This window comes from Necator americanus, chromosome IV (genome assembly GCF_031761385.1).
Source record: "Necator americanus strain Aroian chromosome IV, whole genome shotgun sequence".
Taxonomy (NCBI): domain Eukaryota; kingdom Metazoa; phylum Nematoda; class Chromadorea; order Rhabditida; family Ancylostomatidae; genus Necator; species Necator americanus.
The window spans coordinates 5,304,425-5,422,990 of record NC_087374.1 but is presented as its reverse complement, the minus strand read 5'-3'; the positions used below and the strand labels follow the sequence as shown (position 1 = coordinate 5,422,990).

The 118,566-nt window shown below is 39.5% G+C and overlaps 11 protein-coding genes across 19 annotated transcripts; 9 read left to right on the top strand and 2 right to left on the bottom strand.

The window, feature by feature from the left end:
• Nucleotides 1-13,267: 13,267 nt before the first annotated feature.
• RB195_000439 (uncharacterized protein) lies at nucleotides 13,268-17,550 on the top strand (the record flags this gene model as incomplete). The annotated part of the gene is made up of 7 exons (XM_013435057.2): nucleotides 13,268-13,456; nucleotides 15,899-16,092; nucleotides 16,151-16,257; nucleotides 16,337-16,445; nucleotides 16,990-17,122; nucleotides 17,246-17,401; nucleotides 17,470-17,550. The coding sequence occupies 7 exons, from the start codon at nucleotides 13,268-13,270 to the stop codon at nucleotides 17,548-17,550; spliced, it is 969 nt and encodes a 322-aa protein (XP_013290511.2).
• A 5,927-nt stretch (nucleotides 17,551-23,477) lies between these two features.
• Nucleotides 23,478-31,080, top strand: RB195_000438 (uncharacterized protein; the record flags this gene model as incomplete). Of its 3 annotated transcripts, XM_064196786.1 has the most annotated exons (11): nucleotides 23,732-23,794; nucleotides 23,855-23,965; nucleotides 25,642-25,730; nucleotides 25,870-26,016; nucleotides 26,509-26,591; nucleotides 26,648-26,748; nucleotides 28,851-28,931; nucleotides 29,088-29,209; nucleotides 30,723-30,797; nucleotides 30,863-30,947; nucleotides 31,024-31,080. In XM_064196786.1, 11 exons carry the CDS (start codon nucleotides 23,732-23,734, stop codon nucleotides 31,078-31,080), a joined length of 1,014 nt encoding a protein of 337 aa, XP_064052666.1. The 3 variants fall into 3 exon arrangements, with proteins under 3 accessions (XP_064052665.1, XP_064052666.1, XP_064052667.1); XM_064196784.1 differs by lacking the exons at nucleotides 23,732-23,794; nucleotides 23,855-23,965 and adding an exon at nucleotides 23,478-23,528; XM_064196785.1 differs by lacking the exons at nucleotides 23,732-23,794; nucleotides 23,855-23,965; nucleotides 25,642-25,730; ... (3 more) ...; nucleotides 28,851-28,931; nucleotides 29,088-29,209 and adding an exon at nucleotides 30,569-30,615.
• A 134-nt stretch (nucleotides 31,081-31,214) lies between these two features.
• RB195_000437 (uncharacterized protein) lies at nucleotides 31,215-37,425 on the top strand (the record flags this gene model as incomplete). 2 transcript variants are annotated; one of them, XM_064196782.1, is made up of 12 exons in its annotated part: nucleotides 31,215-31,234; nucleotides 31,322-31,382; nucleotides 32,877-32,987; nucleotides 34,102-34,190; nucleotides 34,259-34,405; nucleotides 34,535-34,617; nucleotides 35,275-35,375; nucleotides 35,441-35,521; nucleotides 35,586-35,707; nucleotides 36,971-37,045; nucleotides 37,102-37,186; nucleotides 37,345-37,425. In XM_064196782.1, 12 exons carry the CDS (start codon nucleotides 31,215-31,217, stop codon nucleotides 37,423-37,425), a joined length of 1,056 nt encoding a protein of 351 aa, XP_064052663.1. The 2 variants fall into 2 exon arrangements, with proteins under 2 accessions (XP_064052663.1, XP_064052664.1); XM_064196783.1 differs by lacking the exon at nucleotides 31,215-31,234 and having other exon boundaries at nucleotides 31,323-31,382.
• A 6,039-nt stretch (nucleotides 37,426-43,464) lies between these two features.
• RB195_000436 (uncharacterized protein) lies at nucleotides 43,465-44,068 on the top strand (the record flags this gene model as incomplete). The annotated part of the gene is made up of 2 exons (XM_064196781.1): nucleotides 43,465-43,560; nucleotides 43,892-44,068. 2 exons carry the CDS (start codon nucleotides 43,465-43,467, stop codon nucleotides 44,066-44,068), a joined length of 273 nt encoding a protein of 90 aa, XP_064052662.1.
• Nucleotides 44,069-46,724: 2,656 nt separating this feature from the next.
• On the top strand, nucleotides 46,725-58,998 carry RB195_000435 (uncharacterized protein; the record flags this gene model as incomplete). 2 transcript variants are annotated; one of them, XM_064196779.1, is made up of 13 exons in its annotated part: nucleotides 46,725-46,903; nucleotides 47,105-47,239; nucleotides 49,920-50,086; nucleotides 51,310-51,464; nucleotides 51,531-51,698; nucleotides 53,624-53,690; nucleotides 57,238-57,314; nucleotides 57,460-57,608; nucleotides 57,725-57,838; nucleotides 58,192-58,266; nucleotides 58,356-58,513; nucleotides 58,600-58,751; nucleotides 58,816-58,998. In XM_064196779.1, the coding sequence occupies 13 exons, from the start codon at nucleotides 46,725-46,727 to the stop codon at nucleotides 58,996-58,998; spliced, it is 1,779 nt and encodes a 592-aa protein (XP_064052660.1). The 2 variants fall into 2 exon arrangements, with proteins under 2 accessions (XP_064052660.1, XP_064052661.1); XM_064196780.1 differs by lacking the exons at nucleotides 46,725-46,903; nucleotides 47,105-47,239; nucleotides 57,725-57,838 and having other exon boundaries at nucleotides 49,930-50,086; nucleotides 53,624-53,686; nucleotides 57,234-57,314.
• Nucleotides 58,999-61,140: 2,142 nt separating this feature from the next.
• RB195_000434 (uncharacterized protein) lies at nucleotides 61,141-73,085 on the top strand (the record flags this gene model as incomplete). 3 transcript variants are annotated; one of them, XM_064196778.1, is made up of 16 exons in its annotated part: nucleotides 61,141-61,196; nucleotides 61,262-61,337; nucleotides 61,453-61,569; nucleotides 62,889-63,022; nucleotides 63,131-63,207; nucleotides 63,263-63,406; nucleotides 63,460-63,621; nucleotides 65,119-65,231; nucleotides 65,287-65,381; nucleotides 67,209-67,280; nucleotides 69,418-69,533; nucleotides 70,702-70,869; nucleotides 70,930-70,991; nucleotides 71,442-71,544; nucleotides 72,709-72,887; nucleotides 72,966-73,085. In XM_064196778.1, 16 exons carry the CDS (start codon nucleotides 61,141-61,143, stop codon nucleotides 73,083-73,085), a joined length of 1,794 nt encoding a protein of 597 aa, XP_064052657.1. The 3 variants fall into 3 exon arrangements, with proteins under 3 accessions (XP_064052657.1, XP_064052659.1, XP_064052658.1); XM_064196777.1 differs by lacking the exons at nucleotides 69,418-69,533; nucleotides 70,702-70,869; nucleotides 70,930-70,991; ... (1 more) ...; nucleotides 72,709-72,887; nucleotides 72,966-73,085 and having other exon boundaries at nucleotides 67,209-67,455; XM_064196776.1 differs by lacking the exons at nucleotides 61,141-61,196; nucleotides 61,262-61,337; nucleotides 61,453-61,569; ... (5 more) ...; nucleotides 65,287-65,381; nucleotides 67,209-67,280 and adding exons at nucleotides 69,070-69,152; nucleotides 70,363-70,476.
• Nucleotides 73,086-75,070: 1,985 nt separating this feature from the next.
• On the top strand, nucleotides 75,071-78,506 carry RB195_000433 (uncharacterized protein; the record flags this gene model as incomplete). Of its 2 annotated transcripts, none has more annotated exons than XM_064196774.1 (8): nucleotides 75,071-75,165; nucleotides 75,502-75,617; nucleotides 75,680-75,796; nucleotides 76,641-76,811; nucleotides 77,548-77,609; nucleotides 77,685-77,787; nucleotides 77,861-78,039; nucleotides 78,387-78,506. In XM_064196774.1, the coding sequence occupies 8 exons, from the start codon at nucleotides 75,071-75,073 to the stop codon at nucleotides 78,504-78,506; spliced, it is 963 nt and encodes a 320-aa protein (XP_064052655.1). The 2 variants fall into 2 exon arrangements, with proteins under 2 accessions (XP_064052655.1, XP_064052656.1); XM_064196775.1 differs by having other exon boundaries at nucleotides 75,080-75,165.
• Nucleotides 78,507-80,840: 2,334 nt separating this feature from the next.
• RB195_000432 (uncharacterized protein) lies at nucleotides 80,841-86,326 on the top strand (the record flags this gene model as incomplete). The annotated part of the gene is made up of 8 exons (XM_064196773.1): nucleotides 80,841-80,929; nucleotides 81,638-81,753; nucleotides 82,299-82,418; nucleotides 85,080-85,244; nucleotides 85,370-85,431; nucleotides 85,520-85,622; nucleotides 85,684-85,862; nucleotides 86,207-86,326. The coding sequence occupies 8 exons, from the start codon at nucleotides 80,841-80,843 to the stop codon at nucleotides 86,324-86,326; spliced, it is 954 nt and encodes a 317-aa protein (XP_064052654.1).
• Nucleotides 86,327-88,348: 2,022 nt separating this feature from the next.
• Nucleotides 88,349-98,119, top strand: RB195_000431 (uncharacterized protein; the record flags this gene model as incomplete). Its single annotated transcript, XM_064196772.1, has 16 exons — nucleotides 88,349-88,431; nucleotides 88,606-88,721; nucleotides 88,814-88,927; nucleotides 88,990-89,157; nucleotides 89,299-89,360; nucleotides 89,420-89,522; nucleotides 90,843-91,021; nucleotides 91,159-91,260; nucleotides 93,915-94,018; nucleotides 94,450-94,565; nucleotides 94,679-94,795; nucleotides 94,978-95,142; nucleotides 96,213-96,274; nucleotides 96,333-96,435; nucleotides 96,499-96,677; nucleotides 98,000-98,119. 16 exons carry the CDS (start codon nucleotides 88,349-88,351, stop codon nucleotides 98,117-98,119), a joined length of 1,893 nt encoding a protein of 630 aa, XP_064052653.1.
• A 1,215-nt stretch (nucleotides 98,120-99,334) lies between these two features.
• RB195_000430 (uncharacterized protein) lies at nucleotides 99,335-102,932 on the bottom strand (the record flags this gene model as incomplete). 2 transcript variants are annotated; one of them, XM_064196770.1, is made up of 7 exons in its annotated part: nucleotides 99,335-99,472; nucleotides 99,568-99,707; nucleotides 100,524-100,599; nucleotides 100,666-100,797; nucleotides 100,872-100,955; nucleotides 102,560-102,660; nucleotides 102,905-102,932. In XM_064196770.1, the coding sequence occupies 7 exons, from the start codon at nucleotides 102,930-102,932 to the stop codon at nucleotides 99,335-99,337; spliced, it is 699 nt and encodes a 232-aa protein (XP_064052651.1). The 2 variants fall into 2 exon arrangements, with proteins under 2 accessions (XP_064052651.1, XP_064052652.1); XM_064196771.1 differs by lacking the exon at nucleotides 102,905-102,932 and having other exon boundaries at nucleotides 102,560-102,652.
• A 3,969-nt stretch (nucleotides 102,933-106,901) lies between these two features.
• Nucleotides 106,902-118,112, bottom strand: RB195_000429 (uncharacterized protein; the record flags this gene model as incomplete). Its single annotated transcript, XM_064196769.1, has 12 exons — nucleotides 106,902-107,009; nucleotides 109,617-109,774; nucleotides 109,892-110,010; nucleotides 111,784-111,923; nucleotides 114,068-114,202; nucleotides 114,287-114,401; nucleotides 114,478-114,581; nucleotides 116,630-116,733; nucleotides 116,814-116,879; nucleotides 116,932-117,017; nucleotides 117,687-117,775; nucleotides 118,032-118,112. 12 exons carry the CDS (start codon nucleotides 118,110-118,112, stop codon nucleotides 106,902-106,904), a joined length of 1,305 nt encoding a protein of 434 aa, XP_064052650.1.
• Between the last annotated feature and the right edge of the window lie 454 nt (nucleotides 118,113-118,566).

The following is a 118,566-nucleotide window of genomic DNA, read 5'->3' as shown; positions in this document are numbered from 1 at the left end:
TGAAAAGAGCCAATAGAATAGGTGTCAGGTGGTATGCGTAGAATAATGAGTATTGTTGAGGGCGGTACATTTATTTATTCATCTATTTATTTATTTATTTAGTGACGGCGCTCAACACTTTCCAAAAAGGAGGTGGCAAAAACAACCAGAAATCAATTACAGTAAACACATAGTGAAAAGAAAAAAAAAGTACAACCGGAAGGAATAAATTCCGTATAGCATTCTGACCTACGTGATTTATTACATGAACATGGACAGTACAAGAACATGTGCATGAACCCGAATAAAACTTGATTTTCCAAGTAGGACCCTGCTCTTCGGTTAATTTTTACTTTTTATGGATTGGTGCAAATCATCCCAACCAGGTGAATTTCGATTCCAAGGTTCCTGCGTTAAATTTAGCCTGGACCATGTTATCACTTCAAATATGTACAGAGGAGGAACTTTACGATTAGAAACTACAATCTGCGATTTTTCTGTTTGTTGGAATGTTGAGAATACTATTTCGAGGTTTGTTTATTTTATTTAATTGTTTTAATGCCTATTTTTATTTATTATTATAAGATATTATATTATTATATTATATAGTTATGTATATTATTTATTAATTATTTTTATTACTTAAAATTATTTAGTCACCTCTTTCTTCTTCTTTAATCCCGAACCACACATTGTGTCTAGTTTTCTGCGACTATAGTGAATTACAGTTCAATGGTGTGTCCCAGTTTTTGCCTAGAAATTCTGAATGGAGCTTCAATTCCGTTTTGTAAGAAAACATATATCTTTCTCCGGGTTCTGCGATGGCGCACGGTGAAATGATCCTTGCTTTCGCTTACACTAAACTCACAAATGATCTTGTCACATTTTGAGCGGAAAAGAGTAATTTTCCTAAGTGGTGAGTTGTTAAATCGTTCAATCTCAATTCTTTTTATGCCCTTGGTCATATGTTGATTCATTTTGACATACATTTTGAAGGTTTTTCTTATTCTAGCTAATTATTATTATTAGTATTAAGTATTTCAATAGTGCACAAGCATGATATCATGAAAGTGAAGATATAAACAAAAAATCAGTGAGAGATTGATAGTTTCACCTCTCCAAAAACGATCCATTTTTGGATCATCCTTCCCTGAATCCTTTTAATTAGATGTCCCAACACTGACGGCACTAGACACGTTCGCTAATCACTTAGTATCTTTCGCATATATATTGATAATATAGGACCAGAGCATCAGAAACTGAAACAAAAAAAAAGCTGAAACTCAAGTTTTCTGGCTTTTTTTTTAGTTGTTTTTTAGATGAACCCGCTTGTACCTGGATGTCGCCAATTATAAACGAGGAGGTAGGAATGTTAGAAAATTTTAGGCCGTACATAGTTAGATGGATATAAAAAAGTTGTGTATTTTTCGTGCTAAGTCTAATCTAAATAATAATTATTCTACAAGCTTCAGCCACATGAAGGAAACTCTACATGACCTAATAGAAAAAGAAAACACGCGTAAATTTCCACGTCGGACTCGAATCTCCAACTGAGAAGGTTCGCCACCGATGGTGTTTTTTCTTTCACAATATTCGGAAAATTCATTAATTTCTGTTATTTATTATATCTTATCTATTATTATCTATTATCTCATCTATTACTTATGCTTGCATTTTTTTTCAGTAGTTCTACAGCGTCTTCTCTTACTAATGTATCTCAAAATAAATGGAAGATTCCAGAACAGTTCAAACGTGCGAGTGTATCCGGCAGCTATTGTTGACAGCTCTGACCTAATACTTGGGTCGGCGAACGTGTGGTGCGAAGTCCTGGAAGTCCTGAGGATAGGTTGCCGGTTTCGCCGTGCAACTAACGCTGAGGCATTCCAGTCATTTTTTCATCATTACCGAACGAATGGGAATATTTTTCTTTTCTCAGAGCATTTTGCAGCAATATCTTCGTTGTCGCGATTTTTTTTTCTCGTTCAAATCGTCAAATTTGTAACCATGTTATTCAGCAGTCGTTTGGAAAGGAATTTTGGAAACTGCGCATAAAAAAGCTGTAAATATATAATACTTGTGAACTAGATGTGGATACGATAAAGAACGCTTGTAAAAGTAATCGATTTTGAAAATTATTGTTTGCACCTTAAATCGAGCGTTTCATAATTTCGTTAGTTTACAATCATTTGTCACTTCAATAGCAAGGACTGCCCTTGCTATCTGGTAGGTTCCTCCCGGACAAAACAAATACTCCCGGCTCTATGGATTTTTTTGTGGGGATGAGGGGGGAAAGAGAGGTGGGGGGAATGTTGTGAGATTTATTCGCAAAATACGCCTGTACCAGAAAAATTTTCAAAGGGTGACGTCATATGGACGTCACAGGTTGGATGGTACGACTTCGATTCGATTGAGGCTGGTATGAGGGAAGAGATTGTGTGGCAAGGCACAAAAGGACGTGTCCAGCTGTAGGTGTTTTCAAATAGATAAATAAATAAACAAATATATCCTCAATGGGGAATTATTTATGGCCTGGTCCACTTATTTTTGGTCGTTCGCAATTTAGAAAGTAAGTGTTTTTATGAAGGTTTTTTTTTTGGAGTTCGAAGTAATTTAGATAAATTTCATCGATTGATGTTTATATTTAATGATATAGGTCAAAATGAACTAATGTGAGTCACCAAGAAGGAAAAAAAAGTAATATAGAACAATTTTTCCGCTTTCATTGTCATTTATTTAGAATTTGAGGCAGAAATGAGATTTTTTGCTGAAGGAGAAGGGAAATTATGGTTCTGTAGGTACGGTAGGTATAGTACCGTAATTGTTCGATGTGAATGTTAAGAAAATGTTCTTCTTCTTAAGAAGCAACTAACTTCCTATGAGGACTTAAATTCTTCTGAAAAGTTAGCTTATTCAAAAAAAACATGGGCGGTCCTGCTGAGCAACCGTTTCAGCCTCTACTCAACCATAAAATGATCCTCTTTTTCCTCCCGCTGGAGGTGGGCCGATCCCTGCAGCAGTGCAACGCTGGGCCGACCCGTGATGAGGTGCGAGCAAGCCCACGACCCCATCCGATTCCAAAAATCAAATAACCTTAACGAGACTCATTCGAATCTCTATCGAAGGTTAATTCGATAAGAACAGAAACTAAACTTTGATCTTAGCCAAAAGGCCGAGAAGCGATACGGACCAGTGTCGATATCCGATGCCGCCTAGCGGATGAGTCGTACTCATTACGGGCACCACAGCTCAGCGCAGCGCATGCTCGCGTAAGGAACGCAGACACACGTAAGAAATCTTGAGAAGATCCTCAAATACCGAGTCCTTACTGTAATGTTTTGGGATAATATCATAAATCGATATAAAATTAGTGATATGATGTGCAGGATCAAACGTATAGTTGTTATGAAAACCCTCGTAAAGACGACCAGCCAGCAAAGTCCCTCTTGTGAACGACCCCTCTTTCCCGTCTTATTATTATTATATAAAAATATTCATTGTTATTATCATTATATCAAATATTATCATTATTATTATTATTATATCAAAATATATAAAAAAATTAAGTCAAAATATATATCAGAAGTATCAAATATAATAAATAGTGTTGAACAAACAAATTGGACTCTCAACAAACAAATAAACTTAATAACAATATAATAATAGAATAATAACATTAAACAATAATACAATAAAATAATAATAATAACAATAATAATATATAACAATAAAATAATATATGTGAATAAAAAGTGCTATAGTAAACATGAATATAGAAAAAATATAAAAAGATATGAAAAATATAAAATAAATAAATAAATGCAAAAAATATAAAAATACAAAAAATAAAAGAAATAGAATTTCTAGCGTGTATTCAACGACACAATTTTTCTCTATTGACACTGACTACGAACGTTAAAGAGTACGATCTCGGTGGAATCCTGATTTTTTTCAATTCAAAGAAAGAATTACAAGCAGGACCCATTCTAAAAGTATTTTCACTTATTTTCTACTACTTGCAGACAATTCTCCTTAACTGCTGCTACGAACGGTCCTACTATATTTCTTTCCTCGCGGGAATCTTGATTTTTTCTTTCAAAACGGGGGAAAAACTGCAGAGGACGACACTTCACCCGTAGTTTCTCGAAAATTGCGATATTTGCAGCATTTTCGTGCGACTCGGAGAAGATTTTAGTGACGCACTGATCCTGATTAGAAATAACTGCTGGACTGGTTGGATTTTTTTTTTGGTTGAAATAAACATTTAGAACTTGGCGAAAAGAAATCCAGAAGAACAGATAAGCGTATATCTCTTAGAGGAAGTTTTGATTTCTGAAACGGTTAAATTACCTTTTTTTAGAGAGGTTCCGGTTTTCTTGAAAGCTAGTTGGGAAAAACCTGAGAATATTAGCAAGTTTCTCTACTTTTTCTCTACTAACTTTTGAGAGGAAGAAAAAAATTGAAGAGAAGTAAAATTGAATATCGACAAGAAAGATTTCCCTCTATAACATATTTTAAATCGAATTAGTAACATAAAGCACAAACTGAGTTAGTGGACTTTGTTCGAAGTAATTCGCGTTTTGCGAGCAGCCGAAATTCTTTCTCATCCTTTCTCATCCTTTCTCAGCCGAAATTCATCTCATACACCTCCTCTTCATTCTAACCATTTTTCTAACTCCTTTCTAAGCATTTTTTTTGCTTTATCCATACTTTCGTTTCGTTTCTTTTGACTCGAATCGTCTACCATTCTATGTGGAATTCGAGGCAAATGTAAAAGATACACTTTGTGAAGTGAAGCTATGGATGGGATGGTGACGTAACCAAAATAGTAATACTGCTCTGACCTGGCGAAGGTGCATTTAAATAGGCCCTTAATCCTTCGACGACAGTCCGGCTCACTTATGAGGTCATTTTTCATGAGATCTCATTTTTTAGAGAGTTGTTCGTATCCTGTGGGTTTATTATTATTTTTCTTGTCTAGGTGTTGCTCGTAAATGTCGATTGGATCGATTGCTAAAGAGATCGATGGGGCACCCTTGTTAGGACCATTCTCTGCTGCAGTCAGTTGGGTCCCACCTCAATTCCAACCTCTTCATCCATCGCGCTGCTTCGAGCTCAGCCACCCTTCATGTCGTTTTGATGCGAATATGCTGGGCCGGCCAGCTGAGGGCACAGCTCGATATTAGATATTAGGATCGGGATTTCGCCAATGCAGTCCCCAATGGATTTAATGGATTTATATATACATATATCTATGTGTATTTTTATTTATTTATTTATTTATTCACTACATGAGTAACCAAAACTGGTCTACAACACATTGTTTACCTTCATCATCTTATGAAACAATTCCTAACATTACCGTAACTGTTAGCAGAACGTTCACTTGTGTCTGTAATCTAATAAACCTACCATTTCTGATTCCCCATCTTTCACCACCGCAGCACCAACGTTTTTTTTTTTAGAAATTAATACATATTCATTTTGACAGGCCTTGTTCTATAATTTCCATCACGACTGCAGTGTATGCGAATCCACTCGTTGTTGCGTCGGTTTCTTGAAACCTGTTTTTTTTCCTGGAAAAATCAATCTCTGACATCAAACTGACACTACATCGGGATCTTTAACGAGGACAACGCTTCGTTATTCGTTTTGTTTCTGTACACCAACGTCATAGGGAGCTGCTAATGAAAAAAAGGTCTAGAACAGTCGGAGCACTTTGTTCTCTTAAATTTCGGAAAGATCTCAGTCACTTTGGATTTCGGCTGCCTTCTTGGTTCGTGTTTGCGAAAATTACCCGAGGTAAAATCTAATGTTTGTGCTCTTTTGCTACTCTTAAAGTACTTCTGTGTACCTTTTTTACCTTTTTCGGTAACATCCTATCGCTGGTCCCTATAGGTGGTGGTAAAGCTTTGCTTCGTTGTTTAGCGTCATTCTCCTAGGTTTTGCAAATTAAATCACACAGATAACAGTTTTTTTTTCTCGAAATAGAGTGATTTCAAAAACACCGAAAGAACGACTTATTCAGAGATTTCTATAGCTGTTTTTTAAGAACGTGTCACCTTTTGTAGAGAGAATTTCCGAACTTCCGAGTATTTATTCGATGTCTCAAAATCCTGGAAAGAAATCCTCCAAATTCTACCTTAGGTGTTGGGAAACCTGACCGCAAACGCAGGAATCGGAGCTTGCGTTAGTCACTGCATACGAAATTGAACCAGTATGAACGATAGCGTCCAGTAAATAGGAGATAGAAGGTGAAATTTTAAAAAAAAAAGCAGAAAAATAAGTAGAAATAAGTAAGTCCCACTAAGAGCAACTGTTTTATCATGTCACATGGAAAGAGACGTACAAATAACCCGTAGCAACTTTTCCATAGGTAAATGCAAACTTTCTTGTAAATTTCCTTTCTGAATTGGCAGTATAACTGATCTGACCTAGAATCCACATAAAATTCTTTGTGTTCTAACAACTATCAGGTTCGACATCGATATATGTATAGTTGAGTCAAAACGACTTCAAAGTTCGAAGCGATGCGGTGGAGCGTAGCGGTTGGTCTGGGTGGGACCCGGTGGCGAACTGCAGAGATGGCTGGCGGTAGCGAGGATCCTTACACGATCTCAACCGCAACGCTCCACCGCGCCGTTTCGAGCGCAGCCGCTTACGCAACTGTCCGTGCTTCATGTAGTTTTGTACCCAACGATATCTGTTGAATTGGGCGGTAGGTCCCGTCCGCTTTTTGAAGTGAATCTGTCAATTTGCTTGGTTTTGATCAAGTGTCATGATATGTACTTATTTTTGGAAGTTTTATGGCTCTCATACACGGCTGTAGTCGTAGTTTTATGGATTTTAGTTTTAGTTTTTGAGTTTAGCGAAGAAAATGGAATCAATGGAAGGGCAATGGGAACGTCGCAACCTCTCTAGACAGCAAAAACTCAGCTATTTGAACGATAAAGCACTACTAAGGTGCCTTATCGTTCAAATAGCTGAGTTTTTGCTGAGAGGAATTTGCGACAACCAAATTGAGCAGTAACCTTCGCCCGTTTCTATAAAATGCAGATCTAATTGTGACTTTTTTTCACAAAGAAAAAGAAATGCGCCAACAACCCAACCAGTTATATGTTATCCATTGTTTTCACGGAGCAAGTTATTCAAACCAGACTTTGAAAACAGTCCATTGGGTGGTGGCGAGAACTGGTCCTCATAAGACAACGCTCAAACTGTACCTCTTTGGATGGGATTGAAGTTGAACTGAAACTCTTGGAATATTTACTTTATCAGGGTTATTCCATGTAGAGGACTTCACATTGCTGAGAGTAGCCTTTAAAGTTTGCGCCTCTACGTTTGTAGTTCACCATGTCCTTCTACCTTAAACGTGTAGCGTTACAGCAGTCGAGTCGAAACGACCCAAAGCTCGGTGCAATTGGGGAGGCAGCTGCGTTCAGAGGTGGGAACTTGGAACTAGCGGTCGGGATCGAAATGGGACGATTCCGAACTGCAGCGACGAGTGGTGCTAGCAAGGGTCCCGGGTCGATCCTAAACGCTAAGCTCCAACGCACCGCTTCGAGCGCAGTCGCTTGCGCAATTGTAGCGAATTTAACCTCGTTTTGTCCACCATTATCGACTGTGGTTATAAGCAATACATATCTAATCAATTCACAAAACAAATTTATTTCATAACGATACCTACGATCTACGATGCCAACTTTCAAAGAAGGTCGAAGTTGGGACTTATTTTATACCGTTCACGAATATCGTTCTGTTCCTCTTAAAGTACTAGAATACGACGAATTCCACAGTATGATCAAAAATCCACAATCTCCGTTCCGTGCCGTTGCACCTCTGGCGGATCTACAGTAGCTAGTCTTCTTTGTGGGACCCTCGTCCAATTCCGCCCTCGCTCTGGACTTCTCATTGGCTACGCTACAATGAAAAGCTGGCTGTCAGCACCGCGTACATGAGATGCGCCTCGTTTCGGACCCAATTGATAGCGCAATATTTACCCATGAACCTTTTTTTGCCTGTCTCTACAACAATTTACAATGTATGTTTATTTTTCTTTTAATTCTCTCGAAATTCCGATTACTAGAAATCAAGAGCGTGTAAAATTGCCAATCGTTGTGATTATTTCTCAACAAAAATCAGGGTCACCTAGTAGGCTTAAACTCCACTTCTCAAAGAAAAGCGATGACTGGCGCAAAAATTGGTGTGAAGGTCCGGAAAACACTGACAGCTGGATAACTACGTCCCTTTCGAAGGTAAACATGGTCACATCGACCGTATCGATGTATTTATGCTGTTGACATTTAGCAAATAAAGTAAACAATAGTTGAAGTGTTGTTCTTTGAGTTCACCTATCGTTTTTATGCTTTCTATGTAGAGTGGTGAGGATAAGGCGGAGTTTGAGAGGATAACTTAGTGATGGGTTTGATTTTTCGCTGAGGCTCTGACGAAGGCGATAAGGCCGTAGGGTTAGCTGTTAATGAAGAACGATCAGTACCGACCAATACCCACTTTGGTTACGGTCCAAGAAAATCGACAGAAAGTTCTCGGCACTATCGTTTAAGAAATGTAAGCTTGAAATCCGTTCCTTCTTATCTTATATCTATTGTGCGCTCCAATCCAGACACGTTGTTCATATTTCACTGCGTACATTGGCTCCGCTGAGAATCATATCTCTTTACTTTGTGCGCTGTCAGTCCAGCCGTTTCCTACTTGGCGACGTTCTTGTTTTTCTCAATTTTGAACTTGAATTGTTTGACCGGTTCTGTTTTGGTGGATCACCTTAGGGAGGATCGGGGTAAAGTGCAATTTGTGGATGCACTCTATCGCACGCTCTTATTTCTGGATATGGAAGTAAGTCAGTCGGGGGCCTAAAACCTAAGCATTAGTCATAGAGGATCTGGGAAATGTGGGCTAACGCTCCTAGTAGAAGACAGGGACATAAAACTTCCAGAAATGAGAGTGCGGTTACGTGTCCCTCCCCGCTCCCCCTCAACTACATTTTACCCGAGGACTGAGCTCAGGTAGAGGAGAGAATGACCACCAAATACGTTTGAGTTTAAAAATTCCACTTTGTTCTTCTCCCCCACCCTGGTTAGTATTAACGTTGTGTGAGTACGGTGTCGATGCTGTAGGATTCGTTGAGTCCTAGTGCTGTTATGTAATCAGTTTGTTTACAGGAAGCTAGTATACTGTAACTCGCAGTGCGCCCGTAACTCACACAACGAATATCTTCGAATTCAGTCTTTTACACTCGTCTGGTTCTAGTCGAGTGTAGCAGTAGGTACAGATCGTTTCATCTTCTAAGCTTTGTTTCCATTTTCGAAGTTAATCTGGCTGTGAGTTTATCGGATTGCGCTGCGTGTTCGTTGCGTGTTGTGTTCGAAAAAAAAGAAAACGAATCGATTTAGCTTCCCCACATGCAGTGAGAAGCGAAGCGAGTTGGATGTACTCTGAGGACGTCTACGTCCCATGAACGATCGATTTTCCCCCGCTGCCGTTCCACATCAACATCGGGGCGTTTGCTGCACTTTGTACAGAGAGAAACTGCTCTCTGATTTCAAGCACATAGATTAGTCCCATATGGCTCTAGTGTATAGAAAATGCGAACATTATGAGCTTTATAATACGATGTAGGCCATAAAACTAGTCGAAGAATAGGTTTAAAGTTCAAAGTCGAGGAGGAAAGTTCACATTGAGGTGAAAAGAGGCTGACAAGCCGAGACATTGCCTCTGGAGGTAGAAGTCGAGCCCGAGCCAGACTAGGATTGTTCGAGCGATTTTTTTAATGGTAGATCAAACACCCTAGTTTTCAGCGGCAAATGTTTCCCTTTTAGCCCCGTTGAGCAGGATAATCTCTGGATGACAACTATGCATGTGAACAACTGCTTCATGGCTTTGAGTTGTGTTGTTCGACTTTTAAAAAACGTTCGGAGTTTATTGATATATCAAAAACATCCGAAATGCTAACAACATTCAAAAAGATCACTGTCGGCGATTCAGAAGGCACGGAAGACAGCTGCTTCCTTGCAATCAATTTTAATTGACTTTCCACTGCCTTCGGTTTATGTATTTCTAAACAGTCTGCACCTGTTTGGTACTTTTTCGGTAATACTGCCTTTAATAACCCTAGTTGCCACACAAAATCTTCGTAAATTCAATGTGCCGGAGAATTATCTTGATCTAGTACAAAATAATAGTGAGCTTGAAGGCAGGGTACCACGAAACTGGCGTTCTGGGGAAACCTATGGAAAACTATAAAGTTCGGGTGTAGATTACGAGTATGAGCGCGACCCACTGATTCCCTCTGATAATTCTCTCCTGAAAAACGGTGTGGGAACGGCGTTTGTTCCTACGATGCACGAAAGAACGCCTCCATTGAACACCCTCGGGTCAATTCAGTAGAATATTCATTGGGTTTATTTGAACAGACTGCGGAGAAGACCTCATCAATCTTTGACTGCTCGGTCGCGGACGCCCCGCGTACACAACGCAGGAGCGTCTTCACGTACCTCGTAGCAACAAATGCCGTTTCCCACGCCGTTTTTCAGGGCTATTAGGGGGATTTGAAGCCACAGTGATGATCGTGATCAGCATACCTGAACTCTATATTTTCCCACAGGTTTCCCCCAACTACGACAGTTTCGTGATACTTCGCCTTTAATTTGAAGCTATGCACTGAAGCATATTCCGTATCGAGTTTTACGCTGTGCAAACATAAATTTTAGCCACAAGTACTGCAAGTTAGAGAGGAGGGCTAGCCACGAAAAAATGGTCGCTTCCAGTGTACACTTTCACCAAAAGGAAAAAAATTCGGTAGAATTCTGCATTTCTCAGTCTGGGAGACTTATTCAATAGTAGGAGCGTTTGGAAAATTGGGCGGTAGAAGCGTCCCGCAATCTCATTTCCGGTCGTAATCGTAGTTTTTCAATGGATCTTACGTTACGTGATTTGCTGAGCATTTCTTGGTAAAATCTCTTTCGTCACGATGACGCGTTTCCTTGCAGTGATTGGTGGTACACTCTAGTGTGTGACTATTGACTTCAGGAACTTTAAACATTGCGGGTGCACTGTAGCACTTGTCGATCCTATGTCTTCTTCTCTCATTCTCCGACCATGATCCGCAACCGTCGGGCGCTCTTAGTATATGAATTTCGTAGTGAGCTTCACTAGTTTCGTTTTAGTCTCCATCCAACCGCTTTTAAATCCCCAATTCTTGAAAATGTGATCAAGTTTGATCGAAGTCGTTGGATCTCTTCGACTTTTTTTTGTGTCTATTTTGGGACCCGCTAACATTCATAATATGGTGTGACTGAATGTTCGTGTGATTGATTGTTCGCACATCTTCTAGAGGTACGCTGACAATCTCTTATACGTGCGGTTTTCAATCCATTCGATGACACATGTTAGAGATAAGAGATGCGCCCACCTACTTACGTAGTTTGCTTGAGTAAACTTTGCTCCATGGATTAGTAGGATTTTAACGGTACTAAACTCAACAGTTTCTCAGTTTCTTAACATCGGCAACTTCCAGACCGTCCGACAACCCAAACAACCATATCACGTTAAAACTACCAGTACATAGTCTGGTCGAGGTCCGCAATCTCCGTGCGGCGTCGCATTGTCGCCATGTCTGTGTAAAACGCGGGAAATCTCTTTTGCTGCCTTGCTGCAAAAGAAAAAAAAACCAAAGATAAAGCCCGCTTCGTGCGTGTACAGTCATGGAGAAATTGTTTCTGTTCACGGAAAAGTACGATAAGAAATTGTTTAACATCTTGCGTAATCGTTTACGCCACATTGCACCATAAATGAAAACGTTTTGACCGGACTGATTGACTGCGAGAATAGTCCCGTGCCAAACCGCATCCCAGTTAAATCTAATGTGCTTCTCTTTCTGATTAAAAAAAGCGTTTCGAGTATAAGTAGGTTGTCAAAGCGGTTACTTCTTTGTATTGACTTGTTGAGACCTTGTGTTCTTGGCGCAAACAAAAAAAAAGAAGCGTTTTGATGCGGCAGTCAGCGAAAAGCGGTGAGACAGTAAATATGTCGCACAGTTCAGTAAATGGATGCTGCAACTATTGGCATACTCTTTTTTTTACATACAGTGCAATGTACAGCCGACTGGTGCAGGTTTGCTGTTTGTAGCACTTTGGACTCTCCCAATTACTGTTGATCGATCGTCAATCATCAAAAACACATTTATATGCGGTCTGAATATTACGCGGCGAAGAATCTACTCAGACCAATGAAATCCCTTTGGTTGAAGGGGAAGCGTTCGGGGAGAATTCTCGACGTTCGGCTTGTTCCATTCCAGGTGGGACTCAGGACCTTGGATGTATCGCAGCGGAAACGAGAAATAGCGCTAGCAAATCTAGGGATAGGAAGTATCAGGAACACTCAACATATCCGTTTACTCAACGCGACAGCTCTTTACGTAAATAGGTTTGGTGAGATAAAACAGTATAAAGTGGATTACTGGCGAAATTGTACTCGTACGAGATCGAGTGAGATCCGTCTTGCTAGATTTTGTTTCACCTTTTCGCCTATTTATCCGTAAACTGTTGCCTCGTTCGGTGAACTGATGCTTGTGATTTCTTTGAGTCCTAGATTTGTAAGTACTATTTCACGTTTTCAACGCGATTTTTTTGGAACTACGTCTCAAACCCACCATATTTACTGGCGCGGAGAAGTGAATATTGAAAATTTCTCCGATCGTTAGCTTTAAAGGCATCACCCGACGAATCTGAGGTGGTGCGGATTTCAGGTGGAGTATTCGTATAAGGGATCGTAGATTATGAAGAGGTGGGTGATTCCGTCCATTTCTTGCTGATTGCCGTAAAAAGCGGCCCGGAAGATGCGGCGTGTGCACGCGGCTAGCGCGCTCCAATCGAACTCGTTGTAGAAAATAGCGCGCAAGAACGGTCAAAGCCGTATCATCCGGGCCGTTTTTACGGCAATCAGGAAGAAATGGACGGAATCACTCCCATCTCCATAGTCTCCCATCCCGTATACGAATACTCCACCTGAAATCCGTACCACCTCAGATTAGTGGAGTGATGCCTTTAATCCCATTCTAGTAATAAGCCAGTCTTTTCTTCTAAGAATTTCGCTTCGGGACCTTTCTTTACATATTGGCTCACCTAGTACTACGAGAATGAGCTCAGTTGTGGTTTGTACGTGTCAAGCGAAAAAGATTTCGAAATCGGTTGACGTGAACCTGTTTGTGCGAGTCCGGACGTGTTCTAAATGAACTGAATGAACGCAGACGAGTCGAGTCATTCCGGAACGCGCTATGCCTGAAGGAGGTGAGAAGAAGAAGGATGCAGGCGTCGTTGGAAGCAAACCCGCCCATGATTCTACGAAGGCAAAGAAGGCGTTTGATCCGAAGAAATTCGCCGTCGACTTGCTCACTGGTGGTACCGCAGCAGCTATATCAAAAACTGCCGTCGCTCCGATCGAAAGAGTGAAGCTTCTGTTGCAGGTATGAACATTGCAGTAGTAATTTATTTGCGCTTTGCATGCATCTGTGTGCTAAGTAACGCCTACATTGCATAGCGAACGGTAAGGAAAGTGTATCAGGATTCTGACGTGGTGTAGAACCCACAGTGAAAGCGCAGAGTTCGGGTAGTAGATTGCGGAACTCAACAGCGACGAAGAAGCCGTCCGCCTTTTGACGACAATTTACGCTGCAATGGGTCTTCTTACCAGTCTATTGAAGTGAAGCCAATGAATAGATTGCTGAGAAACGGCAAGGAAACCGGACCGAAACGTGTACATGGAGGCACGGCTTTCCTCGTAGGAATTAAAGCGGTTCCCAAGCCGCTTTTTTTTTTCTTTTTTTTTTACGATGATTAGGGAAAGAAGAACGGAACCACGCTGGGTTCCGCAATCTGCTACTAGAACTTTGCGCTTTCGCCGTGGGTTCCCCATCATGTCAAAATCGTTGCATGTTATCCTTAAAGGCATCACCCCACGAATCTGAGTGTGCATTGAGATTAAGACTATATAAATAATTGTAAATTGCATAGTTAAAACAAATCCCTAGTTATGTCTTTAAAGGCATCACCCCACGAATCTGAGGTGGTGCAGATTTCAGGTAGAGTATTCGTATACGGGATGGGAGACTACGGAGAGGGAGGCGATTCCGTCCATTTCTTCCTAATTGCCGTAAAAAAACGGCCCGGAAAATGCGGCGCCGCACAAGGCTGGCGCGCTCCAATCGAACCTCTTGTAGAAAATAGTGCGCCAAAACGCCTGAAGCCGTATCTTCCGAGCCGTTTTTTACGGCAATTAGGAAGAAATGGACGGAATCACCCCCCTCTCCGTAGTCTCCCATCCCGTATACGAATACTCCACCTGAAATCTGCAACACCTCAGATTCGTGGGGTGATGCCTTTAACTCGCCCGCTTGCGATCATTGATCGAACTGAGTCAATGTCTATTAAAGAAAATTCGTCGTGACCATCTTCTTTAAGCGTTAACGAACACTTTAACTCTCAACATATAACAACGTAGCGCAGCTCTACGCACATAGATACATGTGCGAAGCACATAGTTGTGTCAAAACGACATGAAGCACTGACAGTTACGTAAGGCTGCCCGCAGAGTTCACAGCGCGCGATTGCGGCCGCTCAATAACCATCAAGTACAGACCCGTACGGGCGGCGCAGCCCGCGCGGTTGCGAACTCTGTGGGCAGCCTAAGTCGTTGCACTCGAAGCGGCGCGGTAGGGATAGAGGCAGCCCATTGCTAGCACCATTCTTTGCTGCAGTTCGGTCCCACCTCGATTCCAACCGCTGTCTCCTTCGCAGCGCTTCGAGCGCAGCCCCCCACGCAACCGTCCGTGCTTCATGTAGTTTTGACCCGACTATAAATAGCTTACATGCTTTTTCACTAGTAGTCAAATTAAAAGAGGTGGATGTTTCTATTGTTACAACTAAAAGAAACAAGAGCGATCTCGATGTATTTGAAATGAAACGGCTGCAGAATTTTTTTTTAAATTCTAAATGTGCTGCTTTGTAGTAAAACGTCCACGCTTATAAAGGAAGTTTTGTACAACGAAAAGCTCCCCGCACTCTTATAATGCTCATGATTGGCACAACTCGAAGAATATTTTTACCGGGTCAGATAAATGTTGTGAAAAGGCATAGTTAAGCTGATACTTCTGAAAAGTCCATATTTTACATCTGTTTGCAAATACCTTCAGCAGTTCCTAAAAATTCAAGAAACATCTTCGGAAAATTGTACTGGCATCAGCAATAAATGAGTGAAAGCTTTTAATCTTTGGTAGCGAGCGTTTCGTTCGATTTTGAAGCACTTAGTTTCTCAAATAGGTGAATCAGTTTTGGAGAGGCATTTTTTGAGCAGCTTGTTACGCTTCAACATGTGTTTTCGCTGTAATTTCTTTTGCTAAGAATGTTTGCAATTTTTTTCTATGTGGTGCAGTCATATTTGTCTTTTATTTCGTTCTCCTAATGGAATATCCGCATAGAATTAAAATTAACGTTTTGGAGACTTTCATGAATGTTTATGGATTTCTTTATCTTTTGCGAGTCACTCCAAAAACAAGTGTAGCTGCTTATCTCAGTGGTACGGTATTGGACTAAACAGACAAAAGCGTAGGCACACCGACGTAGCTTTAGTCAAGTCATAAGTCAAGCATTGCTGCAGTTTTAAAAATTTTGAACTTAGCATCAAACTTTCGAGATTAAAAATCCATAGCAGACTTGCAAAATCTTCATCGAACGGAAAGTGTTGAAGTGTTTGTGTGATGTTTTTGACACATTTAATTTGATCAGTTTTGAAGAGAATAGTTTAATTGAAGGGAGCTCACAGATGGTTTCGACTGGTTTCTATCCTCACCTCAACTATACATGTAGAACAACTAGAACAACTATTTAATTTTATTTCGGCTTTTCTTCAGGTACAAGATGCTTCGAAAACAATTTCGGCAGACAAAAAATACAAAGGAATCATCGACGTGTTAGTGCGTGTACCAAAAGAACAGGGCTTTTTCTCACTGTGGAGAGGAAATTTAGCAAATGTAATCAGATATTTCCCAACCCAAGCACTTAACTTCGCCTTCAAGGATACATACAATACGATGTTTTTGAAAGGGTACATAATTCAGAGTCCAAGTCTTCAGCTATCTTCAATTCCTTCTGTATTTTTGCAGGGTTGACAAAAAGAAGGAGTTCTGGAGGTTTTTTGCGGGAAACCTTGCTGCTGGTGGTGCTGCTGGTGCATCATCATTGTGTTTTGTGTATCCACTTGATTTTGCAAGTAGGTATTTGCGAGTTTTGAGCTTGTTTTTTAAAGGAGTTTGAGAATGGCATTTGTGTTATAATTGTTCGTTTTTTAGGAACACGTCTTGCTGTTGACATCGGTAAGGGAAAGACTCGTGAATTCCAAGGATTAACCGATTGTTTGGTAAAAGTGTTCAAGTCCGATGGACCGATCGGTCTTTACCGGTACGTTTGTATCGTTTTTTATCTCTCATGAAATGCTATTTTTGGGTTCGAAAATAGTGAGTATCTCGTTAAAAAAAAGTCCCAAATGAACTTGACCACCACCTTAGCATTCATTAGTGCTCGATTTTTTTTGCTTCGAAACATAAATGCCATGAGAAAGGAGGAAAGTATGGTCTATGTTTTTAGTGGATTACTCCAAAAAGAATTAATAAAGTGAAAGTAGTCGTTGATTCGTTATCCATAAGTGCTGTCATATCAACTGACAATCAAAAACGCTATTTTCATGCACATTCCTTGACGTAATAGCGTTATCTCGCAACCCTCGTTTTCTTCGATTCGACATTTAAAAAAGAAAAATGAGGAATGGGTGATTGCACTAACGTTTGAGCACTGAGAAAATGATTAAGAAACAAGACGAAGTCGAAGTCAGACTGGAAAATGAAAACATTTGGCAGCAAAACGGAGAAAAGTTTCAACAACTCCTTAGCAGCATTCAATTGTCAAACTTAGTTCGTGTTCGGCAGTAATAAGAGGATTGTTTCAGAGGATTCATCGTTTCTGTGCAGGGAATCATCATCTACCGCGCAGCATATTTTGGAATGTTCGATACTGCCAAATATTTCATTGCATCTGAAGGAAAGAAACTGAACTTCTTCTTTGCATGGGCTCTTGCTCAAGTGAGTTCTATGCGTTTTTCAATGTAAACGTTTCATGAAGCTAGCGTAGCTATATCGTACTGTCACAATTACGAAAGCAGAGCATTGTTCCCATTAGCTAATCGAATCCAAAAGTTTTTCTAGGTGGTAACAGTAAGTTCGGGTATAATGTCGTATCCATGGGATACTGTACGTCGTCGAATGATGATGCAATCAGGACGAACTGACGTTCTTTACAAGAACACATTAGATTGCGCCCTGAAGATCATCAGGAACGAGGGTCTGCGCGCTATGTTCAAGGTGAGCTCAAAGTGATTCTATTCTCGTCACAGTCGTTCCTTTTTTTTTGGAACATTTCTCTATTTCAGGGGGCACTCTCGAACATTTTCCGTAGCACCGGAGGAGCTCTTGTGCTCGCTATTTATGACGAAATTCAAAAATTCCTTTAGCTTCAAGTGACTCACATTATTTGATAGAATTGTTATCGTTTTATTAGAATGCATGCAAGAAAAAAAAGTAAGTTGTAGTGAACTCGTTTATCGTATGTTACATTTGTTTATGATGTGCCTTAGATGGTACATATGAACAGATTCCGGTGTTATACAATAATGCACTGAGTGCTGTTCTCGAAGTTGATAACTCTAGATAAAGATTTAATCTATGTGTTTTTCTCACATAAGAAAATCAAGCATTTAAGCACAAAGAATTCTTGAAGGTCAAAATTTAGAAATTATTAATGATCACGACATTCGCACAGTTCCCAAGAGATCTTTCAAAAGGTTTTCAACTAAGATTCGGATATTAGATGTTTATCAACTAGCATAGTTTTTCTTCCTTAAAAAGTTTCTCTGCATTTTTTTATTGTTAATTTCTATTTAACCATCCTCACGTTTTTTTTTAAATCTGTGATTTCTCTCGGGTAGGGGAAGAAGGCTAAATTATATTGTGAACCGTTGATGTTTGCTTCAACGAAGGACTAACGAAGAATCCTAGTTTTACTTACGAGGCCTGTAATATGCTTTCTTTTGCAGGGAAGAGCCTGATCGATATTTAGATGAAGCAGCGAATAGCAAAAAGCCGCTGGTTCTCTTCGGAATTTATCGATCATCGATCGCAGAAATTTAATTCTACATCCAGAATTAGCTGAGAGACCCGGGGAGGAAAGAGACAATGACTGAATTTTTACTGAGGTTCGTGACAGCCTGTTAGAATCTAACCATTTCGTACTTGAAAGGTCCTCCTTAAAAAAAAACAGTTCTTTGTAACTGTACAAAATAATTCCGAGAGTATTAAGAATACTTTTGCATATGAATTTGTAGATTTTGTAGCAATAGTTTTAGAATATTTATTCCATTTGCAACATGATAACAGCTATCATATCATTTCATCATATTAAACAAGGTTCAATTGCAATATCTCTCCGATTCGAAAGACACCAAGGCTGCAGGAACCTATCAGATCCATATTGAGATAAATTGAAGTTGATTGGTATGGTTTTTCTCGCATTTCATTCAACATCAATTCACCAAACTATTAACCTCGCAAAAGAAAAGAAAAACTTGTACTTCAAACAGAATTAAAATGAAGATATTTCTCATTCTAAGGTGGCGGCCAGGGAAAACGTTCAAACTAAGTGGATTCAATCTTTTGTTTTTAAGGAAAAGGGCAACAAAGCAAATCTGAGTTCCAAACTGAAAATTCTTTCCAAAACACTTATCATCCCTACGTGTGTACAATATAGCGAGAGTACATAGGGACGCGTGTAGCGCAGTCGTAAGAGGTTACGATGCCTGCACGTAAGGGCGCATCCCGAGCGGATTGATCATCGTCAGACACTTCATCCTTTATCCATCTATAGCGAAAGTAACTGTAACTTCCTAAAAAAAAATTATCTTTTTAAAAAATAACTTACTGTTAACTATCAAACTTATTAACTAAGTATTAAAATCTTAGTATCAAATTTAATTATTTGCATGACAGCTGAACTATCGTCAACGGTGAGCTGTTTAAGTGCAAAAGAATTGAAGAATAGATCAAAAAGTGCTAAAATGACTGGCATTAGTAGGTTTTATGGAATGTACAATCGAAGACTAAGAAGACAGGAAGGAAATCATGATTATGATAATCTATTAGTCATTCAATAATAATTTTCAACTTTAACTACAGTATGCGTAGAAATGCTATTCTTCCTTCGAACGCAGGATCCTTTTGAGACGCCAAAACTCGTTCGATTTTAATAAGAGACGAACCACGTATGCAGTCTAAACTTTCACCAGATGAAGGACCGTTTTATCGGCCACTCACTCTAGAAAAAATCTTTGAAGCAGAAATACTAAAGTGAAGAAGTAATGTGTGCTTAAAACATTTAACTCACTAAATCCAAATACGTAAATTATCTCGAAAAAAAAAACTTAGTAAGCTTGAAATTATGGTGTGGCGGGTGTGGGGCAGTCGGTTAGAGGTCCGCTGTGACCGTTAACCGGAAAGGCTAAAAGAAATTAATTTATTCAGGTGTAATTATTCGCTTTAATTTCGTTCAATTTCTTATTATTACTTACATTTATATTATTAATACTTATTGTTTTTACATTATTATTCGTTCATTTTTTACTTTATTCGAGTTCAATTAAACGGAAGGACTAAAAGGAGTTGATTAATTTAGCTGCAGTTATTCTTTTTGGGGCGGGTGTGGCGCAGTCGGTTAGAGATCCGTTGTAGCCACACGGTCGAGGGTTCGGAACCGTCCTAGTGCAAACCAAGCCATTAGTTCTTCCGGAGTCGATAAGTTGGCCCCAGACTTGTCTGAGAGGATAAAAACACTGACTTGATCATCGGCTGACCCCGCAAGCGATTGTGGAGGCCAACACGCGTTCCAAAACCTCAACGACTACGAATTGCAGTAAAATGCGTTGGCGCATCCCAAGTGGATTGATACTACAGTGACCTTATCCTTTTATATCTATGAATATATGATGTAATATTTATAAAATTGGTTTAGGTTGTTTTTGGATACCGCTGTCGGCGGCGATTTGATTTGATTTTTGAGTACCTATAATTGAACCATATGTGTAAGTACGAAGAGAATGAACAATTTCCACTAACATATAACATTTGTTCTTCTAGTAGAACGAATGGCAAACTCTCCACTACAGTATTCTCTTGAACTCAACACATTTAAAGGCAGTATATCTGAAAATTGACGTTTTCTGTAGGAAAAAAGAAAGTAGAGTTCATCGTGCCGATTACGAGTAGCTCTGAATGTGAATGCTCAAATTCCTGCTTGTCACCGCGAAAAAACTGAGTGGGAAAACGCGCCAACCATAGGCAGCCTCGGGCCCCTTTGTTGGTTGTACTGGAATAGGCCGGTGGCAGAACTCCTACTGACTCCCGACCACTCACTGGTGGACACGGCATGTGCACAAGGGTGGTGGATTTTCATATACATACTTCGTAGGGACCAACGTCGTTTTTTCAGGAACATTAGGGGTAATTGAGTGGGGGTAAGCTAAGACTCGTAACCCTCACCCCTACACAACTCTTATATTTGCCCGCAGAGACCCCAACATCGTCATTTTCATGTACGATGCACTGCCTTTAAATTGAATTCCTGTGTAGGAAAGGTCTGCAGCATCACCTAAAATCTATGAGAAGGCTTATTCACACGTAATCAACACGTGTGTAGAATCAAATCAAAATTTTCCAAAATCTCTTAAATTTCTCGTTTGGATCAATTTGTCTGGGATTTTTTTGGGAAGGTGATCCGCAACTCCTTGAAAATGGGACAACATGTGGACGTCCTCAAAATATTATTGGAATACGAAAATCTAAAATAATCTCCAGTTGGATATGCCTATGGACTCGTCGTAGTTGTGGATCCTAGAATATCTTTGCGCCAACGTCTTTCTTTCGGGACAATCCTTTGATGGGGTCTTACTGTTTGTTGTTTGATGGTAGTCTATAAACTTTTGTTTGCTTTATTGACTCACAAATCCTCCGAAATTGTGATGTTTCTGAATCAGTGTCTTGTGATCTCCAAAAAATTCTTGTCTTATGGTGTGCGTCACGATACGTCACGATGGCGCTGTGCTCCATCGTGACGTATCGTGACGCACGTGAACGGTGTATGATAACGGACTCGACCGTTTCTGTCGACGTATTTTTCAATTTCCTATGTTTGTTTGCGTTTATTATTTGTTCATTTTCACATCCCAACACAATTCGTTTTTATACGATTAGAAAGCTGTCGTTTTATTCCTTAGATTCCCACAGGGTAGGCCACTGTTTATTGTTTGTCGAACGTTTGGCGAAAACATTTCCGTTATCACCGGTGGTCTTTGGGTGCGATTAATCTTCCCTACTCGACCACAACACACACAAAACAGGAAAAAAAGAGATTCTATTTTGAGAAGAATAAGATGATACAATTTGAGAAATCAAACTTTGATTTTATGCATATAGCAATACATTATTTTAAAAATTAACCGAAATACAGAAGAAGAGGATCTTGAGCAGAAGATATCCATGCGAATGAATCTTTTTTTCTTTTGGAACTCCAGTTTTCGAGAATCTGTAATGTTTGGCTATATGTATTATATATTATATTTATTATTATTTATTTATTTCACAGAAATTTGCGCCTTTACTGCACCATAAATGATTTTAATGCTTCACCGTCTAAGTTCTGTCGCTCTTAAATGTAGTCCCATTTGGGAAATTTGGACCCTCCCACTGCTCCAGCATCGACCACAAACAATAACGATTTCCGGATTATTCCATGGTGCCGAAGATACGAAGACTGTTCTTTCAAAAGATACTATTCATTTTCTCCCCCGAATCTTCGATCTTTATCCTCAGCTGCGTTCTTTCTTACATCTTCTGGACCTGAAGTTCAGCTCCTCTTAAAATCATCATCCCTTTGAAACTTTTGGAGGTACAAATTTGAACCTATTTATGGAAAGGTGGACAGCTCCATGTTTTACAGGAAACTCGCGCATGAAAAGTGTATTCGTACAGTTGAACCTCTTTAATTCTTTTTACACCGCTACGTGTGTCCTTTATTTAAAATTCTTCTTCCATAGTAATTTTTTGTTTGCGTTTACAAACGTACATAATTTTTGCTACTTGGGAAGTAAGCAGAGGGTCGTTCACTCTTGATCCTTTTACATCGCTCATTGTATTCGAATATTATTTATTTCGTGAAAATCCACTCAAAACGTTGACTAGAATTTTTAAAAAGTTAATGTATGTACTTACTGTTCTGGATTTCTGTTTCAAAGCAGTTTTCACATTTCCGGAAGAATGAACAATGTAAGCACATTGCTTAGCTTACTTACTTAGCTTACTTGCTTAGCAATGTGCTTACATTGTTCATTTTTCCGGAATTGTGAGAAGTGCTTTGAGACAGAGATCTTCCTAATAAGAAATGTGATCGTTTTGTCATATTGTTCTTGTTTCTTGCATCGTAACTCCTTCCGCTCGATATCGACCCGCTCTGACTTACATAATGTGATCCTTAGAGTAGAGCAGACATTTTTCAACGTTGACGACATAGGTATTGCGAAAAAAAAAACAAATTTCTTGTCGCAATCAAGTTTGAAAATTAAACTTGACAATTCAGAAATTACAACACAATTACAATTACAATTAATTACATTAATTACATTTCATTAACTACAAATTACAATTACAATTATTACAATTAGAAGAGAAAATATGGAAAACCCGATATTCCTGGGACATAAGAAATAAGTTGTCATTACGCACGTTCACACCACATTGATTTCCTCACTGATTATTTGTCAAATTTCATTTTTAAATCCGATCTCATCTAAGAACCATTCAATATGCGATAAAAGAGGATTGTGAGAATTATTTATTTTTTATTTCAATATATTTTTTATTTCGAAACCGCCCTAGTGCTCACCAAGCCTTTCATTCCTCCGGAGTCGATAAATTGGTACCAGACTTGTCTGGGAGGATAAAAACACTGACTTGATCATTGGCTGGCCCCCGCAAGTCATTGTATAGGCCAACACGCGTTCCAAAACCTCAACGATTACGAATTCCAGTAAAACGCGTTGGCGCATCCCAAGTGGATTGATACGCCAGTGACTTTATCCATTTATCCTTTTATATTTTTTATTATTAATGACATTCTAGTAAAACTTGTGGGTAACTAGATGCGTTGAAGTAAATATGTACTTTCATGACATGTATTTATTGGCATTTTTATGTATTTTAGTGTTTGTTATTATTATGACTTTATTATTATTTATTATTTATTAGTGTTTATTTATTCATTTAATATTTGCATTTAAACTCTACAAATCACGATAATCCAAGCTTTTCTAGATCCCTCTACGTTTTTTAGACTTCAATGGGACCGATTTGTCTTGGAACAGTGTTTGCGATGTTGTTCTATGCTTCGGTCAGCATATGACCGCTTTGTCGAGCCGGTTCTCTCTGATTTATCGATCCCGCAAATTCCTCTTATCAACCTTTGATTTTCGTTTACCTGTGCTTTTCTCTCTGTTTTTTTTTTCAATGGAATTTCTCTCTCGCTTTTTCTGTGGATTCTTAATCATCCTTACTCATTCAGGTTTTCACAAAGGGTAATCATCACAAAAAAAAATGTGGCATGACAAAAAATTCCTTATTGGTGTGGGAATAGGTGCTTCTGCCCTAACTTATTTTGTGAGTGTTTTTCCTATGATGAGGTTTTCTTATTTCCTCCACAACATGGTACAGTTTTAGGTGGTCGTTCGGTTAAGGAAACATCTGTACAACTCTTCCTCTGATTTGGTCCCTGTTGGAACAGTGAAAGAATTGTATATATATCCAGTAAAATCCTGCAAAGGAATTAGTGTAGGTGTTTTTTTTGCTGTTATATTACGAAGCGAATAATACAATATATTTTGTAATTGTATTAAAACCCGCACATCACTAGACCCGCTTAGATGAATATTTTCTTTAGGGAAATTATCGAAGCAATTTATATTCCCCAGGTGTTTTCTTCTTTCTTTTTCTTTTTTTCGATTTTTTTTTTATTTCGAGGCAGTTTTTGGTGTTGTTTCCTTGTCCTTGACATCAGAACCCTAAAAAATGGGGCCCTGAGAGCAGTCTGGTATGCATCGAATGTGAGAAGATATGACTCCTAGAGATGCATCTTTAAGAATTCTTCCTTCTTTTTTTCTGTTCCACTGACTTCGTAGAAAATTACTACCATGGTGGTACCTATCAAAAGAAATCTTCGGATGCCAGTTATTCGGGAAAAAGGCTGGCGTAGTGCAGTTGGTAAATGGTTCGACTGTGACTGCACGATTGACCGAAGGTTCAAAATCGCCCTAGCGTCAATCGAATCGTTCCTCCTTCTGGGGTCGATAAATTGGTGCCAAATTTGCCTGGGAGGGTAAAAACAAGGGCTGCAAGGCAGCGTGCCACTAAATTGACGCAGTAAGGAAACGCCAGGGAACCTATAGACTTCGGATTGTGGATTACGGAAATGACCGCGGCCCTACTCAATTCCCCGTAGTCGTCCTGAAAATAACGGCTTGGGAACCGCCTTATCTCCCACGAGGTACGTTAGAACGCGCGCCCTCATACATGTTTATAGTTGTTTTGTGTTTTTTACGCCTTATTTTTTGTTGTTTTTTATGCGTTTTTTTTCTTGTTCTATTCGTTAGTTTTGTTGGAATAGACTGGTGAGGCAACCTAATTGATTTTCGACCGCTCGCTCATGGACGCGGCGCGTGCACAAGGGTGGTGCGTTCGTTGCAACTGATTTTGATTAAAAAAACGCTGTTTTTTTGCGACGACTAAGGGAAGATGAGCGCATCCACGCTTGTTTCCGTAATCTACAAGCTGAGCTTTATGGTTTCTCTAGTGCTTCCGTACTACGTCAATTTCGTGATACGCTGCCTTTAACAAATCGGTTCGTCCCAGCAGGTCATTGTAAAACTACACGCGCGTTCATGTACCTAAAACCATTCTGAATTGATGTCGCAAGTGTAGGCGCATTCCCGTAGGGGACTGATCAACGCCGTACGCCTTATCCTTTATCATTAATACAACAAGTGTGGTAGATTTAATTAGAAATCGTGTCGGAAGAAAAATCTTTTGGAAATTTCAAAGTCACGTTACACGGAGCTAACAAAGAATATAAATTAATCAATTAGTTAAAATAACTTGAATTTAAATAATTTAAACAATTTATAGATTTAAGTGGTCGCAATTTTGTGTGTATGGGGTGGTTGTGGGGCAGTCGGCTAGAGGTCCGTTATAGCCACACGGTCCCGCGTTCGAAACCGCCCTAGTGCAAACCAAGCCCTTCATCCCTCCGAAGTCGGTAAATTGGTGCTAGACTGTCTGGGAGATAAAATACCTCTATAGGCCATCAAGCGTTCCAACCTCAACTATTACGAACTCCAGTAGAACGCGTTGGCGCATCCCAAGTGGATTGATACGCCAACGGGCATTTCATCCTCTATCCTTCTTTTTTTTTTCTTTTTTTTGTGCATGTGATCTTAAAAAATTGATCGCAGGTGTTCTCATTCTATTGCCACCCTCTGGGCCCAATCTCTGGCGAACATTTCGATCGTTATTTCGTGGTTGTCGATGGAAAAAGCGGACGGTGAGGATAGTTTAGCTGATCAAAACCTTTAAAGATAGCAGAGAGTTGAGGGAAAAAAACCTTTTAAGGATTATTTTTAGCCTCATCTTCTTCTCAAAAATCAACCTGTAAAAATAAGTATGTGAAATATCTTTTTAAGGTTTTACACAGCTCGTCAGAAACCCGTGATGGTTACAATTGAGTGCAAAATTAATGATGGAATTCTTACTGTGAGGAGAAAGGATGGCACAAAGGTGACGGTCGACATCGAGAAAGTTCGAAAGGATAACATAGTGAGAACAGCACTGTGAGTTCCAGATTACCTTCCTGCAGCTCTTGGCCCTGAGGTCGATAGGTTTTTTGAATCCTCCTCGTCACCTAGCAGCCAGAATTCTAAGAGAAATGCTGCACGGTACACTTTTTATTCGAAACAACAGTGAATTCTTATTTGAACAATCTAATAAATCATTCAATTAATCAATTAAATCTATCAATTGTGAGCAAATCGATAGGGAACATACTTGTGATTACTGTATTTCGTTGTATTGGACCTCAAGGCTATGTTTTTGTTACTGCAACCTTTTTTAAAGCCAAAGATTTGTTATCTTTAAAGGAGAATTTTAGGTTTTTTTCTCCCTCACGGGCTAAGAGAATTGGATTCTTTTTATGGGTACCCTTAGCCTATTTACAATTTTCTTCAATATTTGACTTATTTATGTGCAAAAGAGTGTCGAAGGTTCTAAAAAGTAGGTAAAAGTTACATTTTCGCTGGAAAAACACAACAATTAGTGATTTTAAGGCTTCATTCCAATCTTCGAACTGACGGTCTCGACTGCGGTGAAGAAGTCTCCAAATTCTTTTCGGAAATTCTTGACGAAACAGGTTTCTTATCAGTTTTTATCAAGTAATGATTAATGCTTTACGAATGAAATTCGCAGACGTTCGTCTTTTAATGTATAGCAAGGGAATGTTCACTGAGAGGACATGCATAACTCATCCGGATTGGTGGAATAACAACGTTCCAAAAAGAAAAGATGACGTTAGTTACGCTGATTACTTAGAAATTGAAATAATCTACTTTGAACTAAGTTATTACTTACTTTCACTAATTTTTTCATTTACTTTCAGTTTTCATCTATTACTTTTTTCATTATTTCTTCTTTCATTTTCATTTTATTATCTACTTCATAAAATGATCATAGTCTCATCGACTAATAACATTTTGACCTTTCTAGTCTGTATATTCTTCTTTAAAGTTTTAAACATCAAGAATTTCTCCAGCTGTTTTTTTTTCTGTGAAATGTTTGAATACCATTTGTAGCCTGAAGCAATGTCGCCGTCTCATCCGCAAGTATAATTGTCCTCTCTCTTGAGAGACGTCAACATTCGTATAGTCGGGTCAAAACGACATGAAGCATGGACGCTTGCGCAAGCGGCTGCGCTCGAAGCGGCGCGATGGAGCGTAGCGGATCGGATCGTGTGAGGATCGTCGCTACCGTCACCCACCTCTGCAGTTCGCCACGGTCTCATCTCGATTCCAACCGCTGTCACCACCGCACCGCTTTGAGCGCAGCCGCTTACACAATTGCATTGTGCTTCATGTCGTTTTGACCCGACTATACATATTCTCGTGAGGCGAAGGAAATAATCATAAATAACTTCTACTACTTCATTTTTTTCTGCAAAGGATAGGCACCTTATATGTGGAAAATCCTTTCCTGTGGAAGAGCGAAACCCGATCAAGAGCAATAAAGCCAGTGTATCACAAAAACGACGTATTAGGGAAATCTCTGGAGAAATACAAAGTTTGGGATATAGATTAAGAATATGAGCATGGTCTCGTTCAGTTTCATCTAATCGTCTTAAAGGCATCACCCCACGAATCTGAGGTGGTGCAGATTTCAGGTGGAGTATTCGTATACGGGATGGGAGACTACGGAGAGGGAGGTGATTCCGTCCATTTCTTGCTAATTGCCGTAAAAAACGGCCCGGAAGATGCGGCGCCGCACAAGGCTGGCGCGCTCCAATCGAACCTCTTGTACAAAATGGTGCGCCAAAACGAATGAAGCCGTATCTTCCGGGCCGTTTTTTACGGCAATTAGGAAGAAATGGGCGGAATCACCCCCCTCTCCGTAGTCTCCCATCCTGTATACGAATACTCCACCTGAAATCTGCACCACCTCAGATTCGTGGGGTGATGCCTTTAAGGAACGACATGAGAAACAGCTTTCGTTCCTACGAGATAAGTTGGAACACGTCACCCATCTGCACGCCCCGCATTCACGAGCGAGCGGTCGAAGATCGATGAAGTCTCTTAGGCAGTCTGTTTCTCTGTAAAACCAATGAAGAAGCTGCTAAGAGAACCGCACAGTGTACCAGGATGGGGTGGCACGTTCTAACGTACCTCGTAGTAAATAAAGCAGTTTCCTCACCGTTTTTCAGGACCATTAGGGAGAATTGAGTGGGACCACAGTCTTAACATAGTAGTACACTTCATACTGTAATTTTAATGGCAGCTTCACCAACTTCGTCAGTTTTATGATGCGTTAAATGTAAATTTGACGACGGTGAGGACTTTTGTGTCTTGAATCGGCTGACAGCCACTCTCTTAATATAATTCTAAGATGGCGTGTAACCTCACATGTTCCGAAGGGAAGGATCCCAGGCTATGAGAGGAAACAGACCTTATTCACAAGGAAAGTGACAAAGAAATGATTGAATTTCTACCGGATGTGCTTTCCGAATGTTCCATTCAAATTTCTTTACTATTTTATTTTTATCATCTTATCGAGGAGTTTACAAGAAGCTCAATCTCCCAGAACCATAAAAAAGTGTAAAATCATTCACCACTGCTTCAGGAGTAACCCTGAGAAAAATCGTATGCATGGTTTGTGGTTTCAAATTCCAAAATATTCAGAAGTTCACCTGTACAGCGACAAATTTCAACAAATACAGTTTAAAAAGGAAAATTACTTAAAAGAACCTAAAACCTAAAGGATCTAAAAAATAAATTAGATAAACTAGAAATAAAATTTAAAAAAAAAACTTAGAAGAAATACTTATTTTTTTGCGACGGATTATTCTTCCCTGATGCCATCACAATGCAACCAAATTCTGTGGTTAAATTATTTTTGTTTACAGTGCGCCTACGCTGACCTGGCACCATACATGATTACTACTCAGGGATCTCTGGAAGACCTTAACTCCAAATTGGAGTATGAGGTACGTTTTTTTTCTGTTAGTGAGATAATTACTGTTGTACGTAGAGAATAAATTTATGAGTATGGCTTAATAAAGCGTCTAAACCACCTACTTTTACAATATTTACTTAGAGGAGGGAAGCTATACTTACTTGTGTTTAACTGTAATTTTATTTAGGTAAGCAGCCTAAATTTCCGTCCAGTTATTGTGGTGGATCACTGCACAGCATGGGATGAAGACAAATGGATTGACGTTCAAATAGGCGACGTAAAACTGCAATGCTTTAAACCATGCACCAGGTACTTCATTCATTTGCTGCCTTCTGCATTTTTTCTTTTTTAACACTGGAATTTCGTTGAATGGATGAAGAAACTGTAAGAATTTTGAAGTATTTTTTGTCGATTAGAGGCATTACCCCACGAATCTGAGGTGGTACGGATCTAAGATGGAGTATTCGTATACGAGATAGTAGATTGTTGGGAAGGGGGTGATTCGGTCCTTTTTTTTTCTGATTGCCGTAAAAAATAGCTCGGGAGATGTGGCTTCGAGCGTTCCGGGGCGCTATTTTCTACAAGAAGTTCGATTGGAGCGCGCCAGCCTTGTGCACGCGCCGCATCTTCCGGGCTGCTTTTTTACGGCGATTGGTAAGAAATGAACGGAATAATTTTCTTCTCCACAATCTACGACCGCGTATAGGAACTCTCCACCTGAAGTCCGTACCACCTTAGAGTCGTGGTATGCTGCCTTTAATGTCGTACGCCTTAGCAGTCGCTGAGCGCAGTGGTAAGAGGCTGTGCTGCCTGTAAGGAGCCGTAGCGCAGTCGTTGTTTTTCTTCTAAAACTCTTTTTTCTTTTTCTATTGCACTGGCTTCGTAGAAAATTATTATCAAGGTAGTACCTATAAAAAATCGTCCGATAACAGTTAACCGGGAAAAAGGCTGGTGTAGTGCAGTCGGTTAGAAGTTCCGGTGAGGCTGCACGATCGATAGACGGTTTGACAGCGACCTAATGCCAAATAAGCATTTCTCGTTCCCTCGGGGTCGATAAATCGGTATGGGAGGAGTGTGTTGTACTTCTATTACTATATTACTTGGGGAGGATAAAAGCACTCATCAAATACATCGTCTCGCCCCCGGAAGTCATCGTAAGGATGTACGCGTGCTCATGAACCTCAAACGACTCTGCGCTGAGGTAAACGCGTTGGCGCATCTCCATCGGCATCGATTAAGCTAGCATTAAGCACTCCACCCATACTTTTTTTTACCTCAATCGAAAAAAAAGTTCAAAATTTGGAAGTAATAGTGCCAAAAAGTTCTGCTTAGGAGAATAATCAAACGATTATGAATTGAAGTGAACGTAGTGGTGCATCCCAAGCGGAATGACTAACGCTAGGCACTTTATCCTTTCCTCAGTCGTTTATATTGGAAGAAATCCCCGGATATCATGCGTTAGTGGAAGGAAATCCACCTTATAACACGTCCCCTACATCCTGTTTCAAGCCTACGTGTAGGTGTTAGTTTGGTTTGACGTTGTTCCCTCTTGCTCGATCGATTTTGAATCCGCGAACTAACACGTGAAATCGATAAGAAGCAACCTTTTGATAACTGTAAACAACTGCGACGTAGGAAAAAAAACATTGTTGAATGAATGTGAGCGAAATGCACGCCCCTCTCACTCCGCCAGTGATGATATCAGTTATACGTAGGTAGGTACAACTTGCGGTAACACACGCAAACCAGCTCAGATTTTTCTCTGCTTATCCTAAAAAGGAGCTTACGTCCTCAAGATTTTTAAATGAGAAGATTGTTGCAGATGCGTGCTCACTACCGTCAATCCTGAAACAGGAACTAAGGATGGTGGAATGCAACCGCTAAAAAAATTACGAGAGTAAGTAACTTCAACCAATTTTTCGCAAATAGATAAAGTTCCGCTTGTTTGGAAGTGCCTCCTAGGTTTCGTCTTGCACCCGAGGGTCCTATGCGGAAGCAGTTCAAGGATTCGCCAATTTTCGGGGTGAACGCCGGTGTTGATCGGCCGGTACGTTGACACCGAGCTCAATTCCAAGAATTCCAAGAAATTCCACAAAGTGTTATCCGAGAATGTTCTTTTTCAGGGTCACATTCACGTTGGACAAACAGTTTATGCGCGCTACAAGAAGTCCGCGTTTTGATCTACCTCATCGTTTAATAATAAATGAAGCCAATTCGAGAAAAAAAAGTTTTTTTTCCTGTACATCCTACTGGCCATCAGTAGCTCAATGCTATTCGTTACTTGCTTATCGATCGTGTTTTCGCCGATGTGTCTATGTCTAGTGACGACCACGTGTCTGCCTTTTTTTCAATAGCCGACATTGATTTCATGTTTCATTGCTTCTATCATTCCCTGATCCAGAATCAATCAATATCGTTTAGGATGTTCGATGACAAGAAACTCCTCTTCGGGATAATTGGAGGATCAGTAATCGCTTACAACGTAGGTTGATCCACGCACTTCAATTTGAATCAGTAAGGGGGTGTTTTAATTAGTAATTAGTAATGTTTTAATTAGTAATTTAATTAGCACACCACATGACTTTTTTTCAAGCTAAGGTTTTGTTTTTCAAATGTTCCCCTATTTTTTTCTGTATTTTCTCATTATTTCTACACTACAGTTTATATCCTACTTGAGATGGTTGAAGGTTGGAGGTTGTTGAGGCATTCGCTTAATATTATCTTACCATTGACTCTTTTTATTTTTTTACGGAGTGTTTACGAGATTTTTACTGAGTACACAAGAACTCTGTAGAAAATAAGCATATAATGGTAGAAAATAAATGAAAATAAATGAAAATACGTAATGAATAAATGAAAATAAATAATGAAAAATAATAAATAAACAATCTTCCTTCCTTCCAAGTATCATTATAGGAAAATGCTGTTTATCGTCGTGAAGTCGGCGAGGGCTGTAGTTGCTGATCTCCTTTATAGGACAACAGTTCCTTATTCCATTGTAGTCTCTTTTGAGATACGGTAGCTTCTGCTTTTGTATTTACATGGAACGGTCTTCACATTCACACTGCTCTGTTTTAATCTTGAGCAATTCTTTTTTAAAGTTCTACATTTGGGCGAAATTGAAGAGAATTTCCAGGAATTTCCAGTAGATTCATGGACTGCATTGATTTCATCTCATTCTTAGTGCACTCCAGTCAAAACATGGACATGGAGCTCGGTGCAGTTGCGCTGGCGGCCGCGCTCGGAACTCGGAACGTCGTGGTTGAACTAGCGGTATTAAAATTAAATTGGGACCATCACGAACTGTAACGAATAGTGGCACCAACGGGGTGCCACCTCCCTCGATCCTCCACCGCACTGCTTTGAGCGCAACCGCTATCGCAACTGCATCTTGCTTCCTTTTTTTGACCTTACTATAGCTAGCAATTTCATTAAAACGTGAATAATGAATAATAATAAACATGAGTAGATAATTATACTAAATACCACTAAGTAATAATAAATTAATAGTAAAGACTTGGGTACGGGTGAATATCGTACAGAGATACCAGTTTGAGGAACCACAGTTTGAAGAGTGATAAGTGCACCAATGCAGGAGAAGAACAGCTGGTCGCTGCGCGTTTTTTCCATCCCGTGAGAGAGCGCACAATGTTTTAGGATGATGTTAAAGTGCAAATAAGAAAAAGTACATCTGTTCACTGATCTGCAGCTTTCGCAACACGAATTCCATGGAATATATGAAAATATTGAATTACTCCGCAACAAAACAGCGAGAAAGGGTTTTCTGTCTCTGAAGAAGTGCCTGTTATGACAGCGCTTGGAAGAACGAGCTTACAGGATCCATCTGAACTGTAAGAACAGGAAGAAGACAATAATGACGATCCGTGCATACAAAGCACGTTCACTTAGAAGCCGCTCCAAAGTTCTACAGTTCTGAATTTTCATAGAATTTAGAATTCATAAAATTTCATTTTAGGCTGCACGATACGCTGTCAAACTCATCAGACATCGACAGTCACCATTGATTCCAGTTGGAATAGTGAAGGGGCTCTACGTCTATCCGGTGAAGTCGTGCAAAGGAAAAGAGGTTATTTTACTATTTATTTCAGTCATTTTTTTTCAAAACCGAAATAAAATTGTGCAATCCAGAGATTGCATATCTTCTGCAGTGTGAAAATTTGTAAAATTTTTTGTATTTTCTGCTAACATTCACTAGCAGATTTGGGATCCAGTGCAGCCTAGGCTGCACTATATGACAAATTTTGCTTTTCTGAACTTTCCTGTTAGGAGTATCTGACCCAGCTTACAAACGATCAATCACTACTTGTGAAAAACCGTTAAAGAGCAGAAGATCTTTTCGGTAATAGGGATCAAGATATAGTTATTCAAAGGCCTATAAATACAGATTTCAAATCGAAGACAGACTTTCGAATTTCTTATTTTCTTAGACGAGCTTCCATGAAATTACTAATCAGATTCTTCCGATTCCACCTACTTACCATTTATTCTATCAATCAGTCGGACGCTGCGGGATTCATCGGACGCTGTTAGAATCCTTGTTTTTGGCTCATGTTCAGCACAAGCGGTCATAGCTGATGATCAGATTTGAAATTTTAGTTGCTCCCCGTCTAACCATACGATGTTTAGTGCTATTTGAATAATTTACGCTCACTTTTCATTTATAATAAAGTAATCTCTTACGAAAGCTGCCCATACCAGGGAGTACATACTAAGTTTTTAAGTTTTACATTTAAGTTAAGTTACGGGTTTTTTTTCTTGTTAAAAAGGTACAGATATTCATAGCTGAGAAAGAGGGCTAACACTAGTCTTAATCTACCTTTCTCGAAGAAAAGATGCCAATTTTTCCCAGACCCTAAAAAGTCAGAAATAATCAAAACAGAGGAATAAAAACAGAATAAAATAAAAAGGTGGATCGTTTCGCCTCAGCCTAGATCACCCACTTTGGATTAATCTCCCTTGAGGAATATCATTGTTGCATGGACTTTGCATGACAATTAGTGTCAGATAACACTATGTCGTGAAAATTTGCAAAGTTCCCACTTGTCAATTTTTACCCAACTATTTCTGGAAAGAGTGAGGGGAGGTTTGGATCAAAGTACGATTGGTCACGTATTATATTTCAGTGTAAATCAAGTACTAAATTTATTTTATTTTGCCAAATAATTCTATTTATGTTTTAGGTGTTTTCTATTTACTGTAGCGAGACAGGTCCTGTCGCTGGTGAAGTTCTGGATAGAAATTTCATTATTATCAACGGCAAGGATGGCAGGTATGTGGATTGCGTTTTTGTATTTCCCGAAATGATCCTACATCCTGAAATCCTTTTCACGTACCTAGGTTTTACACTGGCAGACAGAAACCATGCATGGTTCTAATAGAGTGTGATGTTCACGACGGGATTTTAACAATGAAATACAAAGGCGAGAAATCCATCAATGTCAAAATTGAGGAAGTAATGAAGCGAAACGATGTCAGAACGGCAAGGTTCATCGCGAAAACATTGAATTTTTTTCTGTAGTTTATAATTAAGAGTAATTTATTTTCAAGAGTAATTATTTTCAAGTAATTTTCAAGAGTAATTTGTAATTAAATTCGTTTGCACATATGTTGCAGATTATTTCGAGAGGAACGTACCGAAGGATTGGACTGCGGTGAAGAAGTTTCCGCCTTCTTATCGGAAATCCTTGACGAACCTGGTGTGTTTGTTTTTGATTGCAAAGATTGCTCAGTGTCATAGGTTTGAAAAATTGTTTAGATGCTCTTTAGTGTTAAGATTTCAAAATTCAATTTAAAAAATCGAAGGAAACATTACGATTTGCATCGGAAACATGTTGCATAAGATGATCCTTTGTTATATTGCTGTGGTATTAAGAACTATTAAGGATTATTAGACTGGTGTGCAAAACTTTAAGGCAGCATACCACGAATCTGACGTGATCGTGGAATCCTCGAGAACAAGTAGAGTTAGGGTTGTAGATTGCGGGATCAGGGGTGGTTCCGCTCATCTCCCCCTAATCGTCGTTAAAAAAAGGCGTGGAACACGTGCGTCCACGTGTGACCAGTAAAAGATCCTTGATTTCTTCCCACTAGCCTATTCAGGTAAAACCAATGAATAGGCACGGCAATAGGCCGAAAAAAAACTGAGCAGATCTTTGGGATTTTTCAATTCTGCCAGGATTGAAGTCATTGAAGAGTTACAGTTACGAGTTACGAGACATGCTAATGTTTAAAAGATAACGATAATCGTCATGTCTCGTGTGGAAAAACGTGGCACGTTCGTTCCGTTCCCGTTTTGGTGGTGTTTGTTTGCGTGTTGTTTGTTTGTTTGTTTTGGTAATGATTTTTAATTACAGACACAAGGTTACTTATGCATCGCAAAGGTCTGTACAGTAACAGAGGTTGTGTGATCGAACGAAAGGAATGGAATTTGGAAATCCCACTAAGAGTGGATAAAGTGTGTCGCTTATTTGTTCGGGATTCACAATTTCGTATGAGATTTATGGGATTAGCACTGTTTAGACTCCATTTGCTGATGATGCTCCTTATATGATAAATACACAACCATCACTGGACGCGCTTAATACCAGACTGGAAAACAAAGTCATCCTTGCTCTTTGGTTCTTTTTCCTGCTTGGATTACGGTTGAATGGCTCAATTTTTATAGGTTGAGATCCAACGATTCCGGCCAATCATTTTTATCGACAAATGCGCTGCTTTTGATGAGGACAACTGGTTGACGATTCACATTGGTGATGTAGTGTTTCAGTCCCTGCAGCCGTGTCTTCGGTTAGTTGTCTAATTATGGATTAGTTGATGGATTGATTTTCCATCATATTCCGCTGTGAAGCTTGCGTTTCCCTAAGGAAAAAGCCACGATAACTTTACTTTATTACCTCTTAAAAGCAGTGTATCACGAAATTGACGTGGTACGGAAACTCCGAGGAAAATGTAGAGACTGGGTTGTAGATTACGGTAACTAGCGTGGCCCCGCTTAATTCTCCCTAATCTCCCTAAAAAACGTCGTGAGAACAGCCTATAAGGCACATTAGAGCGCTCCGCTATGACCACACTTCGGTTCTTTGTACAACCTATTCATTGGTCTTACTTGAATAGGCCTTTGAGAAGCCATCATTGATCTTTGACCGCTCGCACATGGATGCGGCGCGTACACAACGGTGGCGCGTTGCAGCTGAAATCATCTTAAAAAACGTGCTTTTCCACGACGTTTCTTACGATTACGATCACGACGATCAGGGAGGGACGAGCGGAACTGCCGCTGACCCCGCAATCTACAACCCTAACGCTAAATTTTCTCGCGGATTCCTTCACCACGTCAGATTCGTGGTATTATTCGTAAAACTGGAACAGTTCTCGATAATATTCAGCCCAAATTCTGACTAAATGTTACGTTTTACTTACCTTGTTTTTTACTGCAAGGAATTCAAATAAAGAAACGACTAAGAAGCGATTGACCTGTGGCTAAATTTGCCATAGGAAGAAGAAATAGAATCAAAAGAATTAAAAAAGAATAAAGGAAAATAGAATCGATAGAAAGTCAAAAAGCCTCTGGGTACATTCTTTTTTCCATTTTTAGAAAGCTCGACTAGTGTTTCAAGCGCCAGCGTTCATTATGTTAAGGCTATTTTAGCGATTCACTTATTTGTAATCGATGTCAGACATTAATTTTATGTCTTTTTCCATTTATATGAAAAGGAGAGCACCGGAATGGGATTGACATTAGATTGTGACATGAATATTGGCGTACTCATGCTCAAGTTCAACAACTGACGACACAATACATTCGAAGGTACATTTTGAAGGTAGAGCACTCAATCATTCACTCACATTCACAAATTGTGAGTGAATGACTGAGCGTTCAACCTTCAAAAATTCGTTGAATGTCAAAAATGTCAATGTCATTTGGTGGAATCGCCGTTCCAGTCTTGATTACAGCACGCTTCTGCGAAAAGCGCCGGCATCGTTTTCAGTAGATCCCTTTGACTGCTGTTTTCATTTTCTATGTAGCACTATGTGACTTTCCTCTTTCAGATGTGTAATGACAACAATAGATCCTTCTGACGGAAAGATGAATACCTCAGTAGAGCCGTTAAAGACATTAAGAGGGTTAGTTTACTCTGAAATATTTCTAAAACATAGAAAGAGATAAGTGTTGGGTTAAGCTTTCGCCTTGCTCCGGAAGGACCGATGCGTAATGATTGTAAGGACAATCCAATGTTTGGCATTGATGCTGGGATTATTCGTCCGGTTGGTCCTTTAATTGTACTACAGTAGTAGATTTATACGTTATGGTTTAGTTTTTAAAAACTTTTACTAATTTCTGAAAACCTTAGTGAACTTTTAGAAAGTCATATATGTAGAATGATGCAGGAATGTTTTCTTTTTCAAATATTTTCCTCATTTAGGGTTACATCCATACTGGACAAACTGTTTATGTTCGCTATAAATCGAGCTTTTTGAAAAACACACCATTCTACTCAGCTTAGATGTTGCTCAGTTGAATAACCGAATGATATATCGTACTCGTGTAATTATAAACATGGATATTGACGTTTTATCCACAATATTCAATCATGTTTTCGTTTTTTTTTTCAAGAATCTTCAGTGTGGTTTCTTGTGACTCCGTTGTACGAATGAAATTCCTCTTATACTGCAGAACTCATAGTGCAGAAGTCAATAAAGTCGTCCAATTCGCTCAAATTCGTAGTTTTCATCTATAATTGGCCTAAGGATAAGGTTCGATGGGAGGTTCAGGTGGACATGATCAAATTTTCCTTACGGAGAAAATGAGTACACATCATTTTTTAGCAAGTGTTTTTTTTTCTTGGAATAGTAGTGCTTCTTCTATCCAGCTAAGTGTAGAAGTACAAACTTTCCTACTTTTGTTCATTCGCTTGCATTTATGTAAAGAATACGTCCTAATTCGTTCTACAGAAAAAATTCGTTTAAATCTGGATTGTAGGCGAAGATCGAAGGATTTGCTGATTTGAAGTAAGTATAATCGCCTATGATCTGATATGACATTTCTGCAGCTCCTGGAAACATCACCCTATTAGATCCGAAGCCCCAAACGCAGTATTCCAAGTTTCTGGAGAAGAGTATGCGACGCTACTCATTATGGATAGTCGGGTTAAAACGACGACGTCAATGAATCACCAGTGTAGTTGCGGTGCATTTGCGTACGTGCTCGAAATGGCACGATGGAGGGAGTGGATGGAGCCGAGGTGGGACAGTCGCAAACTGCAGCGATAGGTGGTGCCAGAAAGGATTCCAGCGCGCTCCTAACCGCTACCTCGAGAGAATCCGCGTACGCAGCTGCTTCCGTGGTCCATGTCGTTTTGACCCTACTATACTTCAGTGATCGGGAAGACAAAAAGCCACCAATTATATGTGGCTATAGTATACAGTATGAAAAAAATATATGTGGTGCATTGATGGGTTACACTTTCGTCTTCCAGTGCTTCACTGGTAAAGTAACGCAGTTCACTGTGTTTACCGCCACCGCTGCAGTGCTAGCTTTTTTGTTGTTTTCCTGAGGAATATAGTTGTCATCAATGAGTGTAGATCCCATTAGGGTTCTTTTTCTTTGGTAATAAAAAACAAAAAAAAAATTTAACGCTTTAATAAGCCTGAAAAATAAAGACGAAAAAATTCACAACTCCTATAGTTTACTATTTTTCCGCTTTCTCTGCTGAACAGTCATCACAGCAGCGAAACGAATGATCGACAATCGCAGTGCTGTGGTGAACTGTAGTCGGTGCGGTATTTTTTCTTTTTTGTTGCGAATTCGACTGAAACATATTTAATTCTGGAAATTTTTCAGAATAGTAACGATCTCAACATCACCACTGAATACTGCAGTACATGCTACGAAGAAAACTGTAACAGTAGACACATCCATTTCTTCGATTGAGTTCCACTGCAACAATTTCTGTTATTCAGAGCATTTCTTAGAACACAAGAGAAAAGTAACAATAGAAAATTCTTTGAAGGAAAAAGAATTGTTGTTGAAGAAAAGAAAGCTGTAAAATCATAGAATTTCATACTGTATCGCAATCAAAAAAGTGGTTGAACAAAAAAGAATAAAATTCGAATCATTCATGATCGTACCCATTTTGAATCAATCAATACACTGAACCGAATAGATCCGTCTACGATGACTGCTCCACTGCATACATGTGGAAATATTCTATTCCGAGTCGACTCTTTTCTTTTGGAATTTTTTTCCTTCTTCTCCAGGAGCACCTACTTACTACGGTAAGGTACTACCATACACTAGACACTTTATCCTTTATCCTTTATGGCAGTGCCTATCAAAAGAAGTCATTCGACGTCAGTCAATCGGAACAAACGCTGGTGTAGAGCAGTCGGTGAGAGGTTCCGCAGTGACTGCACAATCGATCGATGGTTCGAGTCCACCTTAGTGCCGACAAAGACTTTCATCCCTTCGGGGTCGATAAATCCGATCCAGATTTATATGGGAGGATAAAAACACTGACTTGGCACATCGTCTAGCCTCCTCAAGTCATTGTACAGCCCCGACACGAGTTCGTAAAACTCAAACGATTCTGAATTGAAGTGAACGTGGTGGCGCATCTCAAGCGGATTGATTAACGCTAAACACTTTATCCTTTTTCCTTATTTGCTCCGTGAAACGTGACCTCAAAAGTCTGAAAAGATTTCCCTTCTGACTGGATATTCTAGTAAAATCTACCACACTTGTTACATTAAGGATAAAGGATAAAGTGCGGAAATCGATTAAACTAGCATTAAGCACTCTATTCATCCTTTTTCAACCTATTTGAAGCGAAAATTCGAAAATTGGAAGTAATAGCGCTAAGAGGTCCTGCCTGAGAAGCTAAACAACTGATCTTTGAATTTCAACGCAAAACGCAGACATTTTTGTCATAGATATTTACGTAATTTATGTCAAACTTACATTATTACAAATTAACTCCTTCCTAGAAAAAATCCTCTCCCAAAAATCGTTTTCAATGCATTTCTCTTTCTCTCCTGAATAATGACATCTCCTTCTCTCTATGGATTGGTGGTGGTTAATTTAAAATTCGTTCGAACATTCTATGCAAATCCTCGAACAGAGTCGGAGCAGTACGTGTACCTATTGACTACGACTTTTTCGTCAACATGCATTGATTGACCTCGTGCGGTAAGTTCTAACATACTTCACGTTTGAAATGAAAATCCTGAAAATCGTGCTGGCGTTTCGAAGTTTCGTTTCCACCTTCAAAACACGACAAGAATTTATTAGTTGGCCAGTTGGAATCGATCTTTTAATGAAATACCAGCTTTTAGTATTGTCTCATGTAATATGTTTCATTATTTCTATCACATCAAGCACACGCAAAATGTAAATATGATGATTAATCAATTGAAATGAGCATATTGATTTTCCTCTTGTCATTTTCCCGAAAATCCTCTCAACAGTTGTTGATTTCAATGCTTTTTCTAGCACTTGAATGAATGAAATTTCTCTTAGTAATTCTAATTTTTTTTCTAATTTATGGAAAAATCTACATAATATTTAATATGTAATTTCCAAGCAAGTTTTGTAATTTCCTTCTTTCTCAGTTGAAAACCATCTACGACCTACGTATCTTGACGGAAGTAACTGACAAAAATCCGAATAACTTAAGAATACAATTTTTTCTGGAACTCTGGAGAACATTCCTTCACTTTCCGACTGCGAAAAAAAACTCCCTTTTTGTAGATGTAGATCTAAAAAAACAACTCAGTAAACTGCTCTTTGTGGATTTTTAGTGAGCAGAGGTTGTTTTGCTTAAAAATGCTTACGTCAAAAAAGGAAACCAATAGATTGTTGCTTTTCGTTTTCCATTAGAGTATCTGTGAGGTTTTTAATTGGAATTTTTGCCAGCTTGACGTTACACCGTCTTCACAGGCCTAAATAGAAGCTGATTGGAATAATTTTACGTTTATTCCGTCACGTGCCACACTAACCTGGGTCAGTGTTTCGAAAATAGTGCAAGATGGTGAAAGTGGAAGCCGTATACATTGAAATTAGTGTGAAATTGAAGTGAGAAAGCCTTTAAATTAGCTTACACTAACGTTATCACTACTTAAGAGTTAAAGGCATCAGCCCCACGAATCTGAGGTGGTACGAATTTTAGGCGGGTTATGCCTATACGGGATAGTAGATTGTGGAGAGGGGGTGATTCCATCCATTTCTTCCTAATCGCCTCAAAAACCGGCCGAAAGATGAGAGTAGAAAACTCAGGAAAATTTTTCCCGAAGTTCCTAGGGATGAGAACGTTTGAACTGTTACTTATTGTATTTCTGTAAGTCTATTAGTTATTAGGATAGTATTTATTTTTATTGTTACTATTATTATTATTATTATTATTATTAAAAAAAATAGAGGATAAAGTCACCGGCGTATCAATCCACTTAGGATGCGTCAACTCGTTTTACTGCAGTTTTATTATTTATTATTTATTATTTGTTATTTATTACTTTATTGTTATTATTATTATTATTATTATTATTATTATTATTATTATTATTAAAAAGTAAAAGGATAAAGTCACTGGCGTATCAATCCACTTGGGATGCGCCAACGCGTTTTATTGGAATTCGTGATCGTTGAGGTTTTGGAATTGTTGATTATTATTATGACTTGGGGGCAGCCTATATAGTCATTAGTTTGTAACTGACCATATGTTTCGAATGACCTGTAACAGTGTTAGAGGTATAAAACAACGGACCTCTAACCGACTGCGCCACACCACATTTACTCTCTGGACATTTCAGCTGTTCTTTGTTTCTTCCCCAGAGACCTTTCTTTTTTCAATGTTTGCTCTATTCATTGTTTATTCCTCACGTTATAAATATTATTTGCAAGATATTTAGTGAGCTATAATGCTGATGACAGCTATAATGCTTTGAGAACTTTGAGGAGTTCACCTCTGATCTTCAGAATCCGGATTCCACTTATTTCCTAAACTTTGGTTTTCGAAACATCGGAAATCTTCCGTCTGTTATCGTTCCGAATCGATTTCCAATTTGTCCTTGAGAGGATAAAATTGATGGAGATGAAACCATCGGAAAATTTCCTTCTCAGTCGCCAGTACCCAGCATTATTTAGTTTGCTGACTCAAACTCAGTTCAATGGCGCAGCTGTTTGTTTCCAGAAACATTTTCAGCACTAAAACGAAAGAAAACGCGTTCCGGCGACGTGATGAGTTTAGAATTAGAGGGATTCTGAGAAGCGCTACGTCTTAAGGATTTTATTAAAATCGTTTAATAGCTGAAGTGAAGTAAGGATATTAGGGAATAACTTCATTTCCAGCAAAGAAGTTGCAAAGCAGAAGCAAAGTGTAATATATTCGTATTTAGATCTATGTAGAATAGAGGAATTCTGACACGGACATGTAATTCCTTGAAATGAACGAACTCGTGACCACCAACCACGATGATAAACCTCTAAACGTTTTTTTTGCTCTATGCATCCATAACGCTTACCAATGTAGAGTGCGGGTTTTTTTCCATCCGTAACGCTTCCAGGTTTGAAGTGTGGTTATCTCTACCTTTATGTCAGTGTTTTTAGTTAACAGCTCATGTACCGTACGTTTAAAAGTCTGTTCAGAGAATCACTAGCTCATTAAAAACAGAAAAGAACCAAAGAAGGATAGCACAGATTTTGCCGGACGAACAAAATGAAAATCAGAAAATTCAGCGATTTTTTTGGCATCGAACCACTCTTTCAACCTTTCTCTCAAAATTAAACTTTTCTTTCCCTATGTAGGCTCGTTCTTTTTTTCCGTTTTTTTTTTCTCGGAAAATTCCAACATTTCACCGGAAATGTGGATGTAGAATATTCGCTCTTTTTAACAAAGACTAAATAATAAATTAATTAAATAAGAATTAATAAGCGACAAATAAATAAACTAACTAACCGCTCTACTAGTTCTACGAGGCAACGTTTCTATCGAGAACAATCCGAGCACATCGCGCGCACAATCACGAATTCAGTTTTCACGCACGAGGCAATCCGACTATGACCAATAGATCAAAATTCGAAATTGGTTGCAACTAAGGTTTTAAAAGCAGCGTATCACAAAACTGACGAGGTGTTGAGGTCTTTATGGGCATGCGTAGAGATCAGGATGTAGATTATGAGTACTTTTCAGGACGTGGTCTCGTTCAATTCCCCTTAATCGTCCTGGAAAACAGCGTAGGAACCGCTTTAGTTCTTAGGAAGTGCATCCATTAGAAGGTCCCTTCTTTGTACACGCTACGGGTACTTCAGAAGCCTATCAGTTGGTTTTAGTTGAATTGGAGAGGAGACCTCACGTACCTCGTCGGAAAAAGCGCCGTTTACCAGGCCGTTTTTTAGGGAAATCAGAGGAAATTGAGCTGAGTAAAGGTCATATTCGTAACCTACATCCTGAACTCTATATTTGCCCTCGGAGACGCCAACATTGTCAATTTCTATGTCAATGTCAATATGTTGCCCTTAAGTGAAATGACATGGGAACAGCGAAGAGTGTATGACGTTGGAACGTCCACACGTTGCAACCGAAGTTGAACCTTTTGGCGACTGTACCACACTTCCCCCGAATACAGCCGATACAATCTTAAAATCTGTACTTTTTGCACTTTGAATCCAAGATCCGTAGCTGGAAAATTCAAATCTGACAATCTTCAAATCTGTGGTCTTTCAAAATTTTTTTGGGACTGAAATTTCCACTGAACGCCAATTGTTACATCACAGGCAGCACAAATGAATGTTATTATTATTAAAATTGTATTATTGGAATTATTAAAATGCTTATTATTATGTATTATTATTAAAACATTATTATTATTTACTACTATTATTATTACTATTATTATTATTATTATTATTATTATTATTATTATTATTATTATTATTATTATTATTATTATTATTATTATTATTATTATTATTATTAGTTATTATTATTATTATTATTATTATTATTATTATTATTATTATTGATGACTAGTGTTATTGTTTATTTTAAAACACTTTTTATTGTATTATTATTATTATTATTATTATTATTATTATTATTATTATTATTATTATTATTATTATTATTATTATTATTATCATTAAAATACGATTGAATGTGATTAGAATGTAATTGACGTGTATTATTAAAATTTTTACTAAACTAGAGACAACCGTCAAAGTCTCCTCTTTTGTTTCCTTTCATATTTCATATTTTGAAGCAGGAGATAACATTTTCCAATAGGCCATTGCAGGAAATCCTTAGTTTTTCCTTCGTACTCTGCAGAATTGTTGTCGACGCTGTGCATTTTCTCGCGGTTCGCTCATGTTTGCTTGATATTCCCCCTCCTCCTCCTCAAAAAAAAAGAAGAAAATGCATACGATGCAATATCGTTTAAGTTGTTTTGATGAGACATGTATGTATGTAGCTTTTTGTTGCCTCGAACAAGCATAGAATGTCATATGGATGTCTTTTGTTGCATCTCCATGTTCATAGGATCGGTTAGGAAAGTTTTGTTTGTTCTCTCCATCCAAAAAGTGCACAACACTTACCTTATGTTACATGAAAAGAAAAAATCCAGCAACTTTCACTACGAATGTAAATGTATCATTTACTTAACTTCTCAACGATTACTCCCGCTAGTACTTTGACAAAAAGAACGTTTATTTGCTCACCTAAAAAGGATTTTCTTAGCCTCCGGACGGGGGTCCTCATACATATGTTGACTTCCCATTATGAATCCGATCGTGTCGATTATTTGCGTTACTATTTGCGGGCGGCACACCAAAAGCCAAACGATCACGTTATGCGTTTATTCGCGAACTTTCGAAAGTGTTCCTCCTCTTAACGGTTTTTCTACTTCTCAACTTCTCGTTCAAGAATTTCAACTTTGATTCACAGAGAAAAAGAGGGAGAGAGAGAGGAATATCGTCGTAATTCATTGTGTCCTTATTCTGCGCTCCTTGTTCCTTATTCTGTAGGGTTCGGTGAAAAATCGGATCTAACAAAAACAAAACAAATCATCCAAAAGAAAGAAAAATTCGAACAAAATTTCCTTATTCTGTAGGGTTCGGTAGGAAAAATCGGATCCGGAATATTTAGGTTGAATGTCGTTCTCTTACCTGTATGAAAAGTGAAGAAAATATTAGATTGATGCATAAGTAATGGCTTTTTTGATCCACGTTGGAGAAAAAACTGTTCAGCGTTATGTCATGTGAATGACGTTATGTTTCTATGCTGTATTTTTTTTGTGCATGAGTTTGAATTTGAATTTGAAAAAAATCCTTATGCATCACTCTAATGCAACAGTTATCATTGTAACTTTTGTACCAAAAAAAGGTCTATAAACCTGATCTGATGCCTAAACGATTAGTATTTATTTGGATATTTATTATGTATATATTTAAAATATGCTAATTTTTATTTATTCGCCTTATAGAAGGGAACATATCAAGTCTAAAAATGTGAGAGTAAAAAACTTGAAGAAACAAAAATTGCTTACATCTGACCGTCGCGTTCTGATATTTCGGACGTATTCACCTTTTCCTCGCAGTTGTTATATTTTTATTTTGGTTTTTTCATTGAAGATTTCGTTGGGGAATCGGGAAGACTTCACCTGTAAATAGAAAGTGGATAAGAAATGTTCCCGATAACAAGGCTCCCTGTATTCCCTGTATGTATGAGGATTTCTGCACAGAAATCATAATCATTACGGGAATGATAATCATAATGATCATAATGATCATAATGATCGTGCTTTTTTTCCCTAAAAAAGCGTTGTTCTCTGTTGCTTTTTGGAGAAATCCATTTTTTTTTGCAAGAATCTCATCACAATATAAGGAATTGTAAGGGATTCATGCGTTAAGCACGTCTTTTCCTTGTAATTACTAGGTAGTGCTTCCAATTTTAGTCCATGTTACCGCATAATTCAATGGTTTCAAAAAAAATTGTTGGATTTTCATGCAGTTATCCCTGTTTTTTTACAGTCGTCAATCGTAGAGGCTATTTCATTGTACATTCAATTTTATTTCCATTTGTTTATATCGTTTTTCATCCTTCTTTATTCTTAAGTTCGTACAGTTTTATATTAAATTTTATTTTATAACAATAATGGGGCGGATGTGGTGTAGCGGTTAGAGGTTCCGCTTCCTGCACGATGGATCGAAAAAAAGATCGAGGTTCGAATCCGCCCTAGTGCTCACCAAGCCTTTCATCCCTCCGGGGTCGATAAATTTGTACCAGACTTGTTTGGGAGGATAAAAGCACTGACTTGACACTTCGGCCAGCCACCGCAAGTCATTGTATAGGCCAGATACACGTCCGTAAACCTCAAACGATTCAGAATTGAAGCGGACGTGGGGGCGCATCCCAAGCGGATTGATTAACGCCAGAAACTTTGTCCTTTATCCTTTTATAATAATGATTTTTTTGCTCTTTGGTATTGTGTTAAACGATAATTTGGAAGAGCTGTTTTTCATCCACCAAAAAAAAAACTGACAATTGTTTTCTGGATAATCCGATTTTTTCTATTACTTTTCAGCAATAGAAATAAGTTTTCTTACTTATTTTGTCCTTCTTTCCATTTTATTTCTTTTTCCAGCTAAGTTTAGTTATTTCTATTTCATTCCATTGCTTACTGTACAGTGGAAAAAGTTTCTTCCTAGAACCTGTTCAAATTCTCTAAGTAAGAACTCTACCTAGATTTACTACTCTTTACTACTATTTACTATTTATTTTTCTATCATTTTTCTACTATTTACTACTACTTTTAGATGACAATCAATTACAATTTGGCCGTCTCAACCTCGAAGCCATGGACACTATTCAAATTGTTGCTAAAATGGCGTGGAAGTATCTGGAAAGCAGTTATTCTGGAACTAGTAGTATGGCTAATGTTCTACGGAATTCTTAGCATCATCTATAGAACTGCATTAACACATGACCAACAAAAGTACGGGATAATAATTTCCATTCTTTCCACAGTTTATTGGATTATTATTATTTATTTATTATTATTTATTAGACAGACAATGATGTGAATTACTGTTCCATCTTGACAATAGTTCCATCTCGTTTTTTTTTTGGTTTTATGGCACACCTGAAGGTGTTTTCAATAAATAGATATATAAATGAATAAATAAATTACTTGTAGGACATTCGAGAGAGTGGTACAGTACTGTAATGCAAGACTCAACTACATTCCGTTGAACTTCATGTTAGGCTTCTTCGTCACAGCTGTTGTGAATCGATGGACGTACCTATATCAAATAATTGGATTCATAGATAAGTACGTTGATTTTCAATACCGCTTTTTTTCTTCTCACAAAAAAGTTGCAAAAATTACTGACTGTTACGTGTACTAGTCACACGGAGTGGACTTTTTATGATTGATTTTATTTTAGGAATCACTAGGGAATGCACAGGATTTAGACGATTGATTAAAAGTTGCATTTCAAAATCAGAAAATACGAATAAAATAAGAATAGTTAAGATTGGACAAATAAAAAAGTTTTTTTGACCTCATTCTATAAAGTTTTCTAAAAGCATCTACTGATGGTGGATGATTTTTCGCTCCATCTGCTTGTTACTTGGATTTTCTGGTTTTTTCGCCTCGTTATTTTTTCAAGAAAAAAACTGAGTGATAGCAGATTCCCGACAATCAGGTTCTCTTGGTATAGGAGAAATTGCGACTTAGACATACGAAGCGATTTAAACCTAGGATTAGGAGGTTATTTCAGAAAACTCTGCAAAATTCTTTAATTAATAACGGCTACACGTCCTAAAAATATGTCAAAAAATAAATGATAAATGAAATAATATAATAATAGTGTAAAAAAAAGTGAAATGATGGCCTAACAGACTTTCGTTTAAATTAATCGCAAAATTCTTATAGCTCTCTTTCACACACTGATTTGAGGTAGGTCTGTATCCTCAAGTCCCAAGTCATAGTAAAAACGACACCAAGAGCCCAGTGGATAAGAGGTCCGGCTGCGACAACACTATCAATAGTTCGAAACCGCCCTAGAGCCAACTAATCATTCAACTTTCTGGGAACGAGATGAATTTGTTCCAAATTTATCTAGAGAGATTAAAATATTGACTTTATACGTGAATTGGCCTCTGTAAGGCATTGTATAGGCTGCACACACGTTCATAGACCTAAAACGATTCTGAACTAAGGTTTTTTTTTTTTAGGTGAATCCCATAGAGATTGATCAACACCGTTCACTGTTATTATGTTTACTTTTTGGAATTTTATGACGAATTTTTGTTTGTTTGCTTGAATGTGTGTATGTGTCTACACTTTGTAGCTCGCTGTCTTTAACGTGAGATCAATTTCTACTAAACCTTCTCCACAGACATTCCAGAAACCACAACGATAGATTGTAAGCTAGTTTTCGCTTTAAAAAAACAAAATATATGTTGCAGTAAGAGTCAAAATTTTCTTCTCGATTTTTTTTTGTTGATTCTAAGAGATTTCTGCTGTATTGGATTGTCTGCCTATTTTTTAAAGAAAGCATATCCTTTTCAACTTTATAGTATCTCAATCACATATTGATTATATTCATTAATACATCGATCAATCGACGATGTGCTCAAAATCATAATGAGAGCCTAGCATAGTGTTTCATCTTCCCAGGGGAAAAGTTACAGTCCCCTGGGACCAGAACCTGGGTGGCTGAGGCCCCGAAGAACGACGAAACAGCGGATTTGAGGTCAGCTGATCCTCCGAGTGAAATCGAACACAGTGAAAGACGTTCATTTTGAATACATATGTACATCGAAGCATCATCAATGTGTGATTAGAAGAAAAACTATGAAATTTTAAATGGAAGAAGGGTATGCTCGTGTAAAAAAAAGTAAATAGCCAACCTAATAGGTTTACTACAACCTATATCTGTGTTAAATCCATGAAAGTTGGTAATCATGGACGACCAGACATCTGTGAAACTCTCACCCAATTCGTTATGAATATGAGGTTTTCTAGGCGTGGGAAAAAGTGCATAGAAATCAATAAACCGATCGCGTCAGTATTTTTGCATAAGGAGATTATCATATTCGTAATCAGCATGCGCTAAAATCCATACAGCGAAGAAGAAGAAAAAGCGATTGTTCTGGAAGGTTCTGGAACGATCCTATAATTTTGTGGGCATTCCTCGTTCCTGCCTGAATTGCTGTAATTATGGTGTTAGAGAACCGAGCAAAATATAAAAAATGACGCTTTTACCTATATTCCTCGGAGCGTAACCTCTCCATCACTTTCAACTAATTGATCTTTGATTTGCACGAGTTCGGGCTCCTGCTTTCTCGAGGAGAATTATAGAATCGCTTTTACTTTCGAAGATCTTGGCAAAAACCCTGCTGTTTGGTGGATGATCCTGCTCTTGTATCCTTTATGGGATCAGTAGAAGATAATGTGCCTAGCGTTAATCATTCCGCTTGAGATGCTCCAAGGTTTTCACATCAATTCTGGATCGCTTGAGATTTATGAACTCCTGCCTAGCCTAAAAATCACTTGCGAGAGTAAGTCGCAGTTCTGAGTCAGTATTTTTATCCTCCCAGATGGACAGAACCAGCGGTCGATGGTGCAATCACAACGGAACTTCATACCGAGTGCGCTACGCCGGGCGGCTCTATCCTTGATTTGTTAAAATCAACTGGCACTGTAAAAAGTACTAACTTTTCTGTGGGAAAATCTCCGAATTTTACGTAAATATATATATATCAGAAACTGATTCGAAACTAGGGAGAAAATCACTTGGAAGCGTAGCTTTTTTGGCGTGATCAATTCGGAAAAAGTTTGATCATAAGCCATCGTCATAGCGCCTATTATTGTATCTCAGATTATTGCCTCTTAAAATGTTGTAAGCGTGCTTTTTCTTTTAAAACATCTGACAATAACAACAAAACAAGAAGACGTTTGTACTCACAAGTTGCTTGATGCGTTAATCAAGGAAAAATTACAGTATTGGTCTCATGACAGCCGAGTATGTGCGTGGTAGAAGTGAGTTGGCTCGAATGTATCGAAGAAATATCGTGCGATACTGTGAGCTGGCACAAGTGCTGGTATTCCGAGACATCAGCATGCGAACCCGAAGGCGATTCCCAACCTTGGACACAGTGGTTGCAGCAGGTATTTTTCAAATCTTCATGTCAATATTATTAATTTATTTTGTTTGTCTATTTCTTTGGAAAAAAAAACTGAAAAATCAACTTCTCAAAGGCAATCACATAGCAATTCCTGCCAGAAGAAAATAGTTAAAGAGTGTGTAATAAAATGTCTGGCGTTTTGTCATTCCGCTTGGGATGTTCACTTCAATTCAGAATCGTTTGAGGTTTACGAACGTGTATCTGGTCGATACAATGACTTGCGGGGCTAGCCGATATGTCAAGTCAGTGTTTTTATCCTCCCAGACAAGTCTGATACCAATTTATCGACCCCGGAAGAATGAAAAGCTCGGTGAGCACTAGGGCGGATTCGAAACTCCGATCAATCGTGCAGGAAGCGGAACCTCTTACCGACTGCGCTACACCGGCCAATAAAATACAGTAGTTATCAAGAAGCATTCTCAGTAGCGAAAATAATTAGGAGTTTGACCTAGTATCTCTGACCACTGGATTTTTTTCTGAAATTAGTATTTAAAATCTTATCTATAATATAATATTTATTTCTCTATTTGGAAACCTAGGCCCTGTTTGCTCTCATTGTGCCAGCATTTTCTGGCATTAGTGATCTGTCACCTCAAATACACTTCTATCACTCCCGTTTGGCACTTCTCTGCAGCATTCTTGTTAACCTGGCCCGTAGGAGAGGAGACACATAGAGTTCATCACACGTACATATCCAGACCTTTATGGTATGCAGACGTAAATCACTTATTGTTTATTGTTTCTATTTATTTCTATATTTATGTTTCCACGTGAGGGCAGGTGTGGAGCAATCGGTTAGAGGTCCCGTGTAGCTACAAGGAGCTCTAACTTTCCCGATGCTCTAACTTACTTTTTTCTCTTAGTAACTTAAGTTTACATACAATAGATCCTCTAAGACTAGGGGCTCTTAGAGCCCCATTTGATTTGATTATTTACTGCGAGAAATAAGGGCGCCATTGAGTGCCCTTCAAAAACACTGTCATGACACATCGGCTGTCCTATGGAAGTCATTGTATAGGCTAGCCATGGGTTCCAAAATCTCAACGATTACGAATTGCAGTAAAAATCCGTTGGCACATCCCAACCGGAATGATCAGCGCCAGACACTTCATTCTTTTACATCTATGTTTTGCCGATGACCAAAAAATTGCTGAAAATAATGGGTCGATAACTATTTCTATACAGTTTTATAAGATAAGTTACCAGGTTTCATGATGCCTCACGAAAAGGAACGTTTTGACGAGATTCAGTACCGTTACTCGAAGTACTGGGTCCCTTTCCAATGGGCGCTCGCGCTCACCTACGATGCACGAAAACGAGGCCTCATAGAAAGTGACTACTATCAAGTGGTAGTACAAGAGGTATTCATTTTATATTCATATATTTGTGCATTTGCCTTTTTCACTGGCACACAATGTTGCTTACAGGAAATTAAAAAATTTCGTACTGGTCTCGCATGGATTTGTAACTACGATTGGGTCCCAATACCAATTATGTATCCACAATTGGTTTGTTTAGCTGTTCACACATACTTCATAGTGTGCTTATTGGCCAGACAATACATTATTTCGGAGAATTCGAATAAGAAAACGGAGGTGATAACAATCCCTTAATAATCCTTAATGTTTAGTCCTTACTGTAGTTGATATGCATCATTCACACAACTGTAAATTAAAGGCATCACCACACGAATCTGAGGTGGTACGGATTTCAGGTGGAGTATTCGTATACAGCATAGTAAATTATGGAGAGGGGGTGATTCCGTACATTTCTTCCTAATTGCCGTAAAAAACGGCCCGGAAGATACGGCTTCGGGCGTTCTGGTGCGCTATTTTCTACAAGGAGTTCGACTGGAGCGCGCCAGCCTTGTGCACGCGCCGCAACTTCCGGGCCGTTTTTTACGGCAGTTAGGAAGAAATGGACAGATAATTCGTGTACGGATACGATCCCGTACACGAATATTCCACCTGAAATTCGTACCACTCAATTTCATGGGGTGATGCCTTTAAAATTGTAATTAATTTGCTCTAATTACGCCTTTAAATTTATTTCGGTCGCTTGTGTGGAAAATCGCAACGCGCCATCGATTTCCACATCCATGCGATCACTTTCAATGACTAATCCTCAACCAAAAATAGATAAGATTAAACGAAATGGACGCTCAAGTTTTGAGCGTAATACCTCGTTAAATTTGCAAAATGAGACTTTTTACATCAAGCAAACAACTTCCCCCAAAATGCTGCTCTCTGTCGTTCGGAGTAAGCTCTTCTCTTAGACTTATCACACTTCTACACAACTAACTGCTTATCAAATAGTGGGGATGTGTTGAAATTTTGAATTTTCTCCCTCTGGTCCTCTTGTAGTTTGTGATTTGATCCCGTTTCTATTAGTTTATTTATATTACACTCTTGGTACACTTATACCGTAGCCGGTAAGAGGTTCCTCTCCGATTGTACAGCCGATGGTTCGAATCCGTTATAAACCAAATCAAGCCTTTTATTCCTCCTGAGTCGATAAATTGTTACAAGACTTGTCTAAGAGGATAAAAGCACTGACTTATCACATCGAGTAGCTCTCGGAAGTAATTGTATAGGCTACACACGCACTCGTAAGACTCAAACGATTCTGAATTGAAGTCAAACTCGTAGGCGCATCCCCATGGAGATCGATTAGTGCATTTTATCTTTTATCCTTCATATTATGCTGTTACGAGAAAAAAATTTATAATTTTCACCGCGTCGTGGGACTTTCTTTCTGTGAGGAAGCCTTTATTTTCAAATATTTCCTATACTCTTAAAAACAGTTCCGCTTAGTAGATCACCACTATGCTTCTACTGTTGGTCGGTACTAAGTCACGTTTTCTATGGATGCCTTCAGAGCACAGGTGTAGTACCGAAATTTTCCCATTCTCAGTGAGGCTGGTGGAGCTTCGTCCCAAACAATTAAATTTGTCCACAAGCGCTGTTCATACATTGTATGAAGGAGAATCTGCGCTATTCTAGTCTGTTAAAGGCATCACTCCACGAATTTGGGGTGGTACGGGTTTCAGGTGGGTTATGCCTACACGGAGTCGTAGATTATTAGGAGAAGGGTGATTCCGTCTATTTCCTGTAAAATTTTTTTTTCCTTTTTCCTTCCCGTAAAAAACGGCCCTGAAGATAGCGAGCTTCGAGCGCTCCGGCGCGCTATTTTCTACAAGGAGTTCGATCGGAGCGCGCCAGCCTTGTGCATGCGCCGCATCTTCCTGGCGGTTTTTTACGGGAATTAGGAAGAAAAGGACGGAATCACCCTCCTATCCATAATATATGACGACCCCATATAGGAACTGTCCACTTAAAATCCGCACCACCCCAGATTCGTGCGGTGATGCCTTTAAGGTGTACGTGCATGTGCCTGTGTGCACGTGCACATATATATCTGCATTTGTATGTGTACGCAGTTTTGTGGATGATGCAAAACGCGCTGCATATTTTTTTGTGATATGATATGTATGATTATGTGTCCAACTTTTAGATTTCAGGTTGACTTGTACTTTCCTATCATGTCTACACTACAGTTTATATTCTACATGGGATGGATGAAGGTAGGTGATTCTAAAGAAACCGAGTAAATATCATGTTACTGCTTCAATAATTGTTTTCTTTAGTAGAGCCGTACACGAGGTTGTTATAGTCCTTTATTCATGGCTAACGTTTCGGCAATATCGCCTTCTTCAGAGCCTGAAAGGGGTGAAATCGAACGTGACTAATCCGATCAAACGCCTTATCCGCCCAACAAAGAAAGTCCTACGTTAACCGTTGGGTCTCATAGCTATCCGTGAAAAAAAAATTTAGCATCAGCTGACTATCCTGCCACTGCTAGATACCTGATGTGAGGTGACTAGCGCAATCAAATATCAACCTTAAATAAGGCGCGAGTTCCCGCGTAATGGAGAGGCATTCCTCTTTGCGATTCATTTTTGGACTCTTGGAGTGGATCCAAAAGCCTCCAGAGCCTTGCGCGCCGCAATGCTGGTTCGCGCGCCAAAATCGTGATCTTAACTTCAAAATCTTCTCCGTTATGACGCCGCACCCTGTGACCACCCAATGCGTGGAGTATGATTTCTTTGCCGTCCAGGTGTTCTTTGATTCGAATACATAGTGGTCTAGCTGTTTCTCCTATGTATTCGTCACCACACTGTACACAGCAAATCATATAAACAACACATGAACTATGCAATCACCCTCGTTGTTATCCGGCATATTTTACACTCCGGTGTCGTCAAATACGATCATATAGGCGATTACGAATGAGTATTTGCTTAAGGTTACTAGGGGGAGCTCCACGATGGTGACAGATTCTTCAAGTTTAGCTTTCCTCAGACACCGCCGAATAGCAGCGCTAACCTCATCGGAAATAAATGGTCACAAAAGGGTACTTTCCCATACCAGATTTATTTCGGGTTTGTGCTCTTTTGTGATAGACCGCATAGGTGTGTAGCCGTTACTGACCGCAATTTTCCTAGCAAGCTCGATAGATTCTCGTCTTTCTTCTCTTCCAGTGCAAACGGAGGTGGCCGTGCGAAACATGTTTCGTACTACCGACCTTTTAACTTGTGTGGGATGGGCAGAAAGAAAGTGAACTAAGATATTTTTATTACTGGGTTTGCGGTACCACTTTGTCCTGTGCGTTCTGTTTGAAATATGCACTTGGACGTTAAGGAAGGGTAACCATTCTCCTTTGGGCTTATCCCGAGTGAACTTTATATACTCCGACTGCTCATTTAAAATCTTGAAACAGTTGTCCATCTCTGCTTGAGACGAACAGACAAGGAAACAGTCGTCGATATATCGGCAATATAGCAAAGGTCGTGTTTCCCAAATCGTGTCAACGAATCTGTCACCATCGTGGAGCTCCCCCCTAGTAACCTTAAGCAAATACTCATTCGTAATCGCCTATATGATCGTATTTGTACGACACCGGAGTGTAAAATATGCCCGGATAACAACGAGGGTGATTGCATGAGTTCATGTGTTGTTTATATGATTTGCTGTGTACAGTGTGGTGACGAATACATAGGGAAACAGCTAGACCACTATGTATTCGAATCAAAGAACACCTGGACGGCAAAAGGAAATCATGTGACTCCACTGCATTGGGTGGTCACGGGTGCGGCGTCATAACGGAGAAGATTTTGAAGTTAAGATCACGATTTTGGGCGCGAACCTAGCATTGCGGCGCGCAAGGCTCTGGAGGCTTTTTGGATCCACTCCAAGAGTCCAAAAATGAATCGCAAGAGGAATGCCTCTCCATTACGCGGGAACTCGGCCTTATTTAAGGTTGATATTTGATTGCGCTAGTCACCTCACATCGGTATCTAGCAGTGGCAGGATAGTCGCTGATGCTAAGGTACGATGTTTTCTTTCACGATAGCTATGAGACCCAACGGTTAACGTAGGACTTTCTTTGTTGGGCGGATAAGGCGTTTGATCGGATTAGTCACGTTCGATTTCCCCTTTCGGCTCTGAAGAAGGCGATATTGCCGAAACGTTAGCCACGAATAAAGGACTATAACAACCTCGTGTACGGCTCTACTAAAGAAAACAATTATTGAAGCACTAACATGCCGAGGTTCATCGAAAGTCGCACATGGAGACTATCATGTTACTATTAACTCTTTTTCTTTCTGTTTATGTACGTATATACGATCCTATGCATAAATGTGTGTTTAGCGCTGCGCCAAGGTGCAATGCTTCAAAAAGTTAACCTGAAAATTATTGTCGGTCATACGAAAAGGTAGTTAAGAAATGAGATACAATGGGTTGATGAATAAGTCGTTTTTTAAAGTGAAAAATGCACATAGGAGTGGAAAGTGTTTTTAAAATGTTATATATCTCTTACTGGTGAGCGGGTGTGGCGCAGTCGGTTAGAGGTCCATTGTAGCCACACGGTCGAGGGTTCAAAACCGTCCTAGTGCAAACCAAGCCTTTCATTCCTCCGGGGTCGATAAATTGGTACCAGACTTGTCTGAGAGGATAAAAGCACTGACTTCATCATCGGCTGGCTCCCGCAAGTCGTTGTATAGGCCAACACGCGTTCCAAAACCTCAACCATTACGAATTCCAGTACAACGCATTGGCGCATCCCAAGTGGATTGATACGCCAGTGACTTTATCCTTTTTTATCCTTTATATCCCTTACTAGAGAATTTCTCACTCTGCAAGAAAGCCCTGTTTGGATTTTCTAATTTTATTAATTCCCTTTTGTTCAATATATTAACCTAGCATAATCTTTTCGTGTGTAGATCTCAACGTCGTCAATTTCGTGGCGTGCTGCTTTTAAGAAAGCTCGAGTTACCAGCACAAGCTTGGAAGAAAAATTCTCAGAGATACTTTTTTCATGGCTTCTCCAAGTAATTATAGTAGCACAAATTATATAGAATTGGTGCTGTTAGTCACCTTTTTTATATCATTCTGTCAATATTATGATTTATCGAACCTGATCAGTGCAACGAATGAATGAATGAATGTACTACGTACGTATGTACACCGGTAATATAACTTGAACGTCGCAGACGCTGTGTACACTATCACCTACTAAAAGCTAGGAAATTTTCCTTGGAATCCTTGGATCCTCGAAATCCTTGGATGTTGACTTAAGAATGATGTCTTGTGAACTCTTACGACGAAGTTCAAAGTAAAGTTCATTCACCTCTGTTTTACTGCAACGAATTACGCCAATTACATTATTTTGCTGAAAAGCTGATTGAAAGCAGTGACATCTATGAGCAGCTACGGAACTTCTGTACGAAGAACAGATAATTCCTTGACGCCTTAAAAAGGCTGCGTCAATTTCTTCACTTAAGGTAGTTTTGTTTCTCTTCAATACAAGGTAGCACGACAATATAGTGATGTTATCCAATTACGTTATTCCATTTAAAAAAAAACATGAAGAGCAAAAGAGAAGATGAAACACTTGAAGCATGTTTCTTTCGTCTTGATGTCAGGGAGAAGAAACGTTTAGATAATTTTTTATTTATGCACTAATGACTAAACAACTTCTAAGATTTACAGAGAAGAGAAAAATTTCGAAAAACAGTCCCATTTTGGCATAGAAGGTAACTGTTTCAAAACTGATAGAAACTGTTTTAGGTAGCCGAGGCAATGTTGAATCCGTTCGGTGAAGACGACGATGACTTTGAATGCAATGCTCTCATTGATAGAAATATTACCGTATGTCAATTCTACACTCTAACTACTTCTGGAAAACAAAAAAAAAATTGAAAAATGTCATTTTAGAAAATTTTTTGAACGCTTTTAAAAACACTACTTATCTTTTGAAGCAATCGTTTTCGCCTGTGTAGATGGATAATTCCAGATGGTGTTGATGATGGTCGACCAGGGTTACGACAGGCCGCCTGATCTAAAAAGAGATCCATTTTGGGACGAGGAGGTGGAACCTTTGTATTCGGAAGAGTCAGCGAAAATTCCTAATAATCAACTGAAAGGTTCGGTCAGTGAAGTGAGGTTAGTTTTGCGGAAGCAGGACTTATCCATAGATTTCAATCTTGGTTCGAATTACTAGGGTATTTGCTAGAAAGATCCTCATATTTCAAGAAATATGTTCATTATTCACGATATAGATTGCCCGAACACGTGCAGGAAATAAGAATGGTACCGCACTATGACGATCGCGATCCACTAATTTCCAATTCTCCAACTTTACGGAGAAGAGTTAGTGTTGTTCCTGTCAACCAGTAAGTTTCTGTTGCTTAAAGGCATCACTCCACGAATCTGGGGAATCTAGAGTAATCGTACACGGAATCGTATATTATTGAGAGAAGGGTGATTCCGTTCATTTCTTCCTAATTGCCGTAGAAAACGGCCCCGAAGATACGGCTTCGAGCGTTTCGGCGCACTATTTTCTACAAGGAGTTCGATTGGAGCGCGCCAGCTCGATTGGAGCCTTGTGCGACGCCGAAGCCCCGACCTTCCGGGCCGTTTTCTACGTCAATTAGGAAGAAATGGACGTAATCACCCTCCTCTCCATAATCTACTGGAGCGATGCCTTTAAACGAAGGCAAAATGAAGCTCTTACCGACCGATTTAGGCAAGAACGTCGACAAAGTCGGCCATCTATTGGTTCACTGGAGATGTTTAGGAGTTTTAAGAATAAAGTTGGAAGGTACTCTTTTTATTCTACATAGATGGATGGAATAGTTGCCACAGTACTGCACTCACAACTCATAAATTTTGAGCAACTTTTTTTTTGAGGTCCCTCTCTCGCGGACAGATCTATGACGAAGAACAACCCCGAAAAACAGTGTCTCACGGGCATCTTCCGATCCTTGACCAACGTGGAGCCGTGAAAACGGAAGAAAATAATTCAACCGGAGAAAAATCGTTCAGCAATGCTGCATTCATTGATAGTCGTTAGTTTTACTCACTTCCAGTTCTTTTAGTAGAACTGTATTAGTTATCCGGAATATATTGATTATTTATTTTTATTTTTCTTTAGAAGAAGATGTCAACGCGTCGCCAGAAACAAACAAAACTGTGAAGGAAGTTAGAAAATCGTCATCTACGACTAATCTAAAATCTCCACACGATTTTCAACATCACGTTCTTGACGATGTGTTGGAGGAAAATGAAGAAGAAATGAACATGAAGGTTAGAATGCAAAAAAAAAACGTAAGAATGATAATGATGAAATATAATTGGTGTTTTTTTTTAGACAATACGGAAAAGAAGTTCAGTGGGAAACGCTGGAAATGAGGAAGGAACAAATTTTGGCGTCCTTGCTAGCATGGCAGATGAGACAAGGATATCCTTGGAACCATCGGCAGATGATGAAAATGAGCCTACAGAGAAAAGAAAAAGCAAAGAATTCTTTATTGGACAAGATAACCAAGGCTGAGAACTACCGTAACTGGTATCTAGTGTGGTGATTTGATTTTGAGGGTGAATTTGTACAACATAATTCATTGTTTCCCATTTGTTTTTCGTGGACGATGCTTTTCCACGCTGCTCAAAATTTTCCGAGTCTTGGTGCTCCTTACAACCTCAATCCAAGAAGCTAGCTCCGTAAACAATCTATGTCAGCCGCCGCATATGGGTGTATACTATGTTCCCAATTGATGTCAGATACTACTTGTTCAGCCAATAATGGAATTATGGCTACATTGTTTATCATTTTACCACCTGTGCTTTGTTTACAAACACCAGTATTACTTAATTAAGTTCATAGCAGGTTTATTTCCAGCTCAAACCCTCCAACTCCTTATTCCTAGGAAACACTAAGGTGTGAAACATTTTTTTTAACACTTTTTTGTACATATAGAATTTTTTATGATTGTTGTTTGTCCAGTGTTGAAGTAGTATTCTTCACCCACTACTTAAACATCAAAAAAGTCATGTGTAACATTTTATAAAATAAAGAAATCTTGGTCTGATATGTGAGTAATTGGGTAGAGATAACGGAGCATCCGGATCTCAGAATAAAAAAGACATCACAAAGAAAAAGATAGAGGCTAGAATTGAAAAGGTGGACAAGACGACTGTTAATTGTTGAATATGACGTTAACATTGCAAAAGCCGTACCTACAAGAAAAATTGACACATAGTGAATTAAAGGCAGTGTATCCACGAAATTGATGTAACGTGGAAACTTAATGGAAAACATAAAGTTCAGAATGCGAATTATGAATATGACCCGATCAGACAAAAAGTCTCCTAGAGAACGTAGGAATAACGTTTGTTCCTACGAGGTAGAATGCGCCTCCTTGCACACGCTCCGGTGTCCCTGGCAGCCTATTTATTGGTTCCATTCTGAACAGGCTGGTGAGGAGACCTCATTTATCTTTGACTGCTCGCTCGTGGACGCGACGCGCACACAACAATAAAGCGTAATCACGTACCTCGTAGGAACAAACGCTGTCTCCCGCGCCATTTTACAGGTCAAGCAGGAAAGATTGAGCGGCGTTCATATTCATGATCTACCCCCCGAACTTTATGCTTTCCATCAGGTTCGCATACTAGGTCAATTTCGTGATACGATGCCCTTAACTCCTCTTTTATTCCCGGGATACTTATTTTGGTCACATTTTGCCAGAAAGTACAGCTTACGTTTTCTCGTTAATAACGCTAACGATCTATATCGTATAAGGTTAAGTGCATGGGCTGCTTAACATAGTAAAGTGTGCTAGAATAGGTGTAATTACGCACTTCTTAAAGAAGTGATACACCTGATATGGTGTTGAGAATATTTGCCCAGGTTCTTTTGTTTTAATTTTCTTGCGATAAAAATTCCGTCCTTCAACGTCGGATTAGATAAATGGGATTGAGCAAAAGAGATCAGGCTTATTTGACAGACGGTTGTGATTTTCCATGTTCTAGCTAGTAAGTTGAGCCGTCAAAACGACATAAAGCACGGATCGCGTAAGCGGCTGCGCTCGAAGCGGCGCGGTAGAGCGTACCGGTTGGAATCGTGTAAGGATCCTTGCTACCGCCACCCATCTCTGCAGTTCGCCATGGTTCAACCTCGATTCCAACCGCTGTCTCCACCGCACCGCTTACCCAACTGTCCGAGATTCATGTCGTTTTGACCCGAGTATAGATCCCTTCCACTAACTGTTCACATATAGGCCACAATGCCGTCTTTTAGCCATCTTCTTCTTCTCTGACGTGAGTGCAGCAAGCAGATATCACAGTAGCCTGAAGACTACCAGTTTGACAATATTGGACCATATTCACTACTTTCTGAACTGACGGGCGCAAAGTTCTGATGATATGGATTCGTCTCAATGTTTTCTGAGGTAGCGGTACCAATTTGAACCCTCAGAAGATAAAGAGGGGAAATTTTCTCTTACGCTCGAACCCATTCGGATGAGCACACTTAGTTCGCCATACGTATGAATATTGTTATCCTTATCTTATACTATTGCTATCTTATTATCTTCCCATTATTATGAGTACTGGGTTGTGATAAGTACGAGAGATGATCACTACGTGTGTCGTAGGTTTCATTTAACTCGTTTAATACTAACCAAGTGGTAGAGCAATGGAAGGAGATTGGATTGCTGTGAACCGAATGGAAGACGTCGAAGAAACCGATAAGTATGCAACGTTTGGAGTTTTGTTTTATTATTTTCATCTGATTTCATACGCTTCTACTTGTTCAGGTCGAACAGAAAAGAAATGATATACAGTTGGTCGTACACACCATCAGGTCGATATGCAGCTGATTTTGATTACAAGGTACGTATGTACTTAGGATTGAGAGGTGTATGTGTTCAATCAGATCGTAGCAGACAAACCCCTTGTTTTGTTTACCCTTCTACTTTGTATCAAAAACCAGAAAAAAAATGTTCAGGAAATTCAACAGCACAACGACCAGCCGGATACGCATCACTTTTTCTTGAGATTTTTCGTATTTGATGTTCTCAAAAGAGAATGGCGTCCCTACTCTTCCAACACGGGACCCTTCAAGGTGAATCTCGACAAGTTGTGCATGGCCATAGCTTGCTTAGTACAAGCAACTCTTTTGACAAGTCTTCAAAGTAGTGTTCTAGAAATTTTCGCGGTTGGATCCTCTCTAGCAATTTCTATGGTTTGTACAGCAAAAATGCAAAATAGCTTAAAATCAGAATGGGGTGTGAGTCCGTTCAGTTTCTTGGTAATTGTCGTTTAAAAAGCGGTACGGAAGTGGGCGCGGCTAAGGCTGGGTCCTATCGAACTTCTTATTGAGAGGGAGTGGCCGTCGCTAAACCAGTGTACCCTTTCCGTTTCATACATGGAAAGTGGGATGAAGTGGACCATCAGGTGACTTCTGATGTGTAATGTTTGATGTACTGAACTACGTTCAGGTTACCTAAAATCGGCACTCCCCAAATCGTGGGGTGGTGGATTTTAGGTGGATGTTTTCTGGATATTTTCGTTGTTGGATCCTCTCTAGCGGTGTCTATGATTCGTTATCTTAAAGCAAAAATGCTATAGCTTTGAAATCCAGAATTGAGATGGATCAGATCGCTCAGTTTAGTCGACGGAGTAACTGTTCGCTTAATGAGAGATGAAATGGACACGGATAAAGTGGTTCCTATCACTTACACTGGTATAAACTGATATAAAGGGGGTAAATCGGTCACTAAACTGAGCGGTCTGATCCAGTTTACGCGCTTTCCGCTTCATGTTATTGCAAATTTTTCGTGAGATAAGGCGAACCATCTATGTGACTTCTGCATGTGTGGGAAATGTTTGATGGTACTGGCGAACTACGTGTCGAACGTTACCCACCACGGGAATGCGGGTAATCGCGTGGGGTGGTGACATACCCGCGATTAATCAAGAAGTGAAGTCAATCCGTATACGGGGTCGTAGATTATGTAGACCGGGTGGTTCTGCTCATCTCTCCCTGAATCACTGCAAACAGCCGACCCCTGAATGCTGTTTTGTACGATGCCCTCTAATGCAGCGTCCCACCCTTGCACGCGTAGCGTCCCTTACTGCCTATCGGGGCAGTCCGAACTGATTTTCGAATAATCGCAGGGCGGAGGCGGCGCAAGAGGTGGAGCGTTGCAATAGATGGCTTCGTACAAAACAGCATTCTGGAGGCGGTTGTTTGCAGTGATGCAGGGAGAGATGGGCGGAACTAGCCCCGTCTCCATAATGATCGACCCCGCAGGTTACGGTTACTCCACCTGAAATCCGCACCACCTCAGATTCGTGGTATGCTGCCTTTAACACTTCCTTATTTCATTTATTTTACTCCTTTTCACTTTTACGTGTAATTTTTGTGACCTGATATTGCAGAGATTCTACTCGTTCTACTGGCTGCATGATACATGTGCTATTTTGCTAGATTTTACAAAAAGGGACAGTTCAGTACGTCAAAATGTATTGAACTTCGATCATGTGAAGAAGACTGTAACATGCGGTATAGTGAGGTTCGCTTCTTCTTTTTCCTTCTTTCTTTCTTTCTTTACTTCTTTCTATTTTGGTGAATAATTCACCGTAACACGCTTCAAATCCTTTCCACTTCTTCACTATTACAGAAATATAGAATTCGATGTGGATTTCATGTGTTGTAGTAAAGATCTAACTTCACAGAGAATTTTTCATCCAAGAGGAGGTTGCAGCAGGTAATTCTTTAGTTGGATCTTGCGGATATTTGGATGCTTTTGCAGAATTATTGCTTTTGTGTGGACATCGTAGTTCCGAAAATGGACTAGTTTGCCGATTAGTTCCATACGTTCCGTTTGTGGATTTCTTCCTAACCACAGATACATTCCTGATAGACACAGAGCACATTATTCGCTCTCTAACTTTAAGTATGTTTATTTTCACTTTCACTGCAGGATCACTATATAAAAGAAACATTCAGATGATCGAATCCGCGTGGGAGGTCATCCGTTTATGTTCGGTACAACACTGACTTTCCTTTTGTACAGCAGAAATGCGACAAAAGTATTCCACTATATAAATTACACACTACAAATCGATATAAGCACTGTGATTGACGGGAGCGAAATAAGTATTTCAGAAAGTTGGTTTGGCCACATTATATACAGTATGGTCTTTAGTTGGACAAGTTTAAAAAAATACAAACTTTGAAAAACATCATGCTACATAAACACAAGCTTAGGTTTGTGTGTCTAGGTGTGTGCTTGTCTTTGTGTCACGATATTGCTCCATAAAGGTGAAAATGTGCATTTGTGGGTCCGGGCGCCCGGGTGGCAGGTTAGCCTTCTGCCACTGAATCACTAGTCAGCAGATGTATGAATGTGTATGAAAGACGTGAAGAGAGATTATTAGTTTAAAAGTTAAAGAAAGTTCATCCTATCAGTCGCGGTCATAGAAAAAACTCAGAAGAATAACCAGGGTGCGATAGAATTTTCGAACCAAGCTCGACAACTTTCTGGCGAGTAAGCTTTGGCACGTGACATGGGGCATTGTCATGAGGTAAAGCAACATGGGCAATTTTCTTACGCTTCAGGCGAACTGCGTCTGCCAATTTCTGTAGTTGGGAAGAGTAGACTTGAGCAGTCACGGTGTACCCATATGAGAGCAGCTCATAGTACAAAACTCGCTTGTAATTCCACCAACAACACAGCAAAATCTTCTCTTCGTGCAATTCTATATTCGACTCTCTTGGGGGTGGTTTCTCACAGGGTAGCCAACTTTTCTACCATGTATGATTACCTTTTCAACACCCGACTCTAATCGACTAATGGTTTCGGGAAGAAAGTCCTACTTCTGCGGGGTAGAAGAAAACACTGAAACACACTCACTCTTGAACGAACAAACGAACAATAGAACGCAAACGTGAAATGGCATGAAGGCTATCATTAATCTGATAAAGATAAGGGTGCTACGTCAAGTCACGAAAACTGCTTACTACAATCTAAGCGGTTCTCTGCAAGCATGTACCCAGTTTTTGAAGAAAGGATCCAGCAAATATGGTGGGAGTAGATACATTCGAGTAGGTATACGGAGGCGTACATTATGGCGCATGCAGTTGTCGGGGCCATAAAATGGTACACAACGTTTCACTTACTTTACAACTAAACCGCTTGGAAAAATTTAACGTTACTAGTTCACAATATTCTCGCTGGTTCCAATTTCGTGTATCATCTCCCCAATTACGTGGAATACTTTTGGAATCCCAGAAATCGCTTTTGTTGCCGCCGGGTCGATCCGACGTCGTAGGACTCGTCTCAGCCATTTTATGACCTTTTGGCGTTGAAGCATTAATTCGGCGCCGAGGGACCCGTCACATACATTTTACCACTTTTTAGCATTGAGGGACCTTTTTGACGCCGTTGAACACGTCTCCCTGTTTTCTGGAAATTTGTGACACACAGACAAATGCATACACTCATACACACATGGACTAGTGCATCATTATACACCATGATTATTACATCGTATTTGGAAAAAAGTGTAGTTTTTATCATCTTCTACACATACGTGAAGTTGGATCTGCAATGGATTAATTTGTTTGGAGACATAATGACGAGAGGATATGTCTACTCCACTTTAGAACATGCTCGATTAAATACGTTCTTATTCCCACAAAATCCCCAATGGATTCCAACTTTGAACTCGATCCCAAACATCTACAACACAGACAGATTTGTTTTACTGTGGAAAGGGGTGAGTTTTGCAGTAATTTGTGCACGACTGCAAATTTTTAAGCAACATACTTTAGCATCGACACAAACGCCGACGCCTGCGGAAAACAAAACTTTACGTGCTCGATCTCAAACTTAATGTCATGCGACTGGTGCACTCATCATTGCTCAAGTGATTACAGACAATAGAATAATTTTTTTTAATGATTTGTCAATGAGAAGATGTCGACACGATCGTAGCAGAAGGGGTTTTTCTAAAGGCGCCAATTTTGGCACCAGATAACATATTCCATCCTTCAAAGGCATCACCGCACAAATCTGGCTGGATCTGGATTTTCGTTGGAGTTTATCTATATCGGGTCGTAGATTATGAATGTAATGCAGGCGTGGTTTGTGTCTTCGTCAAATGAAATGAACTGCTCATCGGGGCGTCCGAATGGACTTTCGACAAATCGCAGGAGGGAGCGGGCCGCAACGGTGGAACGTTGCAATATAGTACGTCGTTAGGAACCTCATTTCGAAACCGTCTGTTTACAGTGATGCGGGGAGAGAGGAGCGGAACCACATCTATATTCATAATCTACGAACCGATATAGGGATACTCGAACGAAAATCCTCTCCACGCCAGATTCGTGAGGTGATGCCTTTAGCTTGTCAACGCTCACGACCTACAACTCTTTCATTTTGGTGCTTGTTTCAGCAATCCCACACTTATCTGTGACTATGGACGGGTCAAAACGACATGTAGCACAATGCAGTTGTGTGAGCGGCTGCTCTTGAAGCGGTGCGGTGGAGCGTAGCGGTTAGGATCAAAGAGGAACCATCCCCGGCTGCAGCAGGGGCTTGTGCTAGCAAAGGTTCCACCACGAGCCCAACCGCTACGCTCTACCGCGCCGCTTCGAGTGCAGTCGCCTACGCAGCTTCACGTCATGTCGTTTTTTGAAAAAAAAACAACCGCAATTATTGTGGCCCTTTTACATCAGCGTATCCCTTCTATACAAATATTCCTGTTAAGTACACTTTCCCTGTTGCGGATTCGACGCGACTCCTTTCGCATAACATCTAAAGGACGCGTCGCGCAAACGCGGCAAGGTCACAACGCTCTCTTCCGTTTCGCGAGCTTTTCGTTCCGCCCACTTTCGCTGCTATAAAAGGACCTATTCCGTGTTTCGAAATTCATTCCATCAACATGTCACCTGGCAAGCGGTAACCGGAACGGACTCCAGGAGCGGATGACATAGATCACGAACAACAGCTCACCTTTCGGGCAATACCATCAGCCAAAAGAAGGAGGAGGAACTGCAGTAAGCTGGAGGTAACCGGCATCCTTGAGGCTGTCCAGCGGAGTGGAGCACATGCTCCCGCGATCAAGACTTCGCTCACACGTCTGGGGGTTTGCACTTGCTGGGCCCGTTAGTTAGTGGCTGGTTAGGCCCCGCCCCTCTCACATTGTATTGTAGTGTATATGTATAATTTGGTATGAAGGTTAAGTAATAGATCATGGTGTCTGTATGCAGTGAGTGCATGGGAACCACAGAAGAGTGGCTAGGCAAACAGTACTTATATGAAAAGTATGTATGTATGTGTATATATTGCCACGGGGCTCGAAGAGCCCGGCCGCAGACGCCCGAATGGCGGCGGCCAGTGGATCGACACAAGCGACGGAGCACAGTGTATGTGCCGGCATGAGGCCAGAGTAGGGGTAAAGCACGGGGTCGCAAGGCTGTAGGCTTAGTTAGAGAGTTAGAGAGTTAGAGAGCCCGCGCGGTGAACCATCGATGCCCGTGGCTACCACGTGCGAATGAACTCTGGCCCGGTGCACACTTCTTGTCGGATCCCTGGGGTGTTAGGATCCGGTAGCAGTTCCTCACGGGACCCACACGTCAATGAGTCTTGTAACTGGACCCGGCTGGATAGCATCCGGGGACGCGGCATTCTCTCTAGATTGGAATTATGGCAAAAAGTCTTTGTAAATAAGTTCTCGGTCTTTTTTTTGCAGGAGTGACTTCGTCTGCATCCATCCGAGTGGTTCGCTCCATACATTCATTCAAACTAAATTTGGAATGAAAATGTTGGCAGTAAATCTTAATTTCCATCTTCAAGCACTAAAAAGTCTTTGTCAAAATGAACTTATTCGCAGCGAACTTCAATTTACTGATTATTTCTTAATTTGTGCCTCATCTGCTTTTTCTGAACATTCTGAACAATATTATTGCAGTAGTTCTCTAGCAACAAAATTCAATTAATATACTTGAAATGTTTTGTGTTACCTGTCGGTTCTAACGAAAACACTCGTCTCTGTTATTAGTATTTGATTTCTTCATGTAATTGAAAATTACGGAGAATAAAATCCTTGCATCGAAGTGTAGAAAACCTCTGTTCATAACAGAAAATGTACCTTTAGAAAAGATCATGGTAAAGCGATTTACCAAATTAAAACAACACAATGGCAATTATCACTCTTAGAACAGGAATAATTTTTTCAATGAATTTCTCAATTTAAAGATTATGTAGTGAACAAAACTTAAAAACTAAAAGAAAATACATCCCATCCTCTACAGTTTAGTTCAATACAAAAGCAAAATGTGTGTAAAGTTAACAAAATCCTGGACAAACGTAGATGATTGAGAAGCAACTGCTGCAAACTCCAAGATAGGACATTTAGTGAGGAAATAGAGAGCGGAAACTCTACTTGCCGCGGGATGATTCGGATTTTAATCTGAACCTCGAGAAGGAGCAAAAAAAGTCCGATTCGGTGATGTTGATGAGGTGCGGCATGCAGAATAATATAAAATGGTTAAAACGTAAAGTTAGTGGAAGTAGTTCAAATGTTCTCTTGTCTTGAAACGGCATATTTTGCCTATGTTTTGTGATAGTGTGACTGCGAGTTTCCATCTAGAAACCTCGCAGGCACACTATCACAAAACATAGTTAGTGGAAGTGTTGTAACGCGTTGAGATGGAGATGCTTCCCTGGTAAAGACGGGCACCGAACTCCCTCCGTAGTGTGGGGGGAACTTTCCAGATCTCCTTTTCTTCTTTTCGTAGAATTTTTTTTCAATATAGTACAATAATGTATAGATAAAATTACATAGACTTAGTGGAGTCCTTCTCCATTAGTTTTGCCGTTTGTTTTGCTCTGAGAGTGCCTCTAAGATAATAGTTTTTAGGGCATCTTCTATCTTTATACCTTTCATACATATTTTCTTTTTCTTCTTTTTCTTTTATTTTATATATGTGTAACTTTTTCTACCCTTCTTTTTAATGAAATTATGTACGATTGGCAACATTCCAATCGCAAGCAAGAAATCTTTCTCGCCAGTTTAGTAGTTTTTCTTGGTTCCAGTCCATCTCCTAAAATACTTCAGTTTGAAGGACTTGAATTCCTGCTTCATTTCTTCTGTAGCTGTGCATAGTTGACCTTCTTCTAGGATGGATTTTAGGATTGTACTACCATTTCGTTTAAAATTTGAACAAAAAAAATCGACAAAAAATTCTAACCCACTGAGACCTTAGGGGGATTTCAAAAATACAACAAGCTAAAAAAACTAATGAAAAAGTACATTACTAAGTTTGTGTAATCCTGTTTATTCACCATAGCACAAAAAAGTAGTGAGAAATAGTTCAAAAAAACAAAAAAAAAAAAGAAGCCCGAAGAGTTTTCTGCATAGCCTTAGCAGATTTGTCATCACATTTGTCCAAGTGGACTACAAGATTCTTCCAGAATCTTTTCCCTCCATGTTAGAAAACAATATCTAAGGACAGTTCAGTGCATTTTCATGTCCCTAATCAGAGCATTTCATGAAAGTCATCTTTATCACGGCCAACGCAGTGCGATAAAACGTAGTGTCATTTTCGGCAATGCTGCAGCTTCTGTTCGCAATATTCTCTTCAACGCTTGCGGACTGTCCTATAGGTACCACATATCATCCAGAATTTAACAGGTATCTTTCAAAGAATTCCAGTCCGTAATTTCCATCGGCATAGGCAAGGATTTGCTAGCACCAAAAAAAGTTTTTGTTGGGTAATTTCACAGTGAAGTTACTCAGAATTCAACATGTATCTTTCAAAGATTTCCTGTAATTTCGACTTCCATAAGCAAGAGGAAAGAAAAAGAAAAAGAAAGCAGAAAATTTCTTCATTGGGTAATTCCACAGAGGAGTTATGGTCCTTTGATAAGCATTGCAAAAATTGTGCTCTTTAATTTAGATGCTACCTGTTTGTGTCGGAACCACAACCGTTTGGACTTGCTGAGGACAAATGTGCCGCCAACAAAGGACATATTGTTTCGGTAACGAATGGATTTGAGAATGCAATGCTCGCTGGTAACCAATATTCTTTTAACACTACTTTTTTTTTCAATGAAACTCGTTCCGCCATTGTCTGAAGGAGGTCGGACCACGACTGTATCAAAATTCGATCTATTTGAGATGCTGGGTATCGCCTGCCCAGATTTGTTTTCTCTTAGCTACAAATAAAGATGACATGCTTCTGCTGAAACTCCTCTTAATAAGTTCTAAAGACTGCGTGACTGATTCAAAGGCTGCCTATCACAAAAGTGACGAAGATGAGGTCACTTCGGAAAAATATAGAGCCCAGGATGTAGATTACGACTACGAGCGTCCTCCCGCTCACTATCCCCGAATATTGTCCTTCAAGAACCCTGTGTATCGTACGAGTGCACGTGAGAGGTTGATCGTGCAAGTGCACGTAAGAGGTTGATCGTACGAGTGCACGTGAAAGGGCTGCATTGTTGCGCACGCGCCGCGCCCACGTGCGAGCGGTCGTTAATCAATGAGGTCTCTTCATTCTCAAAACCTTCAAATGAAGCTAACGAATAGGCTGCTATGGGAGGCGGAGCGTGTGCAAAAGTGGCGCGTTTTAATGTACCTCGTAGGATCCAAGGCGGTTCCCACATCGTTTTTCAGGGCGGTCAAGGGAAATTGAGAGGAACTGCGCTCGTGCTCGTGATCTACACCCCTAGTTCTATATTTGCCCGTAGAAATCCCAAATTCGTTAGTTTCGTGATACACCACCTTTAGAAATTACCACATCATCGAAATTAGTGCATAATGTATATCTTTTTTTTATCGAGGAACACAGTTTTCTACTAAATTTCCCATGGATTCACGTCAAGAAAAAAGCAGTGTTCAGAATCTGTTGTTACGCAAAACATTAACACACCGTTCTTCATCGGAATCAATAAACTACAAGGGAATTGGAGTAATTCTGATGGCACCCCAGTCTCCTACACTAACTGGGCACCAGGTAGGAATTTTCCAGTCCTCTGAGAGCTGAGAAAAAAGAAAAGAAAAAAGCTAGTGTTTGCTACTGAGAAATAAACACTAGAATAAGGATAGTCATTGAAATTGTCATTTTAATTCGATTTAACTTAATTTTTTAAAGTGATTTTTTTTTGAAATTTTCCCAACAACAAAACTATCAATTTCTCTAGCTACTACTCGGTGCTGAATTAATCCAAACGCCTTTAAGGACAGCCCACGGCTTCCGCAACGTGTGCAATAGCATCAGCTCCGGATGGCACTTGGAATTCGATTGCCTGTTCTACTGCGCATCCATTCGTTTGTGCAATTCCCGAGAGCGCTCATCCGGCCGTCACTTGTCCCACTTGTCCGACTCCCACGTGTCCAGCACCTCCACGTGAGCCGCCTTCCAACGTATGTGGCCACCTTATTCCTAAAGAAGTGTTTTTTATTACAGGTGAGCCTGGACATTGTCAATCGGAATGGGCATACTTTGCAGCGACAGACTCATGTTACCGTGTAAGTTCCTACTCCCAGACCTCTAACTCAGCAATCAGGACAACTTTAAAAAATACCGGATTCTCCTTGTTGGGAATGTTTAGCTATCTTTCGCACAAACAAATTCTTCTAACAAGGGGTCAGGATTAAAGGACTGGGCCTGTAGTTGGTTTCCATCCATTCCTCTTTGAAGCTCAAATTATAATTTGAAGAATTTTAAATTGATGAATATGAAATTAAACCACGAAGGCATGTAACATTGTTCTATTTACTGATCTTAAAATTAAAAAAAATTAAATCAGCATGAAAAACCAAAGAAAATCATCTTGTAGACAAAGGAATGCTCTTTCAAAAAGAAATCTTCTTTCAAATAACGGGTCACGTAATCCTAAATTCCTTTTTCCCGTGAGTTTAAATTTTCAAAAAAAACACCATTACTTATGTATCAACCCAATAAATATATTATTGTAGAGATTTTTGTGGGCAAATTTCCTGAACGCTGAAGAGATTTGCACGTCCAACGGTGGCCATCTCACGTCGATCCATAGCGTTGAGGAAAACAGTTTTGTAAATGGTATGTTTCGTGGATATCATTTGGTCATTTGCTCTCTCATCTGTTCATCCATTCATCCATTCATCCCTTCGTTCTTCTATTTGTTCATTCATTTATTCGCTTTCTCATTCATTTATGCTCGAATCTGTCATCATCATTCGTTTCATACAGAGAGGCATCTATATTCACTGTGGTTCTTGGTTCTTATTTCCATGTAATTACAACTTCCTGGAAACGACGAATTCCCTTAGTCTTAAAAAAAATGTTTTTGGGAGTCAGAGAGTGAATATGGAAGAACCAACGTTGGACGGAGTCGTCTGCTCCTCAACCTCCTAATGTCCTCTAAATGAGCAGAATTTTCTGGCATATATGTACGCCTATATGTCTGCTGTATGCTTGTTTGGCATACAGTACGAATCTTCTAGGTATTCATCTGCAGTCGTACACGGCCAGCGAACAAAAATAATTCCCGGTTTTTTTCACCGAAGTTCAAAGGTGGAATTCGCTCCCGTGCGCTAGGTGTCTACGCGTACTTAATAACTAGCTTCAGACTAATAAGACCTCCCTGAACAAAAAAAAAGTTATCGGATTCCACAACTCTTTCGATAAAACTTGATTTTTTTTTCGTTTATTTCGTAGTTTTATGCTTCAGAGATCCTGGTTGTCGATGTTTGGGGAATTTTTTTTTTGTTTCAACTGTTTGAAAAGTCCCCATGGGCAAATACAAAGTACACAATTAACTTTGAATAATTTGACCCAATTATGAAGTTCCCAGACATTTGCAATTTTTTATTCCTTCCCTTACTGAATTTCCTTATCGTCTACGATTTACAAACAATGAAGGATAAAGTGTTTGGCGCTAATCAATCCACCTGGGATGCGCCAACGCGTTCACCTTAATTCAGAATCGTTTGAGGTTTATGTGGGTCTAACTGACACACACAGTGACTTGCCGAAGGTTAGCCAATGTGTAAAGTCAGTTTAACCTCCCAGACAGGCATGGTGCCAATTTATTGACCCGGGAGGCGTGAAAGGCCTATTTGGCGCTAGGGCGATCTCCCACCATCCATGACCCTGCAGTCACACCGGAACCTCTCACCGACTGCGCTGCACCCACCCGCTAAATATTTATAACTCTTGTAGACGTTAGGTTAGTGAGTCCATGGAATATGTACTGCTGTCTAGAGATTGCTGAGTCTGGAAATGACTACAAGGACGACAGCGATCTTACATGGATAGGACTGACACAGGCAAACTATCCTGCTAGCAAAGACTGGACATGGACGGATGGAACAGCGGTCACCTATCTGAACTGGGCACCGGGCGAGCCAAACGACAGTAAAGGTGTCGAGCATTGCGCCCAGGTTAGAATTCAAACTGTAAAATATCCGATTACTTTATCACTCAGCAAACTGCTCGAGGACTCAATTGTGATATTTCAGCTTCATACTGATTATTTGGGTAAGGACCCGTCGAAGGATAGCACCTATCGACATTGGAATGACATGGCATGCACGACCAACATGAGAGCATTCGTCTGCAAAAAGCCAGCGCTGCACTAATGTCCTAATCTCTTAGTATTTTCATAAAATAATATGATATTGCTCGTATTCAGAGTTTGAGGTGTTTATAAAAGGGTCATGCATCATAAAGAGGCTGCAGAAATATAATGATAAAAAAAATTGTAAATGACAAAAAAAAAAGAGAAAAAAAGGAATTGTCCTCACACTAAGGTTTTAGAACAAAACAACTTTTAAATGTGAAAATAAAAACGAGTACAGAGGCAGACACTTTGATCAATACAGTTTCAGCACAATCTATGAAAGATTTAGTAAAGTAATAAAATATGAAATATTAAGAGGTTTGTACTGTAAATAAAGCACCAAAAGTAGGAAACCGAACACAGGCAGAAAATTATATCCAGCGAATCTTCTGATTCCAATAGTATTTCATGTTTTAGATGGCTTATTCAGTAGAAAAAAAATTGTCTATTTTTGAATAAATACGTGTTTTTGTGCTTGGGTAGAATCTTTTAATGTCGGAGTCTACTGTAAAAATTCGTAGAATGATTTCTAATGACCATTTTTTCTTCTGACATCATTGAAACGGAATTTCAAGTTATTTCTTTTTCGGCAACGAAGAATTTGCTCACAGTTCAAGCGAAGCCCTATTATTTTTGGAGCAGAGATCAATTAAAAAAATTCCAATACACTAATGAAAGATAAAATATATATTCAAAGTCGTCTACCATTATTTCTCACCAATCATTCGTGGTTCTCAAATTTTGGTATGTAATGACCACCAAATATATGGTAAAAGTATGGAACAAAATATTAGCATAAAATTTCCACATTTGAGAAAGGCGAGTTTATCACAAAAAGGCAAAAGACAAAGGATAATGTGCACGGCTCTGATCAATCAATATATCGCAATGTGCCCATAGTAACTTATAGAATTTGTTTTGTTCTAGAGAATCATCGAACAAGATGTCTAATAATCACAGGTGCGCTATTTTTCCTTAACCTATACTTTAAAGGAATTCGGGCTGACACTGCGTGTTTCTTCAGAAATTATCATCACGGACATTAGCAGGTGACCACAACGAAGCTCACTGAATAAGTGAAGGTACTCAATACCTCTCAGAGTAATCGTGAAGTTTTTTCTCGAGAGAATCCTATCCGGAGGTTATCTTTAAATGAATAGAAGAAACGGAACAGCTAGACGTAATATGAGGCGGAAAATTAAAGGTGGAGGCGTCTGTGGTGGGAGACGTAGACGTCGTACACATTTGGAAGTTGGTAACCATGCAGTATTACCTCACAATGACTTCAGGTGGATTTATCAAGAATTAAACGATACGTCGTGAACCACTTAATGGCCAAGGAAATTGCTGTTTTGCGTTGTTTTGTGGAGTAAAAGCAGCGTTCACGGATATGTTCGATGTTTGGTTCTATCCGTTAGAAGGTAGGATTCAGGACTTAGCTGTAAAGAGACGTAGACGTAAATGTGCAGAACAAAAGTGAAACACAGCCTACAAATAAAGAGAAAAAGTGGATCAAGAACAGCGTACGGATCAATTTGTCCAACGAAACAACTAACTACGTTGACAGCTCTGACTGCTTCAAATCGTGTGGAAGAGCAAATATAATATCTGCACTAGAGCTATGGGATCTGCGTTGATTCGATTTCAATTGATCAATTGTGAAGTGTTGCTTCGTTGGGTAAATTGATCAGTTACCAGAGCTCAATTTTGAACATTTTCACGAACATTGACCTTGATTATCCAGATCCATTGAAATTTGATCCATATGAAGTGTGAGCATCCTTTTCAAGGGAAAAGATACCACAAATTATTTTTTATTTTTGTATTTTCGCGGCTCCCTTGATTACCCAGAATTGAATTTAACAAAGAATGAGCGTCTATCCGGCTAGGTGGACCATTTTTTAACGAAGACTCTTAAAAAACACGGAGAAGTGTGTTCAGAGGTTGCATTTCCATCGTGCATTTTCGTGGAACCGTCAGTCAGAGCATCCTGATAAGACGGGCATGGTAGGCATGCGGTGCCAGCTACTTCTCTGCTGGTTGCCATTGGCACTGGCAACTTGTCCATTCGGCTACGTATACCAGCAGGATTTCAAAAGGTGTGTAAATTCTTAAGATAATAATAATAATAATAATAATAATAATAATAATAATAATAATAATAATAATAATAATAATAATAATAATAATAATAATAATAATAATAATAATAATAATAATAATAATAATAATAATAATAATAATAATGATAGTAATAATAATAATAATAGTAATAATAGCAAAAATAATGTGATAATACTAATCATAAATAAACCACAAATGCAATAAGAGTGTATGAAAACAAAATGTAGCATGTAATAAAAAAATTTGAATGTATTATAAATATTCGTTTGGAACCAGAAGTCGTTAAGCATTCCTACTTCCCGTATCTTCAGATGCTACAAATTTGTCACAACACCACAAGCATTCTATATGGCAGAAGAGAATTGCCAAGAAACGAACGCCCACCTGATTTCCATTCACAGCATGGCCGAGGATTCTTGGATTCTTCGTGAGCACGGATTAGTCCCGATTGTAGTATTTTAGTCGTATTATGAACTCAATAGATTCCAGAATATGCTACACAGCTTGGAATTAAAGGGAATCTTTATACGGGATTGAATCGATTGATCAAAACTCAATGGTCGTGGACGGATGGAACTCCCCTGGATTACACGAAATGGGCACCAGGTACCGTGAGAGATAAAGAGAATAGTTCAAAGATATTTTTCTGTGTTATTTACGTTATATTTTATATTATATTATTTATTTGACTCTTTTCTATATTAAAAATTTAAATTTATTCTATGTTAAAAATTTAGATTTATTCTATATTGAAAAAAGTCTAGCAGTGAAAACGTTAAAGTTCTTCTACTATTTTCTTATTGCAAGTGGCTAATGGGAAATCTAGCTATACCACGGAATTAAAGTTATTGTTATTGTTTTCTATATTCCTACTTCATCTTAGCCTTCAAACCTAGCTACTCGTACCCACTATTTATTCGATATGTTTTTTTAAAAATAATTTTATATTTATAATTCTTTTTTAGTCATTTTTTACACTTATTCTAAGTATAGAATTTTCTACCGGTGTTTCTACCAATTCTTTAGCGCAACGATTTCATTTTTTTATTGTCTCTTCTTTTCTTTTTGGTCTTCTCATCCCTTTTTCATAACTATTGGCGGTTAAAACAAGACTCGTACAAGATTCGAACATAGAAAGAAGAGCATTTATCATTTCTTATAGTCATTTCACTTCTCATTTTTATCAAAAACATCAAAAATCCTAGAAAAAAACACATTCAAACTGCTTTAACTATTATTTCTGAGATGATTTTTGTGAGATTAGAGCGTCATCTTATTATATTATTATAATAATTATTATAATTTTTTGAATTCAAAATAAGTAAAGATTGTCCGAACGGCATAGAGCTACAGCTAACTGCATTTTATTCAACTACAGCAGCATAAGAAAGATTCTAGATTCCATAGGGATCTGCTAATCAGACCTTTACATATATTACGAATATTCCAGGTGAACCGGACGCAAATGCACAATGCGCAGTGGAGAGCTCAAGCGATGGGACCTGGATTACCGCGTCGTGCTCCGCCGCGTATCCTTATGTGTGCTTCCAAAATTCCACGGATCCACCGGTATCCACGTGTCCTCCTGCACCCACGGCACCCACGTGCCCTCCACCACCGCGTTAGTATGTTTGTGCGATTTTTTTCACTGTGTCAAATTTTTTCGAGTTAAAAAATGTGGATGACTGGTAGAATGTTCATTGCTCGGTGACGCAAGTTCATGAATTTAAGGATAGGACGAAAGAGTAAAAGTTTTGCTGCCGGCAGACGCAGGTATAGTCGAGTCAAAACGGAACAATGCTCGATCCGGTTGTGTAGGAGGCTCGAAGCATAGCCGTAAGGATCGAGGTGGTACCATTTCATCGGTGCGGTCCGAGCGGAGTGCTAGTTAAGCTGGCCAGCTAAGCTAAGGTACCCGCCTCGATCCGGAACCGATAACTCCACTGCGCTGCATCGAGCGCAGCCGCTTACGCAGCCTAGAGCAACTAACTCGAGAATTTGCAAGTTTTACTGCAAAAATCCGAAACAACCAATTCAAGTCCAGGGATCAAAGGTTTCGGATTTTCTTCACGCATATAAAATAATGAAATACTTTTTTTTCGGGTAATTTCAGCACTAATTAACTCTTTGTTGCTTCCTATAATTACTCCTATAGGAGTAAAGGGTTGTCTCGTCGGGTAAAAACTTTGGTTCCTATGTTTCTCTGAGGGGTGTTCGAGCATTTCCTGATCTTGTAAAATACTTTACAAACCTCAAATAGTTCTGTCAAGCACTGTTTTCGATTTTTTTTTTCAAATTTCAATATAGAGGTGTTTGGTAAAGACAAGTGAACGAGGAAAAGCATGAGATAATTTCAGCTGTGCCTGCGCACTGCAACTCGCAATGGACGTACTTTTCCAAAACCGATAGCTGCTACAAGGTCAACCCTTCCCGATTTGTTTTTTTGTGTGCGTGAGGTGTTCTCGTCTTCTGGAGCAAACCATATCCGTTTCAGGTGTTTCATGACGCTGCTTTTGATCAAGCAGAGACCGTATGCACGTCTACAGGTGGACATCTGACTTCAATCCATAGTGATGAAGAAAACGCGTTCGTCTTGAGTGAGTCGCGGAATTTTCTCGAACTTCTGGAAACGTCTTATAGAAATCTCCCAATATTCATGCGTTCATCTAGGTCTCACTCATATGGGCATCGAATACAGGAACGAGAAACAGTTGACGTGGATTGGTTTGAGGAAACCAAACTATCCGGACAATGCGACGTGGGCATGGACAGACGGGTCAAAAGTTGACTACTTTAACTGGGCTCCAGGAAAACCGGAGGACATCACAGGACTCCAGGACTGTGCGCAGGTATGAAAATATACTCGAGTCGAGAGGACATGAAGCTTCGTGCGGTTGCGTAGGCGGCTGTGCTTGAAGCGGTTCGGTGTGGGTAGGGTTTAGGATCCGGTGGGTACCGGTGCTGGTAGCGTTAAGGATCTGGTAGGGAGCGTCGCTGGTAGCGTTAAGGATCTGGTGGGGACCGTTGCTGGTACCACTCATCACCGCAGTTCACGACGGTCCCCCATCGATTCCAACCGCTGGCTTAACCGTGCCGCACGGAGCGCAGCCACTTACGCAACTGCACCAGGATTGACGTCGTTTTCGCCCGACTGTAGTTAGGGATTCTCAGCCTTAATTAAAACTGAATATTCCAGATGTACACTGACTCGCTGGACAAGAACCCCGTCAGGGATACGGATTTTAAACGATGGAATGACGTCCAATGTTCACTGACAATGCGTGCCTATGTATGTAAAGAAGCTGCGCTTCATTAATTGCTTCACTTTCTCGTAAAGAAAAAAGATTCCGCATAAAGCTGTGCCTGGATGGAGTGTTCTGAAAGAAACTGTGGGTGAGGAACGGTTGAAAAGCTAACTCAAGCTCTAATTTACTGTTATGTACACTTCTATTTTTCCGCCGCAAAAAAAAACTGAATTAAAATTTAAAAAATCAAGTAATAAAATGATGGATTTTCTATCAAACAAAAGCGCGAATTTTTCAAAAGCCAACAATGTCTTTTTCTTATTTCACGCAGAAATTTTATGCGAAAATTCCGAAATTGTTTGTAGACATGAGCTTGAGCGGAGAAATCTGCCAGAAAATGTGAAATATCATCCTGAAATAAAAACGGTGATCTGAATCAAGTACACAATACTGAATACAACTTAATTTATTTGATCTCGTCTTTCCTGGGATTAATTAAGCCTACGGTTATATATTTTTGAGTATAAGAATGAGATGCGAGAAAATTCCACAATTATTTTTTGTTATTATTATTTAATAATTATTGTTATTATTATTGTTTATTATTATTATTATTTTTTGTTGCAAGTCGTTGTTCCCTCAACGAGCAAAAAAGTCCTACGAGCAATTTTAAAGTGTGGGAAAATAGTAAATGCAAATGTTTGTATATAGTCCGGATGAAATAAGTTCAGTGAACGCAACGCATCGTCGATTGAGACAGAGGAGAAAAAAACAGTGTAGGTCAAGCAGAAAAAGAACTCAGTTCATTCACACTCGGCACCCTCGGCTCTGAATACGGAAGGGTCCCACCACATAATTGAACAAGAACAGACGAGCCCCATATTGAGAAAAAACGAAACCACTATCTGCACATCACAAAAGACTCTCAAAGTGTTCTTCTGAGACCTACGTGGGACCCTCATAGGTTTTTAAGCACACAACAAGATTTCTAGCGATAAAGTCTGGATCCACTGGCTGAGTCTGGAGAGGAGAACAAGAATTTTTTCCCAAAATGAACCTAGAAACTGGAAAATTTCGTTAATCAAAATCAAATGAATCTAACCACACATAAATCGTGGACCTTCCTGAACGCCACCAAAATGTTGTTTCTTCAAATTTTAGAGCTTTCATGGAAATGTTACGATATTAAGGAAGTGACGACATTTTTTAGGATTCAGAATGAAACCCCCACAGATGAGGGAAAATATGAACGAGCGACGGCAGCGATGTGCTCGAATATCCATGAAAATTTTTCGAGAGTAAAAAATTGTCACATTTCCCTAAACAAGCTATTAATACTTAACGAAGTGATGGAGGCAGCACTATCAAATTTTCTACTAATCTTCTTGTCTCTCGTTTATTTTTATTTGTTGATTACATTTATTAGTATTACACTCGTATCGCATTAGTACTACTACATTATTAATTATTACACTATTAGTACTATTAGTTACCCTTATTTATTCCTCAAATATTAAAGTTCCTTTGGAACACGTTCTAATTTGGGTCCCGTTGCGAATTTAGTGACTCGCAACTAAGATCTCCTAAATTTGATCTACATCTCCGAGATCGATCGCTGATAGAATTACTCGCTGCAGTTTCACGGAGGCGCTGTCTCTAGATGTGCTCATTCTGAATATTTCCACGTTTTGAACGTATTTCACGTTTACATTCTAAAGATTTGCACTGTGACATTTTTAAAATTCACTGATTACTTCTTTTTAAATTCGAGCTTAGGAAACCTGATGTTGTCCTGGTCCTTATTTTAATAACCATTGTTACAGTAACGTAGAAGAGTGACCACTATTAAAGCTGAACAAAAAAAGAAGAGATCGCAAACTTGGCAAAACCATGGAAGACAAAGTATCACGGAACTGACTGTGTTGAGGTCTAGGGGCAAATATAGAATTCGAGGAAAAACTACGGATATGAGTGTTTTCCCGCTCAATTTTCCCTAATCGTTATAAAAACACGGCGTGGGAAACAGCGTTCCTTCCTACGAGGCGCGCAAGAACGCATCGCTCTTGCGCACGCGCCGCATCCACGAGCGAGCGGTCTAAGATCAATAAAGTCTCCTCACCAAGCTATTTGAATAAAACAAATGAAAAGGCTGCTGAGGGGACTGGAGAGTGTACAGGGGGCGTGCTCTAACGTACCTCGTAGGAAATAAAGCGGTTCCCACACCGTTTTTTTAGGACGACTGGAGAGAATTGAGAGAGGCCACGGTTATTTTTTTACGCTTTTTACATCCCGAACTCTATATTTTTCCACAGAGATCCCAACATTGTCAATTTCATGACACCCTGCGCTTAAGGAGAACGAAAAGAGCACGTTGTCCCGGTGAGCTGATAAGAGCAGAGAGCACTATGCTGCTGTTCCTGTTGGTTGCCGTGTTGGCTGCTGCTGTACACGCTGATTGTCCAGTTGGTACCATTTCACATCCGGAATTCGGAAGGTTAGTATAAGATAATAAGTATAGGGAACAATGTGATAGAGTGGCTTAAATTAAGATTTTTCCTCGGAATTCGCCTAGAAGGCGTGATTTTATCATTTTTGGTATCTTTACTAAAGTTTTGGAAGAACCTGACATAGCCGTGTGTATGAAATCTGGGAAATAAACAGCAGCAACTATTTGTTTCTCGTAGTGAGCCTATCAAAGCCATTTGGCTTGGAATACTAAGATATGGGAGACTTATGGAAATAGAAATCTAATCACCTGGATGTGTCACCGCTCAAATTTTTTCGGTTATTTTTTGTGTTTTTAGATTTTTCGATTTCATTTCCCAGAAAACAGTTCCTACCGAAAGAAAATGAATCCTAATAAACCGTATTTGTTTGCTAGGGGCCAAGAGCCACGAGGATAAAGCGGTATAAACCCAAATAAAATGAAATCCTTACTTTTTTCCAAGTAACTGTAGCTTTTCTAATGTTTGATGTAAAGTGGATTTTAATGAAATTTTTGTTTAGAGAACGTTTTTTACATATATTTGACCCAGGAGTCATGTACTCAACGTCAAATATTAAGTTCATTTAGAGCTCTTATTATCTAATTAAGTTTAGTCTATATAGTTAAAGTCGTCCTAAGTAGCAAGGATGAAAGATAAAGGGAAACAAGGCGAGAATAGTAGAAAATGATTCAGAACGAAAACTAATATATTTTCAGATGCTACAAGTTCGTCACGGATCACCAACCATTCTATATGGCTGAAGAATCGTGTCAAGCTATTGGCGGACATTTAGTATCAGTAGAGAATGGCTTCGAAAATGCAATGTTAGCAGGTCGGTAGTGATTTTTCACTAACCTTAACACTAACCACTCTCTACACTGTTAGGGCACACTATGAAATTGACGATGTCGCGGTCTCTCTACGGAAAGATAAAGTTAGGGACGTAAACCACGAGTATGAATGAGATTTCGCTCAGTTCCCCTTAATTGTCCTAAGAAACAGCGTGGGAAACGGCCATGGCGATGGGATTTTCCTACGAGACACCTACTAACGTTCCAAATCTGCGAGTGCAGCCGCACGTGCCGCGCCTGCCAGCAAGCAGGACAGAGCACGTTAGTGGTGCATTGATTGCCATCTTGCTAGCAGAAGCGGCGCGTACGCCTGCGCTTTCGCAGATTGTGGCACGTTGCTAGGTGCGTCGTTGAGAAATTTGATCACAAAGGGCATTTTCCATGCTGCTTCCCTGGACAGGTAGGAGACCCGTACTCCTGTCCTTCAACCTTAACACTCCGTTTTCGTGGCGAGATTCCATCATGGTCAATTTCGTGTTAAACTGCCTTGAAGTGTTACGCGAAGAACAAAAATAATTTATTTTAGAAACTGCTTCATCGCAAAACCTCGGCACATCATTCTATATTGGATATAACCGTATGGTAAGCAGTACATGGTCGTGGATCGATGGCTACAATGCTTCCACTTTCACTAACTGGGGACCAGGTACGGCTGTTTACAGTTCTGGGGCTGTTGTAGTTCTCCTGCAACGGGATTTCTGGATGGAATGTCGCATTTAATAAAAAAAAACAACCATAAGCCTCTAAAGTTTTAGAGTTTAGTTGTAGTTCTTCTTGGGTTTTTTTTTGGTTCTAAAGTCTGCAGTGTTTCAAAATTGAGCGTGATGAAGTGACTAGCACTAAGATGAAATAACAATAATGAAATAATTAATAATAAAATAATCACTACTGGATTCTATAATCGCCGTGGAACAATTGCCGTGCAGACACGCCCTGTTCGGAGATGGGCACCGGATCGATGGGACAATAATCGATAGGGTTTTGACGTTCACAGACAGGAAGGACGTATAAGAATTAATTTATAGCTTTATTTTTAGTAAAGTCCCTGTACTCGCAATATTGTCCAATTGATTCTCGTCCTATCGATTGGCGGTGTATTGGTACCCAACTTGACCGAGGATATAACCGGTGTCAGGTCGACGCATGCATGTTCGGCGGCGACTATACTTCTATCTGAATTAGATTTAGAATTTCATTTCGGATTTGTCTAAAAATCGCCGTCAAGCTAACATTTATAAGTTTTTGCACTTATTTTTTTGTGTAATTATTCAAATAAGTATTTAATTATATTTATTTATAAAGCAAGGCAGCAAGCAAGCAAGCAAGGGAAGTAGGCTGCCATTTACTCGACCGAATTAGGTTTAGAATTTCATTTGGGATTTGTCTAATCATACGATCATAAGTGATCATAAGTTGGAGGAATTTCGGGCTGTAAATCTTAGTGCATCTGTCGAAAGCGAAGTATGTAGAATGGAAAATATTAGAAAAAACAGCAAAAACGCCTTATTATTTAAAATTTCTTTAGTAAAATTTTCTTAATTTCACGAGTTATGCAGCCGTTAAGTATTTCTGGCAGGAGAACATAAATATCTATTCATATATTGATCTAATTTGTCTATAAATGTTTTTATGACATTTAAAAGTAAGTACTTTTGTCAAAAACAAGCAATCAAAACTAGTTGTGTTTCTTTTGAAAGGTTGAAAATAAAGATGGATTAGGGTTAGCTGGCATTTTTTTTTGTACTTCTTTAGTTGTACTGTTTCAAAGAATTGTGCACAGAGCAAAACGACCTGAAGATCAGTGCAGTTGCGTAAGCGACTGCGCCAAAGCGACGTCGTCGCGAGCAACTCGAAGATACAGAGATGAGTGGATCCAGCGAGGGTCCCACCCCGATCAAAGCCGCTAGCTCCACCGCGCCGCTTCAAGAACAGTCGTTTACGTAATTCCACCGAGAATCAGGTGGTTTTGACCCGAGCACGATTCTCATAAATAGCCATTCCACTATTTCGTTTCTACCTCCTCAAACAACAAATAAAAACAAAATAGCACGGATGGTTCTGGAAGAAATCGTTGGACTCAACTTAACGTCAATTTCCTGCTTTTCTCATTATTTGTTTAGCTACATTATTCCATAAATTGGCTTCATTTCCACTTTTGTTCATTAGTTTTTTTTTTTTCAAAAATCGAACATTTACTGTTAGAGCTGCGACTTTGTAAACTGTACAACTAGTATACGTACAAAAACACAGAAAAGCAGCTGCTTTTGTTCTTTCAATAATTCGCTTAAATCGTTCAAATTTAGTTGTGATAGTTCTCAGTCCTGTAACAATGCGTCGACGTAAGTTGCTGGGCGGTGTATTTTGACTAACGCAGGCCCTAAATTGTCCATGACTAGAATCGAGTGAATTCACATGATTTCTCATGGACGGGTACAATACACCATTTTTTTCCTTCGAAATAATGTTTTGTAAATAAACTTTGTGATTAGCCAATTAAAATTTCTGGAGTTTGCCACTGTAGACCTTTCTAGGAACTAGAGCTGGTTTTTTTGCGTGGAGGATAGTAAAAAAATAATGTTCTCCTTACTCATGTAAATATTTGTTTATGCCGATCAAAAGCTTAAAATGTTTGTTTCAAAAATAAAATTGAAAAAAGATATAAAATGTAGACTGCTGATTTCGTACGCAGAAATTCTACAGAAAATTTCTGCAAATTAAGATGACTGGTTTACTTTTATGGACCTGCTTTGTTCTCGTCGTAATTCTCTTTCAAATTCTGTTAAGATTAAAACTACTAGAGTTTCATATGGTCCACTTTGCCTTTTTTTCTACAGTTTCGGAAAGGTAGTGTTGCGAAAAAAAAAACAAAATAGGAGAAAAAAAAGCTTGTGGTGTTTATTCAGCGGCAATAAATAACATTAGAGTAAATGGTCAGTAAACAAAATTTCTAGAAACAAGAAAATTTCTTAAGAATGATAATAAATAGGATTTTCCTCAAGGTTTAGATTGGGATCTAATCTTCATTTGTCTTAATTTGACAATGAAAGCGACTTTTCTGTATATCCGCTGTGTTATTATTTTATAATTCATAATTTATTAGAAATATTTGTGTATTACTTTGTAATTAATTTATAATTTACTATACTATCTTTTACCTAATATATTTAGCTAAACAATAAGGAATAATGAAGTGATCGTCCAACCAGATTAGAAATATTACATAAGATAGATTTAAAAAATTATTTATTAAATTAAAATTAACTTATACAAGTATTTGAGACTCGCTGAGAATATGTCTTTGATTCAGGCCAACCTGACACTTCATCTCAATGCACTGTCGAAGCACTGAACGGGACATGGTATTCCGTGAACTGTGCCAGCTCTCATCCGTACGTGTGCGCGTTCACCTCCAACATCCCACCGGTTACGTGCCCCACATGTCCCGCATTGCCAACATGCCCTGCGGCACCTCGTCAGTGAAGTTTGATGGAAAATTACGTGTTGCAAGAAAAAGAAAAATTAAAAAATAAATTTTAATTTATTTTTTAATTAAATTACTAATTTTTAATTTTATTTCAATTAAAGCGAAATTTTAAGGACAACCTGGACATTGTCAGAATGGTTGGAGCTATTTCAACAAGACTGACTCTTGCTACAGGGTTAATTTTCTGATTTTTTTTTCTAAATTATTTTTTGGAAAATTTTTCTGCCATTGAAAATTTGCCATAATTCATTCTCCTGCTTTAGTATTTCCTCTGGGCAACATTTGAAAATGCGGAAGAAGTCTGCGCGTCTAACGGCGGTCATCTGGCATCAATCCATAGTCCAGAAGAGAACACTTTTGTAGCAGGTGATTCGGCTGCATTCTGATCTCTTGTCGCTGACGAAAAAGTTCAGGATAAAATCTACAGATATCTCGAAGTCTGGGACTGAATACAAAAGCGACGCTGATCTCACATGGATTGGGCTCACACAGGCCAACTATCCTCAGGATACAAAGTGGACATGGACTGATGGGACCCCCGTTGACTATGTGACATGGGCTCCAGGACAACCGGATAACTATAAAGGGCTGGAACATTGTGGTCAGGTCAGCACTTCGTCTCCCGTTAATAAATCGGTTTTTTTTTCGTTTTAAGACAAATTAATTAATTCTATAAATAGTAATAATTAATTCTAATAATGAATTTAAAGTTATACTATTATTCATTTGTTATAAATTATTAGATTATAATAAATTCTAAAAAGAATTAATTAATAATAAATAATAATAAATTCTTTTTCAGACCCATAGCAATAAATTCCATAAATAATAGTAATAAATCTTAGTAATAAATTTAAAATTATATGACTATTATTGTTAATTATTAAATTATAATAAATTCTAATAAGAATTAATTGGTAATAAACGGTTTTAAAAAAATTCCTTTTCAGACCCATAGCGACTATATTGGCAAGGATCCGGCTAAGGACAATAACTATCAGCATTGGAATGACTGCGAATGCACCACCGAGATGCGAGCTTACGTTTGTAAGAAGGCGGCTATGCACTAATCCATGAATAGCAAGGATACTCAATAAATCTCTACCAAATTACTATTATATTAAAGTGTTCCTGTCGCGAAAATCATTTCTAAAAGAGTGACCGTGATCCACAATTTGATCTACATCTACAGATTTTACATCGATCTAAAATAAATATCACAGAATACTCTCTTCATATACAGTACATTGGGTACGGTTTAACAAAATGACCTCGCGTGTCTTCTTCTGAAAAAAAATCTAATTAGTTTTAGTGTATGGACTTGCAGAAACTTTGTACTGCTATTTTTTATCACTTAATAATTTTTGATTATTTCGCTCGTGTATTTTTTTGGTCGATTAGTTCCTAAGCGAGTAATCAGGTCAATAAACTGACGAAAAACAATCTTTGACCTATTTTGTTCAAAAATCAACGAGAAGAGTGGATTCCCGAAACTTATCACGGAAGCTCATTTACAACGCAACAGTTCCGTTATCTTAGGATCTTATCTTAATGGGGGAAGTTGCTAAAAGACATTGAAAGAAGGGAGAACACGGAATAATCAAGCACTTGCTAGCTGGAGGAAAAAAAAACCGATCAGAAGACGAAGAGGGATACGGTCTCAGTGCTCAGACACCTCATGTACTTTAGTACCACCCTCTAGTAAAGTAACTGCCCCTATTTTTCATTTATGAAAAATCAGCAAATAAATTTGACATTCAAGAAAAAGGAACACATTAGTAGCTGAGCAGTTTCTGGGTTCAAATGATTTTAAAATCTAAAAATCATTCTAAAAGTCACCGTTTTAAAATCTTGAAATACATAGCTGGTGGTTCAACGCCAAATGATCTATCAGTTGAACTCAAACCAAACTAAAGAAGACGAAAAAAATTATGGAAATAGGTAGAAAATTCGTGTTCACTCTGGAAAAAAGAACATGAGAAAAGAACTTGCAAATTTATGCATTTATGTTTCACTGCAGGATTTTGAGTGCAACCGTCTACGCAACACAGTCAGCTAGTTTTGACAAAACACTACGATATAAGAGGTTGGCGAGGGAAGAGGAGAAGGAGATACACACAGGGGATCTTATGCTTCTTTGAAAACCTCTTTCCCAAAGTAACTTTGGAGGCTGTCGCATAAAGATCTGTATACATACGGATTTTAAAAAACCTACTGAAAAAAATAATCTAAGTGCTCATCGAAGAATCGGTACCTGCGACTTTCTCCTCGTCGGTCGAGGAGAAGGAGAAACTTTTTTTTTCTCCACTCCACATTTTCCAACTTTAGCCTCTATCCTTGTTTTTATGACATACTTTGTTAGGAGTTGATTGAAAAGGCAGTGTAGGGGACGGGGTGGAATGTTTTAGACATCCAGAGCACCGTTAACGAAACGATACGATGTTTTTCTAGGCTGCTGAGCCTCGCAATGATACGCTTAGTATCCATAACTTAACAGAAGGAAAGAAATATGCTACTCTTTTGCAAAATAGTTCCAAATGTTGGGTTAAATCATCGATTTCATTTGTACTTTCTTATTTTAATTTGTACTTTCTTATTTTCCAAGAGTCTTAATCCCCACCCTGTCGAGTTTATGTGCTTTTTGAAATTACTAAATTGTCCCCTGCTTTACTGTTCGCTTGACTTATCCCTGCTTATTCTCATTCTACTCTTCTCGTTGCTATATTTTCTATTGTTTATTTGTTTTCATTCCTTACCTCTTACTCTGGGCACGCCTTTGAGCGTAATAAATAAATAAATAAATAAATAAATAAATAAACTTCAGTGAATTTAAGGTAAGGCACTGATAATAACAACTGAAGAGAACCAAACGATCCGCATGAGAGAAATTCTGCAAACCTCTGACAGGGTGGAGGATGAGGGTCCTTTGAACACCCTCTATCCGAATATAGGAGTTTTTCAAGTGAAAGGAAAATGTTGTCCATAGCTTAGGTATTTTGAAAAACCCATTAGATAACTTAATTCGAATGATAATGCGTCAAGCATTTCCCACGCTTCTGAAAGATAAGGGAATTGTTGCACACACAGCGCAAATGCTGCTCCTCTTTGCCGCTCTCATAGCAGTTGTGACGGCTAATTGTCCCTTAGGCACTGTTTACCATCAGGAATTTAACAGGTAACTTTTTGAATCTCAAAAGAGAAATCTACATATTATTGTTATTTTTTGAATCTCATAAGAAAAATCTACAGATTATTATTATTATTATTGTTATTATTACTATTGTTATTATTATTATTATTATTATTATTATTATTATTATTATTTCTATGGTGTTATTTCATGGATTAGGTGCTACAAGTTCGTGAGCGATCCGCAACCATTCTACCTTGCCGAAGAAGCATGTATCTCCGCCGGTGGTCACGTTGTTTCTGTATCAAACGGCTATGAAAATGCTATGCTCACAGGTACGAAGTGAATTATGGATTCGATTCGACGACCTGCTGCTAAATTTATCCATTAATATTTAAAGAACAATTTTAATAATATTTTTTTCCAGAAACGTCTCAAACCAATAAAATACGTTACGCGTATGTGGGTCTTAACAAGCTGTCGTCCACTTCATGGGGATGGTCAGATGGTTCAAATAGCACTTACACTAATTGGGCCACTAGTGCGTTTATACTCCTTCAAAGCGTAACTTTCGCGATTTTTGGGATTCGGAAAATGTTTCAGATCAACCTTCCAACACATCTACATGCGCTGTGCTGAATAGTGTGGATGGAACATGGATGGGTGTCGCATGTAACGCAGCGTATCCTTACATATGCGCAACAATCGCCAGTGTTCCGGCGCCCACCTGCCCTCCATGTCCAACAGCAGGCGGATGCCCGTCGTTTCCGCGTTAGCATTTTTTTCTTTTTGGAATTTCTAAACAAATAAGTAAATAAATAAATAAATAATTACTAAACACTAAATACTGACTGAGTTCCATTTTAAGCTACTGTTATTGTTTCTAAATACAAAAAAAAAAATCCATTTAAGCTACTGTTGGCCACTGTGATTCCGGATGGGCCTATTTCGACAAAACGGACTCGTGTTACAGAGTTTGTTCTTCAATTTGATTTCGAATTCCATGAAAATCATGAAAATGTGCCCTTTTCAGTATTTCCTATGGGCTACGTTCGATAACGCCGAAATGGTCTGCATGTCAAATGGCGGACACCTCACCTCCATTCATAGCGACGAGGAAAATGTCTTCGTAGCTGGTGAGTTTTAGTGCTGTAGAAATTTGAAAGAGAAATTTTCTTGAGTAACTATAGAAATAACTTTAAAGTAGGAGTGAGCAATAAAAGAAATGAAAAAAGATAAACTGTCGGGCGCTTATCAATCCGGCGAATTGCGAGAATGGGGTGCGGTAGCGCATTCGGGATCAATTGGGTTCTGGATATCTTAAATAAAAATGGTCTGCTTTCCTTAAGACGTAGGGCTATTCCTGACCACTATCCTACTTACTTGCTTCGTGCCCCAAATATTGCCGTTGACCCATTGTTGTGGAAAGGAAACTAAGAGGTCAACTACGTAAAGGCATCACCCCACGAATCTGAGGTGGTGCGGATTTCAGGTGGAGTATTCGTATACGGCATAGTAGACTATGGAGAGGGGATGATTCCGTCCATTTCTTCCTAATTACCATAAAAAAAACGGTCCGGGAGATGCAGCGCGTGCACAGGGTTGGCGCGCTCCAATCGAACTCGTTGTAGAAAGTAGCGCGCCGGAACGCTCGAAGCCGTACCTTCCGGGCCTTTGTGATTATGGCCTGGTCCAACCGCTTTAAGCCAGGGGCCACTGATCAACATTCCCCCAGCTGTAACTGCAGGATGACCGTCATCTTGAAGGATAAAGTGTAGAAGGTGCCGAGCATTGATCAATCCACTTGGGATCTGCCAACGCGCTCACTTCCGTTCAGAGAATCGTCTGAGGTATACGATGGCGTAATCTGGTAAGAATTTAACGATCCCGGAAGGATGAAAGGCTTGGTTGACACTGGAGTGGTTTCAAACCATCGACCGTGCAGTCACAGCGAACCTCTAACTGATCTTTCCGCTTACCACTGTGGCAGACACTGTAGGAACTTTTCCAAACAGTGTTGCACCGCTTGTTGCATGGTCGAGTCTCCAGGTTACTCAAAAATTGTTCTACTTCAAAAGAAAGCTTGAGCACTTGACTCTCTCCCAAACACAAAATAAGATACAGTCGGGTCAAAGTTACCGCAAGCGGCTGCGCTCGAAGCAATGCGATGAAGCGTAGTGGTGACAATCGAAGGGGTATCCTTGCTAGCACCACTGATTGGTGCAGTTCACAATGGTCCCACCTTGATCCCAACCGCTAGCTTCACAGCCTCGCTTCGAACCCAGGCACATACTCAAGTGCACCGAGTTTCATGCCGTCTTGTCCCCACTGAACCGACCGTTCAAAATCAGCGGAAGACGTCGATAACCTAAGAAGTTATAAATGAGGTTAAGACATACCATAAAAGGTGCATATGCATAATACAAAAAAAACCTATTTATTGACAATTTTTGCAGATATCTCTAAAGCTGGTGTTGAATATAAAAAGGAAGACGATCTTACATGGATTGGACTAAAACAGAAAGACTATCCCACGTCAACAGCATGGACATGGACCGATGGGACCCCACTTGACTATCAGAACTGGGGACCTTCGCAGCCGGACGACAAGAGGGGTAAAGAGCATTGTGCTCAGGTGAGAATTGTTCAGTTACCCCCAAAAAAATTCAAGCTCTAATTAATTTAAAAAATAACAAAATTATTTCCCCGTCAAGTTTCAGAAACTTAACGATTTTGCTGGAATGTTATGAATTTTAATGTGGATTTCTTCAGACTCACAGTGACTATCTTGGACGAATTCCGGCAAAGGATAACAATTATCAGCGCTGGGATGATTGCCAGTGTACTCTAACGATGAGAGCGTACGTGTGCAAGGTCCCTGCGTACCATTGATAGCCTATCGGAACTTTTTTTATAGATCAAATAAATGTGTTCATTGCTTGTTATTCTTTAGCATGTAACTGTAATATGTTTGAATTTCATATTCGTGTCAAGAGATAAAGTGGATGAAGTGTTTGGGGTTAAAGACATCACTCCACGAATCTGAGGATTCGGCTTCATGCGTTCTGGCGCACTATTTTCTACATTGAGTTCGACTGGAGCGCGCCAGCTTTGTTCACGCGCCGCATCTTCCGCTCCGTTTTTTGTCAACCAACCTTTTCATCCTTCTTTGGTCGTTAAATTCTTACCAGATTACGCCATCGTATACCTTAGACGATTCTCTGAACTGAAGTGAGCGCGTTGGCAGATCCCAAGTGGATTGATCAATGCTCGGCACCTTCTCCACTTTATCCTTCAAGATGACGGTCATCCTGCAGTTACAGCTGGGGGAATGTTGATCAGTGGTCCCTGGCTTAAAGCAGTTGGACAAGGCCATAATCACAAAGGCCCGGAAGGTACGGCTTCGAGCGTTCCGGCGCGCTACTTTCTACAATGAGTTCGATTGGAGCGCGCCAACAAGGTGCACGCGCTGCATCTTCCGGACCGTTTTTTTTACGGCAATTAGGAAGAAATGGACGGAATCACGCTCTCCCCATAATCTACTATCCCTTATAAGAATACTCCACCTAAAATCCGTACCACCTCAGATTCGTGGGGTGATGCCTTTAATCAATCCGTTTTGTGATTCGCCAGTGCCTTCACTTCAATTCAGAATCGTTTGAGGTTCACGAACGTGTAACTGGCCCATGTGAAATGTGGTGGCTAGCCTAAGTGACAAGTAAGTTCTTAAGTTACCAGACAAGTCTGGTACCAATTTATCGATTTACACCAGACAAACCTGGTAAAAATTTATCGATTGATACCAGATTTGGGATGGTTGGCACTAGGACGGCTTCAGATCCCCAAACTCTAAGTGTTTTGAGGAAGCCGGTAGCATCACATGTGCACTTAGTGATTCTTCTTCTCAACATCCAGTTAACCATATCTTTTGATAAAATTCCACAAAAAGAAAAGTATGCAACAATCAAACAACAACTGCATCATAGCATTTAATATTTTCGCAAGAGTCTATCAAAGGGACTCTGGTCCATTTCAAAACAAAACGTAGAAAAAAAAAACTAAAGTAAGGATGTATGTGACTACAAATAAGTGATTGTGGACAGATGACAGCACAGCTTTAGGATTTCTTGATGCGAAAAAAAATCTAAGAAATTCTTCAGCCTCAAAATAGCCGTCGAAAAAAAAACTCTAGTTGCTTGATAGCAATGTAGATGAATTTGTTGATACAAATATGCTTTGCATCGCACAGTGATCCGCTGACTTTCTTGACTTAATCGGCGGGCTGATGTCATCGCCTGACGCGATTATCCGCATCCTCGCCGAGCTGTGCCGTCCTTGAACACAGCTCTGCCCAACCTTCTCGATCTTCTGCGAGAGCTTGCACAGAATCAATTTATTCGTCGCTATTCGTTATATTCGTATTCGTCGTCTAAAAAAATGTTTAAGATGCTAAAAATGTTAATTTTTGGTCCTATACTGCCTCGATTCAGTTTTTTTTCTCCCTCAATTTCCTCTTTTTGACGGTGCTGTGAGAACTATTTCTTCGGCGTCACCTCAATAGGAGATTGAGGTCCACATAGTCCATACTTGGTGGCAGTAATTTTTATAATCTTACCCACCACCACCATTGGAGAAAATGCTGGAATTATCACTCCGAGGCGACACGGGGAGCAAAGAAACGTCCTGATAAGCGTAACGTAGTGTTTCTTCGATGAATTTGCTACTGTTGACCGTGCTCCCCCTGGCTACAGCTTTCACATGCCCACCAAATACCATCTACCATGAGGAATTCTCCAGGTGAGTTAACTATTGAAGTGAACGAAAGGACATCTAGGATTTGCATATTGATATTCCTACCTTTATTTATTTATTTATTTATTTATTTATTTATTTATTTATTTATTTATTTATTTATTTATTTATTTATCTATTTATTTAGTTGTTACAGTTGTTTTTATTTCTATTTCTACCATGTCATGAAAGCTATCACATTTGATCTTTATTCGCTGTAATCTATCACATCTGATCCTTCTTTGCTAGAATTTCAGCTATTAGAAGGAGAGGATTTTTTGCTTATTAAAATCATTTAATTAAGATTAAAATATTATCATTACTAATTTTTTATTCATTCCAGTAAAACCAATTAATTATTTTTGTTGCTGATGCGGCCATCAAATTGTTTTCGATTTTTTGTCAACGCTTCAGTTTACGAGAGTGCTGGGAGCTGTGCGATACAGTGACCAACGAATGTAACCTCGTTAACATTGGATTCTTTTGCCAGCTGTGGATCCATTCAGCAAATAGTAAATTATCTCGCATGTCGTCATTTTATATTGAAATTATCTCATTCTACTCAACCTTGAATTTACAACCCTCCTTTCCTCCATTCCCCTTCCCAATCCACTTTCTACGTAGCTTAGTTGCTCTATCTAACGAGGAAAAATCGATAACGTTCAGTGGAAAAGTGAGCGTTACTCGATTGTCTATAAGTTTCTGGGAACTAAAATTTGTGTAAAGATAAGCTACAGAAGTACTACCCTGCCGTTGATGACTGGAGACCTGGGATGGCGATGGTTGGGCCGCAAATGGAAGATATAGTGTCAAAACGACGTGAAGCACCACGTGCAATCACGTAAGCGGATGCGCTCGAGGTGGCGCGGTGGAGCGTAGCGGTTCGAGTCGCGGTGGGACCATCTTGAACTGCTGCGAACTAGCAAAGGTCCTTCTCCGATCTCAAATGCTACGCTCCACCGCACCGATTCGAGAGCAGCCGCCCACGCAACTGCACCGAACTTCATGTCGTTTTGACTCGACTATACATTCAACGATAGTCATAGGAATCAGAAGTAACACAACGAAACCTTCTAGTTAACTAATTTTTTGGTTTCTACCATTTTTTTCGGATAACCTTCCCCTTCCCTAAAGAGGAGCCTAATCAAGGAATGCTAATCTAAAGTGGATCGTCTAGGTGGAGCCGAAACGATCCACCCTTTCAATTTTAACCTCTATTTTTTTCTTGATGAGGTTTCTTAGTATCTGGAAGAGATGAGTTACCAATTACAGATGCTACAAATTCTCAACCGATCCACTACCATTCTACATGGCAGAAGAGGACTGCATCAGCCTCGGTGGGCATCTAGTTTCTCTCGAGGGAGGACTTGAGAATGCTATGGTAGCTGGTTAGTATGTATTTTCAATTTTTTCACGTTTTTTGTTTTTTTTTGCCTCCCTTTTAAGCTTAGTATTCACTGTAAAAACTAATTTTCCTGTTCGTATTTATTTTTTGTTGCAGAAACAGCACAACAGCAGAAAATCAACTCATCATTCTTCATCGGTATAAATAAGCTGAATGGGAACGCTTGGGGATACACAGATGGACAACCTGTCAACTATACGAATTGGGCAAAAGGTGACTGAAACGCTCAGGATATTGTGCCCATACCGTATCTTCTTTCGAGGATCCTAGAAGAATTTGATTTAATTTTCTGCCTTTCTGTTTTCTCTTCGTTCTTTTTCTTTTTGTCCCTTCATTCTATCATATGAGAAGAAAAGTGCTCAGAAAAAGTAAGGATATTCGTGGGATACTTCCAGGAGAGCCATCAACCACTGCAACATGCGCTGTCGCTTCACCAGGTGACGGGATTTGGAAGTCAACGTCTTGTTCCAGTGCTTATTCCTACGTCTGCGCAATCTCCACCATAGTTCCTATCGTAACGTGTCCGCCGTGCCCAACCATGGGTTGTCCAGCACCTCCAGGTGAATGCAATTTATAATTACAATTAAAGTAAGGAAATGCTGGAAATATATGCGAAGGTAAAACGCTGGGACGTTTGTGAAATAATAAAAACTACTTAAATTTAGCTTTAAAATTAACTTTTGATCAAATCCAAACAATATCCTATTTATCTAAATATCCTGTCGTTTATGAAATAATAAAAACTACTTAAATTTGGCTTTATCCTATCCTATTATCTATCCTATTTTCTGGAATGAGAAAGTAGAGATCAGAAAGGAAGTTTGTGAGGAAGTGAAATCCAGATTAGTTGCTTAAAAGTGGTATTGCATAGGGTGATTAGCACGATAAAATTTGTTGCAGAATAAAATTTTAAAAAAAATGAAATAAATAAGCAAAATAAAGATCAAAACTTTCGAAAACTTTCTTAAAACACTATTTCTATCTTGAAATATGAAATATTTACAAAAATAAGTTTCTGGATGTCGTAGTAAGTAGAGCTTGGGCAGGCATTTGCGCAACCTTTCGCGAATGTGTTGATGACAAAAGTAATCGTTCCCTTGACTCCAGGAAAACATTAATCTCACTCCGAGATCGAGAAAACTTTGGAAATCTCAAAATATCCGCGCTACACGCCAGCGCCAAATTTTACTTTTGCATGGTTAGTTCATGGATCCAGGCATAGCACGAAAAAGTGGGGAAGTATCAAGACGACGTACGATTAAATATATGTGATTATAATATATATTTGCAAAAATTCTTTTCTTAGTTCCGGCTACGTATCCGTGGATACAACAGTTATTATGAACCTGATCTGATCCGATCAATACGAAATAAATTTTGGAGCAGTTGCGTAAGTGGTTGCGCTCGAAGCGGTGCGGTAGGGCGTAGTGGTTAGGATCGTGGTGGGACCCTCGGTAGCACCACTCATCGCTGCCGCTCGCGATGGTCCCACCTAGATCGCAACCTCTAGCGCTCCACCGCACTGCTTTGAACGCAGCGCCGCCTACGCAACTGCAACGAGCTTCGGGTCGTTTTGACCCGACTATACTTTTTTTTTTGCTGTAGGCTGATTCTTGTACTTTTTTTCTAGCACCTCCGGCTCGTTGCCAGTCTGGATGGACCTACTTCACTAAGACCAATTCTTGTTACAAGGTAGTTCTCTAAAATGGAATAATCCTATCAAACTCAAGTAGTCCCTACCCGATTACAGTATTTCTTATGGCAAAATTTCGACAATGCTGAGAATATTTGTAAAGGGAATGGTGGACATCTCACCTCAATCCATAGTACCGAGGAGAATATTTTTGTCTCAAGTGAGTTGTAAAGTATTTTTTTACATATTTTAATTTAAAAAATTCGTCACTACAATCGTTTAGCAATGGCGATGTCGGGAAATACGTACACGGATTCATCCGAGTTGACATGGATAGGTTTGAAACAGGTGAACTATCCTAGTAGTAAGGATTGGACGTGGACTGATGGAAGCCCAGTCGACTTCTTCATGTGGGCACCAACGCAACCAGATGATTCTCATGGACAAGAACATTGTGTAGAAGTAAGTTAAGTTAACAGTAGGAGGTTGGATTCATTCAGTATGGATATTAATAATATTTAGAATAAATTAATATTTAAAGGATAAAATAAAGGATAAAGTTTGTGGCATTGATCAATCCGCTTGGGATGCGCCCCACGTTCACTTCAATTCAGACTCGTTTGAGGTTTACGCTGCGTGTAACTGGCCTATACAATAGCGCCGAATTAATATTTATTTATTATTATTTACTGTTTATTTTTATACTTATTATCACAATGACTTGCGGGGGATTAGCCGCCGGAAGCCAGTGCTTTTATCCTCTCAGACAAGTCTGGCACCAATTTAGCGACTCCGGAGGGATGAAAGGCTTGATGAGCACTAGAGCGGTTTCGAACCTCTGATCGATCGTGCCAGAAGCGGAACATCTAACCGCTACACTACGCTCGCCCCGAATTAAAATTTACTTGTTATTATTTATTGTTTATTTTTATACTCATTATTACATGTTAGGGCGGGTGTGGTTTAGCGGTTAGAGGTTCCGCTTCCTGCACGATCGATCGGAGGTTCGAATCCGCCCTAGTGCTCACCAAGCCTTTCATCCCTCCGGGGTCGATAAATTGGTACCAGTCCTCTCTGAGAGGATAAAAACACTGACTTGATCATCGGCTGGCCCCTGCAAGTCAGTGTATAGGCCAACATGCGTTCCAAAAAAAAAACCTCAACGATTACGAATTCCAGTAAAACGCATTGGCGCATCCCAAACGGATTGATACGCCAGTGACTTTATCCTTTATCCTTATTATTAAATGTTAAAAATTGATATTTAGAAGAAAAACACTGGCTGGAGATTTGAGTGTTAAGATTTCTTAAGGGGATTCAGGGGAAAAATACTTATATACCTTATCAGGATGACCTTAAAGGACGAATTATCGACATATCCTTGTAACATTTGTAAGGCAGCCTATCACGAAATTTACACAGTGTAGAAACCTCATGGGAAATAACGAGTACCGGATGTGGATAATTGACGTGAATGCCCCTGATCCTGCTGAGTTCCCCTTAATCGTCATTAAGAAAATGACGTGGGAACGGTGTTTGTTCCGTAACAGGTACCATGCTTGGATTCGTCGTCTGCACCACAAACACTACATTTCCCGTGAGAATTCCGCATTACGTCAATTTCGTGATACGCTTCACCAAGTGTTTTCCTGAATTCTACTTCTGGAATTACATCTGAAGGAGTAGGAATACCTTTATAATGACCTAGTAATTTTTTTTTTTAACGAGAAACATTGAAGAATGCCATTGGTGCTTTCCTAGCCACAAACTATTTCCCATTTCAGATCTACAGTGATCATACAGGGAAGGATCCTGCAAAAGACGGGAACTATCAAAAATGGAACGACATACCGTGCTCAACTAACATGAGAGCATTTGTGTGCAAAATTCCGTCAATACATTGATCAAAATTATGCAAAAAAAAGAAAGAGTTGAATAAATGTTAAATGCTGAATTTAATCAGGGTAGGACCTAGCCGTTTCGTTCGTTTACGCAACCTTCAGCACACTTTGACTGAGTATTGCGTCATGCTGTGTTCGAAGGCTCTTTTTTTTTGAAAGAAGAAAAAAACACGACAGAAATCTTTATGGTGATGTTGTTTACCTTAAAAGATCTGCAGATGGCAAGAACTCTTCCAATTCCAGTTACTACATCCGTACTCGGTCTCAGGAATATTCTCTTATTCGAAATATTCTCTGTAAATGTATGACAGTGAATATATTCATGCGGTCATCTTTTTCTTTTTATTCATTCTCGTTCCTTTCGATTTAATATTTTCCAAACTGTCAACAAGTTACAACTGCAGGAATATTCTCTTATTCGAAATTTTCTAATACAATAATTCACAGAACATGCTCCCTGCTTAGGAGACAAGTAGAAAGCTCAGGAGGTGTTGCGGTGCCTGTGCGCGCTGCTGGAGCTCGATGCAGTTGCGTAAGCGGCTGCGCACGAAACGATGCGATAGAGCGTAGCGGTTAGGATCAGCAGGCGGGGAGCAGAAATGCCGGAGGGACCCTTGCTAGCACCACACATTGCTGCAGTTCGCAAAGGTCTCACCTCAATACCAACCGCTAATCGCTACTCCGCGAAGCTTCGAACGCAGCCGCTTCCGTAACTGCAGCGAGGTTCGTGTCGTTTTGGCCCAAATATACTATGAATATTCCAGGTGAAGCGGACGCAAATGCACAATATCGAATGAATAGTTTAAACGGCAGGGTCTTGATTACTGTATCATTCTCTGCCTCGTATCCTTATGTGTTTTTCCAGAATTCCACAGATCTACCTGTATCTCTTTGGTCCAACCATTCTAGGATCTACTTATATTTATTTGCGATCATCACAAGAAAACCCAAAACTTAGACATAAAGCAAACGAAAACTTATTTTTATGACAAAAAAGAAATTAGTTGGTAAAAGAAGTAGAGTCGATATCATTTCACCGGTTCAGATATGTAGGCTTAAAGAAATAAAAAAAGAGGGGCTAAAAGAAATGAAAAACTATACATATGAATAAGAAAAGAAAGAAGTCAAATACGTCGGAGTTAGAAAATCCTAAACTACAGAAAAATCCTTATCTAAGTTTCCTTTCTATGCTTCCTATCTTCATCCAAGGTTCCGGAATCAGTAAAGAGCAACATTCGGCTCGTAATCACCAAAAATGTCATCGATTGGAGATTCGGATAGATTGGCGCATCGGGCAAATTCCATACGATTGAATTCCTTCAGAGGAGGAGTGCCAAAGACTCGTTCATTGAATACCTGTGGATTTACTATTTACTTTACTACTACTACTATTTAATTTACTAATTTATACAAGGAAAATACTACATCAAATGTTAATCAAAATTCCTTACGTCAACGTTGAAACGACTACGACGTCGTTTTAAGGCGTGAAGTCCGTGCAAATATTTACAGTATTTTGTGATTATTAGAACTGCGTATGCGACAAATACCCATACCGAAAGAAATCCAAGAATTGTTGGAGATGTCAGACCTAGAAATGTATTTAAGGGAGAATAGACAGAAAACAATTATTTGAATGTACTTCTTATTTGAAGGCAGCGTTTCACGAAAAAAAAAATCTGACGGATCTCGAAAAAAATCTGAATCTGTAAAAATCTGACGGAAAACATCGAGTTCGAGGCGTAGATCATGAATATGATCGTCGCCCCCACTCAACTCCCTTTAATCGTCCAGAAAAACGGAAAAACTCTTTCATCGTTTCTGCTTTTTCCAAGTTCTTCCTGATTCCAATATTAAAAGCATTCCGCTTTTGTCACAGTCATTCCAGCACATCACCACTATTAAGGTTGATACATAAAGAATTGTGGGAACGGAGTTTCTTCCTACGAGATACGTTAGAACGCGCCATCGTTGCACTCATTTTGGTCACCTCAGCAGCCTGCTCTGCTTTTACACAAATAGGCCGCTGAGGAGACCTTATTCTAATGATCCCTGATTTTCAATGATTTGCCTGCATTTGAATGCGTTACGTGCACGAGGGTGGCGCGTTCTCGAGTCCCTCGTAGGAATAAACGCAGTTTCCCACGCTGTTGAATAAGACAGGAAGAATTGAGTGGAGCTACGCTAATACTCATAATCTACACCGCTAACTCTATATCTGCCCACAGAGATCTCAACACCGTCAGTTTCGTGATGTGCTGCTCATAAACAGTCGAGTATTTTGAAATATCCACGACTCAACGTGAAATAAGGGAGAGTTTTCTGGTTTTTTTCCTCTTAGAGAAAAGCGTCGCAAGTATAACCAGATATGTGCTGCAATAACATTGACTGTGAAAAATTCACGTACAGTACTCCACCCCCATCACCCTTTCAGAAGTCCAGTAGTTGATCACCAAACCACTGATCGCTCCGCCGCAACAAACCTGCAGGATTCAATTCATTCAAAACACTTGAGGAAATCTCCAAAATAAAGCAAATATAGGACGCACTGGTGGCACCACCAATAGAGTGCAAAGGGAGGGTGAACCGCACATCCATCCAAAGGTTGACAAAACCAGAATGAGACCATAGAGGAATAGTACGAGGAAGACAAAATAGTCAATCCAACAACATCCTGAAACCTGAAATCAGTGCATGTTACCGCATTTGTCGATGAGCATTAATAAGTTTGGATACTGAAAGAAAGTGTACCTACCGAATTTCGAAAAGAGAGGATGGTAAGTACGACAGCAGTGAGCCATATCATCCATGAAGACAGCAACAAACAAGCTGTCGCAATCTATAACTTTAAAAGATTTGACACAGAATTCATGTTTGTTACGGATTTAAAGTGATTCCCCTGTCGTAGAGAACGCAGAAGCTCCTTGAGGGCAGCATATAATTGAGGATGTTAGGAATTTCACCATGAACCACGGTATAGCTATCTGTACCACTAGCGAGTGTGACCGTGACGGCGCTCAGTTCCCTCCTAGTAATCCAGGAAAAGGAAAATGTTTAGTCGAGACAAAACGACATGAAACTCGGTGCAGTTACGAAAGCGGCTGCGCTCGAAGTCGCGTGGTGAAGCTAGCGGTTGCTATCGAGGTGGGACCATTGAGATCTGCAAAAATGAGTGGTACCATGAGGGGTACCGCCTCGATTCTAACCACTACGCCCCTACGTACCGATTTGTGCACAGGTTTAACTTCGTCTCCTCAACGATGAAACTTATTACACGGTAGAACGCTGAAAGCTTTGCAGTCCCACATCGTCCAGAATCTAACTAACGTAACTCAAAAAAAAAAGAGTGGAAGCTGCAATCCATGCAACCATAGACGCGTCCTTGTTCTACTACCGGTAATAAGTTGCATCTTTGGGAAGATGAGATCACACAAGCTTGTTTCGCAGAGTTTTTTTTTCTGGATAACTAGGGGCATTAGGCGTGATGAAGCTCATATGCGTGAACTACACCGTTACCTGCTGTTCATGAAAAAATATCAACATTTTGCGGTACACTGGCTTAAAATGTACGTGTTGACACTCACAGTCGAACGGAGGATAAAATATAAAGTGTTCCACATTGACCAATCCCTACATGAATACGGTTTCGACTAGAAAAAGTCAAAAAAGTCACTGGCGTATCACTCCACTTGGGATGCGCCAACGCGTTTTACTGGAATTCGTAATCGTGTAGGTTTATTTGAACGCGTTTTGGCCTATACAATGACTTGCGGGGGCTAGCCGATGATCAATTCAGTGTTATCCTCCCAGACAAGCCTGGTATCAATTTATCGACCCCGGAGGGATGAAAGGCTGGGTGAGCACTAGGGCTGTTTCGAACCCTTGACTGTGTGGCTACAACGGACCTCTAACCGAATGCGCCACACCCGGTTTCGACTATCGAATTTACAAAATTTTCTTTGAGGTTTATGAACACTAAGCCTTACAATCACTTACGGAGCTGATATATCGAGTTGATACATTCAGTGTTTTTATTTTCTCCAAGACAAGTCTGGTACCAATTTATCGATCACTAAGGGACTTTGGGGGGATTAGTTGGCATTAGCCTGGTTCCGAACCAACGATCGATACTCAAGTCACATCGGAAACTCTCATCAATTGCGCTACACCCAGCCAACAATAATTATTTATTCGTCGTTCATTGACGTCGAACAGAGGATCTGAGGAAATCAGAGCAATCGACTCGAAAGTTGGTGTTTCTCAGTAAGCACATCACATACACAATAATAATAATAATAATAATAATAATAATAATAATAATAATAATAATAATAATAATAATAATAATAATAATAATAATAATAATAATAATAATAACAATAACAATAATAATAATAATAATAATAATAATAATAATAATAATAATAATAGCTTAAATCTTACCTTAACATGGCAAGTACTCAACAGTATGTTACTGTAAAGATCCTCCCCAGTATTGTTCTTGGATGGAGGTGTTCCCTGATCAAACAACAGCATAACGTTCCCTGAATTGATTGGAAATGAGAAAATGGAGATATTCTATGGATAAAGATCCCGAACAGTTGTTTGTACTAAGAGAAAGAAGTGTTCTAGAGTCATGTAGTGTAAAGTGCATGCTAATTAAGAAAGAAAAGATAATAAAAAATTAACAAGGTAAAATAAAATAAAAAGAAAATAGCTAATTGGAAAAGAAATATAAGAGCAGGTACGAAGAGCAAATAAGGATCACGGCACTGAATTAGTCGATACCTCCTATCTTTAAGGAATCGATCCCCATGAATGTTGGTCATCAGTAGTCCTAGGTAGGTAGGTCAATGAGAGTTATGCCTTTATTGTTCTTTTTTTCTGAAAAGTCATAAATTATACATTAACTATGTGGCCGTTTTTGTAAATACGAGGTTATATAATACCTAATAATAAATTTATTACTGTAATTAATTCACTTTGCCTAGCAATTCCAACTACTCCATCAGCCTTATCCAAGCATTTGACCGGATTTTAGCCGTCTTAAGTTGTTGATTCCTAACTCTGCAAAGTGCCATTTTAAAGTCGTTCTGAGCGTGGAATTTTTCAAAGCTATGAGGTCATGTTACGTCCGAAATGTTAGAGAACCAAAGCACCCTCAAGGAAGTAAGGCGGAATTACAAGCAGCATAGAGGAAGTGTGCTTCTTGATGTTGCTTGTAGTTCGTAGATCATGTAATTCATACACATACATTGTTAAAGTACGGATTATCAGACGTGGTCGTAGAAGTATTCAGAAAAAGTGAGAGCTCTGTAAAATCAAAATCCGTCAAAGTGGAAAAAATCGCTGAAAATGTTCGCAGTAACAATATGAATTACCGCCGGTAGAACTAAGCTGAGCCGGGAAAAATCCTTAGTAGCTTAAAGTGATATCTTAACCTGAAAAATAATCGTTAAGATGGGTGCAGTGTTTATTGACTCCGAACCAAGAACAGCATTAAAGGCATCACCCCACGAATCTGAGGGAGTACGGATTTCAGGTGGAGTATTCGTATACGGGTTAGTAGATTATAGAGAGGGGTGTGATTCCGTCCATTTCTTCCTAATTGCCGTAAAAAAGCGCCCCAGAAGATGCGGCGCCGCACAGAGCTGGCGCGCTCCAATCGAACTCCTTGTAGGAAAGAGCGCGCCGGAACGCTCGAAGCCGTATCTTCCGGGCCGTTTTTTACGGTAATTAGGAAGAAATGGACGAAATCACCCCCCTCTCCATAATCTACGACCCCGTATACGAATACTCCACCGGAAATCCGTACCACTCCAGATTCGTGGGGTGATGCCTTTGAATGATGACATCGCAAAAGAGCTAAGAAAGAAAGAAACCAGACCCATCCCAACTGAGCTTCAACAAGTTGGGATGGGTCTGGTTCCTTTCTTAACCCCCCCCCCCCCCTCCCCCTCCCCACCCCTTAAACCTCAAAACATTTCCTGCGTTGGGAAACATGGGCCAGATTTTGACATCGTCCTAGCGACAAATCCCAATTTCGCACAATTAGACTCGGACAAAAACCTGTACCAAGAAACGATCCAAGCATCAATGTCGTGAATGTACATCTATGCAAAGAGGTTTCCTAAAAACGTAAATTTGCATGATTTGCTTTGCTATTTCCACTGACTATGTAAACCTTTCATTCCATCTTCGTGCTTTTGTATGAGGAAAAAATTCCCTTAAAACATAGATCAATTATTCGCATTCGAAAACGGGCACTGGCACAAGTTGTTTAGCCAGCAATTCGGAGTATGCAGAAAACTAAAATGTTCTATTATCTAAGTAGCAATATCCACGAAATTGACAATGCTTGGGTCTCTCCACGAAAAGATAAGGCTGGATATGTGGCTCAAGAGTATGAACGCGGTCACGCTCAATTCCCCTTATAATTCGTAAAAGGCGACGCGAGAAAATTCCGAAGACATCGAATTTTTCTACGAGGCACCCAGTAACGAACGGCGCAGACGTACGCACCGCGTCTTCCAAAGGCCTGACAATCATCGCGCTGATAACGCTGTCTCACTTCTTCGTCAAAAGACGCGAGGCGCTCGTCTACGCTCGCAGATGTAACACGTTACTAGGTGTTTCGTAGGGAAATTCGATCACCACTGCCGTGTCCAACGCACACCTAACCCTATCTTTTTGTGGAGAGATGACAACATAGTTAGTTTCTTGGTATACTCCCCTCGAACGGTTGAATTCTCCGAATCCTTTTCAGGGATATCGGCCAGACGAATGTGCATCCAGAGCTTCACCAACAGAAACAGGATGTCCTATCATAATTGGAATCAACTGCAAGGTTTCTTTGAAGTCGGATCTTTGGCTCCTTCTTCCTCAATGGATCATGGGAAAGTCCTACGGGTTGCTGTGAAGCCAAAATTGTTAAGTCATCTTTTCAGCAGTCAACTTCCGGTAACCTAAATCCTTGTAATCTCACGTACACCTACGTGAACTTTCTGTTTTCACACAGATCTCTGTTGACATCCGATTTTGTCCGTGTTTATTCGACCATTCTCGATTAACAACTGCTAAGGGGACGCTTCCACATTATTCTGGTTCGATTTTGCCTTTGAGGAAAAAAAAGCTGAGGAAAAATAGAAATGTTCAAATTGAATTTAACCCCAGTTCACCTGAGACATCGTACGTGTGGCGAGGTTTAAAATACAACCAGAGTCACACCAGTTCTGATCAGTGTTATCAGTATGAAATCAATTATGAAGCAATTGAGAACATTAAACTAAACTGTTTATTTGAGTAGATCAAACAAATCACACACGTATCAATAAACAAGTTATATTATATGCAATTAAAACATAAATACATCAGTGCATGACAGTTTATGGCCACCAAGTGACATAACGACCTGCTAGTTCAAAAATTTATTACTTACTCTTCGACGAGAAAAAAAAACTCCCTTTCTAACAATAATTGTGCTAGAAGTAAATAAGGATAAAGTGAAGAAGAAGAAGTTAAGAAAAAAGCAGAAAATTCCACCTTTCTCTCATTTTCATTTTTGAAAAAAAGAGAAATTCACAGACATTTGCACAGTTTAGCGAACCAATCATGTATATATGTATATCATTGTAAAGTTTAAAAAAAAATTCCTAAATCTGACGATAATGATGCACAAAACCCGTAAAGGAATACGAAATTTATGATTTGGTATTTTTCGCACCGAGTAAGGAAGAGAAAATACAAGATTTACTGTTTCCCCTGGAAATTGAAGCTTATCCAAGAATGTAACGTTGTTGAACTGTGAGCTCACGGTTCCGATCCCAATTTTGACCGTAGCCCATCATTACTATGGCATCATGCATCATTGCCTCCAGGATGAAGATAATCATATGTTTTGTTTACGAGTAACCTGATAAGTAATTAAATATTGCCTTGTAAAGGCACACATGGTAGGCATGGTCTGGATGGAATGGTAGTTAGAGAAGACAAGGATTGACATTATTACACTCAAAAGAGTAATAGTTCCGAAATTGAACCGATTGTGCAAACGAATAAAAAAAAAGTGCAAATCGACTCAAAGGCATCACCCCACGAATCTTAGGTGGTACGGATTTCAGGTGAAGTATTCGTATACGGGATAGTAGATTATGAAGAGGGGTGTGATTCCGTCCACTTCTTCCTAATTGCCGTAGAAAACGGCTTGGAAGATGCGGCACGTGCACAAGGCTTGCGCGCCCCAAACGAACTCGTTGTAGAAAACAGCGCGCCGGAACGCTCGAAGCCGTATCCACCGGGTCGTTTTCTGCGGCAATTAGGAAGAAGTGAACGGAATCACCCTTTTCTCAATAATCTACGATCCCATATACGAATACTCCACCTGACATCCGTACCACCTCAGATTCGTGGGGTGATGCCTTTAACACACATAAACACGGTCGCTGGTGAATTTTTTTTCGTGCGCGCTGCGATGTACTCACTTTTCCTGGTGGATACATACACATTCCTTTTCCCTTTGTCCTACTCCAAAAAATCTTTGACTCAGCCATAAGAGCAAAAACTGGTACCAGCGACCATAGATATAGTTCTACTCTCTAACCCTCAGGCACGTATAAATATATAAGATGAAGCAAACGAGAGCAGTTGAGCAGTAGCGTGCAACGAATCCCTACAAAGTCGAGAATATCCTAATAAATTTAATCCATGAAAAGAATTATGAATTGACAGCAATATCTAAGTCGTAACGAAATTAGAAACTGCTAGAAATAAACAAAACGTTCAAGTTCTACAAGTATTCTCGCAAGTGAAGATCGAAAGTAAGTTGTCCACGCATTCCTGCTATGTCCAGAGCAACGATGTGGACAAGGCATAACTCGACAACCTCTGATATACTCTGCAAGAAATGTCAATTAGAATGTTATGGATAAATCCTTGAAGTGTACACGAGCCAGCAATACACGAAAAAAAGAACAATTGGATTTTACGAAAAAAAAATTAAATTCGTTGATTCACTTTTCTTAATGCACTGTTTTTGGTTCTACATAATTGAGTAGCTATGACTCTGATTTTCAAAGACAGCACATCACAAAATCGACGATGAAGGGGTCTCTTCAGAGCTAGAAATGGTAGGGTTGAAGGTACGAGTGTTAGCGTGATTGCGCTTGATTCTGATTAGTAATCCAGAAGAACCAGCGTGATTGCGCTTAATTCTGCTTAGTAATCCAGAAGAACCTTCTGTGGCCATCCAACATCGATTTATTTGACTTAAACGGCGGGTGGGCTGCTTCAATGTAACAATTAATTCAGTTCAATTCAATTTCAATCAACTCAACACTGTGCTTGAAGGGATAATCGTGATTTTACCTTCGAGTTCAGACCTCTGAATACGCGAAGGTGCTGAGATCTTAGGAGATTAGGAGATATTCCAGCTTAAAACTCAAAGCTCGCAAATGCATTCGCAGAAAATAAAGGTAGGCTTATTTACTTTGACTTAAATGGCGGGCGGGTGTTGCGGCCTAATCTGGCTGTTTGCATCCGCACTTTGCAGGTGTGTGTCGTCTCCAGGCATATCGGAACACATCCTTTTTGATCCTCAGCTATAGCTCGCATAAAATCTGTTCATCCGTCGCTATTCTATAATCAGCGAAACTTTACGTCTTGGCTGAACTGCCTGTCAACGCCAAATGCACTCATATCTTTCTTTATCAGCTCCGTTCACAACTTTCTTTTACGACCATATGGCCTTTTCTGGTTTTCGGTCCCGACTATGCAGATTATTACGGGTGAATGAAAGAGTGCGCGACTACGATTGGTCGGATTGCAGGTCCTACTATTCATTTATTTACTTATTTATTGAAAACACCTGCAGGTGTGCCATAAAATAAAAAAAACAAGATGGAACAGAGCTCACTAGAATTTCGCCTGAATTTTACACAACAAAACTGGCCCTTCAAAGCACGAGGAGTGCTGGTTTGGCGGGTCATTCTCCTGCTACAGAAGGTGAGAAATCCTCACGCGAGATCCTTTTCCCGGACCCAGAACGCTACGGTAGATAAACGGATACCAGGGTTTGACCAACTTAACCTCGAACGGAAAATCCGTCAGGGACCCTGGGCGAACGGGTGGGCGACCTCAAGCGCAAGGGCTCACCAACTTTACTATTTTTGGACGGCTTTCCACCACCAGGAGAGAGTAAGAACCAAGTGTAGGGACGAATTTGAAAAGGACCATATCAAGGCAAGGCAGAATTCCAGCTAGCTAGTGTCATAATGAACAATAGAAAAAGACAACTAAAACTGTGAGCTAAAAACATATCAATCCAATGCTTATTGTGGTCGCTTGTTAGAGGAGGAACTTGCTCCACTTCTCTGAAACTATGATATTTTTTTGCCTCCCTTATACCTAGAATAGCTAGGACATTTAATTTGGATAGCCTGCTTTTGAATATCTTCGCGTTTGGGAGCTCATCTGGGTTCTATTAGTTGGATTGCGGAAGTTGTATTACGACAGAGTTTGTCAGTGTTCTACTCCGTAGTCAGTTCATGGTTGGGAAGATCTCGCAAAACAAGCTTGTTTCACAAGTCTTTTGCACCTAAGAGTGAGACTGAAAAGCACGTCTATTAACAAGTCTGCAGCGCGTCGGTTCTGCAGCACTTACCTCTACTTCTTTAGAACCGGGTCCTGTTCGGTCAGCTAGTCACACCGGCTTGTCGCTAGATTTCAGTTTCCAATTCCCTAATTCCGTCCAACTCTCAATAATGACTCCGCATTCCTGCCTTGCACCTCCACTTAATTGTTGCTTTCGGCAGGAACGACGTGTAAAATGCACGGATATATTGAGTCGATACTGGCACAGCAGAAGCATGTAGTCAATCCCCCAATCCCGCATGCATTTTAAAGCGGTAAAACGTTGTTTTTCCTTTGTGTTAGCTCAGTATCGGCCACCTGGAAACGTTGACTTTCAGAGGCGACCTCGGATCTATAGGAGAGAAATTTGCTACGCAAGGGTTTTTTTCTGCGACTTTGTTCCAGAGTTTATTTCCTTTCGAATGCCTAAGCCATCTAATAATTTTGAGATATAACAATGTTTGTGAATATATTGCATTCATGACTCAGGTGCTAACAGCAACAACACTAACAAAAACGGTAAACAACCGACAAAATCAATTCTTTCACACCTTAAAGGAAATGAATTGCAATTCAAGTTCTACGGCGTCGCAGCAGGGAGCAGTTTTGAGAAGCGCATCTTCACTAATTGCTAGTCACACACACTCGGAGAAAACAAGACATTGTGATGGCAGCATACCGTGGCCTTACGATGCGCAAAATGATGCGGGCGCATCATTTTGCTTGGACGACATTAACATGTGCGAAGCGAAGTATGAAAGAATGGACATCTTTGCTAGAGCGCAAAAACAATAAGCGTGTCCTCTTTCCTTCGTTGTTAGCATGAGAACTGAAGACGTAAGACTTTCAACAAGATTTCCGCAACGAAACTCACAGTTAGTGGTGCCAGAAGCTGGAGTAGTGCGTGCAATCGATCAATCAATTCTACAGGTTGGCTTTTTAGAGAGCTCTTGACCACATGCACCAGCAAATATACATATTTGCTGCGAATCTGCTTCATGGTCTCAGCTATCTCCCCGACAAGAACATCTCCTAAACGAGATCTCAAAAGTTTGGATTTATGGAATTTCTTATGAGGAACTGTAGAAGACATAAAAACGAGGAGAGTTCTCACAACGAAAAAATGTAAGGCGTAAGGACGGAACTTACTGTTGGTGAACAAAAGGACTAATTTTAGTAGCACGTACTCCTCCTCACACACATGTAGTTCGCGAAGTTTTGCTATGATTGTTGTTTCCAATTCATCCACAAGTAGAGCAACTTTAAGTCTAAAAAAAACTCTGTAGAACTGAGCATTTTATGATCTCAGGCGTTTATTCCATTGGATTGAAGAATAAATTACGAGATTATATAGATTAGATTAATTTCTCTAATGAATTTAGAAATTCATATAGGAATAAAGAAAACGGAAAAGAGAAAATGGTGTGTACATTTTGATAGAGAATTTCTCGCTCTACACGATAGTCATATTCAGAATTTTTAGTTTTATTGATTCATGTTCTTTTATATCATTGGGGTAAACTGTCAACTTGATAAAACGTAGCACTTTCGGCATCCTCTATTTCTTTTATATAATGGAAAAGATAAAGGTGCTGAAAGTGCTTTTGATATTTCTGCTGTGCGTGGAGGGCATCGGAAGAGGCATAAAAACCTTAGAAGAGGATGGAAAAGACGCAAAAATTTATTTAATAAAGGAACAAGAAATGGAACAAAACCAGTACTGGAACATCGACAAATTTCCTTAACGATTGTGGAGGTCTTTAAAATCATAAAGGTCATCAAGTTTATTAAGACTTGAGGACTTGTTCGGAAGAGAAGAAGAGTAATTCGGTGTAGTCTTCATGTTTTGAAGAAAACTTTAAAAAACATAACTTCTCCTTCCACATACGGTAATTAGTCGCCAGGTGTTTGATTTGTGCTCGAGGTCACAGTTCCCCTTTCAGGTGGCCGAAGACCAACGGGTGCTCATTTTTTTCAAGCATTGCTCCTTCGCCATTCACACTTTCAGCTTCAGGGAGCTAAGGCCTTTCCTCTTTAATTGAATTCAAAACAGTCAAAAACAGAACAGAACAGAAACAGAAACAAAACGTCTTCTGGATTCTTCATTTAAATGGTTCATAAAAAGAGAAGAAGCAAAATTTTAAAAATAAGAGCAGCACTATGGTGTAAAACGTGGGATCTACTACTACAAAAAATTCAAACTTGAGACCGACTGTCCGCCCTTTCGTACGACACGGATCCTCACGCAAGTCCGAGGAGGAAGAAGGCCTCAAACATCAGTAATTAAAGGATAAAAGGATAAAGTTGCTGGTGTTAATCAATCCGCTTGGGATGCGCCCCCACGTTCACTTCAATTCAGAATCGTTTGAGGTTTATGAACGTGTAAATGGCCTATACAATGATTTGCGGTGGCTAGCCGATGTGTCAAGTCAGTGTTTTTATCCTCCCAGACAAGTCTGGTACCAATTTAGCGACACCGGAGGGATGAAAGGCTTGGTAAGCACTAGGCGCTATGGCGATATGGCGATCTCGAACCACTGGTCGACAGTCAGAGCTGACCTCTTACCGACCTTGGGCCCCCAATATGTTAACTTCGTTGATACTGAGGTAATCTATAGACTTCTGAGATAATCTACACTTTTACGACTTAAAAGTTAAGTATTTTTAAATCACACCAGCTTTCTCACATTATTATATGAACTAGCGCTGGTAGTAGTGTCTTTTTTGTTTCTCTATAAATGTCATACATTTCACCAAAGTGTTTTATTTTCTCTTCTATTTTTTGCAAGCACAAGAACGTACACGAGTCTTAGTGTTTATTTGAAAGAATTAGGAGAGAAATTGCGAAAGAACGGAAAAAAGGCAATCAGACATTCCCGGAACTTTCGGGATATGCCAGAACCACACAGAGAAGTTTTGCTTAGCTTAGGTAGGGAATGCATAAAAAAACTATCGAGAATACGGAACAGTATAAAAAGTATGTACGATAAGGACACAATGAATATAATATCTTCACCTCTTAGAGAATAAACTCAACTAACCCGTATTCCATGGACTCAAACTTTTTCTTTGAGAAAAAAAAGCTGTTACAGAGTAGAAGGTTGGGACTCTCGTGCTTGATCGTGTTGAAACCCAAGGTTAGTAGAATCGTAGGAATCATGTGACTTGTGATGAGTCGAATCTGGATTAACACCATCAAAACAGAAAGGCGACAATCACTATCTACTGCAATTTTAGGTTGCTTGATTGAGTGCTTGATTCCTCACGGATAAAGGATCACACCAATCAAATAACTCGGAGTAAAATAAAGGTAACGAACAATGTTGTTTGAGTGTTCATCTCATTATTCGCTCAATATTCGTATTCTTGACTTATGAAATATTAATGCTAGCTTGTAGGTAAATGTTTGACTTCATCTTCTTGATTCCTTTTTAGTATTTTGCTGCCATTAGTAGCGTATTTCTACAAACTGATCTTTCTTCACGCTCTGTTTCGGTTATTCTTGCTTAAAGCAGACTTCGGTGTATTCCATTTTACATTGTCAGTGTTATCATAAGAAACATATTTAAACCTTGACTCGTCATTACGCATAGATGAAAAGCTGCAGAAATAATCAAAATGGTGCTCATAAGTTGCTCACACGTCGACGTCCTTCCCAAAAGGAAAAGTGCTTTTTCCAAATCCGTGCGCTTGCAGAACCCCAGATCAAGAGTGGTACGCCTTTTATTGGGCTTAACCCTGTTTATTATTTCCATGTCCTACATCGCTTCTACATCAAAAACATAATAACTTGATATGATACGCTGTAATGGGCATCGCCTTGCCTGCAATCAGGGCTATTCACTATTATTGAAGGAGTCTCCATCTTCATAGTGTGTTCCGCCGTTGAAATCATTGGACCAACACCTGCAGCTTCACCTGGAGCTTGAGCATGTCCAGAGACAGTAATTCGGTTAGCGAGAAGCGACCGATCGAATCAGAGGTCTTGTGTCCGGAAAATGAAGAATTAAAAGTCTACCGGAGGCGACGGAATTAGCGCGGAAATGCTGAAATCTCTTCCTCCGTCTGGTATTCCTGAGATGACGGAGATCATCTGTTCAGTATTGACGAAAGGATCGCAGTTTCGTAGAGACGATATCATATAAAAAGTTGTTCATTACTACTGAGAACTCAAGCGGGACTCAAGAACTACTGAGAAATATTTTGTAGAACGTAATGTAAAATGTCTTGGAGCGAACCATTCTGGATCAGTTTATCAAACGTAGCGAAGAAACCACGCGTGGTCAACAAACTGGCTTTCCTTCTGGTCTATCTGCAATTGACCAGGAGTTTAATGTGTGATCGAGGTGTTACAGCAGTATTCGAAGAATACGCAGTTAGCTTCGTGAATTTTGAAGGCACTTTCGACTTCCCTCGTCGAGGCCGTGTTTTGAACGCGCTATTCGTCAATGGTATTCCAAGAAAGTTCATTGCCTAATTGAAGCTCGAATCGAAAAGCTACTGCGGGTATTTGAACCAGCCGGATATACCTCACAAAGATAAAACCGGGGTAAGACAAAGGGAACGCTTCCTGTCCCAAGTTTGCCGTTAATGATATCATGCGAACAACAACTGAGCAGAGACCCGTTGATGCGGTTCTATCAGCGTTTGAACTACTTGTCGACTTCGAGTACGTCGACTACGCAGTAATATTGCTGCACTTAACCCCGTATCGATGCTCGCTGCAAGGTAAGGCTTTTGGCTTTTGATTCCGCTCGATAAATGTAAATTTAAATTTGTTTGGAAACTCGCGGGAAACAAGGTGAACGGGCAATCAACTCACTAGTGAAAAAATTCTGTTACCTTGGCTCAAGAGTGAAAATGACGACACTTAGAGCGATATTCAAAGACAAAGACAACAAAGAGGTCACTTTGGCACTCAACTCCTTATCGAAATGACTGTGGTCGACCCTCATCGCCAACCACGCCAAGTTGCAAATCTCCATACACGTAATCTGTCCTAGCATGATGTATTGCAGATATAGGTAGCGCTGTCTACGGCGATTGAGAAGCTCGGTCATACGGGAAGGAAGCTGCACAGGTGGGTACCAATTTTATGTGATGGAATGCCAAAGCGAAGAACTTTACGCAGAAGTGGATGTGCTGTACCGGGGGATGATACTGAATAACATCAATTTCTTGCCCCTCCCTCCCTTCTATAGTAGTCACAGTCCGCCTTCTACAACAGAACAGTAACAGACTATTGAAAAAATCACAGAAAACTAATATATGTGTTAGCATCTTGCACATTTCGCGTTTTTTTCAAAGCAAATGGTTTTCTCTCACCCTTTGGGTTTCGTCGAAAACCATGAAGTCTTCAATTGCGGACAACCATTCTAAGTAGTGCAGTACGAGACGACAATATGAAGGCTTTAAAACGTCCTCTGGATCTTCGAGAGGCCTCGAGGCACGCCAGCATACCTTCAAAAACGCTTTAAAAGTGTTTTTGAAGTTTTTTCAGTGTTTTATGCAGCGAAGCGTGTTTTAGAAATTAGCTAAACAAACCGGTGTTCGTTCCGATACAAGGTACGGATTTTGCATTGCTTGAGTTAGAGGTACATCAAGATCACAGTAGTAGCGACCAGGCACATGAGAGAGGTATGCTTCGTTGTCGCATGCCCTATATTCGCAACATCACTATCTCCAGCAGAGTACTAATACTGGAGTGATAGAAATGAAGTAGAGAAACAAATTACCTCTCCAAATTCGTGAACATCCTTGCAATAGATTTGACTCCTTCTGCTTCTCCGAGTCTTTCCAACATAGGCACTTTTATGTTCTGTATCTCTTCGCATTTTGACTGAAAAAAATCAGGCAGCTATTGCATACTGATTTAACTTGTACTGGGCTTCGGTAGCTGACAGTCTCGTTATATGTGCCACGCGGGATACAACTTAGCAACTTTATTTGGCACTCCCTCAAACTTGGGTCTTCCTCAAAACCATATAACCGTAACAATAACAATGGCAAGTAATACGTGAAGGCAAAGAGGAGCGAGCAAATGATAAACAACATGAAGAGCAAGAAAAACGGCAAAATGAACTTTCTGCGACTATTTATACGGTACATTGAGGGCGTAGTAGACTGTTATGGTGTCCTCCAGTTGCGAACACGAAGAAACACTCGATTGGTTTGCAAACATCTTTATCCAAATGAATCATTTTTCGCAGCTGCGAGCTTAAGAACTACAAATTCGGCCGCCAGACTGCGTTAACTCAAGTTCCATTATGAATCATCGACAGACAGACATAGCTATAAGACACGAAAAGCAACTATTGAGCTAATTAAGTATTATCACGTTCGTGATATATTATTTATGCATTGTTCAATAGCCGTTATCAGAAAAACTTCGCTTCGGTATTTACATGCCTGTTTTTGAAAAAGTGTTATTAGAGTAGCATTTTGTTCATAGGATAGCAACAAATTAGCAGTTATTGAAAAAAACAAATACACAAGAAGCGAATTCTTCTTTGTGTCATAAGAAATTACAAATAACCCGGATGTACGTAGGTGGCTGATTTTAGGAGCGCAGATGTGCCGTACCCTGTTAAAATTAGAAGGAAAAACGATGGATTAAAAAGTGATTAGTCCAGTAGTTTTATGTTACTTTCCTTTTCCCCCACCCCTTCCCTCCTCTGTATACAGTATGCACCACATCTATACCGAGTTCGGAGTCATAGAAGTTCAGAGGAAATCCTGCTTCCACTTATCGAAGCCTCTGACCGAGATGAAGAAGAAGGTTTGACGGATAGAAAAGAATGTCTTATATCGGCGCACGGGAAATGGCGGAGTATTGCGGTAGCGTTCCCGTGCCAGCAACAGTATTTAAGAGCTGGCTCGGAGCACTCAGGGCCCAGTTTCCTTTTATTACCTTCTGTGGAGCGAGTTCTCGTGTCTCGCCGTGATCGATTATTCGCTTATAGCCATATGTAGCCATCTACAACCATTTGCAAACATCTGTAACCGCAATACCAGGGCTGGCTCCCACGGGGTTCGAACCGCCACCACTATTCATCTTAAAGCCGGGAGCCACAAGAACGTAACCATCTGACAGGCCCCCGATTGATCCATTTGTGATGTCGCGTATATTGTAGCTGCCGTGCGCCGATGTCATCAGGACAAACTGCATGTATAAACCGCATTATACAGCCTTATACCACTTAATCGGAAGTTTACTGTGATCGGGGCAGGGGGACTGGACTCTGGGTGCGAGCCCGCAGAGTTCTGCCTCCATGCGGTGACTAGTCAGGCTAGCACCTCCGGACAGGTGCGGTTGCGCTCGAAGCGGCGCGACAGAGATAGCGGTTGCAATCGAAGTGAGACTATCGGGGAAAGTTTATACTACTGTAAATTCAAAAATTTCCGGAAAAAGACGATCTTTGATGAGATCGAACTAAGCAGATAAGAGAATAGAACTGCAAATAAAAAGAAAGAAGACAGAAGAACGTTTAATTGAGAAATATGCAGGGGAATATCTTCACGCTAAATGTTTTTTCAACAGTCTGCGGATAGGTGGACTGATACTGCTATCTTTGAAGTTGCTTACCATGCTTAATGCGCAACAGAACATCAAATGGCTTTTTTTTTCAATTCTAAATTAAAGGCATCGTTTGAGGCAATTCTTCCGGTGAGAATGTCTCCAGCATTAGGCGAAGAGCAAATTATGGTAATGTGTAGTTCACCAATTACACCAGGATAAGATAGAACGATTAAATGCTTAGAATTCTAAGCATATTACAGCAAAGATTGTTTTTGTTCCGTAGAAGAAGACACGAGTACGGTGGAGCTCGACGAAAATTCCTAGTAGAATGAAAGGAAAAGTGCATGCAGATGAGTTCTGAAACTCACGCAGCGAAGAGCTCGTAGATCGAAATAAGGCACAACATTCTTTTCCTCTTTAGGCTGGCTAACTGGACGATTTGGGACCTTCATATCCTTCAGCTTTCCAACCTCTGAAGTATCAAAAATAGTGAAAATTTGTAGAAATTTCTAGAATTTTTCTGTATTCTTGAGAACTAGAATTATATCGAACCTTCAGGACACATTCGTGCTTTCAAACATCGTTGGAACCGACATGATCGACACTTGGATCTTTTCCCTGTAAACGCTATTGAAAAAAGAATTTTTTATAATTACAATAACCAAAGAACCTGATGTCATTTGACAGGTACCGGACTTTTCGCACACGTAGTAGATTTTTCGTTGTACAGCTCTGGCGAAAAAAATTTTGCAGCCTCTGAATGTAAGCAATTGACAACAAAAAAACATGTTTATATGATGCGCTCTTAATTTCCATAAACATGAATGAACTGGAATGACCCAACATCGTCGTCGTCGTCGAATTGTCTAACTCTTGATCGCGTTGTAAACACAAGAACTAAGGTTCGGTAGTGAGATTTAAAATGTCATTGTACGTTGCAGAAAAAATAACTACAGCCATTCATATTATTTATTACTTATATTATATTATTTATTGCATATTTTTATATCATATTATTTATTATTTATATCATGCTATGTATTATACTTACGTCAATATATTTTGAAACCTTATTTATACACCCGTACATTTGATTAACTGCATATTCACTTGATTGTGCCGCATGTAACCGGTTGATGGAATACCAGCACGATCGCAAATCAATAGGAGTAACAGTTAATAATTAAAATTTTCTCTAAACTCTTAATTAGGGCGGAAGAGAAGCGACAACATGACGGAAATCATCCTATCGTCCAAATACTGCTGCTATAGGCTTGATTTTTCCCAATATAATGAGAAACACTGGTGTACAAAACAGATATTTATACGTCAATAATAAAATCTGATCAGTAATATAATTAGAAAAAATCCGTGAATGTGGGATTCTTGAGTAGTGGGGACTAGGAAAAATCTTTCTGAACTCACCCACACACCACTCCGCCGTAATGTAATGTGGCTCCATCAGCGGTGCACACCTGGCATTTTGAAGTTGAACGGATTAGGATCGGAGACGGCTACAATTATCACATATGTAGTCGTAAATCAAATAAATATATAAGAAACTTCATTGACAAACAGATTTTACTGCCAAATTTTCTCGAATGTCTTACATTTACATTTCATTTTGCTTTGTTCTTATAATTGCTTTTGTCTTCAGAAAAAAAAACAGAGAGAAAAAACTCAAAAAATAAATAATAAAAATTCAAAAAATAGAAGGCTGTCCATTAGAAGTAAGCCAAGAATGTCTAGAAATAAAAGTAATAAAATTACCGGAATTTTGAGCTTTCCCAAAACCGGCTTCGAACATCCTTGCTTCATATCCATGGTGGTACCAACACCAGTACCATACATTGAACGAACCCGTTGCACTTCAATGGAAGGAGCATAGGAAACGAATACCCATCACGAAAACAGTGAATATTGTCCTGTCTGAGTGAAAGAACCTTAAAAATAAAATAACTAAAAACTAAAGATTCTTTTCCAGAGCATACTAATGTGTTCACACGGCACATAATAACCAATTAATTAATTTTATTTATAACTTAGGTTTGAGGAACATATTTATAATTTATATACAGGATATAAAATTTCGATCAAGTGTGCATATGATCGAAGGAAGTGGACACATCAAAGAGGAATAAAAGAGAAAGTACTTTTTGAAGAATCCTTAGGGTTTAGATAAATTTACAGCGGATCGCTTTCAATCGAACGTACTAGAAACGTGAATTTAGAAAAAGAGAATATCAGACAATTATGAGGCATCTTTATCGCAGAATGTTAACTAAAAAGATGAGGGCTTTCTATT